The 121,896-nt window shown below is 46.6% G+C and overlaps 2 protein-coding genes and 2 long non-coding RNA genes across 7 annotated transcripts in view; all 4 read left to right on the top strand.

Moving 5' to 3' along the window:
• Positions 1 to 2,653: 2,653 nt before the first annotated feature.
• Positions 2,654 to 4,259, top strand: LOC115614884. Its single transcript, XR_003993883.1, has 2 exons — positions 2,654 to 3,270; positions 3,441 to 4,259. It is a non-coding gene; the product is annotated as an uncharacterized LOC115614884 (long non-coding RNA).
• Positions 4,260 to 5,930: 1,671 nt separating this feature from the next.
• POC1A (POC1 centriolar protein A) lies at positions 5,931 to 67,644 on the top strand. Of its 4 annotated transcripts, none has more exons than XM_030502342.1 (11): positions 5,931 to 6,017; positions 9,251 to 9,335; positions 12,264 to 12,435; positions 14,310 to 14,489; positions 15,272 to 15,379; positions 16,740 to 16,855; positions 21,998 to 22,131; positions 32,139 to 32,207; positions 36,929 to 37,039; positions 54,737 to 54,877; positions 67,357 to 67,644. In XM_030502342.1, exons 1-11 carry the CDS (start codon positions 5,997 to 5,999, stop codon positions 67,453 to 67,455), a joined length of 1,236 nt encoding a protein of 411 aa, XP_030358202.1. In that variant the 5' UTR covers positions 5,931 to 5,996; the 3' UTR covers positions 67,456 to 67,644. The 4 variants fall into 4 exon arrangements, with proteins under 4 accessions (XP_030358202.1, XP_030358204.1, XP_030358205.1 ...); XM_030502344.1 differs by lacking the exon at positions 5,931 to 6,017 and adding an exon at positions 7,800 to 7,879; XM_030502345.1 differs by lacking the exon at positions 5,931 to 6,017 and adding an exon at positions 7,855 to 7,879 and having other exon boundaries at positions 14,060 to 14,489.
• A 21,986-nt stretch (positions 67,645 to 89,630) lies between these two features.
• Positions 89,631 to 95,748, top strand: LOC115614883. Its single transcript, XR_003993882.1, has 5 exons — positions 89,631 to 90,352; positions 91,381 to 92,892; positions 93,030 to 93,139; positions 94,468 to 94,626; positions 95,539 to 95,748. It is a non-coding gene; the product is annotated as an uncharacterized LOC115614883 (long non-coding RNA).
• A 20,389-nt stretch (positions 95,749 to 116,137) lies between these two features.
• The window catches only part of DUSP7 (dual specificity phosphatase 7), an 8,448-nt gene continuing 2,689 nt past the window's right edge, over positions 116,138 to 121,896 (top strand). Inside the window, exons 1-2 of the mRNA XM_030502346.1 lie at positions 116,138 to 116,895; positions 119,199 to 119,627. Coding sequence (XP_030358206.1) covers positions 116,484 to 116,895; positions 119,199 to 119,627 — 841 coding nt within the window. The 5' untranslated portion in view covers positions 116,138 to 116,483. The remainder of the gene's footprint in view (positions 116,896 to 119,198; positions 119,628 to 121,896) is intronic.

The following is a 121,896-nucleotide window of genomic DNA, read 5'->3' as shown; positions in this document are numbered from 1 at the left end:
TGGCTCAGGAAAAACTTGCCAGTTCTTTAAATCCAGAGGGGGTATTTCAGGGCAAATTTCTTCTTGTACCCCCTTCCCTTTCTCATCAAATATAAGAAACCAAAGGGAAAACGTCTTCCTCCCAGTTAACTCGTCCAGGGCTAGAGAAGCCAAAGGATGAAAGGCACAATGCAGCCAGTGCCTGGGAGGGAGTGCACTAGAAGGTCGGAGCACATCCCAGCAACACATGCCTGCAGCACAAGGGTGTCTGGTCGCTGTGGCAAAGGTTAAGACAACCCGTATCAGGCACAGCTTGACTGTCCTGGTGTGCTGGGCTGAGCTGTGTGCTGGGCTCCCCCAAAAGTGGATTTGTGCCGAAAACAGTGTTGATAACACAGGGATGTTTTCACTGTTGCTGAGCAGTGCTTACACAGAATCAAGGCCTTTTCTGCTCCTCACCACCAGCGAGTAGGCTGTGGGTGCACAAGAAGCCAGGACAGCTGACCCCCACTGACCCAAGGGATATCCCATACCATATGGTGTTATGTTCAGTATATAAAACTGGGGGAGAAGAAGGAAGTGGGAGACATTTGGAGTGGTGGTGTTTGTCTTCCCAAGTAACCATGACGCGTGACGGAGCCCGGCTTTCCTGGAGATGGCTGAACACCCGCCTGCCCATGGGAAGTGGGGAACGAATTCCTTGTTTTGCATTGCTTGTGCTAGAGGCTTTTGTTTCACCTGTTGAACTATCTTTACCCCAACCCATGAGTTTTCTCACTTTTACCCTTCTGATTCTCTCCACCATCCCACCAGGGGGGAGTGAGCGAGTGGCTGTGTGGGGCTGAGCTGCCACCGGGGTTAAACCATGACACCTTGAAAGAAAAAGCTCTTGACCCTGTAGGGAGGGGGTTGATTCAAAATGCTTACAGGGCAGAACTGATTTTATTGCTTTCATTCCTGCATTTGAAACAGCAAAGAAAAGCAGAGGAACCAAAGCAAGGAAAGGGGGGTTGCACACCTCCTGTTTCTTCCATTTTCTTTGCACAGTTCTCATAGTGTTTTATTTCTAATTGATCCTACAGAGTAGCCCCTGGAAGACTGGAAATCTGGGAGAGGAGCATTGCCTGGGTGCACGCCTGTTCCCTCACAGAAGCAGTGCTCTTCAAATCACTGAGCTTTTCTCTGTCCAGAGAAGAAATGGACAGCAAATGGGAAGAGATTTCTGTTTTCTTTCATTCATTCAGCTTGGGAAACAGACTTCCCCACACTGCGGGACAGCCCAGAAGGAAATAAGGAGACCAGGAGGGACATCGTCAGGGTACCATGCGGAGAAGGTGAAGCAATGTCTGGCTGAGGAAGGACCCCTCCATGCCAGCACTCGGGGCACCGGCTGCAGCCCCAGCCTTGCTGTTCCTCACTCTGCCAAAGTCTGTGAAGCAGGAACTCAAGAGCCACCAGCACAGCAAAGACCACAAGGACATTTCTGCAGGTGCCAAAGGTGCCCGGCTGGAAAGCTTCTCAAATGGACACCGCGATGCCGCACGCTGCAGCCGTCCCCGCTCCTCCCTGCGGACCCACTCCTGGCTGCAGGCGCACACAGCGCGGTCCTCTCGCTGCCTACAGCCCTTCAACACAGCTTCAGGGACTGCTGGGCTCTGGAGTCCCATCACCGGTGGCTCTGCAGGGAAGTGCAACAAGGGCTCTTCAGCCATGTCTCCCCTTGCCGCTCCCTGACGCCAGGTCACGGATGCCACACTGCGATGTCACTGCCTTGCAGCACAGGCACCACAGTGATGTTTGAGAATGTCCCATGGGAACCTGCAGTTGGCACCACTTGGTACCAGTCAGCCCTCGGCTGGTGTCTGAAAGGACAAGTTCTGGCTAGTCAGAGCAATGGTTGCAGAAGAACGGTCAAGCCCAAATGAGACCAGATAGTTTCACCAGCATTTCCAGTTGTCCTGTCCTGTTTGGACAGTGAAAAACACTGTTCTATAGTTCTGTGGCTTTAATGTTCCCACTTGTCATTTAGTGCTCTTAAGCAAGACAAATGTCCCAGCACATGTCATGGCATCACCAAGAGGTCAGCAAAGGCTGAGCTCCTGCTGGCACTGCGCAGGAGCAGCCAGACACCTCCTTCTCTGAGGATGAGATGCTGGAAGAGGAATTGATCCATACAATCAATTGGTGGTGGGCAGTGGGCCGCAATGGCTTTCCAGTTCTGTCTGCCTCCAACTGGCTTGGAAATACAAAGGACTGCTGTCCCCTCATGCAGTCAAATTCACTGCAGAAAGGCCTGGCTTTAGTAACTCTACAAGTTGTTCAGAGAGGAGAGAGAAGCTGCAAGGGGAGATGGTTACAGGTGGATGACACAGAGTTAGTGCTGGTTGAAACCAGGGCTGCTCTGACTTTCTGCAAACAGATGCATCTTTCAGCATGTAAAGGCAGCAAATGCAACAGATACTGGTTTTGTTCTGTGGTCTGCCCTGGTCATGTTGATCTGCCATTCCTCTCTGCAGGAATTGTGTGGAAAGGAGGGCAGACGGCCACCCTGGGTCTTCAGGAGGTGCAAGGCCACTGGGAGTGCAGAGCTTCAGATGGACCAGACGGTTGCGTGCTTGCCTGTGCTGGCCAAACTTGGTGCTTTCAATGTGCGTTTCTCTAGAAAGGTCAGTGTCCTGCTGCCCACTCTGCTCTTGACATGGCTGAGTGTGGATCCTTTAGGCTCTTCCCATGTAACACTGGAAAATCTATACCCTTTAGCAGGGGCAGACTGATACCCTTCTCTAATCCACAGAATGAGGACCCAGACTTTGCATATTTTGAGACAAAGATTCTTAACAAGATTATAGGCTTAAAAGTTAAGGCCAAATGTGACCCAGCCAAATGATCAACACTGGCTGGAAAGCAGCCTAATGGAGAGAGATGAAGAACTCAAAGCTTGCTCCTCTGGCACTGTTGTGGTTCATTAGATGGCTGGTGCTGGACTGTGCAGCGTTACCCGCCCTGGCCAGGCCTGCCCCAGTGCCTGTGTGGCACATGGCCCATGAGTGGGGAGCTCCATGTCCCAAAGGTCTCAGCTTCACTCCAGTGAACTCAGCTAGCGTTTTCCAGCACCAGTCCTTGTGCACTTTGGGTTCTGGGTTGATGCAATCCTGAGTTCAGCGAAGTCTGAACTCTGCTCACCCCTGCAGGCAACAGCAGAGAAAGTTCAGTCCCTAAAAAGCAGCCGCCTGACCTTGGTCAGCAAGATCAGCAGAGCTGGAGCCAATGGTACCGAGAGGTATTTTAAAGGTGGGTTTGATCTACGTTTGTGTAACAGATTTGCAGAACTTATAGTGGCTTAAGACACTAGAACCAACAAAAGGGGACAATTTCGTAGATGCCCAGAAAGCTGCTGATGGGATTCTGGCTGGATTCAGCTTGCCAGGATTTGTCACTACTTAATCATTCTCCTCTTTTAGGCCAGTTCTGGAAACTGTAGGCATGTATGAGCTCCCTTCCCTCCACTTCTCTAGGATGGCTGAAGAACTGTATGCTTTCACACGGGGAGTAGCTGTGTATTCCTCTGGTGCTCCAGGATATGTCCTGGTGTCAGTATGTCTGCCCCTTGTCACCCCTTCCCTCACCACTCCAGCTATATGGATGAGCAGCGAAAGCAGAACAAACACCTGCAAAGACAAGGCAGCAAATAAAGGCACTGCAATTACCAGGGCTCTTTCTGGCTCTGTGCCTAGCAGATGCTTCAGATCTGACAGGCAGATCTTCTCTTTGTGGCCCAAGCAGCTCCAGAGCCGGGGCTCTGCCAACCCTTTGCTTTACAACAACAAAGAGCCCCAGTGTGCGAGTGCTGTGGAGGGGTGACGGGCTCCCCCAGCCCTCTCAGCTTTTTCCAGTCGTTGCTATTATCAGCTCATGTAACCTTCCCTCTTTCAAGGCTCTGATAATGAGCACCTAGGACAGCCAGGTGACCTTTGGCTGAGCTTCCTTTTTAAACTCCCGTGGCTTTTGCTCCATTGCCTAGTTGTTACCCAGCAGTTAAGATCTGTTCTGATAGCAGCAGAGTCTGCTCCCCTCCCTTTTCCCCTCTTACTCACACAGGATCAAAGCTCTCTCTCTGAATTTGCTTGAACAAATTTGCATTTAGGTCAGTGAGAGATTTACTTGAGGAAGAGATTTTTTTTTGTCCTGTCTTTTTCTTAACTCCGTAAGAAAGGATAATAAGCACAAAGGCAGGTGGGAGAAAAAAACCCTGTGTACTATAAATAAATGAGTTTGGCACAGATGGGAGGACAAAGTCTTTAGTAAGAGACAAAATCACTGGTGTGGCAGCAAACTGCATCTTCAGCTGATGTAAAGCAACATCTCCCCATGGAAGTCATGGGACCATGTCATTGCCATCAGCTGAGCTTTCTGTTGGACCTGGTGCCCTCTGCAGTGCCTAAACTGCAGCTACCTCCTTCCACAGCAGCAATGAGGGAAGTATGGACAATGTAGTCCAGAGACTTGTTCTGGATTATGTGGATCTTCACCTGCAACTTCTGGCTCCTTGTAGCTGTCTGTGTAGGCTGCCTAAATCCCTGCTGTGCTCTCTGGATGCAAAGTGGCAATAACAGGGTGGCTGTCCCATTCCAGCCATTTGGGGTGACTTATGCCAAAGTATTGCAGGGTTGGTTGCTTAAGGCCTCTGCCTCCATCTCTAAGGTGTATTGGGATGGGACACAAAAGAGCTGTAGAAGACCCATGCTGGCATCATGGTGGTCATGGAGACAGGATCACCTTCTGAGAGTGCTGCTAGTGATGGGAGACCTGGGTGCAGTTGCTGGCTCCATCTTAGTTTGTGCGCATTGCCTCGAGCAACTTCACATCTCTTGATGCTTCCTCTGTAGATGACAAATACTTCATCCTACCACTGGTCTTGTTGAGCATCTCAGCTTTTTCAGGAACACAGTCTTATCGTGGCTTTCTAAAGCCTGGTACGTTGTCCCCCAGTTGGCATATTCTTAATACTGCAGAATTATGTATAGAAACCTATGTGCTCGGCAGTTTAAAGATTAACAACACACGTGAGAACTGGGGTTTGCAATACAGAAGTGATAAACACTCAGTTTAGTTGCTAGATCACTCTAGAAAGAAGTTCAGGGTTTTCTGAATTGGGCCTGAAGTCAAAGGTTAACTGTAATTTCATGCAAGATCAACCCACCTGAATTCTGGGTGGGTCTAATGCTGTGCAATAGCTTTGGTGCTGCCCAGCATAGCTGCGTGCTGCCTTGCAGTGCAGGAACTGCAGGGCTGGCAATGCAAGGCTCTGTCATTATAACAGAGGTGGCAGATCCTGGGGCTTCTTGGCCTCTTCCTGACTCATGGTCAAATAACCCCAGGGAAGGAGTTGCTGAGAATTACTATATAATGTCCAGGTTGTAAGCTGGGCAGTGCTGTTTGAAAGAGGCTCAATGCTTTTGGTTTTATTTTTTTTGCCCAGAGTTATAGAATCATGGAATACCAGGTTGGAAGGGATCAAAAAGATCGTCTGATTCAACCTGTCTTAGCAAAGCATGACCTAGGCTAGATGTCCCAGCAGCTTGTCCAGCCAAACCTTAAACGTGTCCAATTGTGGAGAGTCCACCACTTCCCTGGGGAGATTATTCCGATAACTGATTGTTCTCATTGTGAAAAAATTTTCCTCTAGTGTCCAACTGGAATCTCCCTGGGAGTAACTTGTGCTCATTGCACCACATCTTTTCCATGTGACTCCTTGTAAAAAGGGAGCCTCCATTTTCTTTGTAGCCACTCTTCAAATACTGGAACATGGTGAAAAGGTCTCCCCTGACCCTTCTTTTCTCAAGGCTGAACAAACTCAGCTCTCTCAGCCTTTCCTCAGCAGGCTTCCCAGTCCTTGGATCATCCTTGTGACCCTTCTCTGGACCCTCTCCAGCCTGTCCACATCTTTCTTCTGCAGCGGGGACCAAAACTGAACACAGTATTCCAGGTGTGACCTGACAAGCACCGAGTAGAGTGGGATGATGACTTCATCTCTACTGGTGAGCCCTTGTTAATATAACTCAGCATCCTGTTGGTTTTCTTTGCCACAGCAGCACACCGTTCACTAATATTGAGCTTGTCCACCAGGACATTGTAGGCTTACAAAGAAGCTGGCTAGTTTGGCATGATTCATCTTTAATGAAATCATGTTGCTTATTTCTGTATCTTCAGAAAAGTGGAGGCTGGGAGAGGCCTCAGCCTGCCCTCAGGTGGTCATCTGAAGTAAAGCAGGACTCACGCTCCTGGCCGTGTCTCTTCAGCCGGTGATGGCACTGCCATGCTGCCTGTGGCAGGGTGACAACTCATGGGCTCAGGTCCTTCTCCCTAGCTGAGGCGCTGGGAGGGGGCTGGCTACCAGGGTCACGCTTTCTGAGGGATGGGAAAATCCCATCCTGCCCAAAGCCAGGGCAGGTAATGCCGTAAAGCTGTTTGGATGCTGGGACAGAGCCTGGCCAGCATTGCCCTGGCTGAATGGGCTATCTTAAGACCCTGTCCTGTCCACCACAGGACCTGATGTGTGCCTGTTGCTACTGAGGGCCCTTCTTTTTCCAAAGAATTTGACATGAAAATTCTTTAATTCTTTTGACATTTGTTCTGGGCTGCTGCAGGTGTGAACGTCTCATCTCCCCCATGGGCTGCCATTTCTTCTCGCTGCTGGTGTTAGGCAGTGGCACTCCCAGGCTGAGGGCTTGGCAAGGGAAGTAGCCATTCATGGCTGCTGCTAGTGTGTCATCTATAGTTGGGCTGGGATTTTTTTGGTGGTGGAATCCTTTGATAAAAGCAAATGTTCCCATTTCCTGCTTTAATAAGTGGGATTGCCACCACAACATGTTTCTGACTTTGAATTTCTCTAAAACGGGTTGTAACTCGTCTTCTTTAGCACTTTGGGCATGTTTAGCATCGTTTTTGTGTTCTGGTTTATTTCTGTGCAGAGGGAAAAAAAAAACCAAAACTGATTGTCAAATGCTGGAAAATTTATTGAGGAACGGTTTAGGCAATGCTGGAAACTGCTTCAGATGCATAGATCCAAGATCCATAGCTATGTGGGCAGAAAGGCCATGTCTGACAGAGGAACGTGTCTTTTGAGACCCAGGAACTCAAAGGGCAGCAGGAAATGGAGAGCTGTTTATGCATGTGAGGTGCCCCAACCAAATCATGGCACTCCAAATCTGGCTTTACATCGGGATCTTACACCTTTCAAGTGTTCAGTTACAGCACGATTTCACTAATCACTATCACAGGAAAGCTGCTGGAGTTGTTTGTACACGATGCTGGGAGGGTTTCAGTGGTGTGCCAGAGGCACCTGGACACTGGTGTTCTCTTAGGGGTGCCCTTCATCCCTCACAGGCAGCTCTAAGCTCCTGCTCTCCTTTAGTTTTACTGAAGTACAAACAAGATGGAAGTTTCCAACAAAATTTCACCTCCTCCTTACACTCCAGCCTATAATGTTAACTCATACACATTAACAAAGCTAAAACACTTTAAGGACTGCTGTAATATGAGCGAAGCAGACTCCCATAACACCACTAAGTGCCCTCAGACAGGGCCAGATGCATTCAGACAACCTGGCGTTCATGGCCAGGCCTGTGAGGCCCATTCCCAAAGGGGTCGGTTGTTGGAAGTTTGGTTTCCCAACGCTTCCAAGCTGGATTGCTGCACAGCCTGACCGCCCTGACCAGGAGCCTGCCCAGTCCTCCCCACCCGTAATGGCGGCCCCTCGGCGCACAGCCCCTCCCGCGGCCGGAGCGTCCGCAGCCCGCCTCTTCCGGCCCCTGCGAGGGCGGAACCGTTGCTGCGGGCCGCGGGAGGCGCGGGAACTGAACCGCGGCGGGCGGGGGGCGCCATGGCCGCCGGCTGCCGGGTGAGGGATTAGTGCCGCGGCGCCGGCCTGGGCGGTTCGGGCGCCTGTGAGGGGGTTAGAGTCGGGGCTCTGGCCTGTGGGGCCGGTGGAGTGTCGGGGGGTCCTGGCACTGGGGAGGGGGTGGTGCCTGGGGGCCCCGGACTCGGGGTTTGATGAGCGGTGGCTCTTGGGGCGAGGGGTTGGTGCTTTGGGTGAGGGAGGAGGCAGGCGTGGTGCCGGGCTGGGGCTGCCGGGGCTGCCCCGGGCAGGGGAAAGCTCGGGGGGCTCAGGGACCTGGCGGTGGTGGGAGGCAGTTCTGGGTTTAGGGAGGGCTTAGTGCTGCAGCAGCAGCTTGTCTGGGCTTGGGCTGGGGGGTGGCACCGTGCTGTTGGAGCTGGGGACAGAGCTGGGCTGGGGGGAGCCTAACGCTGCTGGGTCCCGGGGTGCTGTTGCAGCAGGACTGGTCTGTGTTTGTATGTGGGGGCACCTCTAGGCTGGGGGGCTAGTGCAGGTAGGGGAGGCCCTGGATCTGGGGAGGGCTGGTGCTGGGTGTTGTGGGAGGATGTCAGCCCCGTTCTTCTGGGGCTAGGTGCTTGTTTGAGGAGTCTGGAGTTGCAGTCAGCTCCTGGGGGGGAGCAGGCTGTGGTGGGGATTGCCGGGGAAGCAGAGGCTGTGTGTATGAGAGCAGGGACTGGAGGCTGATCAGCCTATTCTGAAGTCTGGGCAATATTCAGGTGTTATAACCTCTTGTAGTGGTCTCTCAGTGTGGTGTGTTTATTTGGTTTGTTGTTTTTTGGTTTGTTTTTTTTCTCTTCTCATTTTTTTCTCTTCTCCCCTGTCTTCAGGCTTTGTTTGGCCTTTGCAGCAAGGTGCTGGGTAGGGAAATGCTGTGTTTCCCAGACCTAGGGAAAGGGTAGGGGGTCAGTGTGTTTTGCTGCAGTTCTGATTCTACATGTCTGTTTCAACAGGTGTGTTAAGTCTTGCAAATGTGTCCCTTCTGTGCTAACAGTGGCCTCCTGGCTACACCTGGGCTGAGATGAGCAGCTCTCAGTAAAGCTGAGCTTGACTGCCTGCTCAGGTGGTCATTGACATGGCTGATCTGTTCTGAAGTCAGCTTTGGGGTCTCTGTACCAGCAGCATGTTGTAAAAATGCATGGATGATTTGTGCAAATCACCTAAGGCCCAGGGGGGTTATCAGCTTGGATCATTTGCCTCTTAAAGTTTGTTGATACATGTGAAATGTGCATTTGGTGTTGCACGGTGTTCTTGTCTCTACCTGGTTTTGTGGGATCAATGAGTATGTGGCCTGGCTCACTTGTCATAGAAGTAAAATAGTTTTATTGTGCAAAGGTGATTATTAATCTATAGTGTTTGAACATTATTGTCTTCTAGGAAGATCCGTCCCTGGAGAGACACTTCAAAGGCCACAGAGATGCTGTCACTAGCGTGGACTTCAGTCTCAATAAGAAACAATTGGGTAAATTGTCTCTGTGTTTTGATGGCCAGATGGTAAAGAGGCTCTCTGCTTTAGTTAAACGGAGGGAGCAGTGGAGGTACTGAGCTTTGTAAGAGAAAATAACTTGTTTCCATGATGAAGAGATTTTCAGGATGAACCTCTCTATGTGCTTTGAAAAAGAACCCTGTTGTTGAACCATAGGAGTGGCAGATCGTGTGCATCCTGCTAGAGCTTTAGGGACATCTACTGTTGCTTATCATTTCCCATATCCGGCCTTACCATGCAGTCAACTTAAGGCAAAATCTTACTTTTTCTCTTCCATCGTTCGTTTCTCCCCTTTAGACAGCTGTTCGTGGTCATGCCAAGGCTTGTGTTCTAGTTACTATTCAGTAACCCACTGCGTGTGCATTGAGGTAGGAACCAGGAGGGCTTTTGGCTCTTGGTGAAGCTGCTGTTCAGTCTGTGTTCAATGGTGGACATTGCTCTGGCTCGCAGAGAAGATAAGGCAGAAATGATAGTGTTGAGGCATTGGGCACAGTAGGCATGAGTACCTGGAAATGCAGCTGTCTGGTGGGTAATAATCCTGTTCTGGATCTTGCAACCTACACAATGCTCTGGAAGCTGCAAGGAAATGAAAATGAATCAAACTTGTCTTGGACCCTTCCTCCCTGTTGCTGTTTTTACTGTCTGCTATCTTTTCCTTTCCACTTCCTGTGGTTTTGATTGCAGAGCAAGAGCTTGCTGTGCTCTGCATCCGTGGTTCTGTTTGTGTATCCCTAAATCTTTATCCAGTCAGTGCAGATCTCTGTTTAGCAAGAGTGCTTTGAATTTAATTTAGTGTTACTTTTGAACAGCCTTTCAGAAGTAGTATGGGGGCTTCTGCTGCCTCCATCTAGGTGGTGAAATAGATGCTCTTCATATTTTTTGTAAATGAGGTCAGATAAGAAAGGGAACAAATTCTGAGAATTTCTCTTTTTTAGGTACTGCTGTGTCAGTCTTATGAGATTTTAAAGTTCTTTTTCCCCCTTCCCACCTTGCAAAATAAAAACAACCAAACCTAGAGGACTCGGTCTTTTTTCCATTAGACTGCTTGCCCAATCCAGTAAGGATAATTGTTATTGCCAACAAGTCACATATAAGCAGCATCATACTGAAGTGCTTTATTGAGATGTCAGAGCATTCTTTTCCTTGAATTTTTTAACATCAGTCTGGGGGAAGCTGTCACACTGCAACTTACTACCCTTGTTAGACAATGACTTAGTGTAGTTGTGACTAACATTCAAATCTCTTGACACTAAACTGCAGCTCAGTCTACTTTTACACAGTCGTCCCCCCTTAAATTTTAATGTCCCTAAGGAAACGTGTTGCCTGTAGGAAATACAAACCCAAACAGAAACAACTGAACTGACAAATAGGTAAGGACTTTCTCCCCTTAGGGACCAAGCCCATTTCAAACAGGTTCATTCATTATGTATATACGAATCCCAAATCAATAACAGGAAGAGGGATGACAATTACTTTTTTGTGTTGAAATGAGACTGAAATAGGTCATTTCCAGCAAAATCTATTTGGTATTTTGCCATATCGCTAATGAACTGAAATATTCTTGTAATTATGATCCTGCTATGTCAAAACCTACCATCAAACTGCTCTTTTTTTTCTAGGAACATCTTAAGCTCTCCCTGGAGATATGCCCCACTTGGCACTCGGGTAGAGAGATACAGAAGCAGCTTGGGTTTGTTGGCAGGCTAAGATGTGTATATTCTGTATTTGCCTGTGGAAAATCTACAAAGTTTTCTGTTATTTAGGCATTAAAATTGATTTGAAGGGATATTTGCTTGAGACTTTACGTTACCACGGGCATATGTTTACTCTTACAAATCACTAGGGTGATTTTCACTGTGCTGAGTTGATGATGGACCTGGGCAGGGGAGTTTTAGAGTGCAGTGGAATTTACTCTTGTGTTTAGGAAGCCTGTTGCCTGGTATTCTTGGCAGGGGCTGCTATGGCTCCTGTAAGATAGAAAGAGGGATGTAGCTTAAGTGACTCTTTGCTCTTGCTGCCGAGGGAGATTTTGAAAAAGCAGCATCTATCCTGGGGAATGGCCACCTTCCTGTAAGTAAAGTCTTTGCCCTCTGGGGTTTCCCTCCAGCCCCATGCATCTCTTTGGTGCATGCCTTTGCCCTCTTCCACTCCTTTCTCAGAAGCCCAAGAGTAAAGGCAAGTTGTGGTGGTGGTTGTTTAGTTGTTTGTTTTTCATTCCCCCAAGTGAGTACAGAAGTAGGTGTGAGTCAAAGAGTGGGTGTGAATAGATGAAGGGATCTCATCTCCATCCGTAGTTCCTTAAAGCCTCTTATGACTACCATCAGGTCCCGCTGACCTTTCCTAGTAATAGCAAACTGAACACTGCTCTTGTTGTGTTGCAAGCTTGTGTTTTTCATATATATTAAGAACTGCTGAGCTGAATTTGATCAATATTTTGCAATAAGGGAAATGGATTGGAGGGGGATGTGGCTGGCTTGCCTTTCAGTCACCAACTTGCAGCACTTCTCTGCTTAATCTATAGTGTGTTACCTGATACTGAACCTGCTGCAGCTGACAGCTGCCCTTGCTTCCCATTAAGAAGTGATGTGAACACCTTCATTCACAACTTCCTATGTGTTTCCTTTGTGTCTGTTTATCTGGAAGAAGTTTTGCAACTTGTGTGGCTTTTGTCTCTGCAGCTGTTGAATGACCTGACTCTTGGAAGTCAGTCCAAGCCAATGCATGACTGACTTTGTTTGAATTAACAGTGAAATATACAATATGCAGTACATTGATGAAGCTTTGAGGACAATGTGCTTGAGATTCTGGAAGCTGTGATGGTGAACTATGAAATGTAGTTTCAGTGTTAGTGGAGGGGAATTAATGCAAGTTTGGTTTTGTGTGGCTTTGTACTCTCTATTTCAGCAAGTGGCTCGATGGATTCGTGCCTGATGATCTGGAGTATGAGACCTCAGATGAGAGCCTATCGCTTTGTGGGCCACAAAGATGCGGTGATGTGTGTTCACTTTTCACCTTCTGGTCACCTCGTGGCTTCAGGCTCTAGAGACAAAACAGTCCGTTTATGGGTTCCCAGTGTGTAAGTATCTATTCCCTTGCATGTCTCTTGTGGTGTTTTAACTATGGGTTGGGATTTCTCCTTGCTTCTTGATAGCAGTTCTCCGGCTATGGGGCTGGGATCTGTTTGAGGGACAGAAAAAACATTTTATGTGACAGCTCTAACAAAGGAGAAGTACTTTGGTTTTGAAATTTTACTGGAAACAAAACTAAAATCCTTTGCAAAGCTTAGTATTAATTTCCTGTGCTGATTAACAGGTCACTCACTCGTACAGTCATAGAATAGTTAAGGTTGGAAAGGACCTTAAGATCATCTATTTCCAACCCCCTTGCCATGGGCAGGGACACCTCGCACTAAACCATGTCACCCAAGACTCCATCCAACCTGGCCTTGAACACCACCAGGGATGGAGCACTCACAGCTTCCTTGGGCAACCCATTCCAGTGCCTCACCACCCTCGCAGTAAACTTATGAGTTACACTCATGTAACTCATCAGTGGTGAACTGCTGGATTTTTCTTGTCCTTTTTCTCCCAGTCTGTCTTCCTAGCAAATCCATCCTTTGCTTCTCTGGCAGTGTTAAGCAAGATGCTGAAACACAAACATAACAACAAAAAGCCCCCGTTGATGTTGAATCAGGTTTGAGACCTTTAGCTTACCAGTGTTGCACTGTCAATAAAAGAGGAGGGAGAAGCAGCCCCACAGTCTATGGGCCAGGACACTGTTTCCAAAGAATCTGAGAACTTGTGTTCCCTTTCAAGGGTGCTGTGTTACTGAAACACCACCCTGGTGTGTGATTTCTGTCTTCGGGATTTGTGTATTTTAAGCCATGCTGACAGAACTTTGTAATTTCTTGTTTCTGCATGAGTGTTTATCAGACTTGGGAATGTTCTGTGGTTTTGGACAGAAAGAAAACTTTCCTGAGAGATAACCTTTGCTGTTCCCTGCCTTCTGGCAGATAAAGGATTAAATAAAGCTAGGCAGCTCTGACCTTTACTGAGGAGGGAGGGAATATTGCTGAAGGTATGTAGTGTTTTGATTTCCTGGCCTTTACAGTTTTAGTAGTCCTCGGTCTCGGTATAAAGCCTGTTAAATCCTAATGGAGAAGGGAGCAAACCATCATGTCTTTCTCTTGTTCTCTTCTGTCTGTGAATATGGAGCTCCTGGTAGTACAGTACATGCTGGAGATGTATTTTGGAGCAAGAATCCCATACCAAGAGACCTGTTGGATCTCTAAACATGCCTTGCATTTATTTGCCAGAGGAATGCCTCTTGCATTTATTTGGAAATGATGGGTAAAAAAGAATAACTGTACGTTGTCTTTTGTCTTCCCTAGCTGAGTGAAGGGTGGCTTGCTCAGAGCTGTACAAATCAGGTGTGCTGAATTCAGTTGTGTTATTTCTTGTGTGGTGCTGTATCGAAAATGTTCAGCTGGAGTGTGGGCCAGTACAGGGACAGTTGTGAGGCAGTTGCCTGCTCGGCTTTGTCTAGATGAACTCTGAAAACCCTTACCTCCCCTCTCACCTGCCTTGCAGCAAAGAACCTGGTAACAGTACAGAATCTCAGCATCTTCTATAATGATGTTTACATAAATACTGTTTTAAATGGTTGCACAAAGTAACAGTAGCATTTTTTTCCCTTTATAGGAAACATGGGTTTCCTGTTGGATTGGGCTCTGGTTTCTGATTGAACTGGAACAACTGGTTTTACCTATGTATCCTGTATAGCTCACAAAGCATCAATTTGTTGGGGTTGATCCATGTTTTCTTCCTAACGTAACATATGCAGTACCTGTAGAAGTGGTGGTTAATACAAACAGAAACTTTGTGTTTTCAGGTACGTAATGTCTTTGCTCCCCTTCTGTGTGGTTTTAAAGTGTTCTTTCCGTCTCTATAGCAAAGGAGAATCTACTGTGTTCAAGGCTCATACAGGAACTGTAAGAAGTGTTCATTTCTCCAGCGATGGCCAGTCCTTAGTTACAGCTTCTGATGACAAAACAGTCAAAGTGTGGACAGTTCACAGGCAGAAGTTTCTATTCTCACTCAGTCAACACATAAACTGGGTTCGCTGTGCCAGGTGAGTGCAGCTTTCTGACAGATTTATCCCTCAAAGCAGAGACTGACTGTCATGGTGTTATGCAACACATTTCTATTCAGGATGATTCAAGTGTGTTGTGAGTTTTTATGTATATATGCATCTAGGACAAACCCACAGCTTCTCTGTAGGGGAAAAGTTCATTATACTTCTTGAATGTGGTGGTGGCAGTGGCAGGTAGTACTATAGATACCCACAACAAAGCAGAAAGAATGTTTTTCTGGTATGTGTGATGATGATCTCTAGTTAGGTACTCAAGTCCTGATCCTGTAAAATGGATACCTCTGAAGAGATATTGATCTGTCTTGTACAGGAAATATTGAGATGGGAGCTTAATACATTCTTTTAAGGCGCTTGAATGCTGAAGCTTCTCCTGCTGTAGCTGTTATCTTGAGAGTAATTGTATTGCTCTGAATGCTTGTGCAAAAGTAGCAATTGTTTTGAATCAGGGTAGAGAAGCAATGTGAGGTACACTTAAACTGAAACAAGTAGGACAGGAGATCTTAAGTCAGACTCAAGACATTCCCGAGAGTTATTTTATGTGCTTGTGGCATTAGGGATAGTTTGAGGACTTATAGCTTGCTTTTTTCTTTTTTTCTCTCCTCAATTTACTGTGACTGGATTTTTAATCTTATTGATGCCAGTGTGACTTCACGAAGAGTGAGGTGTGTTTACCAACATACCTTCACACCTGACCAAATCCAGTTGACCTCATACACCTTTTGTTTGGGGGCATTTCTTAATCGCTGTAACTCTTATCTTAGATTCTCTCCTGATGGACGATTGATAGTGTCAGCCAGCGATGATAAAACTGTCAAACTGTGGGATAAAACCAGCAGAGAATGTATACACTCCTTCTGTGAGCATGGGGGGTAAGTACCTGGGGGTGCCCAATGACCAGCCTCTGTGATCTCTGAAATGGGGCAGCCTGGTGAATGTGCAGCTGGTTTGGTGGCTGCAGTCAGAGGCCTGTGGCCTGGCAGACATTTCTACCTCTTAAAAAAAATCCTTAGTACCTATTACAAAAACAGCCAGTAGAGGATGAGATGCAAAAAGAGCTTCCAGGATTGCTTTGACCTTTTAATGACTTCTCCAGATTAGAACTTTGAGGGTTATATTTCAGTAACTGTCCAACATGTCAAGCCTTAGTTTCTTTATGCTTACTTATTTGTGGAGATGCTTAACTTCTTTATTTCTTCTTCCAGCTATGTTAAGGTCTTTTATTTTGCTCTGAGTTGAAGTAACTTAAAAGAGCAAAAGTGTACTGACAGATGTTACTTGGATGCTTTGTTTCATCCTCAAATTTTTGAATAACAAGGTTATTCCAAAACCCACTTTGTATTCAGAAAAACAGCTGTTGAATTGGGTTTGGTTTTTTTCATGGAGAATATTGAGCTATGGCAAAAGTTAATTTGTCCAGAATCACAAAACAAACCCTTAGAGAAAAGAGACTGGAATCTTCTTAATTTCTTGCTGCGCTGAATTTTTAAGTACAAAGTTGTGTTCTTTCCAGGTAATATACAATGATAATGAGACAAATTCAGACATTATTTTTTCCAGGGCTCTTAAGAATACAGCTCGTCTAAACAACCTATTGAAATATCTCAACTTCCTCAGTATTTGTTACAAGAACACTCAAAGGATAATTAATTTTATGCTAGTCCTTGTGTGGATTGGGTGCGATGCTCTTCACTGAAGGTTCTGAAGGTTTTACTGTACTTGTGTGCTCAGAATATAAATCGATAGCAGACAGGTCCAGAAAGGAATTTGATCTCAGCCTCGCTACTTTCCAAGTGATAACTTATGATTTCAGGCACAAGTTCAGTAAGTTCCAGCTTAAAATCAGTTAAGCAAAGGAAATAACTGTTCAGTCTTGTACACATCGCTCTAGAAATCCTGTTAATTTAATAGAAAATGTAAATTATGCAAACATTAAATGAACACTTGAAAATGTTGTGACAGTTGGATCCATCAGATTTCAGGAGACTTGTAGCTACAGCTCCTACACCTATCATGCAAAACCTTGAAGATGGAATGCTTAGATTTAATCCTGCAGTCTACTTTGGGTTATAAGGAAGGTCTTAAGTGAAATTCAGCAATACAAATTTTCAGGTTATCTCCTCCTCCCCATAATGTTTAATGCATCATGATGTAGCTTTGCTTCTTAAAAAGACCTTTTTGAGCTTTAGCAAGAGTGGAATGTAAACAACTGGATTTAACTGCAATTTACAGGTTTGTGAATCATGTGGATTTTCATCCCAGTGGTACCTGCATTGCTGCAGCTGGTACAGACAATACAGTGAAGGTGTGGGACGTTAGGATGAACAGACTTCTTCAGCATTATCAAGGCAAGTTAAGATCTTAGAGAAGTTGGACCTTTCCATGTGTTGATATGAATTGCTCTCAAGTCCAAGGACTGTTTCTCTATCACCTGCTGCCTTTCCAGAAAGGGACTGGGTTAGGTCTGCCAGTGGAATCTTTTCTACTCCCAGTATCATTCTTTGCTTTGTGTTAGCTCCAAGACTGATTCTCACACGTAGGTGAGAAACACCTCTCTTCTGATATCTCCTCCTCTGCCCCCCATCAAAAAAGCAAAAAGATCAGATGCTGAAACTGTCCCGTGTTGCAGGCGAGCATAGCTGTTATCTGCAATGCCTTTTGGCTTGTATTCACTGTTCCCAAGATGTGCAGTAAAAAGGATGTGGCCTTTGCTTCTGATAAGCCTATAGGAGGAGACATATGCATTCCAGCAAAGCAAAAGGATAAGTTCTTAATGAGAAAACTAGGGAAAGTTAACAAAAGAGGAAAATCAGAATCAACCAATTGCAATTCTGTACCATGATCATGGTTTCTCCTCTAGTATCTGCTTTGTTTTCAGCTGCTGGAATTAGCTTTGACTTCGGTGTGACTTGCCCAGGTTGGCTTGTTCTTGGAGTAGTTTTTATATTTAGGAGTCTAAATCTTTTCTTTTTCTTTTTTCCCCTTACTTTCCAAATGTCATGTCCTCCCATTACCTGTTCTTGTCAAACTGATTAGTGCTGCTGGTTGGTAGAACTGGATAGGAAAAGGTGCTTTCCCATCCACACAAGCTTGAGTTTGTTTGTCCTGTTTTGTGCATATTAGTTTCTTGAGCCTAAACATGGCTTTTCTTTCCTTTACTGGTAAGAATTTTTAGGGCTGCTATAGTATTTTGGAAATCTGTACATTCTCAAGCACTGTTTCCCGTATAGACAGCTTATTAAACTGAATTTTGTTAGCTTTTCATGAAGACTGCTTCCTGCATGCTGGTAAAGGAGATCAGAGATACTAGGCTGGAGCTTGGTATATTGTTCTTTCTGCCATCTGCAGCAGATGGTGCCTGTTCCAGCTGAATGCCAGGCAGAAAAGGCAGAGTAGTAAGAGCTTGCAGTTGGTTCCTGAAAACTTTGTGAGTTAAGACAGAAAAATTGAGTTCTAAATTAAAGCTGTTGGTCCTACTGTCTTTATGTAACTAGAATTATTTTCTAAGGTGCTTTTGACTGTGTAACGCTTTATTCACAAGGCATTAAAAGAATTTGCAGGGTCTCAATACAAGTTTCTGGTTTCTCTTGATAAAGAAAGGCAGAGATGTTTAAGGAGCAGAGTTCGTAGGTTTGTCTTCCTTCACAGCAACCTGTGAAAGACTAGAACCTCTTCTGACAGGTAAGGGCAGTGGGGGTTACTCATCTCAAAGCAAATGCAGGTAGTCTGCAGGGAAGCTATTAAGATTATGAAAAGCCTTTGGGTTCCATTAAAAAGTAAATAAAAGCTCCCCAAGAAGAGGCTGCTGTGGAGTAGAAACAGTCTGCAAACTTCAGAATGCTTTCATAGTTCTGCTGTTCTTTTGATCTTTGTGTGTAGATGGCATTACTGGTGTGATCATCTGATCTGACTATGAAGCACTGATGGTGACACTACTGTGATTGGAACAGGCTTTTCTCATGGGTAGAAAAAAAAATAATCATATTCCTTATTTCTAGCTTCAGCTTCCTGCTCCTGCAGTGTGTTTTATTCCTGGCTTGTGGGGTGATCCTCAAGTGTATTCTCCCTGTGTAGTCAACTCGAGCACTCTTTGAACTCTCATCTAATGTGATTTATGTTCTTTAATTCCTTCAGTTATTCTCATGGACTCAAAATCACTCCCAGTTCTCTGATAGCTAACAAAATCTAATGGAAATCAAATCTTTTGATGACTGTTGTTCCAATTCATCAGTATTGAACTGGTACAGTTACATTGATGAATACCGAAGTCTCATTCTTTGTGTAGTAAGTACTGCGAACTTGTGACCCATATCAAAACTTGGGAATGCCTTCCTGAAGTCTTGTTGCTAAAATAGGTGGTATGTTTAAATACTTGACCAATGTCAGATTGTCCTTTAACCTACTTTATCAGCTCTTCACCAGTGGCAAGATCTGCAGTGTGTGTTTCCAACCACAGTATAACTTGGCTCAAAAATCATCTCTTCCTGCTTTCCACTTACTGCTATTAAATTGTCAGAATCTAATGTGGTTTAGGTTTGGCTGCCAGGCTTCTATTTTGTGTTTGGGAATTATATTTCCCACTCTTACTGAATGGCATTTTAGTCCAACAGCCTTGCTATTGAAGAGATCTTTTCCGGTTAGGAGTGTTACTTTTAACAGCTCCTGTGTAAATCCTAATTGTGTGTTAAACTTTGAACTAGAAATAGTCATAAAAGCCAAAGAAACCTAAAATTGCAATGGTAGCTGCATGCAGTCACTTCATGCACCTCTGGCTGCAAACTGGTGCGTTTGTAACATGTTCTGGGGATGGGAGATAAACCCTGCTCTTCTGAGGGTTTATACACATGCCTTTCGGCTAAACCGGTTAGTTTTGTGGCTCTCGCATTGAAACTCCCATCTCATTCCCACTAGAGGGCATCTCGTCCTTCCGTATGTGCTTATGCTGCCTGATTTCAAAGGAATCCATTTTAAAGATTGAGTGGCATTGAGGAATTAAGAGCTAAGTAGTCCTGCCACAGGCTCTTGCGTGTTTCAAGTTGGGTTGTTTTCCAAAACTGATTAGTCTTTTAGAAGTGTTGCTCTTGTTGCCAGGACTTGTTCCCACTGTGACTTTCATAAATGAAAGTTGGAAATTGAGAGCAAACTGCAAAACATTTTGTATCGTGTGGGGGTTTTTTAGCAGAGTGAAGTATGTTCTGGTCATGTTAACTGTGCAGGAGAAGAGACAGATGCTTTATTCAGGCCTCTACTTGGTGCTTTTTTGTACAGCACGTAATTCCCTTACAAAAATGGCCAATGTTTATTGCCTGACATTTATTCCCTGTGCAAAGCTGGGGGGAGAGGGCACCTCTGTTGCAGGTCTATGGAGACAGCTCTAACCTTTTATTAATTGCTGTTTAAAAAGAAAAATTGGTGCTTTTCTACAGTTCAGATGAGGCTTGGATGTGGTTATCTGTTCACTAGGGACTGTGGCTCTGTCAAGTCCATCCTAACTTCGCACTGGTGGTTACTAAATTGTTGCATTCAATCAAAGTAGTATTGTCAGGCTTGGGACAGTTATGTTCAGTCCCTTTACAGGCTGTCATGATTCAGTTTTAGTCATTAACCCCCCAGTATAAGTCTCTTAACTGGCTGTTATTTTTCTAGAGCTTGGTGGCAGAAGGGTAGGCTTGTAGCAGTAAGTCAGTGAGAGATCCCACCTTGTGCTGCACTGGATTTACTGTTTACAACATGAATCGAGAGGTTGCAGGACATGTTTGCAAGTTTTTGGAGAGGTTTGTGAATGGTCTTGTGGGAGGTCTGAGCTGGTTTGGCAGAAGAGAGATGAAGAGATGTCTTCCAATAGCGAAGAACTTCTTGGGCACAGAAGCTTCAACTGATTATGCAGCCACATGCTATGTCATTTCTTTCCATTATGAAAAGGTTTTTTGATGAAGCTGAAAATAGTTTATTCAGTATCTGGAACTTGGAGGCTATATCATTAATTTTGTCCGTTTCTGTTGCGGTTCCTTTCAGGACTTGCCTTAGTTAACAACATATGTTTGTCTTTATCTGAATTTAGACACTAATGGAGTGAGGAGTATTAAAAATCACTCAGAATACAATTTTCAAAGGACAAATGTGTTTAGCATTCTTTCAAGAGGAAAAACTCCACATAGACTTTTTCCCCTTTAACACACAGTGTAACACAGGGCTGGGGTAGAGAAGATCTGGCACCAACAAGAATGACTGTTTAGAAGTTACCTGTGTGAGTTAAGATTTTCTTCTGTAGTCCAGGCCAAGAGGAGTTATGTTCTCAGAACTTGAGCTATCTGGTGTTCCTGAGAGTTTCAAAAGTTGATGCATTCTGGTTTACATTTGAGCTATTGAGGCTATTCCACATTTCTGCTTCAAATCCACATCTGCAAAACAAGTATTTGGTTCTAGTATCTTTTAAAATTGTATTTTGAGGTCTTTTAACATACAGCTTGGTTTCGAAGTATACAGTAAACTCTCAAATGAATAAAAATTCAGTTGGGCGGGATGTATTAGGAGTAGTAGATTGAAGATACCAGAACATTTGGGGGCATACAGTGTAATTAAGAATAATTGGATTGTTAAAACTCTCTTCAAGTGTGATCTTAATGTCATATAGGCTCAGAAAGCTGTACATATGTGAAGTGCTTCATGTTTTCATAAAACAGGCTATTGAACGTATTTATTCAAGTTTGGGGGGGGTTGGGGGAAGCCCTGCAAGTAAATGTTCAATGTTACAGTGGACTTAGGTATAGTTTGGCTCTCTTCACAGAGTATTTTCTTTAGCTCTTTTCCAAATAACTCTTGAGCTTCATCTTCATACAGGAAGGATTGCTTTAGACAATCAAGAGTGTGAACTTCCAGTTTTCATACTAGTTTTAAATTTTTGGTGAGACAAATTGGATGTCTGAAGAAATAATGCTTGTTCTGGCCCATTCTCAAGTTGCTGGTTCTTCTTTTCTGCTTTCTCTTAAATCCAGTCTTGGTTCAAGTCGAATAGTAAGCCAAAAGAACCTGTGCAATGCCAACTTTGAGTTTGCCTTTCATTGTAATTTGTCTTCTCTTTAATGTACTACCATACAGATTTTATTCTAGAATGATTTGGGAGTGAGAACAGCAGCGCCACAGTAGTAAAATATGTCAATTCCCAGCTCTCTCACGGAATCATATAGCTCACTTGGGCTTAGAGTTACATTTTGGGGCTATGCTGGAAGCTTTTGTAGCCTTAAATCTCCCAGAATAATTGGCAAAGCTTCCTTTTTCCTTTCAATAAACTAATGCCTATTTTTACAGGAATTGAGTGCTGCCCTTGTTCTCTGGTGCTTTGAAGAGTTTCTGTGGAATGTTTTCCCCATGATAATTTTCCTGTTAAACTTTATAACAGAAAATTGCAATGTGGTTGTACTTTATTCTTTTGCCTTGGGCTTATGTAAACCAATCTCAGTGACTATTATATACGTTTTTTCCACCCTCAGTGCACAGTGCTGTGGTAAACAGTCTTTCCTTTCACCCTTCTGGAAACTATCTGATTACTGCTTCCAATGATTCAACTCTTAAAATTCTGGACTTGCTAGAAGGAAGACTTCTGTATACTCTTCATGGTCACCAGGTGAGGCAAAGCCTTTTATACCGTAATGTACAAACCCATCACAAACTGGGCAGATCTGTGTTTCAGCCTTTCGTTCTTTATGGCCTTTCAGAATCTTTTGAAAACCTCCTTGCATAAAATGACAATGACTGTACTACTAATAATCTTTGTGATCATCACTATTTTGAAAGGAAGGCCTGTGGGGAGGGAACGCAGGAATGGAGGAAATGAGAAAGCAAGACGTAAAGGGAGCTTCAGTATTGAGGATGCAAGTCTAAGACCTAAGGGGCATAGTCAGAGCTGTGCCTTAGACACCAGACTTGGGTCTGTCATGCACTCTCTGCACTGCAGCTCTGACTGGCTCCCTCTCTAGAGTGGTGCAAATAACATTTGACCCCTGACATAGATGTTGTGAGGATAAATGCTATTCACCTGACAGGGGACTTAAGGACAATAGTGGTAAAATGGAGGAAACCTTTTTTGGGATGTGGTTTGTGAACATGTTTCCATTTTGTTAATGGACTGAATTAAATAATTGAAGGATATAAATGCTGCTGATTGGTTAATTTTAACTGATTGGCCTATTAGTATTATGCTGCTGGATGTGTTGCTTGTAAGGTTAATTATATGAATGCTTTGAGCTCTCTTTTTGAATGTTAAATGAAAATAAATAGGCTAATTTCATTGTCAATAGTCAGTTGGGCTCAAAGGCGTGAAAAAGCAGACATGGTTTAAAGCTTCCCTTTCAAAGGGACAAAGAGAACAGAAATTAACCTGCTTGTCAATGTGAAAATGGGGGCTGAATCTTAAGACATCAAAACTGCCTGGGAAAAATTGCAGCTTGAAGCTGTTGTAGGTGGTGGGGATGGTTCTGGGCAATAACGGTAGTTGTGTAAACTGCAAACCTGATAATTCTGCCTTCTGTGGCTTTGTTTAGTGACTGCTTTGTCTGATGTCTAAAAAGCTGAGTTTGTTCTGTAATGTCCCTTTTGCTGTGTATTAATAAACGTTTCTTCTTTTTTGTAATATTAATGGAAAAATAGGACAACCTCATACTTAAAGCTCTACCTCATTGAAAGATGTGAGTAATGCTGAAAAGAATAGGGGCAAGATAACAAATGCTGGTTATCCTAACATGTAAACCTTGACTGCATAATACTTGCTTACTTTGAAAACGGGACTAAGTGGATACTCAGTCTGATAGGGACTGTAAAGCTTTTAACTGTTGTCTTAGTCTTGTTTTCATATTTGTGTCAATTTGCCAAGTGAGGTTTTGGGAAGTAAGAAAAGGGTAAGTGTGGAGGAACAGGGATCTGTACCTTTCACCTTTACATCGGGAAGGGATGTGCCTTGTTATTGTTCATCAGGAGCCTGAACCTGCTTTCTATTTTCCTCTCTTCTGAGCTGTAGGCTACACCTTACTGAGCGCAGTGGCACATAAAAAAAGAGTTTAGCTTTGAATGGGAGTTCAAAACTGATTATGGTGATGGAGGTCTTCAGAATTAGACAATGGAAAGTCCCTTTAGGCTGATGCTGTACTTTGGGCTTGTACAAAACAGTGGTTTGTGTTCAGAAGTAGAGTTCAAGCTCCATATTTCAGCCCCCCCACTGTTTCAGATCAGTAAGACAAGGACTGCTACTCTCTTCTAGGCATCTAACTGGCACTGGGGACGCTGTGACAGTGGCACAGCTGAAGGGTAGTTGCCATTGTGGGATTACACCTCCTTCAGTTTGGAAACAAGTAGAAGTATAAAAGTGGCTGGTAATGTTTTCTGCTTGTCTTTAAATGTATTGCACTAAGATGGCAGTGGAACCAGTCCTAGCACAGCCCTGGCTGGCATTCCCTCTGCTGCCATGTGCTGTACTGGTGTGGATTAGTTCTTTTAATGCCTGATTTAATGGATACCTTACTCTTCCACTAAAAGTGTATGATAACCTGTGCTTCATTCGCAGTAAGCAACTGGCAGTGACAATAGGCCTTGCTTTCATCAGAAGCTATTGTGGTGGATTCTCTAGCCTGCTCTGCCCATAGATAAACCCAGGCTACTTAATACTGAGGGCTTTTTTCCCCCTCTGTTCCCACTGTGATGTCTGCCAGTATCTCCAAGTGGCTAAAAATGAAGTGGGTGTGGATTTTTTGGTCATTAAGAAGATCTGCCTTTCTGAGTGAGGGATATAGGTTAGTCACCAAGTGAAGAGCTTGTTCTGAAGACATTCTTGAGTTGTGACTGTGTGGGTGAATATTCTGGTTGAGACTTTGTTCCTACTCTGACAGCTGACTGCTGTTCTGTTGTTCTGGGAAGGCTGCATGCGAGTGGACACTTGAAGGAAAAAGACTTAAGGTCCTTTAGACATAAGTTGACGCAACTGCCGGAGTGCCAGGAATTTGTTAGCAGCTGATTAGCTGTAGTTTATGTAAGGAGGATAGCCAAGTTTACATTGCTGTCTTTAATTGTAATGTAGCTGGCCCCCTTGTAGCAGAAGGATTGTTAGAGACAGGAGTTTGCAGCTTGGAGCTGACATCTTGCAGCTGCAAAGTATCATTCTGTATTGTGCTGCATATTTTAGTTCTGGAGTGCTTCAAGCTGTGAAGTACTCTTGCCTAATTCCATACAGATGAGACACAGGGTTGCTATGTAGGTCCACCTCTGTTACTGAATCATCATCGAGGAACAGAATGTTTTGGGACCTGTAAGTCACCTCTGGAGGGTTGCTAGAGGCAAGCAGGTATGTACACAGGGCTCATCTGCCCTTTGGGTGGTTTGAGGAGGTTGTTTCCAGACTGATTCCTTGGTGAAATGGAAGTTCTCAGTAAATATTTAGAAAACATCTGCATTGTTATGTTTATAAATAGGAAGACACAAAATGCTAAGTTACAATTCCCCAAGGAACCTTGACTTGAACTATGCAGTAGCTGCATTCTACCTACCTGGGTGGCATAAGCACTCTGTACTTTGCTGGCTGACTAAAGAGCAAGATCTGAGCAGGTGCACAGGAAGCAAATGTGCTCCTTTACACTTTGCTGCCAGCTCTACCTGGGTGGTATTAAACATCCCTGCAGGCCTAGTCCTCTTTGAAGGGTGTCGAGGACATCTCAGGGCTGCACAGAACTGGAGCAATGCAGGGAGAGAAGGGTGTATTGCAAACAACAAGCAATTGACTTTAGAATAGCATTTTTGAGTATTCAAAGGAATAAGTGCTCTCTTCTTTCCTTGTACTTTTTTTTTTTTAACTGAAGCTGTCAGCAGTTTAAAAGCTACTGAAGATTCATTTATAAGGTGTCAGTGTAAATTTTCCCTGTTCGCTGCAGTCCTTACTCCCTGGTGAAGGAAGGTGCAGGTGTGACAATCTTGCTCTGTGTTTGACAGAATTTGTCAAAGTTCAGTGGACTGAGAATCCTCGTGACTCCCTTGTCAGAGGTTTTCTGCATGAAAACGTCTCTTGTTGCCATTGCTATCTCTGTCCCCTGTGTTTTTTCCCTTGGTTCACTTTCTCTCCTTTGTGTTATCACCCTCATTGAGCAGTTTCTAGGAATTTGCCTGATTTAGCTAAACAGTTTTCATGTACTTGCTGTTAGAGTTGTAGATTCTTTCCACAGTCCCTACAGCTTTCCACTCCATCCCTACTTCAGGACAATACTCAGTTCTGTCCTGTACCTCTTGACGTGCAGTGCCTGTGCTGACACCTTTATCCCCATCTCCACATTGTCTTTAGGGTATTTGTGGTGCTTGTAAAAAGACAACAATCATCCATGGCTTTTTTTTTTTTCCCCCTAGCTCTTACCTATTTCTAGGATTTGGATTTTCCTGTCTGATGCTGCTTCTGCAGGATACATGCTGCATCCTGAACCAGATTGGAAAACAAGTGTGTGTTAACTTTGTCACTTGTCTTGCCCCTTTTATTTCTTCCTGCCTCTGTCATCTTCTCTGAGTTCAGCTTTCTTCTCCTACTAAGTATCCTGCTATCCTGTTTTTCACCTTTTCTGATCTTTGTAGCTGTGGGTTTCCTTGCTGCAAGCTCATCACTGATCCTGAGATACAGGCTCAGTGCTCCCATCTTGCCAAAAGATCTGTTAGTTTGAATTGGTCTTCACTGCTTTCTCTGCTGCTGAAACCACGTGATAGGTGAAAGGTACATGACATCCAGCATCTTGTCTCAGGCCCTCTATGTTCTTTGGCACTTGAATGCATTTGTCAAGGTTTTTACCTGCTCTTTGTGTCTTCCTTTTGGCTTGATCACTAACACATTGCATCTTTTGATGACCATCTGTCCAAGTGTGGCTTGCCCTCTTCTGTGCCAGAAAGCAGTTGAAAGCACTGTTCACAGTGCTTTATGACTGCTCTATTTATGATTATTTCTTTTATGCCTTGAACTGATGTTCTCATGCCTGAGATCCCAATGTGCTGATTGCTGCTGGATTTGCTTTTCAGACCTTGTCATCACTTGTATCTCCTTTTGCTCTTTGCATTAGTGAATCTATTCCAGGAGAGTTTGCGTGTAGTGGCTCCAGTCTTCCTACTTCTGCATCTGCTTTTGTGGGCAGCAGAATAGGAAGCTCTCCTTTAGTTCAACTATTTGTATCCTCTAGATATGCCTTGTTCCATCTCTTGGTACCTCCCTTACCCGCTTACCTCGTTCTTCTGTCATATGTATTCATTTCTCCTAGCACTTAAAAATAAAAGGTAGATAAAAATCTACTTGACCCCACTTGTCTCTCCAGCTCCCTTCCTTTCTGCCTCTCTTTCCATTGTGCAGACTGTGCGTCATTAAATACCCTCCTCTGGTTTATTCCTGGACCCTCTCCAGCCTGGCACTTGTTTCTTCTGTTATGCTGAAGCCAAAGTGTTAGTTCTGTTCCTAGCTGAAGCTCCCAAGTCTGGCCTCTCTTGACTTGAATTAACTGTTGGTGTTGGCCCTGCTGTTCTTGAAATTGTGTGCCTTCTGTGCTCCAGCAGTTCTCTGGGGGAGGAAATGGTGTTCAGGAGGGCTGCGATTGTCAGCTTATTATTTATAGCTGGTACACATCCAGCTGCTACCTGCATGCAGGTATGACTGCCTGCTCCAGGCATAGTTCCCTTTCTCCAAACCAAACTCTTGGCCTTTCTCTTAAGTGTTTATTTCAGAGATCTAATTTTATGTCCACCTTTGAAAGCTTTGTGTTCAAGGATGCTATTCCTGCTGTCTCTTGTCATCCCTGTGTCAACTGTTACCGATGCTGTTAGCATCTTGCCAGTCACACTGGCAGTGTTGTAGTCTGTGTCCTGGCTTGGGATCCCATCTCTCTATAGGTGTCGAATGCATTTAAGCCATTCAGAATAGTTCTGAATATCTTTTTCTAAGACCACACTTAGTATTTGGGGTGAGCTGATCAACCTGTGAATTGCTAGGGCAACAAAGGCCTTCTGATCACCAGCCTCCTTCTGTAGGAAGCGGAAAAAGACAAGAAGGTGTAAGTGCTATCTCTGGGGAGTAGTCTGCACATAAATTAGATCATGTAGCATCCTGTGCCCTCACCCTTCTTACCTACGTATGCAGCTACATGTGGGATGTTGCCTGGTGTTTGAGTTACCATGGCATGGTTATCTGACCTTGCCCAAATCCTGTTCATTGGGAACACTGCTGCAAAGGACTAGGTTTGAGTCTGTTATTGTTCCTTCTGTCTGGCTTCTTTTTTGTTTCCAGTTTCTTTGCTGTATCCAGTGTGCAGACAGTTCATTCTTTCAGGGCTCCCTGGGCTATCTTCACCCAGCCTGGTTCTCCTCTTTCACTAGAGGAGATGAGTTGAATATTGATTAGTGGCAATGTTCTTCACTCAGTTCTTCCAGAGGATGACTTTTTGCTCTTTTCTGTACTTTCCCTCAAACCTTCTGCAGCTTTGTCCTAGTATCACCAAATGATTATAATTTCAAACTCTATTTGAAATGCACAAAAGCTCAACAGTCCTTGTGTTGTTGGCCTGCTGAGGACTAAATAGGAATGTTCCTCGCTGCTGACTTAGTGTATCTCATTGTCCAGTCCCTTCTTTCTGCAGCTTGCTGTTTAATCTAAGGCAAGAAGCTGTAGGAATTTAGAGGTTGGTGCTATCAGTTTGTGTGCAGCGCAGTGAGGATACAGAACTGGAACTTCTGAACCCCCAGGGAATACTAATAGAAGAGCATTTGCACCCTGCCACAGAAAGAGGAATAAAGTGACCCTTTAGAAGGTTGCTGGATCTTACATGTCCTAGTTGCATGAGAAATAAGTGTAAAATTCTCCCTACAACTTGTGTAGAAGAATATGCAACTGCTGCTTTTTAACTCTTACAACAGGGAGCTTAAAGGGAGGGAACAATCTGAAGGAGGGTTCGAATTCCTTAGTCTCCAAACACATGCTTATTGTCCAGGACTGCATCAGAAATCTGTTGGATCTCTGCTGTGCTTACCTGGAACGAATGGGAGTTAGGTTGTGTCTCATCACTGGCAAGTGTAGCTTTGTTTTTGTTTTGTGTGTATATGAAACTGCGAGAGTATTTGGCAAACTATGGTTTGTGTGTTGCTAAAGCAAACCTGTTACATCCGGGCAGAGTGCTGTGAGTGTATGTAGCAAAAATACTTTTCACTTAATTTATGTCAACAAATCTGTAGAGGATGTTGTGTCTACAGACTTGTTTGTTCCCCTGCTTTCAATTTATAAAGGCACATTCAGTCTTTGATATAATTTTCTGTTTCGGAAGGAATGTGTTCTCTTGAACTTTTTTCCCCCGCTTCAGAATGCCATGACTTTGGAGTTGGTTCATTGCCTGTTTTGATGTGATTTGTACTGTGTTAAATTTTGTCTAAATACACTGAAATATTTAGACTGATACAAATAATCTGGTGAAACATTGCTCCCTTCCAGTGTTCCTCACTTGTGCTTGTTCCTGAACACTTTATCTTAATGTCTTGAAGATTTGTTCCAGTGTTTTCTGCCTTCCCAACTCTGGCTGGTTTATTACAGAGTGCAGCTTCTGGATCCTCAGCTCTGACACCTTTAGCATTCACCACCATGCAGTTTCCTGACTATCTACTTGTTTCTGCCCTTTCTTTTATTATTTTGCATTTGCCCTTTTCTTTTGGCTTTTGCATTATTTGTTTTATTTTTTAAAGTCTTCATTGCTGACAGTGTGGTCAGAGGGCCAAACTGCTGGGAAAGGTGGTGGGAGTAGAAACATGCTCTGTCTCAGCTGACTGGTGGCTGTGTCTTTGGTTTGAAATATCTGCACTATTTAGTGCTGTGCTAGTTGACCAAGCTCAGTCACATTAATGCCTGCACATGCAGTTTGAAATTGTTGCTTCTAGATCATTTCTGGCAGGGTCTCTCCAGTCAGATGTTGCTCTTAGAAGGCATCAAAACCATCTGAAGTCATTGCAGGTGAAATGCTAATATGGAAATACCTTAATGTGTTTAAGGAAGCTAAAACTCTTCACGCTGACAGTGACCACATCAGGACTCTTCTTTTGCTGGCACAGGGCTGTGGGACACAGCTTACAGTGAGAGCTGGGTGCTCATCCCAAATGCAGTCTTTGAGTATTTGACTACCTTCAGGATTTATAATGCTAAGTTCACTTTTACAAAGGAGGAAGGGACACTGGAAACAAACTGGATATGAGATTTCCATGCAATGCCCATTGGGAAGATGTGAACTCTTAATAGAATAGTCTGTCCTTGCAACTTGATTCAGGGTGACAAGAAGCTTCTTGCTTGTCTTTTGAGATATGTGATCTTACTTGAAAGAGGATAACTCTACTTGTGTCAGGAGGGATATATCTGTGTGGTGGAGTTTCCTTCTGGTGGTGGTTGCGTTTTTGGTGTGTGTTGGTTTTTGTTGTGGGGTTTTTTGTATGTTGTGTGGGGTTTTTTACCTATCTCCCCCCCCAGCCTGTGATTACTTCAGCTTGCTTTTCCCAGTGCGCTTGGCCACAGGCAGCCTCTGAAAATGCACATTCCTGCCTCTGCCTATTTCAGCTTGGGCAAAGCTCAGACTTAGAGTCTGCAAAGTAATGTGTTCAGTAGCTAACATAAAACTCCACTATCTGGGTTCTCAGCTTTTTATTCTAAGCAGAACAGTTTGTCTGGTATGCCTGTGCTTGAACACACATAACAATTTCCCAGGTCTGTGTAACTGCATCTCGGTGCCAGCCTCATCCTTCCCATGCATGTCCTGCTGTCTGCTTTCTGAAAGGTTGGAAACGTATTAAAATAGATGCGTGGTGTGAAATGCATTCTTTTACACCGCAGTGCTTTAGCAGTCAGCACCATTTAAAGTCTCCCAGAACTGACTGTTATTTTAAGAGAGAGGCTTCTTCAAAATGTGAGCACCTGTGCTGTATGGACATGATCCCGAATGCATTAACTCAGACAGCTCTCCTGTAAAACGAGTAAGAGAAAAGCAATTTAAGCCAGCCTTCTATTCTTCAGTTAAAAACCTGTCAACTAACACTAACCTGCATAGATCATTAGGCTGTAGCTTAAAAATGGCAAATGATAGTATTGTAAGGAGTACCTGCCTGCTGCTTGTGGCCTCCTCTATTGCTGTGGGTGCCTGTTTGGTTTGAAGCCTCTGTCATTGCCTGGCTACATGCTCCACACATAAGGGGATGTGAAGCAGTGATTCAGTTTTGTTTCTGAAGCCTCTGGATGCTCCCCTGTGTTGACTTTGTCCTGCTAGTTGGTATCCAAAAAGAATAGCTGCTTCCTGCAAAACCCTATAGTAGAGAATACAGTAAATAGAAATTTACATACAAATGCAGTATGTTCTGCTGGAGGTGCTCTGTCTGCCATTCAGTGACCTGTTCCTTTTTTGCCAGTGCTCTTCAGGTAACCTTGGCTTTTTCGTCTTCCTGTGCTGAAAACTCAGTGGGCTTCTTGACTGCCAAGTTTCAAATAAAATAAGTAATTGGGTTCTGCTTCGAATGCTGAATCTTTTGCATTTAGTTATTCTGCTCGTACAGATTTCTTGACTTAAAATGCTTCTAATCTTGATCAGATTGATTGCTTCGGTTGATAGCTGTCCAGGCATGGTTTGAAGTTATGTCTTGGTGGAGTAAGCAAGAGCTTAAGCCTTGGGTCTTCTGCAGTGAATACCCTAGAAGTATATACAGGAGAGCATGTGCTGACCATAAATAAAACCCAAACAAACAAAACCAAATATGTATTTTCAAAGAAAGGCTGTTGGGAAAGCATGTGGAAAGAAGATACTATTTTCCATGGTGAATCTGGTGCACATGGTGGTCTTGTGGTGTCAGTTTCTTGGAGATCCTGGGTAATGTTTGAAGTTCTCGTCCCCAGAGTTCCATGATTATGTGAAAATTTTGGCTCAGTGCATTTTCCTTTCATGGTTCTAATATTCCTGGTGTGAGGAGGTGCTTGGGAAACATGGATTCTGAAGGCTTGGAAATTGAAGCCTGAAAGGTGGATTCATCACTCCTCAAAACTTGTTTTAAAAGATGTGTTTTTATGGGGCATCGTTTATGATTGTGAATACTTAGAATTGTCAGTGGTTGGGGGTGTTTTACCTCTAACAACCTTTCTCAGTATGCCTTTTGATGCTGCTCTGGGTGCATCTGTGTGTTTAAACTCCCTTTTCCACTTTAAGCCTTTCTGGCAGGTGGCTAACTGAAGCTGCATTAAACACAACACATCAGTTTTACCACTTTTACTGAATGAACAGAAGTTTTAGGGATTTCTAATTCTAAAGGGAAGAGGAAATGATGGTGAGGGAACAAGGAAAACCACAGAGCTTTAAAACTTGGTTTGTTTCTGTCTGAATGCCATGGGTGTGGGAAAGTGGGTGTCTTAAACTGGGGGCAAAAATGTGGGAAATTAGTAAGGGCCAGTGAGCTTAGCAGGTTTATTGTGGGCCTCTTACCTGACACGTAAGAGCTGGTATAATTTTGCCTTTAGACTGCTAATGTCAAATGAGAAATACCTTGTAAAGCTGTAATCAGTGGAGCTTTGGAACAAGTTTTCTTTCACTTTTTTTTAAACCAATCTTTTGAATCTGTTTGCAGGGGCCAGCTACCTGTGTTGCATTTTCAAGAACTGGAGACTTATTTGCCTCTGGAGGTTCTGATGAACAGGTACCTGACTAGTTTAATTTGATAGTTTTGTGCCTTCTTGTTACTGTTTTCTTGGCATCTTACTGCTTTGAAAGAGAAGATAAATATATAAAACTTAAACCTAGACTTTTCTTGCTGAGGAAGCACTTCAGCTGGATTGTCTAGGAATGTGTATGTACAACAGAGGGAATATTACCCCATATATGGCCTGTGTTCTGTGCCTTTGAGGTGTCTGGTGCTGGGGAGTAAGATGGGTGTACAAATGGGTGTGTTGAGGTACCTTGAATATCGTGGGTTGTGCTGGTGCATTGTTGCCTGGTCTGCCACTGGCTAGTTCTGAGACACAAGTGTAAGGACAAGGCAGGCAGGCAGGCGTGCTTCCCCTGGATACTCTTTCAGGCTCCACTAGTCTACAGTGCTCTCTATTTCATATTCCTTAACGCTCTCCTCCTCCCACAGATCTGTCCTCTCAGTCTTACATGAGACGCCGTGGCTAAGCCATCTCCAGTGACTGAGACCAGATGGTTTTTGACTGAATATAGGCTGTAGGCCTCTTTATTAATGGGAGCTTGGTGCAAAGCTCTGCTAATGCCACAGTTGCACAGCTTTATGGGTTAGAATTGGACTTTTCTGTACTGACCTTGATATGTACACCAAGATTGAGAGCCTGTGTGTCTTGTACTGCTGGTAAAGGGTTTTGTGGATGAAGCAGTGGGACAGAAGGGGAGATCTCTTCCTTTTAACTTCTCGTTCTGAGTTATAATTCAGATTTACACTTCTTTAAAAGCTGCTGGCTTTTGTTTTCTCTTTTCAGCGGGGGAAAGCAAAAATGTACTAAAGTATATCTGGATCATGCTGAAATGACTTGCTGGGTTCTCTACACAGTACATGTGTTCGGTTATGTTCTGCTGAGGAGCAAACCAGTCCTAGGATTGTAGCTCATGACAGTTTCATGAGCTGCTGCATTTTAACCCTATTTTGTAGATTTGCTGAGACGGAGGGCATAGCTTGCCATCCTGTCTCTTTAAGACTACTTTTTAATTAAGGATTTAAACAGACTGAGATGCGTCCAGGTTTTTGCCTTATAAACTTATATTAGAATATAGAATATAGAACCTCACTAGAATAAGGTTTGCTCTTGAAATGCTTATCTAACACAAGAAATGAATATGGCTTTTTGCTGTTGTTTGTTTCTTCCTTAAAAGCCCTGATGTAGCTGGGAGTTGCAGTCATATAGCAGTTCAATGTTACTTGTTTTCAACAGAAAACTTCAGATATTTTATTTGTCTTCAATTTCTAGGCACAGCCAAGAAGTGACTTTTTATTAGCTTCATTTTTTAGCTTAAGAGGATGTATTTGCCTATGTTTCTTCATTACGTAAAGTGGATTCCTTCAAAAGGCTTTTGTTTTATCAGCTCCCTCTTACTTCCTATGGTTGGGATTTCTTCAACCAAAGTATTGCTCATTGGAAAGTATCACATGGCATTGTTAAACTGAAAGACTGAATGACAGTGCCTCCCCAGAAAGGTGCTTTCTAAAGGTACATTTGTGGCATGGAGTTGTAATGGACTTCCTCGGCAGCCCTTTCCATTGTAGCTCAATGCGTGTGTTTCTGAATGCATGCACTGGGAGGGGTGGCTGTTGGCTTTCCTGTTCTTAGCTCCCGTGAGGGAACTGCTCTCTCCTCTTAGATTTGTATCCGAAACTGCAGCTACTTCAACCACAGTGACAGATACTGTAGCCATTTCAATGACAGTGACAGACACTGCAGCCCCTCCAACCCCAGTGACAGACCCTGCAGCTGAAGGAAAGGACCAATCTGTGCCAATATCAGTTGCCCCTATAAGCAAGGGGAAAAACAAACGAGAGCCGCAAAGAGCAACTCATGCAGCGAAGAAAGATGAAGACCTAATGCACGTACTACAGGGGATGGCATCTGAACGAGAGTTGTTGATACAGGAATCAGAGGAAGAAGAAGAAGAGGTGACTTCTCGATCCTGGACCTTGACCGAACTGTGGAATATGCGAAAAGATTTCAGCTGTCTTCCAGGAGAGCGCATCGTGACCTGGTTGCTCCGATGCTGGGACAATGGGGCCGACGATCATGAGCTAGAAGGTAGGGAAGCCAAGCAGCTGGGATCACTTGCTAGGGAAGGGGGAATTGACAAAGCAGTTGCAAAAGAGAAGCTAGCCCTCAGTCTTTGGAGGCAGCTGTTGGCAGCTGTGAAGGAAAGGTTTCCCTACAAGGACGATGTTATGTGTCACTCAGCCAACTGGACCATGATGGAGAGAGGCATCCAGTCCCAGAGGGAATCAGCCATTCTAGAGATGATCTATCTTAGGCCGGGTGCCGGGAATGCACCCGTAGATCTAGATGAAGTCGAATGTACACGACCCATGTGGTTGAAACTTACATGTGCCATCATCACATGCCCACTCATTGGCATCAATGACCTGGAGTGAGGCAGCAGCCCTGACTTCCCTCTGATCATCACCCCAACAAAGAATGAACTTTGAAACCAGATGAGTTCAGCAGTTTGGTCAGCAGGCAACAATCCACCACTACACACCACCTCTCCTGCCCAGAGAGACTGTTACAAGAGATGGAGCCTGACATCATGGACTGAATGAATTCAGCAACTTTGTAGGGATTGGTCCATGGAATAAGGAATGATATCTCTCTTTTTGTGTGTGTGGGGGTGTGTGTGTATATATATATATATATATTTATATATGAGTGAGACAAAAAGCAATGGTATATTGAAAAAAAATGGGATCTGAGCATGATGTGAATGGTATGGAATAAGGGATGGGTACTGTCCTGGGTTCAGCTGTAACAGTTATTTTTCTCTTTCTTAGCAGCTGGTGCAGTGCTGTGTTTTTGGCTTTAGTCTGAGAACAGTGCTGACAACACACCAATGTTTTCAGTTGTTGCTCACTAATACTTACTCTGATCAAGGACTTTTCAGCCTCATGCGCTGCCATGAGGAGGGGCAGGGGAAGCCAGGAGAAAGCAGAGCCAGGACACCTAACCCAAACTGGCCAAAGGGGTGTTCCATACCACAGCATGTCATGCCCAGTATATAAACTGGGGGGAGTTACCCGGAAGGGGCAGGTTGCTGCTCGGGTCGGGCTGGGTATGAGTCGGCGGGTGGTGAGCAATTGCATTGTGCATCACTTGTGTTTATTGTTTTCTTTGCCTTTCCCCTTTTAGTTTTATATTCTCTCCCCTTGTTATTTCCCTTATCATTATTATTATTGGTGGTAGCAGTAGTGGTTTTGTATTATACCTTAGTTACTGGGCTGTTCTTATCTCAACCCATGAGATTTACATTCTTTTGATTCTCCTCCCCATTGCTCCGGGAACAGGGGGGGAAGAAGTGTGTGTGGGGCGGTGAGCAAGCAGCTGCATGGTTCTGAGTTACTGGCTGGGCTTAAACCGTGGCAATGGAGAAAGAACTTTAACGTACAATATATGTATGTGCTCAAAACAGCATTAGTCTTCACTTGCTAGTTTTTCAGTGGAACGGACCTTGCTAAATACTGACTTATTGAATCCAAAAGAAATATGAGACATAATAAAGAACATCTCTACAAGTCAAAAAGGATCTTTTTTGTGTGGTAACTTAGATATGTAGCCTGTCTAAAAACCATTACTGAACTGCAGGCAGGCCTGTGTGTGAGCCTGCTGGACTGGGACAGGTTTTCTTGCCATTTGCACCCTGTGCTGCAAATATGTGCTGGTTTTAACATCGTGTGAGCTTCCCCAGTGAAGATATGAACAGATTTCAATCCAAAGTAGTGATCTGAATAAGTATTCATTTTTGTCATCAGTCTTTGTTGAGCTGTGTTGCATTGCTCTTAGTCCCCAGGTTGGACTATCCTGGTGTCAGTACCCACCTTTTTTAATAGTACCTTTGCTAGCTGTGAAGACACGACCTATTCTATAAAAGAGCATCACTTCTTTCTCTTACACGGTGTTGTGGCCTCATTGGTTAACTATGCAACAAAGCCTTCATTTCACACAAAGTAGGGATGAAACGTTGTACATGAAGAATAAACACTGATATTTCTGATAAGCAAGATGAGCTGCCAGGTTCATAGGTGTCCTTCAGGCTTCTGAAATACTTCATTGATTGCTCTTAAACTTTCTAGACTTGGAGTCACTACTAAGGATTTTATTCCATACGTTTGCTGTTGATATGCTGAAGTGGTTTATGTTAGAGGCCTCTCTTCTGAAATACTGCATTATGGAGAGAATATGCCTGTAAGTGGGATTTAAGTTTGGTATTCACCTGACAAACTAGCTTGTGATCTTAACGCTTGTCTCAGAGTCTCAAAACTCTGGTTTTCCTGTGAATGAATCTCATGATAAACAATCAACTAGTTGTTTGGAGTGTGGCTGGTAACTGTTGTAATGCTAAGCATGGTATTTTAAGATATTTGTGGTTTTAATGGTGTTATTTTGGACGTTGCTTTGAAGTTCTTTAGGTTGCTCTAGTTTCATGATGTTCCTGACCCGAAGAATGCTGGAAGAGGTCACTTACCCATTGAGAAGAAGGTTATGCTATGTCTGTGTTCAGTAGCGTATTTACAAATAACATCCTTAATTTAGTCAGTGGCAGTGCTTTCTTAGGTAAACTTTGTGTGCAACCGCTGACTCTTCTCTGATGTGTTGACAAAATTGACCTTTAAGCAAACATGCATGGAAAGTTATAATAGACATTGACTTTCTTCTGCAGGTAATGGTCTGGAAGACTAACTTTGATGCAGCAGATTATGGTGATGTACTGAAAACCCAGAAGTCTGGCACGAGTTCAGTCATCCCAGAAGATGGAACCCATCAAACTCTGGTAGGTCAGCATACAGACATTGTGTAGAGTTCCTTCCTGCAGCTAGGAAGCATGTGACTCAGCTAGAAAGAGGAACTGTAGAGCCATCTTCCCTTGGTATTTACTTGAGCTGTAAGATGTGTTTTTAACCAAGTTCGTACTGTTTGTGTTGTTTAACTGTACTTGCTTTATAGGAAAAGATACACAAGGTATTTAAAGGGGAAATAAATTTAGTGTATGTATAGATGTATTTTTTTATTTCAGTCTTTGTTTGGGAATTATGTGGTAGGCTTGGATGATAGTCCACAAAAAAAGCAGAGATGTGAGTAACAGCTGAAGTCAGTTTTTCTAGCTGATGTGAATCCTTTAGGCTGGTGTCAGTCTGAAAATAGATACTGTTTGCTATAGCTTTTCACTGATGGTCAGCAAAGACAAGAGAAATCTGTGCATAGACGTCACACGTGAGAAATAGGTGACTTATTGTATTGGAACTTCTTTCCTAAATGCTTGGAGACATGAGTTCATATCTGTTCCCTGAGCCATGTATTAAAAGACATCTGAGTTCTGGTTGTACCGAATGGCTAAATCCACCAAGTGAGTAATTCAGTATGATGCACTGATCAAAGCATAGTGCTGATGCTGGATGTCATGGCTAGTACGAGAGTAACCCTTTCAAGTTACTGCTCATATGAGTTACAATTTTTGCCCATGGTAATGCTTCACTTCAACAAGGGAAAATAGGTTATCTTTGGATAGAAGAAGAAGTTTATATTTGGATATTTTTGATACATTTGAATACCTGCACGATTCTGAAATATGTTCTGACAGTGGCTGGTTTTTGGTACATCTTGTTCAACATAAGCTGTAAACTGAAAAGCAGTTTGTTAACCAGGGGTTTATGCATATGTGGCATGGCCTCAGTTAAAAGGTGAGCTTCTAGCCAACATCTCTTGCTGTGACAGTGTCTTTAATCTTATCAACTTCGATCTTTATTGGGCTAAACTCATGTTCTATCTTAAGCATAGTAGTGTTTTTATTTAGCATGATTTCAGTCCATTGCTGGAGGGTTTGGAATAGTTGTAGTATTTTGTGATGGACAGGATTTGAGTCTGCAGCTCTAAACCTGATGTCTTATTATGTGAAGTGCTCTGTAAAGCAAGCAAACAAAACCAGAGGGTGTTAGTGCTAGGTGAGTGGGAGAGGATGATAGGAAGCAATCACAGAAGGAATGAGAAGGTAGAAGTCTTTATTGATCCTTGGCTAGTTTTGGCTAAACCTAACTTTTTCCTTTTCCTTCTCTCTTATGTTATAACTCTAAAGTGATGCAGGCTATGAAACTAGCAGTCCAATGACCTCTTTGTTTATTGGCCTATTGAAGTGGAGTAACTTTGAACTCTATCTGCTTTAATTTAAGATACTGTGTAGTATAATTCTGGGCTGGAATACAGCAGAGACAAAGAAAGCCTTTATGGGAAGAAATATTACTTTCAGTTTGTAACATTCCAAGGAATGGCTTAAATAGTGTAGACAAGGTGTCCACAAACGGGAGATAATGGTAAGTTTACCCCATCTATACTGCTGTTATTACCAGAGCATATTATCCAGTAGTAATTTAAGGAAAGGAAGAAAATGTCAGAGCTCTTCTAGAACTTAGTTCTTTATTACAGAACCTCTTAAGATGTGCACTGGAGGTAGTTGCTGAACAAAACTCTTGGACAATGACTAACCAACCTGAGTGTTTGCTCCTCCGACAAAACTATTCCCCTGTGGAAGCAGGTTTACCTGGCCAAACTCTAATAGATGCTGCTGGGACCAGCTGTTTGTGTGCTGCTGACAGGCAAATCTGTGTCATGTGGTGTTGGTTGACAAGGGGTTGCTCCACTCATGCTCCGAGCCTGTGGGAAACAGGGCACTATATTCTTTAAGGTGTAATGTACTGGTTTGGACCAGGTGCTGTGTTTTTGCAGAGGGCGTAGTGAATCCATGCTGAGTCATGTGAAAGAGACATATTTTGGTTTGGGGACCTAAATTACTTCAAAGGAGTGAGTATTTTGAACTGCCAACCTAATGCAACCTTTGGCTTAGGTGTGCAGCACAGGAGCTGCTGATCCCAGCAGTACTACGTGAATATAGAAAGTGTTGTGAAGTTCCTGTGTTATGTGCAACTTACAGAAAATCAAGCTGAGTGGTAGTCAGTGGGATTCTTCCTTCCTATTTACCCCTTGGGCAAATGTGGTGTTATCTTTTGGCCTGAATAGCACAAATGATGCTTCCACTAGATCTGCCAAATTAGCTATGAGCATAAATAGAAACTTTTAAATTAAACCTTTGCCTGCCTTTAAGGGTAAAATTATTCCTAGTTAAGAAGCAGGGCTGAAGGTGCTTGCAGTGGAGAGCTTGGGTGCTAGCTGGCAAAACTAAGACCAGTGTCTTAGTCAGCCGAGTCTGATGCAGTTGACAGTGTGGTCTCTTATGCAGTTAAGAACATTGTTTTGCCTTGAAAGTGTGATGCAGCTCTGTCCTGCAATAAAGGAGTGGAGTTTCTTTTTTTTTGTCTCATATCACACAGTCTGGTTGGTGCTGCCAAAGCCAATATAGTCTAATTTTTTGGGGGGGTATCTGCTGTACTGTGGCTGCCTGTTACAAGAACAATCACGTAGAGCTTGTATGTGGGCTCTACTAAGAGCTCACTCCACTTCATGAGAATGGAAATGTAAAATATGACTAATACTCAATATCCTTGTGTATTAGCTTTAGGAATGCAGTGCTTTAATATTAAGGCAGTTATAGTTCCTGAAGTTAGAAGAGGAAGAATAAACAATGTATTCTGAGAGCTTGTTTTGAATACCATAGTTTAGAATTTGAATACCAAGTTTAGAATTGATACGAAATGTTCTTTGCTGTTAAAAAGAAGCTGATATCTCTGAAGAAGACTTGGTTTGTTGTTTTAAGTATAACCTGAGAGAAGTCTTGGCCCCATTATAACTATTCTATGATGTCCATTTGTAGACTTATAGAATAGTTTGGGTTGGAAAGGGCCGCCAAAGGTCATCTAGTCCAATCCTCCTGCAATGAGCAGGGACATCTTCAACTAGATCAGGTTGCCCAGAACCACATCCAGCCTGGCCTGGAATGTGTCCAGGGATGGGGCATCCACCACCTCTCTGGGCAACAGCAGTACTCTCTTTCTTTCAAACTAATTTCATTACTTTTACCTTTTAGAAATGTGTTAATGCTGGGCTTTTTAAGAGTACTGTCACTGCTCCAACTTATTGCAAGACTTAAATTTCACTATATATTCAGTTCCTTCTTTTGAGCAACATGTTTGCTTTTTAATAATGAAATACTTATTTGGTGGATTTTATGTAGCTGACATCAGTTTTTTCCCATCAAAATCAGGCTTGAAACTGCCACCTGTAGCTCTTGACTTCATGCCAAGGTCACCTTTTCCTTCAATGAAAAGTGAAGCTGCTTCATCTTTCTCTGCTGCTGTGTTAGCATGCCACAATTCTGCTTCCGGAATAATACTCAGGTTTCGCAAAAATTTTGAGATGCAGCTACATTTAAAACAGGCACATAGGTTGTTATTTGGTTTTGGTACCCCAAAAATACATGAATGCTTTTCTTGACACATCTTGAGCCTGTTTCACCCTGTATGTAAGTCACGGAGAATATTTTTCCAAGGAGAGTTTGTGCTCTCGTGTGTAGTCATGTCATTTTTCTCTTAATCTGTGTGAAAGCACAAATACTTACCAAAACAGGGGCTGTCTAAAAACACTTGGTGTAGTATCTGGTTTCTCATGGGGAGAGTCAGACTAACATGTAGGAATAACCAACACAGGCGTCAAAACTAGTTTGTCATCAAAATGAAAGGGAAGAAAAAAGAATCCTAAATAACCTGTGGGAAAGAAGAGGCATGAAGCATCGTCAAGGTTGGTGAACTTGTAAACAAACTTGCGCTAAACCAATTTTCACTTCCATAGGCAGAGGGAGACTGGAGCCTTCAGCAGATGCTGGTTTCTCAGGCAGTTGGTTGAAGTTCAGTATGAATCAGGGTATTGGGCTTGTTTGCAACAATAGACATGAACTTCAAAGTTGCTCTGCCCACCTGCTTGTGTTTTCTGTAAATAAAAGGCTTAGGAGATGCAGCTTGCTTTGAAAGTAAAACTCCTTTGTGCAAGGACTGATGAAAACAAAAGAGAAGCTCATGATGAGCAGGAATTGAAGTCATGACTATGGTGTAACAGCACAGACATGGAAGTGTGATAAAGAAAAACACTAAAGCTGTCAGAAGTGAATTGTCACTATCTGTTAGTGTAAATGTGAGACTTTAAATGTTAGATCAGAATTATGGTAGCTCTGAAATAAATGCTTACTCTGACATTACAAGCTAATGATTGTTGCTACTAAATGTTGCATAATTGCCTTGAGAACAGCAGTTGAGGGCAAGAGCTCGTGCTGCATGCTATGTGAAGCTGGTGGGAAGAAATGAAGTCTTATAGTCCTGTGTTTTGATCCTATAAGATTCTAGACTGAAGCAAATACAAGTGCTAAGGGCTATTAGTAAATTCATGCTTTAAGCTGCAGTATTGAGTGGTAAGGACCTAAAAGAAAGTCAGAATAGGAAGTATGGATTTTCTATGTGACTTAGTAAATACGGTCTCTTATTTAAGACCTCTTACGGTCTTGGGATCAGTAAACTGTAAGCATAAAGGTCTATCTGTATAAAGAGTTGTGTAGGATGAGATCAAAGGACATGTTCACAGATCTGATATGTTGTAAAAACATTCATCATAACAATTTGTTCTCTCCAGAAAGGGCAGATAATATGTTTTATTTTGGAGGTTTGGTGGTGGTGTTTTTCCTAAATACAAGGAAAGCTTCGTACATGCGGTTACAGCTGACGTGAGGATACAAGAACACTTGTTATGTGACAGATTTGCTGCTATTGTTGACTAATTCCAAGAAGACTATGTATGGTCAAGTGTTAGGAGCAAATGCTGAACAGTTGATGTCACATGGACAGTTAGAACGTGCTTGGGTGTTTGTCTAAACTTGTGCACTGGAAATTATGAATAAAATCATTGTAGTATAAGCTAAGTTGATAAACAGTTTTTCATGCAGTATTATGGAAAATAGTAAATATTCATTGATACAGAGATTCTTTACTCGAGTTTAAACATAAACCTTCTCCAGGCGTGTTGTAACTCTTTGTGAAAAATACCACTTTGCAAAGGAGGCGGCTGATGAGGAGACTTCAGTCTAAGACTCTGCATACAGCTTTCTAAAGGAGAATACTTTAAAGCTTGTTTGTGTTGCAGTACCTCAGAGGCAAAGCTGTCTTCAACAGTGGGAGTGGGTGCTTCAGATGTCCAGAAGGCTGTGAAATGCATGGTCTGCAGGGGTTGCATGTAATCTGCTCATCTCAGACTAACGGTATCCTGGCAGGAGAGGTAATAGGTGCAGCAGAACATAAGCTTACAGATGATGAAGTGTTTGTCTCGTTCTCTTGCCACTTCTGTTGTGAATTCTGCAACCATATAACTTAAATATATGTAGCTTAGTTGTCAGCTCCTGGTAGGACTCTGAGAGACCTGCTCATATCAGTGGACGTGCAGACAGACTCCAAAGCAGGTAATCCCTTGTTTGGGCAATTTAGGAGACATGGGCAGAGGTGCAGAGTTGTCTTCTGTCACACTCTTGCCAAGAATTCTTTCTGCTCCTTTGAAATTCAAGAGTACAAATGTTTTAAGTATCTTCAGCTCCTTTGAAGTTAAATGGTACTCACTTATGGAGCTACCAAATTTGAAAGCTAATGGCATAGCAGAGTGCACAGAGTGAAGCTTGGGAAGAGCAGCACTTCAGCAGACTATTAAACCAAGTAAGTAGCCTGTGACTCTTCAAATGTGTCTTTTGGTTAAGATAGGCATTTAGGCCTCTTCCTACACTGCTGGGTTTAACATTTTCTCCAGGCATTAGACTATGCTTATTTCTTCAATGGCAATTTTCCCAAACGAGTTCTGTTGAATAGGATTGGAGACTAATTCCAAAAAAACATGATCTGATCATAAAGTTGAGGCCTATAACTGGATGTCCGAAGCTGACTCCACCTCTCTCCTTTGCTGGTTCTGTTTCATCTTTGGTGACCTTGGGTGCCTCCTGCTCTCAGCCTGGGGTCTCTGTGCTGACTGCAGCAGTTCATTCTGTCAGCCGCTAGTTCCTTGTGTAAATAAATTCCTCCTGAATTACTCATAGGCCAGATGTGCCTTTTCTTTTTCTGACCTTTTGGCTTCCAAATGGTGACCATCTCTAATTTTGGCATCCATTAGCATGGACAAACTCGTTTGTACACTTTTACTTTTTTGTTTTTACTTGCTGTGAAATCCCCTCCTGGGAAGCATGTCCAAGGCACAAAGCTGTAGTTCTTTGCAATTGGATGTGAGTGTGTGGTGTTTGCACCTCCTCCACCCCCTTCTATTTATTTATCTTTAAGTGTTATAAGGGAGGAATCCTGTATTCATAGCAGGGGCTCCAACCTTCAGCCTTCAGGATAAATGTAGTCTGCAAAATGATTATTTTTCCTGATCTGCTTGTCACCTTGTTTCTCTGAGGATGCGTTCCCAATCCAGGAGGCTTTAGTTTGGTAAATGACTGTCTTCCCCTTTCAATAGGTATGTAGATTATTTACGTAAAAGATCAACATTGTGATGAGTGCTTAAGATGCTCTCTACCCTGCTTGGCTGTCTGAGCAGAAGCTTCATAGGGCTGCACAGGACTCTTACTACAACTGACCAAAGGATGCTCAGGAGCTCTTCCACATGTTCTTCACAAGCAGTGCAGTTGCAGATGGTTACCCCAGCTGCCTGGCCTTTGTTACTCTTTTGCTGAAGAAAGCTCACTCATGTGAGCCTGTTGCAACATGTGACCTTGTAATTTTTTTGCAAGGAGACAGAGGTTCAACAGGAACAGTGTACACCTTCAAATGCTGAACGTCTGCCTCCTTTGTGGTCTGGACAAAGATGGGTCTCTGCTTTGACCTGTGCCTGAAGAGGCTGTGCTTGTAAATCTTGTGAGAGCCAGAAGGATGTAATTTTCTTTCATCACTCACATTCTTCTCCTAGCAAGAGCAGCTGGTAGCTCTTTCTGTGCAAGAATGTGCTCCTGTGGTGTCTTCCACTCCTCTTGCTGGAAATCAGCGATTTAGAGTGGGATGAACTCTAACCTCCAAGAAGTTCCAGACACTTTGCTGACTAAGGGAGCTGTCATAGTGAGTAAGGCTGGCTAGCTGAGAACGTTTGCTTGATCTCTTCCTGCCTGTTGCAGCATCCCTAAACTCTGGGGAACATAATCATTCTTCCCATTATGGTAGTATGGTTAGTAGGAACTCTGGCTAACATAGGCCAGAAAGAGCACACTGCCCATTCACTTATAAACACACATTCTTGTTAAAGAAAAGAGAGAGAAACTTGGTCTTATGCTGTGTGTTTACAGGCCTATCTGAACTCCTTCACCCTGGTACAGATAACCTGGTTCCAGTCCAGAACATCAGGCAGGAAGGCATCAGTGTTGCATCTTCCTTTTGTGGGTAGCCCCCAAGAGGGTAACTGCTTGGTTTCATCATTGGAAAGGCTGGATCCAACTGAGCTCTAGCATCCAGCCCTAATTCACTGGAGGCTAAAGCCTGGCAACACTGCCAGGCTTCTTCATATCAGGAAGCCCAAGTTTATCGGAGCGGAACTGGACAGCTCTATCAGTTGACTGTGCTGCTTGTGGAGACTCGCTGTAGATCTTGCCAGTTTTTCTGCATCTTAATTTGAGTGTGAGGCTGCATCAGGACAAAATAAATGGTTTTCTGTCACTCAGCTGAATGAGTGTGTGCCTCTCAAGCAGCTAACAGCAGAGCTCCTTTCTGGAAGATGTGCCAAGGAGCCTCTGTTAATGGCTAGCGCTCTAATACTCTTTCAGCTTTTTTCTTGTTGCTGTGTGAAAATGAAGTTTTCACAAGCTAATGGGTTTTGCCCCTATGGTGTTGCTCTTTATCCTGAAACTTTTGGGTTTGCTTTCCTCTTGATCTGGTCACTGTAAGGAAAAAAGGGTGAACATGCCAAACAAATGAAAGCTTATGTCTTCTCTGATTTTGTGCATTGATATTTTTACACGTTGCAGTCTGTTTCAGAGTTTTCTGATCTTGATGAAGGACCTGAGAGACAAAAAGGCAGGGTATAGGCACCCTCAGCTTGGCTTTCCAAGAAGCTCAGAATGACTGCACTGACCTGCAACAGCTTTGCCTGTTAGTGGATGGGAGCAGCTGTGCTGCTACAACTGTTTTCCTGTGTGTTCTGGTCTGACAAGACTTTCTGCAGAAATAAGAGGATCAGCTTTTTAATTTCTGTCATCTTGCAGCAAATAGATTTGTTCTTTAAGGCTCCGGAACAATAAGGCAAGTCCTGACAAGTCATTATTGGTCAGAATAAAAATTGCCTTTTAAGCTCAGCATCTCAGGCTAATTAATGTAAATTCACCCACTTAGGTTGCTGCTGGATGTGGCTTGTTCTAATGCTTGAGTCATAATTCAAAGAGAAGGGTTGGGGCAAGTTTTATATATATTTTTTTTCCAAGCTGTTATTCTGTGTCAGCTTTGAGATGGGTGAAGATAGCTCCAGCTTGAAAAGTTTCTAAGACCTCAGACTTCTCTGCTAAAATGCAGACTTGAAACAAAAGTGATAACAAATGGGCATGTTATATGCAGACACGCACATACTGTGTTTACATATGTGTATATATACACATAACATTTATATTATTTATATTTTTACTGTGAGGGTGGTGAGGCACTAGCACAGGTTGCCCAAAGAAGTGGTGAATGCTCCATCCCTGGCAGTGCTCAAGGCCAGGTTGGACAGAACCTTGGGCTACATGGTCAAGTGTGAGGTGTCCCTGCCCATGGCAGGGGGGTTGGAACTAGATGATCTTAAGGTCCTCTTTCCAATGCTAACTATTCTGTGATTCTATAAGTAATTGTCCTGGGTTCAGCTATAGCAGTCATTTTTCTCCTGCTTAGTAGCTGGTGCAGTGCTGTGTTTTTTAACTTTCAGCCTGGGAACAACGCTGATAACACCGATGTTTTTAGTTGTTGCTAAGTAATGTTTATTCCAACCAAGGACTTTCTCAGTCTCATGCTTTGCCAGGGAGGAGGGGAAGCCGGGAGGAAGCAGAGACAGGACACCTGACCCAAACTAGCCAAAGGGGTATTCCATACCACAGCACGTCATGCCCAGTATATAAACCGGGGGGAGTTACCCGGAAGGCCCAGATCACTGCTCGGGTCGGGCTGGGTATCGGTCGGCGGGTGGTGAGCAATTGTATCCTCTCCCCTTGTTATTTCACTAATCGTTATTATCATTGGTGGTAGCAGTAGTGGTTTTGTGTTATACCTTAGTTGCGGGACTGCTCTTATCTCAACCCGTGGGAGTTACATTCTTCCCATTCTCCTCCCCATCCCTCCGGGAGCGGGGGGAGGAAGAAGGGGGGGGGGGAGTGAGCGAGCGGCTGTGTGGTTCTGAGTTACCGGCTGGGCTCAAACCACGACAGTAATACACACAAATATGTACATGAAATGTATGTTACATGCCTATTTCATTAGAAAGAGGCAAATGATTCTGATGAAGAAAATGAGCTGGAAGCTGTTGTTCCCACTTCAAGAGATCACTGTGTGTTTTGCTTCTTGCCTTAGAGACAGTTGGTGTCAAAGAACCTGTAGATGGCTAACCCAAGGCTGAGGATAAACACTTTGTTCCAGTGTTTGGCTGCTTTCTCTTGGGAGCTTTTCCCAAGAACAATCTTAAATAGGGCCAGGGAACAATAGTTCAGTTCTTGGTGAAATTTCTTACCTATGGTTCTCATATTTACCTTTTTGTTCCTATAGTGGCTTGTTTCCACCAAAACTGTTCCTTTGAGATTTTTGGTGCTGTTCTGCTCCAGGAGCAGTTTTAAGATAGCCAGTTGAACATCACCTGTACAACAAAGCCTAATTATTCCATACTAAATCCTGGAAGACTTCTTCATATCTCCCAAGACAACACTAAGGCTGATGGGAAGGGAGAATTGGTTAAAGGAGGTAAAATGTCTAAGCAAAGTAAGAAAAGACAAATCTAACACGCTGAAGGCCACACTCAGCTTTTCCTTGTCAAGGAATACAGACCTGTGGTATTTTTTTTCAACAGCTGGTAGTTATGAAGTCTTACCTCTCCATGCACTCTTTCACTGGGCTTTCAATATCTGGCAGTACTAGTTCCCATTTTCACTTATCATAGAAAAGCTGCTTGTGCTTTGGGAAATGTGATAAATGCAGAACTTTCCCATTCTTCTTGGATGTTTGTAGAGGGCTTTTTAACTGTTTAAAGTGTAATTCAAATTGGAAAGGAGCTGACTATTGAAGATTACTTCCTATATTTTATCATTTTCCCTTAGTAAGACCAAATTAATGTAGTATTGCATTAATTACTAGTAATTTGGAAACCTTAGCTTTTTTAGACTTATGTTCCTTTCTGAATTCAAGTTGTGGTAATCTACATTGCCAGAGCTTATGAGGAACTGGGACTTCTATCCCTCCCAGTGCCAGCTACACTCCTCTTTGGAAATCAGTGCAGGGATCTAATTTCTTTCTTCTTTCTGTGTAAAACAAAGATCACATAGCACAAAACCCCATGAGCCTGATCTCAGCTGGCAAACAAGCAGTTGATGCCATGGTGTATATAGTGGTGCTCAGTATAAGCCAACTGAAAAGCATGGGCAGCACGTAGCTTGGGCGCGTTTAGCAGCATGCATAGATGCTTGTTACTTGAAGGTACCTTGAAAACCACGATACTAATGTCTGTCTTGGTTTAAAAGTGACACAAAGAATAGAGGTAAGTTAAGTGGACAAACAGACAGTGAACCAAAGAGCAAGGCCACACAGGATGGGAACAGCTTTTCCCTTCTGGCAGGCAGGAACAGGATGAGGACCTGCTCTTGGCAGGAGACTGCCAGTGACACTTGCAGAGGTAGGATGCTAGTATTCAGTCCAAGCGCAGCCTTCTGTGTATGGACAGGTTCTTTTCATGCATGTTTGAGTATTGTAGCTGGCCATTAGCTGTTAGCCTTGTCTCTTTTCTTCCTGGCAGCTTGCATTGCTGAATGGTATGATACTACTTCACTTAAAATACACAAACCTTACTCCATCCGCCTGCCTCTGCCAGTGGTTCACTTAGGCTTTGGCACAAGAGTGCCTTGGGATTTAAAGGAGTTTGAGGTGTATCTATTAACTATATTACTTAAGGTTATCACAGATTTAATATTTATTTGCCTGTAGCAAAACATGGCCATTACTGTGTAGGTGCTAAGTTTTAATATTTTAACTTGGTATTTTTAGTAACAGCAACAGGGAGAAGCGTTCTGTCTAATTTCTGGCCTCTTGCACATCTAACCCAACTCCTGGTGTGAAGCAGAAATAAAAGGTGATTAACATTCTTTTCATGTACCTTCTCTTTTTCTCCTCCCTCCCTCCCGAATCACCTTCCATTATTGCAACTTGAGTCCTGAAATAAGAAGTGAGGAGGGATGAATAGTCCTATAAATTGTTTCACAAGGTTAATTTAACTTGTATCCTATTTCTAGTTGTTACCCTATGCTGGTCTGAACAGTAAATGTGGAGTAATGCAAGTCTTGAAGAATGTGATTGCTCCAGAAATTTCGGTTCTGCCTTAAAGAGGGTTTGCTTTTCCAGGCTCGAGAAATGTGCTTATGCATGGAGAGCTGTGTTTAGTCAATGGTATTTTGTATGTAGCAGGGAGAAATGAGGTTATCTCTCAGTTTTTTAGCAAGTCCTCCAATCTAGCATGGTGTACTCCAGCTGACCTTCCTGTGGAGCTGTACCTTGAAGCTGATACGCTTCCACTGGATGTCACTGTTGCTCTCTGAGAACACATTTAAAATATCACTTTACCTGTGGTGAAAATGACTCCTCAAAATAGAAGACTTTTAATGGTATTTCTCTCTCGATTAGTAGAATTGAGATCTGAATAAACACTGTGCACCGCCTTTGGGAGTTTTCTACTCCTCTGTTGTTTCATGGGGAATTTTTTTCAGCTAAAATAGTGAATTTAATTGCACTTAACGAGTTTTAATACATCGGATGTCTATATTGAATTGAATACATTGGAGGTATGTGTTGCTTAAAGGGACTGCATCTTTCTAGGTACTTGAAAATTCTGAATAACATCTTATTCTCTTTAAAGAAACAAAACCCTTCAAAATAGTAGATGCACTGTGGAAATTGATTTTAAAGGGACTTAAAGGTAGAGCTGCACCTATTCCCTTTGCATCACTCAGTTGCTCCCTTCCAATGGAGAGAGGTGAAAAGGAGGGAAAATAAATATTTCCTCTGGATTTAATTATAAGAACATACTTATTTGAGGTACACCTCAAATAATACCACTTTTTATTCGTAGGTGTAAAATTCAGGTAGGTGCTTATCCTGTCAATATATCTTCTAAATATCACCATTTAGAAAGCAAAATGGCATTTTCAGTTGTCCCTTGCAGTTTTACTACGGATGTACACATGTTGTGTAGCTAATACTTGCCCCCCACCCTGCTATCAGTGCTATAATAGCTGGCCAGAATGTTGTTTAGCCAGAACAATTTTCATAAGAGGCTCAGTAAGAGACCTCTGGAATGAAGGATGATTAATTTTCCCCTTCCCCCAAGTAGTTGCACTGTGCTGTCTTTAAGTGGTTGCTATAAATAAATCACTTCTGTTTTCCCTTTGTCACTGAGAGCTGTATTGTATTCTGAAACGGCTCATCTATTCTTCCTTTAATGTTCAGCTGCTTCTTGCCATACCTCTAGAGCTTAATACGCAGATGTTGTAATAAGATATTTAATGGCAAATACATTGGTTTGGTTGTGCTGAGTAAATTGCACACTTGAACTCTGACTAAAATAAATGAAACCTCTGCAGCAGTGTCATTGTTTCTGGTGCCTGTCCTCAGGATTCAGCAGCACTTCACCTTGCAGGTGAGTCAGATGAGAGCACAGGTGTCTCTGTAAAGGTGATGCTCATCAGTGCTGAGACTGTCACAGTGCCAGGGCATATTTCTATGTTGTTTGCAATGTTATAAAAAATCTGTTAGAATTTAAATGACTAGTGCTGGCTCACCACATGGTACAGATTGCTATTAGGAGAAGGGTGGCTGTAGTTTCGTCCATGAGAGTTTTCTTGCTCATTCTTGTGGACAGTAGCAGGGGATGATTTAATCCTCTCTTACAAAATATGAGGGTTTAGTATTAGGGCAGTTCAGTTTTCCTCACTTGTGTGCACGTTTCCTTTCAAATGTGCTGCCTGCCCATTAAGGTAAGTACAAGTTGTAGTCTGGCTGTTAAGGGAAAGTTTCCAAACACTTCCCTCATTTGTTAAAATGCAAAGGGCAAAGCTTTCCCTGAATAACCCCACAATGATGCTTACCACTGTCACGTCTGGAAGTTCTGCTAATTGCTCAGTAGAGGCAGCCTTGTTGCCTTTGTAATGCAGCTTCAACCGGTGTCACTGCTGTATTTGAACTATGACAGAAGTCTAGGTGGGTGCTTGTGGCAGACAACCTGTTCCTCTGAGTCTCTTTCCAATTTTTTAATGAAGAATGTGTTTGAGCTCATCAAAATGTTTGGCCCCTTCCTCAAATTAATGTCATACAAAATTCTGGGTATCTGTTCCAATTTAGGATACTTGTAAAATGCTCCAACATCTGCCCTGTGAAGCCGTGGCTATGTTTTTCAGCAGGCAAAGCTTTCCTTGGCTAAAACATGGAGATTTGGGCGTGAAAAACCTGAAAGAATTGAAAAACCCCACAAGTGTTTTTCTCCTTGATGCCATGAAATCACCGTTCCCCTTTGTTCACAGAGCTTCTGTTAGCTGGTAGCAGAGGGACGTGCTTTGGGTAGCGTCCATACAAATATACCTACTTGGGCTCCTCAGCCTCTTCAGAAAAAGTGAGTTGAAACCAGTCTAGTGAATTTGATCCAGATTGATGCAAACGCTCTGCTTTAACCTCTGAAAAGGGAAGTGCAGCAGTGTGTATATCCACCTGGGCCAGGCTGACTGTCAGCCAATCTTTTGCTGTTGTCCTGCTGTTCTGTACCTCGTGGGCTGCATTTACAGCTTGCAGTGTTTTCATGTGTGTCTAGCTGAGAGTTTGCAGCATTCTTGGTGACCTCCACCTCGTGCTGGACCTGCCTATGTTGGGCAAATCCAAGCTTAACCCTTAATCCAGTATCTTGTTGGATGCTGTATGTAGGGCCACTCTTTGAGAAGCTTACTTGGAGGGGTCCCATACTTCAGATTGCAGCTTGATGCCATCAGAGCGGGTGGGATGAGTAAGAAGCTATAGAGCAAACTGACTTCAGTTTCTCTGCCTGCCTGTTTGTGGGCAGCAGTTCAAAGTGCTGTCTGTAGGTGTGGGTGTTGGATACTTGTTTTTTGCACCTGCAGTGCCAGGGTAGGTCAGGTAGGATGTGCTTGTTTCTAGAATTGTTACTAGAACTGAGCATTCAAAGACTGTGGTCAATTAAAAGCCTCCCTTTTGGAAGTTACGCTCCATGATACATTGGCAGAGTTTTTATTTGCTGGCTGGATGTGTCCCTAGTTTAGACAGAACTTCACTCCTGAAGGCTCTAGCAACAGGTTATCTTCTTGATGATGATGGGCTGTAAGGAGCCCATCATCAGCATTCCAGCAGCTGTGGTGTTTGAAATGGGACATTATGCCATACTGTCATGCTTCTATTTTAAATGTAGATATACTTCTGTTCTTGGGGGTGTTGCCACCATGCAGAGTGCCTTCAGGAGCCCGCTTGGGCTTTGAGGAGGTGGTTGGCTTTTCATGGGGGTGGTACATAGCCTGTGAGCTGATCAGCAGAATTTAGCATCTGTGACAAGCGGCTGCTGCTGCCCCTGGCTTCAACTTGACATGATGAAGGACCACCTGATCCATAAAGCATCGGCTGTGGGAACATCTCTGCAGTTTTGCCCTTGCAAATATGCCAGGCTCTTAAACTTTGTGGACTGTAGCAAAGAGAATATCAACTCTTGAGTTCAACCCAGCAGCTTTTTATGAAAAGCTGTCTGACATATGCTATAAAGATAGAGGGAGAAAATATGTTAGTACAGTCATTTTTTTGCTTCTGTGAATCAGCTTGTTCTAATGGGTTTTGAAGTGGATAGCTCATCATCATTTGGGGTTTTTAAGTGCAGGTTGTATGCAGTGTTAGCTCACTTAAATTTCTGCTGTGCCATGATTGACTGACCTAAAGTTACATCAAAATAGGATAGTTAGCCTTAAAATAACAAGAAAACATGCTTTTCAGTGCTGATTACCCATTGAAAAACAGTGTTTTGTGGGGGACTTTTTTTGTTGTTGTTTTTTACTTTTAAATTTGAACAGCAAGTAGCAGCTTTGTAAGGCTGGCTTTATCTCATCTCTGCAAGAACATATTTTAATTGATTAAATCAAGGTATCAGGCAGCAACATGTGGCTCTTGGGCTACCTGCAGCCCAGAAGTAGTTTGAGTGTGGCTCCCATGCCAAGGCTGTGCAACGTGACCCGGAGTGTGGGCTGTGTTGGCCTATGGCCTGTGGATAATCCAAATTATCCAGGCAAGTGGGAGGAAGCAAATTAGCAGAGGCTGGTGTGGCTGGCACCACCTGATACCCAGCTGCATCCCAAGCCTGCGGTGTAGCGCAGTAATCCCTGTGGAACAGTTGTTACACGTATCCTTTGAACCTTTCCTTTCCTGCTTCTTATGCAAAACTGGTCTTGTGATGCTTGGCTGTATGAGGGTAGTTTGCTTGACAGGGGCTGGAAGGATGGTCAGCCCTTACTAGCAGTTAGCAGTCAGCAGCAAGGCATTCTCCCATCAAAGCCTACTGTTGCTGTGCCCTCTTTTCCCCTTCCTCGCCCAGTCTCCAGTTTCCCTATGTAGTCACATTTCCCTTTGCACTGCTTATTGCTTATTTTGCCCAACTGTTGGGCTGGACCTCAGCCTTGGGAGCCTTTCTGTGTCCTAAATCTGTGACTCCCAGCAGCAAAAGTGTTTTAATACATATTTTTTTATATATATATATATATATTTATGTATGTATGTGTGTATACGCATATGTGTATCTTCATAATGCACTAAACATTTGGGGTTGAAAGTTACATGAGCTAGCCTAAGGTCTTTTTGCAGCTTAATTGCACATCTGCACACACCTGGCATCAAATACAGAGATGAGCAGGTAAATCGAAACAGCACTGATGAGAAATGCTTTTGTGTAGTGTGTGTGAGAGAAGAGATGGAAGCAACTCTTGACTTCTTAGGAAAAGTACATGTCGGAGAACTTTTAGAGACCATCTTCCAATCTGTCAGAATTCTGTGCTGCTTGTTGATTTGCAGCCTTTAGTCATATGTGTGAGTAACAAGTGCATGGGATGGAGCTGCACCAGGTGTCGGGCCATGGAGTTTTGAGCGCTGTGATCTTGGCTTTAGCTTCAAATCTTGTGTGTTAGTGTAAATTGAGAAACTTAAGTCTCCAATTGCTTAATCAGTTGGCTGCCTCGTTAGATAAACTTCTCTGCACTACTTCTACTGATGGCAATGCAGATAAATAATGCAAATAGTGTTTGTTCTAGAAGAAAGATGCCATTTTGAAAGAAAAGGAAAGAAGAATGAGTTCTCTAGTAGAGATCTGTTTGCGCTTTTAAAACTTAATTTATTCTGAATGAAATATTCAAGCTTGCATAACTAAACCAGTCAAAATTGAAACTTCAAAGTAAACTTGTTCTTAACCTCATTGAGGAGGGAAAACCAGTTCAAGATACAAACAAAATTAAAATTACTAAATCAAAACTGCCTGTTTTAATTCATATTGGAACAGTTTGCTTCTGGTGACCTGCGGTACAGCATCCCTGCCTTCTTACAACTACCGAACATGGAGAGAGGCTTTTACTTTACTGTTGGAGTGAAATAATTGTGCTCCTCTCAGGGTAGCTTACTTAATTCTTATAATTTGGATATAGTGCTTCCATGCTTTCTTTACTGTGAGGGTGGTGAGGCACTGGAACAGGTTGCCCAAGGAAGCTGTGAATGCTCCATCCCTGGCAGTGTTCAAGGCCAGGCTAGATGGAGTCTTGGGTGACATGGTTTAGTTTGAGGTGTCCCTGCCCGTGGCAGGGGGGTTGGAACTAGATGATCTTAAGGTCCTTTCCAACCCAAACCATTCTATGATTCTATGTGGCTCCAGTAAGTCTTAGTTTTTTTGTGCAGTCTATGCCTGTGTACCTCACGAGTATGCCAAAGCACTTTGCACGTACATATAAAGCTTGAACCTTGCAGGATTGCTTCAGGGTTGTTATCTAAGGTTTGCCTTTCCTGATGAAGGTTTAAAAACAAACACACACACACAGAAAAATCCCCAACAAAACAGAAAACAACAAAAAACTCCTTCCACCTGGGGAAGGCAGACAAGTCTGCAGCAGCTTTTCCTTTTCCAGCTGTGGCAAGAACAATTCCTTTTCTCCTTTGCCCATTTTTAATAGCATGGACTGTCTCAGCATAAACTGTGCTTTACTGTTTCCTTGCCACGAAACAGAAATCCTTCTTCAGTTGTTTGCATCGCAATAGCAGATTATGTCTGTTTGTTTTTCTAGCAATCAGAAATGGATTGTGGTATTCATCTTAAGAAAACAAAAACTCAGGATTCTGGTAGGAACCATGAGCAGCAGGAGGAAGAGACCAGTCTTGCAAATACCTTGGAGCATATTATGGGACAGCTGGATGTTCTGACTCAGGTATGGTTTGCTCTTTTATTTTATAGTGAAAAAGGTACCTCTGGCTGGAAGAACTTGGAATATTTTGCAATAGTTTCATAGAATAAAAGTGTGGCTAGTTTAAAACCTCTGCTCTTTAGTAGCTTTTTGATAAATCTGTCGTCATCTGCTCGTCAGCTTATCTCTTGTCAATTCCTTCGCATCTTCCTGAGTTCCAGCTTAGGCCCGGCTCTTCCCTTAACTCCTTTATGCTGCAGTATTGCAGAGCACTCCCCGAGCCAGCTCTGGTTCCCTGTGCTATTAGCCATGGTTCGTCTAAGGTAATGCCTAAAGGAGTGGTTGGCAGTAGGTCTCTGTTTTGGTGTATAATCTGTCTCTCTTCCCTCCCCCATTATACTGCAGTCTATAGGCAAACTCTGTTCAGATCCTACTCCTTTTCCCCCACCCAACATTCACCTACACAATCCAATTTCTGCAGTGTTCTCCTCCCATCAACAAGTCTGGGCCCTTCTGTGTCTCATCTCTGAAACATGCTTTTCACCCACAGCCAGCAAACAGCTAATCCCTTGCTAAAGCATTAACACACAGCTCTTCCTCAGAGTCACTAAGCAGTGCTTGAACAGCACCAGCCCTTAATGGTGATCATCACAGTATGTGTTTACTTAATATGAATTTGGGGATAGAGCTGTTTTTTGTTTAAATAGCTGCTCATTGCTCCTGTGAAGAAATACCATTTCTGACTATTGTCTGGAGCTGAAGTTCATTGTGTAATTTTGGGATATGTGAGAGGCAAGGAGAAAGCATGGGATAGTAAACATTGGTGATCTCCTGTAGTTGAGACCATTGTCATAGGATGGAAAAATCTGCGCGGGAGGGTTTTTCTGTGAGTTTGGAGGGTGTTTCTGAGGAAGAAGCAGCAGGTCTTGAACACTTGGTATCGAACATACTGATTATTAGTCCAAGTTAGCTCTTTGCTCTGGAGGAGAAGTACTTGTCAAGGGTATAAGATGATGGTTGAAGGGCCTATCAGGGGATTGAAGTAGAGCTGCTTTAGGGAATAAAAAACATTCCAGGACTACAGGCAGCCTAAAATAGAGTAGGGTGAAAACCAAAAGATATTTAAGTTCATTTGGCAAAAATGCAAGAGAGGATTTTTCCTCTGATCTCTAAAAGGCTGAACACTGGAGAGTGGGTGGGGGGAATCTTTTGTGTGACATTGGGCCCTCGTGCTTGTGAGTAAAATGCAACCCTGTGTGTACACAAAATATTTTATTACTGTTTTTACATCTCCCGAGTAAGTTTGGAATGTGATTGTTATCTTTCATTACATAAATCAGATCCACACTTCTGATGATGGATGTGTAATGGCTCCTTTTCAACTTCATAGGTGTTTAGAGGAGGCAAATATTGCAGTAAACAGTATGTGTGGGATTTAAACTAGGTATCAGCAATGCAAACATCTCTCTCGAAGATATTGTGTAACCTTAGAAAATTCCAAATGTTGTTTTAAACGTAGCAGAAATTGAGATCAGTGGGGGAGGAATAAATTAGTAGGTTATAGGATAAAATTGGAAATAGGCCTGAAATAGTAAAAAACCAAAAAGCTGCCTCGAGTAACTCTGCATTCAGCAACCTTTTACCTTTTTTTCGGAGCTTTTCTGCCACTTTTTTGCTGTCCTTGAAGTACTTTATTTCTCATTGGTTCTAATCTTTGTATTTTGTATTAACGCCATTTAAATGCATCTGTACAAATTGATGTTCCTGACACACTGTTGAAATGGTTTCATAATTCTTCATTTTCATGCCAAGGTTTTGATATTTAGCAGTGAAACAAACCAACACCAAACAAACTTAAGCAAATGAGCTTGGAAGAAGTCCTCATTCCTAGAGTAAGGAGGAGGGATGCAGGCAGGTAGCAATGCAGACGTGGAAGGTAACTCTGGAGGGTGGTGGGACACTGGAACGGGTTGCACAAAGAAGTGGCAAATGCTCCATCCCTGTCAGTGTTCAAGGCCAGGTTGGACAGAACCTTGGGTGACATGGTCTAGTGTGAGGTGTCCCTGCCCATGGCGGGGGGGGTTGGAACTGGATGATCTTAAGGTTCTTTCCAACCCAAATCATTCTATGATTCTATGGTTTGTTTTTTCCAATGCTGATGTTCTCTAACAGAGAAGGGAATGCTGCTCCAACAGAGCCACTGTCACCCCTCTTTCATGCAATTAAACGTTGACTGGGAAGGAGCCATGGCACACGGAGATCCAAGTGAAATGCAAGCAGTGGCTGGTGGTGTTGGGTTGGTTTTCTTTCCGAGCCATTTCTGCCAAAGCACAATAGGACACTGCTCCCTGCGTGTGGCAGACTCAAACCAATGTTGTGTGTTTTCTGGGCCTGCTGATTTCTATGGAAAGACAACAATACAGCTTCAAAATGGAACAAAAATATTTCATAAATAACACATAACAAGTGTCAGTACTTTTTTCTTGGAGAAGGGCTGAGGACACTCCTGGTCCTCTTATAAATCATTGCTTTGCAATTCCTGAGTATTGGTTGTTTAAAGAGAACACTAATGTCATAAGCAGGGCCATTCACTTGAAGGGAAAGGAGAGCGTCCCATGGTATTTCTGGAAACCCTCTATTGATATAGCCATCCATGTTTTTTCAGGAATTTATAATTTGTTAGCTCTGTGGGAGTTTGGGAATACTTCTGATGTGGAACCTAGAATTCCTGTGCTTTTTGGTGGTGCTGTAGTTTCCAACACTTAACACGATGTCATGTACCAGTGGGGGAAACTTAAGATAAACTACTTTTGGAAATTAGGAAAATATAAGTTTAATTTGTTTTCCTATTTTTTTTTCCATAGCTATCATTTCAAGGTTTATCATGCTAAGCCTGGTGTCACGTAAAAGTGAGAAGCAGAGCAAATACTTTCAATTCCTGCTGAAAGAGGTACTAGTAAGACATCAGCTGAAGGCTGTCATCTCTTGCCAGTGCAGAGCTTTGTTCTGAGCTGTACACTTGAACTGCATTGTCTGCTGCTCACCAATTATCAGTACCTTCCTTCAGTACAATGACAATAGATTGACAATAGATTTCCAGATGAAGTGAGGTGTCATGTACTTAGAGACAGCAGGATTGTTTTTATTCCATTAAGAGGTCTCTTCCTGCCAGACACCAATTGCAAGTAGAAGCACTGAAGCTGTGGAGGCATCATGCCCTGCGCAGCAGGATACACTTGAGCAGGCTTGCTCCTTCAGTTAAGCACTTCAGTTCTTATTAGAGAAAGCTGGATCAGAAGAAACCGGTAGCTCTTGTATACCACGTCTAGCAGTAACTGCTACAGTGAACACATGTGACCCCCTCAGATTTAGAGAGCTTCATTTGTATGTTGCTGACTTTGTGCTGTGATTTTATTCCTTAAGATTTTGGCATCTTTCTTTAAACTGGTTTGTGATTCAATGCAACCTTCCTCTCTTCCTCCTACCAGAACTCTCTCGGTGCATCTTTTGTTTTACTTGTAACCAAGTGCTCTAATGTGGCCTGACAGGGGCTTCATATTTTTTTCTAAATGTGGTTTGTGTTTGGCCATACTTCACATGCAGATAGAGAAGTTAATGTTTGACTGCATTTTTCAGCAGGGTAGCACATGCTTGACGGTTCTGCTGCCTGGAAGGGTAGAGTGAGGCTGAGACCCAGATATAAGCAGGTTGTTTCCAGTAGTTTGGATAACTTGAAGGTACCCTGGTGCCCCTTTGTAGGAAAATAGGCAATTTAAATCAAGCACAGGAACGAGGAAGATGAGTAAAAAATGTGTGTTATAGATGCTTGCTTCTCCCTTTCCTGCAGCTTAGTATCTTGTCAGTGTCCCAATGTTTAAAATTCCTGCTCTTTACTGGCATTTCAGAAATGTGAAAAGGAGGAAAATGCAAAATGTTGGGGTTTTTTTTGGTGTTTGGTTTTTTTTATCAAAGGCTGGATCTCAGCATCTCTGTGCCTATGTGAAGAGGTGGGCTGAGTATTAAAGCTTAAAGCAGGGGGGGAGGAAAGGTGATTTTTCTCTCTTGGATAACTTTCTGGAACAGAAAAATGTGTTTTGGCCGAAGCAGAAGTGGAGCAGATATTGAGTTTGCTTGGTTCAGACGCATTTTCTGCACTTGCAGCTGAACTGCACTTCTGAAAGACCATCTGAGAGTAACCATCTTGGCTGCAGTGGAAAACTTGCATTTGCAAGGGTCATCTTCAAAGAGTCTGTATATACTCTTGCCCCCACTAGACACCTGCAGCTACATGTTCACTTTGTTAATCTGCAGCACTGGTGGGCAGTGGGCACTGAGGCAAAAGCTGCTGGTTTTATGTGGGAAGGAAGATGTCTGCTCCAAACAAAAGAGTTCAAAATCAGGTTAACATAAAAATTCATAAATAGCTAAGATAATCCACCCACAGGAAACAGCTTTATATACTTCCGCAAAGTAATCTTCCATTGAAGCTGAGAGAAAACAACACAGTGAAATGGAGACGACTTGACAAATCTGTAAAATAATCCAAGCCTGAACTGAAGGACAATCTAGCTCATGTGAGATTAAAGGATTATTTCAGTCCACAAAAGATTGCAGAGGGAGGGAAGATAAGAATTTTTTTTAAATTAAATTCTTTAGCATAAAAAAAGGACTTGGACACAAATGAGTTGCTTTTTAATTAAAACTGAGGATGTTTGTGTGTGCAATGCTTATAAAGAAAACGAGTAAAGTGAAATCTGTTACTCCTTTGAGACATGGTCTCCAAAGTCTATATTGGTGGGGAATGAGTGTGGCCGCTCTGTTCTGAGAGGTATTGAATGTAGATTAAGTAACTGGTTTAGTAAAACAAATGCTTTTATGACTTCAAGTAGTTACAAGTCAAGAAGCAAATGGGGGGAGGGAGTGTTATAAGTGCTGCTGCCTCTTGTGCAGGTGTCTTGGTTTCTGTGTCGCTCTCAAGACTCCAACACCCACTGGCTACAGGTGGACCCAACACACAGGAGAAAAATTGCAGCAGTTTTTATTCTGAAAGAAATGGTTCGAAAACCAAAACACTAATAAAAAAAGTTTCCATCTGAAAAATATGTGAAATACCAAATGAGCTTGGGGTTTAAATCTTAATTTTAAGGGACAAAGAGGCTACTCCTCATGAGTTAAAATCATCTGTTGGAGATGCAGTAGCTTTGATCTCTCACTCATAACAAATGAAGTATCCTGGTTGTTGCCAGTCCTCTGTATATCATCAGAGCTTCTTTGTTTTTCTGAAATGATATATAATATACTTGTTACAAAATCTCTCAAGTCTCAATGCAAACACCTTGTTCTTCTGTCTAAGACTGCCTAAATTAAATGCACTCCTAGGGTTATTGCTGCATTAGAAGGACACTCTCTAAAGTGTTCTTGGCTTCTTAAAAGTGCTGATGTCACCCTGGAGGCCCACAGGACCCTCACCTTCCATTATCCTTCAATAGGGAGGAATACTAAACACCTCCCACAATTTGTTTTCACAAGCAGACCTTGGCAATTAATATCAATTGTTATTCAGCCATTCGGTACCAGCAGCTGGGTTAATTTAGCTGAGGATTTGCATCCTTTCAGAGGCTGATTGGGCAGCAGGGGAAGGAGATGGGAAGTCTTTGTGGTTCAGGGAGACCTCTAGTCATTTGGGGTTCTAACCACTATATTGTGCAGTTGCTCACATGGTATATGCTTGGGTATTTTGTTGTAGCTCATCATAACTTGCTGTGTTTTCATATTGTGTGGTGAAGCTTGAAGTCTGTGTTGGTCCAGCCCCAGAGGTTTAGGAGCTGTGTACCAGGGAAGCTGCCAGTACCTGTGCCGAAGCTTGCAGCCATTCCCTTCCAGAAACTTGCAGGATCTGATGCGGGTGCCATCAGTTTAGCTTTGGCTGATCAGCTGTCAAGACTGAAGCAGCAGCAGTGTGTGATGAAACGCTTTTACTAAGAGGGCTGTAAATGGAAAGGCTCAGTTAGAGATGGCTTGTGTGCCTTGTGTCCCCACACTGTGCGGAAGAAACTGGCAGAGCCTGTGGCTCATCTTCTTTGTGGTTAGGATTGATTTAATACAAACAACATCCTTTTCTGTCCTTTAGAGTCCCTTTGGGTCACTATGATACTGGTACTGACCATGCTGCTTGGTCTGATACTAGTATTTTCAGGTACTCTTGTATGGTTTTCCTACCTGTAAAAAACACAATGAGCACTGCAAGTGATCACTTGTGTTGTTGCTGTACTGTGTCTAGGGCATGAGTAGGCTCATGCAGTACACCAAGGCCTCATCCAACCTGGCCTTGAACACTTCCAGGGAGTGGGCACCCACAACTCCTCTGGGCAACCTGTTCCAATGTCTCACCACCCTCACAGTAATAACGAGGAGGGGTTAGCTGAGGAATACTGGGTTTGAATTTTACAGCAACCCACCTCCTTCTTGTAGTGCCTTAGTCTGCTAAATATAAGAAATGCTTTACTTTTCAAGTGTTGAGTAGCACATGTCTGACTGTTGGCTGGAGGGAGCTGGTGGGGCTAGGATCTCTTGTGAGGGAACTGACAAAGAGGTTGTTTAGCCTCGCGGCTTCTTGAGCAGGTCTTGAGCTCTGGGTAAGGATCCCAATAAAGCCAGGTTAGTGCTGGCATTTGCACTTCTGCAGGCATTGCCATGTATTCCTAATCCATATGGCCCAGCAGTGACATTGGGTGAATGTGCAAAACTGTTGAAAAGGCTTGTGGGACTTTCTAACCGAGAGTGCTGCAGCAGCACTGACTGATACATTCCTGTCTAGCCATACTTGTAGTAGCAAATATGGAAGTCTGTGGAATTTGAAGCATGTTATGAAGTAAACCCAGGAAAACTCGTGAAGTTGCATTAAAGAGAGATTGAGGGGAAGACTAAAGCACTGCATGAGCTTTCTTCATTCTGAAATAATCAATACACTTGCCGTAGGCTGGTGTGAAATACTCTATGCAGATAGGCTTTGAGAATTTACCTTAAAGTCTGCATTCAAAGCAGCTGAGCTGGTGAGGAGCTACAGAACTTATTTCAGATGTCTCTGGGGAGCAGATCCTGTTTTAGTCTGAGCAGATGAGGAGCTCTCAGTTCTTTTAGAAATAATTTCAGAGTTTAAAGAAAAAAAAAACCAACAAAACACAAAAACCCCAACCACAAAACAAAACCAAAACCCACCTAAATTATGCATTTGATCTCTGAGATTAAGGCTTTGACCACTAGAGTATAGCTAGTCAGAGCATGCAGAGCCTTGCATACATTCATTTGCTACATGAAGTGTTGATAACTGTGGAGGTTTCATACCTACTTGTACTCTCAGATATGAGGCTGACTTCCTTGATTAGTCTAAACTGCCAGCTTTTGCTGGAAATGCGTCAGAGCGTGCAGCTGGTTTGGGTCCCATCTCAAAACTGTGTTGTATAACTTGCACATGCAGAGGGCAGCCTGGCTTTCTTTAAGCTTAGTGATAGCAGGGGGCTGCTTTGGGTGCCAGTGGATGCAGCTGCTGAGATTGAAGGGGCGAGTCAGGGCAAAACTTGTATGATAGGAGGCAAAGCTGCTTCTTACCAGACAGGTTCATACTTGAACCTCAAAGTGACTTTTGCTGCACAAGTTCTCCCATGAGCCTTTCAATTTTGCAGCTGAAGTTTGGTATTTAAACTATTGGTAGAAGGAGTTAATTAAGTTAATTTTTTTTTCTGAAAAAGGTAGGTAGCGCTTCCCTGGTGCAAACCCTTCCTGTGGTAGTTTATTACACTCATGTTAGTTTAGAGAACAGGCTCCCAAGCTTAATTTACCTGGATATTTGATAATTCTTGTCTCCACATATTTAGTGGGTGTTGGAGGTACCATTTTAGTGATCAGCATACAATAACTGGGGCCTCTTATTGATATTACTCGCTTTAACTAGTGCATTTGAAGGTTGGCAGCTGTACTCCTTTCTTGAAAGACTGTTTTTACTTTCCAGTATGGTGCCAACAGGCCTCCTCAATGCTGTGCAGCAGTCTGTGGTCCAGGTGTCACTGATTTGTGCCCCAGAGGTATATAGGTACCTCTGAACTCACTCATTAGTACTTGCCAAAGAGGGACCACTAGATGCTTAGGTAGCATTTTTATGACGCAGTTTACTTGCTGTACTATTTGGCCATGTTTGGGACTAAAATTGGCTCTGAAATAGTCATTTTTGGGGAAAAACGTAAGAAGTTACAGCAGGGCATCTAGCTCTTTGAAAACAAACCAGTGTTGGCCTTGCTCGTTACAGAGGGCAGAGCTCTTAAGCTTCAACTCCAGGTCAGACTCCACAAGTATCATTCTGCAGGTCTATGGGCTGCTTCATTGCACCTCTTAAAAGGCATCCCTTAGTCTCTCCTTGTACCAGCACAGTGAAGTTGGGAAGCTGAGTGCAGAGAAACTTATGAACTTCTGCATTTTCTAATAAATTGAACAGAAATTGCTGCCTTTGTAAATTAACAGGTCAAACAGAAAAGAAAAATCTGGAGAGGTAGAAGTGATGGGTTTTTTTCTTGGGCTATTTGATATTGTAGTGCTCTGCAAAAATCTTTCTAAGCATATGCTTAGAAAAACTGGCAGAGCAAACTTTTAAGAATCTTTTTATTGAAGTGAAGCTGGGAACTACTTCTACCTCCGCGATCAATGGAGAGAGGGATTTTCTGTTATGAAATGATGACAGAAATAGAAATGCAAGTGTAATACTTTGGAGCGCATCTGCAGTCAGTGTGTAGGATTGTATTCCTTGTAGGATCAGCCAAGCTGTTGTTAACCTTATCTGAGTAACTGTTGTATCAATATGTGGGGATTTTTTGGGTCCCACAATTACTGGTGATCCACTGGAGCAGTGTTATGTCCCCCATGCTATTCTGTGTGCTAACTCAGTCAAACCAGTGTGAGTGGCATACCGAAAAACCCATGTGCTGCTGGCAGGGCAGGAGCTGCACCTTGCTGCTTGCAGAGCAGCCATCCAAAGCACTCCTGCTTTGCTCCAAAGCCAGGTCAAGTACTGCTGGAGTTGAATAATGAGCAGCCATCTCTCCAGGTGGAGATCTCTCTCCTGGCAGAGACTCCCACCACTGCTCCAGATGGTTGCTGATGGCCTCTGCTTGCTTGTTCTGGCCTCTGCTCTTCAGGTTTTCTTTAGCAATGGTAGAACTGGTTTCAGTTGGCATTCGGTTAGCACCTGGTTCCCCTTATCTGTAGCTCTCAAAAGAGGCAGGACTGACTGCTCCTCCAGGGCTGCTGCAAAAACCTTGGCCCTGGAGCTAGTGGTGCTTAAACTTTCTCTGCTACAGGGAAATGTGTAACAGGGTCTAAGGAAAGATACTGGTGAAAGCATCTTGAAACAGCATCACAAGTCATTATTATTTGGTTTTTATTATTATTTGGTTTGAGGGAGTCAAAATAACATGGAGGAATAGGGTAAGGGACTTCTCATCATGTAAGCAAGTGTGAGTACTGGCTACTTCAGTTCAGATGTCCTGGGGGAGGATGGAGCTGAAAATTCCCCAAAACTTAAAAAGTAAATAGGAAGCAACTTGTTTTCTACATCGTTTCTTGATAATGTTTCCAAAGAGAAGAGCAGTGTTTTTCTAGGCTAAGTCTGCAAAGATGAATGAAGACAAATGTTGCAGGAAGAGTTGGTAGAAGTGATTTGTGTAAGTTTTCTTTGTGGAAAAACTGCATATTGTGTTCTGGTGTCCATAGTAATGCTCAGTGTTACTGTAATGTCAGAAATACTCCTTAATAAAAAAAAGGTTGATCTTTCTTCTTGTTTAAGCCTAAGCTCTTACCCTTCTGCCAGTTTGAGCCAGGGCTTTAATAAATTATCCAGCATTTGCTCCCTCGTGCGTAATGGAGACACGTACTGTGCTCCTGACACAACAGGAAGCCCAAGTCCTGCTGCAGAGAAACGGCTCGAGCACGAACCTGGCTCCAGTGAATCCTCACTGGATCTGGCTAACAGTATTTTCCTCCTTGGTGCAATTGTTGGTTTGTTATCTTCTGAAAAGCAAAACCATGCAGGAGTTGAATGGGTGCAGTTTAATTTGCCTACCCACAAGGACTTGCTTTATAAGTAGCAACATGGAAATACTGTAAAACTGTCAGCTGCTAATAAAGAAGCTTGTCTTTTAAGTTACAGTATGGCACTAATAGCAGCTGGGCAGTATTTGTGCTTTCCCTTACCTTCCTAGGATGTCAGATGCCCTGTGTATCTTGGGCATCATATATTCAAGTCTGAATGGGCTGTAGTCATCGGTTCCCACTTTGGACTTCCTGGATTTCATTTCTGACTGCTACTTTTCCACTTTTAGTTTCCAAAAAATACTCACTACAAGTTTTTTGCTTATACTTACATGCAATTTCCATTCCAATAAACATTTTCCTTACAGCTTTTTCACAAATCCATCACTTTCTGAGATCTGCGTTACTTGCGTTTAGTCTCATGGTGCTGCATGTAACAGCTCTTAACTCATATCGACAGGATTGTTATGGCAGTAAATCATGGGATATAGGAACCACAAGTAATCTGGAGCTTTGCTTCTAGCAGGGCAGTGTGACCAGGACATTAATTCAGTTGATTATCTTTCTAAAGGATATCTGATGGAATGTTTCACTCCCACCCCTTTTTAACTGAGTCTTGAGTTACTAGTTCTTTTTTTAAATGAAGAAGCCAGGATCCCTACTGCTTCTCATTCTCTGTCTGGTTGCTTGCAGGATAAGATCTTTGCTGTAAACCCCTGGTAGACATGCAGCCTTCTGTGTTCTGCCCTGGGCAGCTTTACTCCTGACCTCTGTAGGACAGCCACCAAGCAATAGTATTGCTGGGTATGGAAAGGATGAAATCCTCTTGGCTTTGAATAGACGGGAGGAATCCTGCTGGCTTTGGGGCACCTGGGATGTTACTTCCTGGCTCCACCACTTTTCTTCTGGTTCTCTGTGTGCTGCAGTTCTTGTGCCTCAAAGGGGTGGCAATAGAGGAAAAAACTTTAATTAAGCCAGTGCTGTAGCCCATGGGAATATTTAAGCCATGCAAGGGTTTTCTTTCAGGTGAAGCTTTCTATAGCTGCAGCAATGCATTAGGCAGCAGGAGTTAGCCATTCTGCCTTGTCACAGGTCAGTGGTACGTATGTGGTAGGAATAAGCTTTGAACTATATTTGGGGAGGAAAACAAAGGGTGGATTATGGTAAATGCTATGATGCACAGCCCTGTCTGGGTTGTTGATATGCAGTCTTGCGAGATGGCTTTGCCATGGTGCTTTGTGTTGTTTTTACTACATCTGTTCTCTCTTCCTCCCCCCCCTTCATCTCACTCCCCAAATCATTTTACAGGAGACTTTTCCTAGTCTCAAGTGGCCTTAGCCAAGCTATTTCCTCTCTTTGTGCTTTCGTTTCCCCAGCTGTAAAATGGGGATAATGAGACCTGCTTTCTTTTTTCAGGCACTTAGAGATGTGCTTACGAAATGTGCTATTAAAAGGCTTTCTATGTATAACTTCTATACAAACAAGCAGTTGTCCAAGTTTATTTGAATTACTTTATTAAAGTCCAAGGTTCTGAACATCCTTTGTTTTTAAGAGAGGATGTTATTTATGCAGTAAAAATGCTCAAAATGTGAAGCTATTGATTGTTGCTGATAAGTTTATGGATAATAATGCATTAAATCATCACTGCCTATTATCAGGCTTTCTTGTGTCTTTGGAAGCTGAAAGCGGTTCTGCATAAGCAGGTCCCTTGTCTCAGAGTGATCAATAAAAGGTTTTCAGCAGAAGCTTTTATTGCCACGTGGTTAAAATGTTCTTCCTGCACATCCTGTGCATGATGACTTCAGCGGGGAGAAAGATATGACAGTCCTTTGTGGGGTAACTGGATTACACAGAAATATTTCAGCACTATGTTGAGGTGGATATTGCCACTTTGGGTTTCAGTTCCCCTCCACCGCCTGCTGCACTGCCTTATGCTGGGCCGGGAGGGTTTTCTTGCTTTTCATTGTGCTTGTCCAGCAAGTTTTGAATGTTTTAATTGCAGCAAACGGATGGCATTCAGGGAAGGGAGGAAAAAGTTGGAAGCAGAGAGGAAAAATCAAAGCTGAAACTGGGCACAGCTGTTGAAAACCTCTGTCTCTCGTTAGCAGAAGTGTGTCTGGTAGCTCTCGAGTGTCTGGTGGTTCATGAACCTGCTCATGAGAGCAAACGTAGAGCTTGGTTTGAAAGCACCGAGTGCTGCAATGGGTGCTTGGTGGTGTGTGCTGGAGAGCTGCATGCCCACCAGCCTCTGTTGCTCCTCTCAAGTTGTGTGGGGCTCTGCCCTGCTAAAATGCTGATACTGGAGTTACAGGAGTATTTTGAGGTATTTCAGGAGTGTGAATTTGGCATTTTACTATGCACTGAGAGTACAGTATGTAGCTTGTCTTTGTGAGCAGGTCAACAGCAGCTTTCGTGTTGTTTTGCAGACTGTTTCCATCCTGGAGCAGAGGCTGACGCTCACTGAAGACAAGCTGAAGGAATGTCTTGAGAATCAGCAGAAAATCATTCAGAACAAAACGAGCTGATTTCCTGAGAGAAGACAGGAGCTGAAGGCGTCGGGAGGTTTGAGGTTGTTTGTGTTCCTGACAGACTGTGTGTGACTTGCTTTAACGACTTCGAGCGCAATCTATTTTTCAATTGGAATGTACAGTGATTGTATCTGTAAATAAGCTTTGTTACTTTACTAAAATAAAAATATTTTATTCATAAGTGTGGATAACAATTGTCATCTCCTGTGTTTTCCAGAGATGCAGCAGCCAGCGTGTGGTCTGAGTACTAACTAGGAAGGTTGCATGTCTCCTGCCTTTGGTGCTGCTGAGGTAGTTTTGACATGTTTAAGCATCTTGGAGTTGCCAGATGTCTGGCACGGGCTGTGCTAAGCTGGTTGCTGAGGTGTGTGCTGGCCATAGGCGACAAGCAGAGAGCTCCCAGGCTATTTTGGGCAGTGGGAGTTCTCTGTTCTCAGAACATAGTGAGCAGGTGAGGGTCTGTCTCACCTGAGTCCCAGGAGATGCCTGCAATATCTGACAAGGAGCAGTTCAGCCCCTGGATGGTATTTGTGCAGAGGCAATTAAATCCAGTGATGGGATTTAACCTGCTCCCTTGTGCAGTGTGTGAAAAACAATTGCTTGAGGCTGGAAAAGAGGCCCTGGTGGGTCAGATGCAGGGTGGATTTCAAGCAGATTTTGCTTTGTCTTTGTCTGCTGCTTAAATTAAGGGCAGGGGAGAGGGCGAGAGGAGACAACCAAATAGCAGAACATTTGCTCCATTGTGGAACTTCCCTTTTCTCGCACTGGACTGCCTTTAATTTTTGGTCATTTTGCAGATGTTTTCACAGTTGATGTTTTGCAGACGTTTGCAGATGTTTTCACTCACACCTATGCTCTCACCCTGCTCCCCTCATCACTCCCTCTGGCTTTTTCAGGGCTTTAGCAGGTGTTCAATATGTAGCTGCACAAGAATTTGGACTTCTGGGCGATGCTGTTCTCCAGTACCTCTTCTGTCAGCACACACTGGAGGTCTCCTTTCTTGCAATAAACTATTACCCACATTTGTGGAGAAATAAGCAGTGGGAACTTGAGCACCTCAGGGTTAATGAAACCCTCCTCACTACTGTCTGTCTGACCTCTTCAAACAGGGAGGCTGCCGCAAGCCCTACCCTTGGTGGTCCTTTGTGTCACAACTGTCTGCCAGCACTTCGTGGCTTCCAAGGCCCCGCTCTCCAGATGTGCTGTGGGCTTTCTGGATACTTGCCTGAAGACTGGCTGCCATCCTTATTTCACATGGGGCTTAGCAGATCTTAAAGCCCGGCCATGTGTTTGTTTCTGGTTTGGGTTTTTGTGCACCTGTTTCTGTTGCAGGCTGTGTCTGCTGGTACCATCTCATGATAGTGTTAATACTCATCATCCCGTCTGGATGAAGCAGTTTGCATTCTCCTGCCATCACCAGGAAGCTTCTGGTCGCCTTCCCTCCTGGTACTTTCTACATCTCTAAGAACCCCTTGTTGGCATTATCACAATATTTCACTCTTTCATTTGTGGGAGGCTGAGAGCTTTCTCATTTCCATGCTTATTGGGTTGATTATAAATCTGAGTTTCTCTCTGCTCTGCCACAGATTGTTTGTTTTCTGTTTCCACGCTCCGAGTCTGCTAAATCATTATTTTCTCTTAGATTACACTAATGGAATCAATTCAGTGATGTTCTTCTGTGCTCTTGCTATAAGCTTTCAGTGGCTTTCAGCTGAGAGACTGACATCATTTTCATTGAAATGAGCTTATGTAGTGATGTGGATGGGTGGGGAGGAGGGGACTCAAAGGTACATGCAGCCAAATTGCTGCTAGGAGAAGGCTGCTCCTGCCCTGATCTGCCGCTGCTGTGGCGATTGCAAAAATGAGTTGCAGGAGCCTAATTTACCAGTTTGATCCTCAATGTTGTGGACTGGTCTTTGGGCTGGGGGCATGAAGAGGAGAAGAAAATGTAAGCTGTAGCAGCCTTCATCAGTTTTGAAGCTTTAATACTAGTGTTTGCTTCCTTTAAATGTATAGTTTCTAATGTCTTGGAGACCACAGAAGCAGTTTATATATAGTATTTTAGGGAGAATGGCCGTACAAATCACTTGGGCACATTCAATATAGATAATGTTTCTTTTGAGATGTTCTGACTGAATCCATTTGAAAGATTCAATTGTGCTTCTAAATCAGATGAGACACTCAGGTGCTGAAGCACAAGCCAGTGGGATGTAGGGTGTTGTGGTTTAGCCCCACACAGCCGCTCACTCAGCACCCCTGGTGGGATGGGGGAGACAAGCGGGTAAAAGTGAGAAAACCCATGGGTTGAGATGAAGACAGTTTAATAGGTAAAGCAAAAGCTGCAGCACAAACAAAACAATTCACCCCTTCCCATGTAACAACCTCTATATGATTTAAGTGGCAGGAAAGGTAACCTAAAGGGAATTTCTTGCAACAGTCCTCTCCAGTCATTTCCTTGGCTCAAATCTCGGCAACTTGCTCTCTTCATTTCTCCTCTTTACAACCTCCTACCTGGAGTACAATATCAGGTCTTAAAATGCACCAGCACTTCTAAAGGGTGTCTACTGCTTGAGAGGCAAGCAAGGTGTTGGAAAGAAGACATTTAAATTATAATCCTATTTAAACATTGAGCAGTAACCTCAAAAAACATCTGAGGAGCCCAAATCCTATTGCCTGTCTTGTCCCTAGGCTCTATGCTTAACTCTGTCCACTAAGCACCATGGTTTTTGAGTGCTAAGGACAGAGTAGCCTCCGGAGTGAATTAAATCCACTTCTATTTCTACACTCATGATCTTTTGTCTTGACTTGAACATCTGCAGCAGCTGATTTGTGAAGCTGTTAACCCAGGGAGCAGTGGCACAGCCAAGCAAGGAGAGGCACGTTGTTTGTCCTTGGGCTGACATGACTTCTATGCCGTGTGAGGATACACCCTACCTTGAAAGCTGCTTGCGGTGAGTGCACGGGGAGGCTGCAAAGAGTTAAGGATTTTGTTTTGGATCTCGGAGGCAGCTTCAAGCCAAGTTCTTAAAAAAGTAGTTTAATTTGTTGCCATTACATTTGCCAGACCTATGACCTCACTCAACTTTTAGCAACGGTTCTTTGTGCCCAGATTGGCCCCTGGGGAGCCCAGCGCCGCTGCAAATGGCTTTTTGGCTGCTATGAGTATGGAACATGTTAAACATAACCGTGATCTGTGAAAAAGTAAGAATCTTCAAGCACTGCCCACTTTCCTTCCTGTCTGGGAGCTGGAATTGGACAGATACCATACCAGAGCTCATAACTGAGTAGACAAAAACAGTGGAGTGCTGTGGTATTGCCTCTTCCAGCTGGGAAGTGAGATGGCCGGGAGCATGCTCTGCCAGCAGAGTCATCACTGGACATGAGCCTGCCAGCTAGCTAGAAAATAAAACCCAGCTATGATCTAAGTAGCTGGGCTAAAACTAGCCAGCCTCGTGGTACACACCACTTCTTATATAACCTCCTTACGGAGCTGCTCATGAACAAAATGTTTTCTGAAACCCGAGTGAGTAGGAGGGGAGGGAAGCGAATCGCTTTGCAAAGGTTTGTCACTTGTGACGTGAGCAGGGCTGCGTTTCTTCCCTTGCTTTTAGAAACGCTTGGTCTCCAAGTGCTTCTCAAATGGTGTGACCTGATCAGCTGTAGTTTTGGGAAGGGAATGTGATGGGGAGGGAGATTCTCTTATTGATGCTCATCTGCACGTTTAACCTGGATTTAGTGTGTTGTAGGAAGTTTCATGTGTGTCTCTGGGAAAGCTGAGGATCTATTTCTAGCTCTGCAACAGAACTGCCATTGCAGGCAAGCATCACTCTTCCGTCCCCTGTTCTCGTTATAGGAGATGTGTATAAACTCCTTCCTCTATAGAGGTACAGGTTCTTTGGGCAAAGAGCTCGTTAGAGATTTGAATGTAGTGTGTTGGGAAGAGAGAGGTGGGCTCCCTTCCTGAGCACAGGTCTCTAGCATCCTTTACATCCTCCTTATCTCCTTGTAGCACAGCAGCCGGTGCTGCCGGGGGATGTGAGCTGAGCAGCGCCTTTCTCCTACACAGCATGAGTGGTGGCTGTCATCTAGGGCTTCCGTGGAGTTTGAAGTTAACTGGTGTCTCTTCTGAGCAGAGTGCGGGTACGTCCTTACATCAGTGTCTTGGGAGAGGGTGCTGTGGGATGGTTTCTGGTGGGGAATGAACAGTGTGAACAAGGGGGGTGTTCTGGCCATGGGTAACTCATTGTCTGCTTGGCTGCAGCTGAGACAGGCCAGGTGACCACTGCTTAAGGCCATGAATTTGCCATCTGCAAGGAAGTCTTTCCCCAGTGGCCACCCTTAGATTTCTTTATACTCGCTCCAGCCCAGCATTTCCTCCCTGATAACACAATACAGCTGGAAATGCACCATTTTGTTGTCACAAAACAGGCTGCATCAGCACTGTGACCCAGTGCCAAAAACCTATCATCTCTGTTCTCCTTTGCTGTTTCTGCTCCCTGCAGGCATCTTCTATGCGGCTAATAACTCACTGCTGCCTACCGGACTCCAGTCAAGCTGAGGATACAGTGGTGCTTGGTGTGGCACAGTGATTTTTCTGCAAGTATGTGGTGAGGAGAGCTACAAAAGCTGATCCTTTGTAGCACAAGCTTACTCGAAGAGCTTGTGGCTGCGTGGAGCATGTGCTATTGGTGGTGGCTGTTCTTTCAGCTGGTGATGGAAAGGGTTAAGTTAAGTAGCTGCCTGGATGGAGCTCCTGCATGGCCTCTCTTCCCTCTGGGGCAGCTGCTCTTGGCAATGTGTCCATCCTCAAGTCTGCTTCTCGCTGAAGGCCAGAGCTGACCTTTGGTGTGCAGCTCTCCCAGCTGGAGAAAGAACAACGCTGCTCAGTTGAAATGGGCTGATCTTATGGGCTCTCGCAGCTTGGGAGTATGCTGGGCACCATGACATCCTCCCAGGAGGAGAACCTCCTCACAGCATGAGGTGCGCTGGTGGGGGGATCATTGCTTTTCCCCTTCTGTGAATGTACTCTGCCCCGTGTAGATGCTGTAACAGCAAGAAAGGCTCAGCCTGCCTGCTGCTGCACTTGGCCCATATGGAGCAGCACATGCCTTGTGCTACCCAGAGTTAAACACAATGGTTCTCATCCTGGCAAAGCCTAGGAATAGGCCCTTCTTTTCTTCTCTCCTACGTTCCAGTTGCTCAGCTTCTCCAAAAGGCTGTGGTTGCTTCAGAGGATGTTGTTCCTTTTGACCTGGGGGCAGTAGATGTTTCTTTCTATGTCAGTGTCTTCTGATGCAAGTTTGTGGCTGGAGAAACTTCTCATTGCATGTTGGGTTTGATAGACAAGAGCCTTCTCCAGGACACAGGGATGAATATTTTGGCTTTTGGCACTTGTCCTTTGTGAGCATCAGTCAGTATAATCAAGACAGAGGTAGCTGTGCTATTGCAGAAGCTGCCGACTGCTCCATTTCCTGTACTGAACACATGCGACATGTCTCTACTGAGACCCGGTGGCCCACAAGCCAGTATGGTTGAAAGTTTCATCTGACTTAATGGCAGATCCTTGAGGAGAGTCTGGGAGTGGGAGGGTGGGCTTTGGTTTTGCAGCTTCGCCTCTGCAGCATTTCATCCCATCTTGTGTCCATCCGTACTGGCGGTAGAGTTTAAGAAACCCTTTCCCAAAGCAGCTTCAAACTCAGTCAATGCCACAAGGTCAAGAGTGTGTTCAGGTTCTGCTTTTGAGGTCATAGGGAAAGAGGGCACTTAACATGGAGAAGCTTTGCAAAGCAAGGCCCTAAAAAGCTCCTCTTCCACTTGCTGTTTCTTCATTTCTGCTAGTGGATTGCAGGTGAAGTCCCTGTTCATAGGGTGGTCTTTCTCGCATGGAAGTGGAGTGAGGCAAAGGGCTGGAGTGGAAATAAGTGTTCAGCTGGGGAGTGACTTACTCCAGGCTTCAGGTCGAAGAGCACATATGAGAACTGGTGAGACCGCACTGTTGTCAGTGCTGATCCTACCCAGGAAAGGTGCTCTCAGGGCCTCTTGCTCACTGGGCATCTCCCCTGTCATGCTCTGCAGCAGCAATGGCACAGCTGGAAACAGCTGGCTAAAACAAAACTGTTTTAGCTAGCTGGGCTAGGGACGGGGTGAGGTACTGGAACAACAGCTCTTGAGATGATGCCTCAGCAGCAGAGACTAAAATCCCGCATGCATGATGGAGAGAAGGGATTTGGGAGAGGTGCAGCTGCTTTGCCAGGGAGCTGTTCTCTTCCGCAAGGGCTTGGTTTTTGGTATGACAATGTGACAAAATACTACGGGTGCTTCCACAGCTTCAGGAGTGAGAAAGGCAGGCTTCATGCCTGCAGGTTTGTGGAGCAAGACCCCTCTCAAGGTGACCCATTTGAACATGGCTGTACCTACGTGCTGTTAAGTTGATAACAAATAGCTTTAAAGCTACTTGATCTTCTGCTTGAAGATCAATGCGTGCCTGCTGGGTTATTTTTTTTGCTGCTCCTGTTTGTTTCCTAAGGGAGAGATTATTTGACCTGTGCATTTGTGTGATGTGTTTCTTTCCTTTATTATTTATGAAATCAATAGATCTTAAAAAGGAACTTCTGCTGCAAAATGTCTGGAGCAAGGTATGCTGGAGGAGAATGCAAAACCCTGCCTGCTAGCATGGCCTTCCCTATCAGCCAAGTGTCTGTGCTACGAAGGGGGAGAGGAGCTCACCTCAGGACAAAGGGGTGGTTTGTCCATGAAAATGCCCTGACAATGCCCAGGTGGTGGGGGCAAAAGCAGAAATTCTTGCCTGAGTACCTGCTGGTCACACAGTGAAGCAGGGGCAGGGATAAGGGTGGGCCATGGGGTTGGCCTTGTACATTTGGCAGCCCAGGTGGGAGAGGGGAGGCGTGATCCAGGCTATGTGCTGCGGATGACGCTGGAAATTCTTTAGGTACCTTTAGCCAGGGCTGTGTTGGTGTTGAGCAGGCTGGTTTTGCTCTGGAGACTGCAGCAGTTCATGGGGCTGCTTTATCACAGTTCTAGAGATCTGTTGCTCCTGCACAAGATGGTACAAATCTATCCCTTGTCCCCATCAAGGCTGTCCACACTTATTCACTAATACACCTACAACAGCCCAGTTTTTTGCCTAGCAAGGTGCCATGTATTCCTTTGCTCCTAGGATTCCCCACCCCAAACTGACCTGCTGCCTTCTGAGCTGTGGCCTTGCCAGCCTCCCCGTGCAGAGAAGTCAAATTCTGAATGTAATGAGGCAGCAGCGAGCAGTCTCAGCTGTGTTTTGTAAGAAATGCCAGAAATGGCCAATGTGCAGCCCAGGTTTTGCCTTCTCCCTCTGCACTCGTGTGAGCTGGAGAAGGGACCTCAACCTTCAGCCTGGCTCAGGTATGGTCACGAGCTGGTGTGCGCAAAGAGCCAGCTACTGCCCATGCTCTGCTGGCTCCAGGCGTTAGTACCCCAGCAGTGACGTGGCCTTCTTAGAGGAACCAAGGCCACCAGAAGCAGCAGCTTCTGAAACAGCTGATGTAGAACTTGCCTTCAGTATCAGCTGGAGATGTGGGCAGAGGCATCTTCTGCAAACAAAGGAGCTGAGTAAGAGAAAGTGCTTACTCCCCCATCACTGCTTGTGTGTTTTTCCTGTTGCAAGTGAGTGTCTGCTGCCTTCAAGTCAAAGGGCAGCTGCTAGTCTGGGTCTGACAGGTTAGAATGCAGATTCCTGCAGATTCAGTCTTTGGAGGGTGCCCCAGAGCTGGAGCAGGGACTGGGGGGGCTGCAGGGGTGGCCTTTGGGAGGGGAGAAGAGTTGTGGAAAAACCAGGCACGGTGAGCTTGGGTTAAACTGCCCCTTGCTGCTACCAGGTAATAAATTAGGTAACCTGAAATAACGGGCAATAAACCACTCTCTGTTGATGTGTGGGGAGGGAGTGTGGGTGGGATGGGGAGCACAGCTCATGGGGCAGGGTGCAGGGGCTGCTCTGCACACATAGGTCCAGCACCCCAAGGACAGGGAGCTCTCCCTTGCTGCCAAACCTGCTTGTGGGCTCAGGAGCAAGCACCCGCATGAAGCCCTGGCCCCTTGCTGCTCCCTTCTGTGCGATCTCTGCGACAGCATCTCTGGACAGAGAGTAGGACCTGCACCAACACCCCCTCTGTACCTGCGCTCCCCAGCAGTGATTCCTGCTTGGAGTTGCATCCGTCACCTCCCTCATGCTGCAAAAGGCAGTAGCTTGCAGGGAAGCTCGATGTTGTCTAACTCAGCCATGGGTTTGCTGTTCCCAGGCTGTGGGTGAGGGCATGCCCACAGCCTGCAGCATGCCCGCGGTGATTTTGCCACCTCTGGCAATCTGCTTTGCCTGTGCTGAGAGCCAGCCTCGCTGCGTGCTTACAGAGTGACATTATAACAGCAAAACTTGCTTCAGCGAGATCTAGAGCTTGGGATTGGTGTCGAGTCATCCCCTGCACTGGAAATCAGTTGCTTGCTTTGCTTCAAGAAACCAAGTTGACCAAGTCTCCATCTCTGCTCCCTTTCCCTTTTCCCAGCCCTCCAACAGCGATGGCCCTGTTTGTTTCCCTGCGCTCCGTGCCCTGCGGCTTGGTGCGCGTTTGCAAAGGTTACATTCTTTGCGGCAATTACCCTCCTCTCCTGACCCCCCTTACCGGGTGCTGTCTTTGCTGCCAGCTCTCGGAGGAGAAGCAGAGATGAAAGAGAGCAGAGATGATTATATTTAAAAGCAATGAAAATTGGTGTGGTGATTGGGGGCTGTTTTCCTTCCCTCTCTCCCACCTATTGAAGTTGGGAGGCAGCTTTGAAACTGCACGTGGTCACCTTGCCAGGACTGCTCTGGGCTCCACTGTGGCCCTGGAGGGGAGGGGAAAGCCAAGGGAAAGTTGATGTTCTTACTTCTCTCATTATTGCTTTACATCTATCCGTGTTATCTGGGTTTTCCAGCCTGGCCTCGGTAGTTAGGAAAGTAGCTTTTTACTCCCTGCTTTAAATGAAAGCTTCTTTGCCCCCTTCTGTAAGTACGTGCTGCCCTGGCCCTAATGCATTGGCTTGCCTGTCTTTCAGATGTAAATACCTTGCTAATTTACAGTGATGGGACAGGAGCAGCAGAAAGCTAACTGAAGGTCAGCTGAAGCCATCTTTCCTTAATCCACCCCAGCATTTCACAGGCTTGCAGGGTCACCTGCCCTCATCCTGCAACAAGCTGCTCTGCCCCATTGTGTGGTCCCAGGCTTTGGGAGAAGTGTGCACCCCAACATTGCTGCTGCTGCTGCTGCTGAGTTTATACTGGAAGAAGGTCTCTGGAAGTGGAGAGGTGCCGAAATGCCCGTCAGTAGATCCCTGGCAGACACTGCAAAAGCTTCTCCCTGTCTTGAAGACTGATGTGAAATGGACCCTGTGGCATATGAAGTGTCTGGAGAGCTCGACAGCTGAGTGGCAAAGTGGCCCAGTATTTATTTAATGTCCCCTCCTCAAGCTAAGCTGTGATTTACCCATGGGGACAACTGTTAGACTCAGTCCCTTTCTTTTCCTTCACACATTGTTGGCCTCCCTTTCCTCTTGCCAGGCCAGACCCTCTGCCAGCAAGGAGTGGATGGAGCTCAGGTGTGAGCTGAGAGCTCCATCACTGCTGAAGGATCCCTGGCAGGCAGGAAACAGTGAGATAGCCCATGGCAAGGCGCTTGTTGACCAGTAGACTTCCATCATCAAGGTTTCCTAGGTGGCTGCTAACAGAAAGCTTCAAACCAGAGACATGGGAGGCTTTTCCTTCCCTAGGGGATTCATGCATTGGGCAGCACAGAAATGTCTCACATTCCCTGCGTGGTTTGTGGTGGGATGGAAGGAGACAAGTATCCAGGGCATGGGTAGGAGAGCCTGTTTGTCCCTGCTGTGTGCCAGCTGTGGTAATGGGTTATACTTGCTGTGAAGCTCATCCTCATCTTTGTGCTAGGGGCTGTACTAATCTGAAATGGAAGTTGACAGGTACCCCAGAGGTAATCATCTGCCTTGAGACAGGAGACTGATAGATTTGCCCAGCAAGGCAGGGACGATGGGAGTGGGTGACCCTGCAACAAGGGCTGGCCCTTGGGAAGCAGCAGGTCCATTGTCCCCAAGGTGAAGTGGATGGTGGCTTGCTTACAGTGTGCTTTCTGCTGCACTGCTCACTGCAAGTGGCTTCCCCCAGTCCCTGCAGCCAGAGAGCAGGATTTGGCAGGGAACCAGCTTTATTCCTGGTGTGTGGCACGTTTACCTCTCTGCTTTGGCAACCCATAACCTGCCTCCATCCTCCTGAAACCCTCCTGCCTGCACAGGGCACTGAGACTTTCCCACTGGACAGGGAGATGCTGGATGCAGGCTCCCCAGGAATCTCTGCTTACCCCAAGGCATGAATCTCCCCAGGGCTTTTGGTGAACTGTAGGTTTTGGATGATGGAGAGCTGTAACATGTGTTGGACACTCCTCTTCTTTGCCTTTTTCCCACTAAACAAACTTTGTTTTCATTCCGTGAGAAATTATACACGATTTAACTATTCAGTGAAGGTTTTTCCCCTCTTCTTGTTCTTGCTCATTCTCAGGCTGCATGGAAATGGTTCCTAAAAAGGTTGGCATCAATTTATCTGAAGTTGATTCCTTGGCAAACTGAGCAAGACTGCTATAATCCATCCACATCTATCTGCACCACTTTAACTAATAACTCCAATGAAATGCCTAAGATTAGTTAAAACTGGCCCCTGCATCTAAATGAAAGGGGGTTTGCAATGGATTTAACCCTTTGCCTTCCCTTCCCAGTTGCACAGAGCAAGCAGTGAAGTCTCAGCTGGTCACTTGGAGCTTTCCCTCTCCAGAGGGGAGATCTGGTACCTACAAGGATGTTGTGAAGTGCTGGGATTGGAGCCAGATGTCTTGGAAGGCACCTTTCAAGGTTATCTACTCTGATGACATGTCCACATGTGCAGAAAGACAGCAGTAAAATTGCTTTTGACTCAATGCAGCATCTATGCAACCATTTACAGGACTGTTGTGCTGAGAGACTTTAATGCCTCCTTTCCTCGAGCCATGACACTGATTTTGCTTATTCCTGAGCCTTTTCTTGAGTTTCCATCCTGGCTGGACATAAAGGCGCTTTGTGGCCTTGCAGGATAAGCTGCACATTGTTCCTGAAGCTGAAGGTGTTCAAATGGGTCTTGTTGCATCTAAGCAACAGATGGGCTGGTGATGGAACTGTGCAAAGTGTGGGAGATGGTGTTTCCAGGAGGCTTTGTGTGGAGTCATGTTTAATTCTGTGCTCCTTGTTCTCATGCTGTGCAGGGATGAAGTCCATCAGCTGGCTGCTGTGACTGAGTGACAGTGTGCGCTTGGAAACCTCTCATCACCCTCTAGTGTGACAACCAGGTAAAGCCAGAAAAACGATGTCGGGAACACTAAGGAAAGCAATAGATGTGAAACCTTAAGAAACGTGGTCACAGCCCACCAAACAGCTGGCTGCTCAGCGGGGTCTGAGGGGCCAGCTCTGGTTTCTGTTTGCCTCTGTTAAGAAGCGTGGCCTGGCTGAACTGCGTTACCAGAGCTGTGTGTGCTGTGTTTCTCATCACACCCTGGCAGCTGTGGGCTTCTGCACGCCCCACAGCTGAGGCCCTGCCTGGAAGGTGAAGCCTGGTTGACAGGTTCAGGGTGGTCAGTGCATAGAGGAAGGGGACCAGTTCCAATGACACATGGGAACCCTCTTTCCAGATCCTCTCACTAGCATCAGGGCCATAATTGTCTCACCTGCAGACATGAAGGGTAAATCTCTCTTCCTTTACTTTCCTGTGCTGATAGATCATGACTTCTTATCCTTTCTAGGTGGGTTCTGTCTGCTAGAGTTCCCCCATGAAGGAAGAGGCTATTCAAGGGCTGGGTACAGAGAGGCTTTTACAAAGCCCCCTTGCAAAAGGCTTTCAGGGCCAGTCCTGTGAGCTGGACCTGACAAAGCAGGGCTGGAGGGAAAACCACGCACTGCTGTAGTGTGCTGGTATTGTTCTGGGGCATAATATTCAATATTCAACTGGTGAGACATGTGGGTCCTGCCAGTGAGTCAACCTACCCCCAAGAGCCTTGGATAGTGCCTGAAACGGTCCTTTTCTCCAGCACAGAATCCTTCACAGAGCCCCTCCACATCCCTGCTGGTAGGTTTCTCAGCGCTCCTGTGTGATGAAAGCCATCACGCAGATGGCATGTCATGTAATCGCAGCATTGTGCAAGCAGCCTTGAGATCTTTGCCAGAGCCCTGCAGGACAGGAGAGGTCCTACTCAAACCAGCCCTCATGGACAGGGATGCTGACTCACTGGAAGGTGGAGTGACTTGCTTAAGACTGTGTACCTTGTGCACACGTGGTCGTGCTGTGATCTCCAGCTTGAACATGGAGAAGCAGGGTTGGTTTAGGCTGGCTGGGGTGCCACTGGCAGTGGAAGCACAGCACGGCTGGACCATCCGACTGTTTTGCCGCTGTCTCAGCTGATGTTTGCAGCCTGTGTGGAGCTCAGCTCCTGCAGCTACAGTGTCTGAGCCAGTGAGAGGCTGATCCAAGATCAGCACCTGCATTCATGTTTCTTTTGGCCAGGCCATCCCATAGCACACTTCTGGTTTTGCCTACTGGAAGGCGCCCCAGTATTTGGGCACTGGATGGAGGCGCAGGGAGAGTTTGGTTTGGCTCTGGACTCCCTGTCCTGAGCTGGAGCTGGCGAGCTGTGTCCTGAAGACATAGGCCTTTTTCTCCCATAGATAGGGATAATATTTCTATTAACAGGGTGGTGTGAAAGTCAAAGCCAAGTGAGCAAAAGTCCTGCTGAAAGACCTGCAGGTGTTGGAAAGCTACAGGAAGTCCACACTATGGTGTTCTCCTTTCTGCTGATACAGTCCAGAGGCAGAAATGTTGGTCAAAACAGGTGTTGCTGAGGGTGAGCCAGTCTCTTTGGAGACTGCAGAACAGCATCCTCAAGACAGATCCTCACAGTTGCCTGCATCCCTCACCAGTCTCTGTGCTTGGCTGAGGAAACAGCTCGTGCCCATGTTGAAATGCATTAGATTGGGTCACAGCCCAGGTGTGGGGCTGTGGGTGCTGTTTGGTTTCCTTGCATCTTGTGGCTCATCTCTCAAGCACTTTCTCAAGAGGCTTTCTTGTCTCCCACACCAAACCTCCTCCCTTGTTGAGTTTCCACAAGCTGGTTTCTACACTTGGATTTTGTGACTTACTCCCTTCCTCTTTGTCTCCTAAGGGTTTGATACTGCCTGCTGGGTTCACTGGAGATCTCTGAGAAGAAAGGAATCCATCTGTCCTTTTTCTTTCCTGTAGACTGCTTCCCTTGATTCCCAAAGCCTTTCTCCCCAGTTTGTTGTACTGAGTGACCATGTGTATGTCCCTACTTCAAGTCTATTTTCTTGGATCACCCTGAAGATGCTCAGAATTTGCTAATAGGGTTTGTAGTTCCTGACAACCAGCCCTTTCCTCAAGTATCAGGTGTGAGACAGGCTGCTGCTACATTGAGACCTGTTTCCTTGGTGGCAGGCTTCAGGCACAAATGCGAAACTTAAATTTCCCTTCTCAGCCTCTTCCTCTTCCACTCTCCTGTGTTCAGCCAAGGCTGGTGGAGCTCTGCCATCCCAAGCAGGAGGCTGGAAGAGGGGCAGCAGCAAGGTCCTCAGTGGTCAGTGCCACGTGGCTCGGTGACTTGGCTTGGCTGGAGGAGGAGAAATAGCATCTCCCATTGCCCAACAAGACCTGCTATGTGGTGTGTTCCTGATAACGTGCAGTGGGAAATCACCTCTCAAACCTGACCCATGGAGCTTGTGCTGATGAGATAAGTGTGTGCTGATGGGATCTGCCCTGGTTGGTAGTGTTACACCCGCGTTACACAAAGTGGGTTGCTCAGGCGGTGTTACTTCCTTCTCTAATACATTGGGGTGACACCCACACTTTCACCACTCTCAGGGCAGCTCAGGACACGAGGAGAGGCCATTGCATAGAGTGCAATAGGCAGGAGAAGGAGCCAGGAGGTGAGGCTCCCACTGCTGAGGCTGGCTGCTGTGGAGCAGAAGCATTTCAGAGGTGCTGTTAATGGGGAGTCCACAAAAATTGAACATGCTCAACATATCCCCTGAGCTTGTGAGCTTGACCTGCCAACAGGCCAACCAGCAGCTCAGTTCCCCCTGAGCCCTATTGCTGTGTGAGGCTGCACAGCTGGGGGGAAACCCTGGAAGCTGGCATTTCTGCTCTCCAACCATGGGGAAGAATTCATAGAATCCCAGACTGGTTTGGGTTGGAAAGGAACTTAAAGCTCATCCAGTTCCAAGCCCCTGCCAGGGGCAGGGACACCTTCCACTAGAGCAGGTTGCTCCAAGCCCCTGTGTCCAACCTGGCCTTGAACACTGCCAGGGATGGGGCAGCCACAGCTTCTCTGGGCACCCTGTGCCAGTGCCTCAGCACCCTCACAGGGAAGGATTTTATTCCTAATGTCTAATCTCAATCTCCTCTCTGGCAGGTTAAAGCCATTCCCCTTTGTCCTGTCACTACATGCCCTTGTAAAAAGTCCCTCTCCAGATTTCTTGCAGGCCCCTTTAGGTACTGGAAGGCTACTCTAAGGTATAAAAAGATACTTAATTGGATTATAGAATTCTCGACTACAAACTCCTTTGGTTCCTGCCTCCAGCACAGTGCCTGAGGGGGTCTGTGGGGCATCCAGTGTGGAGGGTGAACAATGCTTTGGTGGTATCTGTGGTCAGGCCAGCATGCAAATTGTGGGGGCAGATTAGGCTGCATGGGAGGCATAACTTTAAGATGATCATATTTCTTCTTATCTTAAATGATGTCTCTTATCTAAATGCCCTCAGTTGTGTCTTCTGCAACAAAAGCTTCCAGGTTTGAGTAGAAATGAGTTTACCAGGTGGCTGCTGTGGTGTGGATGGGTGAGCAGCAGACGCCTGGCTGCAAAGAGAAGCTTTCAATAACTTGTCTTTGGTGCGTGATGCTTGTGGAAAGCCGCTGGGCTGGCTGATTTCAACCATTTACTTCCCCTGGACCCCGTGCCTTGGGCCTCTGTACTGCCCTGGAGCGTGCGGTGTCACACTGGGAAGCAGAAAATGGCAGTAAGAATGAAAGGCAAGGAGTGTGGCCCTCCAGCTTCACCCTGGTTGTCTGGAATAGATCCTCTGCAGCGTTAGGAAACACTTACTCAGCTGGTCTAAGCTCCTGGTGAAGGATCTCGGTTTCACTGCAGCAAGCACGTCCACTCCAGCTGCCTTGGTCTGGGGCAGATGTCTGCTCTGCTCAAAGCCCACCCGATGTTTCTATGTAAACTCATTTTGGGTGGGATGTTTCAGAGCTCTGACAGTTTCTGTTGCTAAATAGTATGACCCAGATCAATAAAACTGTTTCTTGGCTCCCACACTGAAGGAGCTGGTGTCACTGTAAGCAGTGCTGAATGTGCCGTGGTCACGTATGCTCCATCAGGAACCGAGCTGGGTCGACAAGAAACACTGACTGATAGGAGCTTGAGAAACAGGTAGAGCTGACAGCTCTTGGAAATGTGTCATACCCGTTGCAGGTGCTAAGGAAGTGTTCAAATTCCAGGTTGCACACACAGCTTTCCTTCTGCCCTGCACCCGGGCGGGTTGTGAGCGGTGCTGGGCACGCAGCCTGCTGGGCAAGGAAGAGCAAGTACCTGGGTGGAAATAGTTACACTGCTGCATTCCCTGATTAGTTGTCTTTCCTAATTCCCCCCAAGCTTCGACGTGTGGACAGAAGAGCTCTGTGAATCTTTTGCCATAAAAAGTGCCTTTTTTCCAGCTGACTCTAGATCCGATTGAAGTGTTTTGGGGTGGGGGGTAATCAGTCACCGTTAGCACAAACTCATTTTGAAGTGCACGCATAAGGTGTAATATGCACAATGGACGTCAGAAACTTTGAGCTTTAGTGCTCTTTTAGAGGTAATTCTGATCTCCCTTCTTTATGTTACATAAATGTTATATATGTTTTCATATACTCGGAGAGTTGTATCGTAGCAGGATGCACTCAGCAGCAGTTTTCTGTGTTTCATTCACCATTTAGAGACCTCTGGGAGTCTTTGGGAGAAAAAACAGTGAATATTGTTTTATGACAGAGAGGAAAAGGTATTGGGGTTTTTCTTAAATTGCTTGCTTTCTTACTGGTGAGTTGTTCTCAGCCTTCCAAAAGGCCAAATGAGGTTTTTTGTTGTTGAAATCTAACAGAAGACTTCCCACTGGATAGCACTGGGGAAAATTTTCTTTTCCAAAGGTGGAAATGTTGGGCGTCTATTATGTGATTCGGTGGGAGTCGTTCTGCAACGTCATCAAGGTGGCATCTGCTGCCAGCCAGCACCTACTGACGTGCTCTGAGTGAAGCTGGGTGAAAGACTTCTGTGAACAGCAGATTTACAGACAAATGTCCCTTCTATACTCTGAAGCTGTTACAGATTCAGCTTTGGTCAGGGCAGTGCTGGGGTTGTTGCTGCTCTCCTGTGCTCACAGCACTCCCTTGAGGTTGCCTCCTGGTGCAATTCCCTCTTGCTTCTGGCAGGATTTGAATCCATTTTGCCCAATTCCTAAACCCTACTCATCCTTTTTATTTTTCCCAGCATGTTTTCAGTCAGGTGGGAAGCTGCTCGGTTTGTCCTATGTCGAAGCTCATGGAGAGGGGGGAAAATAAACTCTTGAATGATGAAGGTATTAGACATGAGAGCTAATTTCCAAAACGTCAGGAAGGAAAAGGATCTCTAAACCATGCTCCCTGGCTTGGCAAAGCCGTTGCTGTGACGTTACCTGCTTGGGTAACATCATGCGTGCTTCCCCTCTGGGCTTGGATGATGAAATGACTGGTTGATGTTAGTGGTATCCCTGTCCAAGTGATGTGGCCCTTCACCACAAGTGTTGGAAGGCTGCTGTGACCTTGGGTTGGTGAGGAAATCAAAAGGAATTCAGACAGGAAAATCCTTGCAAATTCTTGCCCTGGACTGAAGAGCAAGGGATAAGTGACCAAATAAATCAGAACTATTCCCTTCCGTCACACACAGACTTTCTGTTTAGACTCTCCAGGGAGCAGACCTGGAATCTCATTCCAGAGGTCTGGTCTGAAGGACCTGGCACTGGGGACAAGCGCAGCGAAGATGTTGTCTCACTTTCTGGGTGTTGAGACGTGACAATGTGCCCTTGTGTAGCTGTGAAATGTCAGCAGCGAACGTTTACCGACGGTGCCTGACGTGCCGTGCCTGTCATTTTGGACCATCTGTTTCTTACTGCAGAAATGTCTCTTGTCTTTCTTGCTGTCTTCCTCAGCCTGATTCTTCTCTTTCCACTCATGGTCCCCACTGCAGGTGCTGGTCTCTCCCTAGTTTTCCCTGGCTCTGCTCTGTAACCTCCTGCCTACCAGCATACCAGTGTCTTGGGTTTGGGGTTGATTTTTTTCATGGTGGATTTGTACCCCTCTTGTGAACTCCTTTTTGCTCATTCAAGTGGCTCTTGCTGTCTCTCCATCCCCTTTGTGTGGAAGAAACACATTCAGGCTGTGCCCCTGACTTCCACTTGTTCCAAGCCCCGGGGACTGGAAAGCTTGTCCTGATGTGATCACGTAACACGTGGAGCATACCCCTAATGCAGGCATTTGTTGCCAAAGTAACCAGGGAAATGGAAAATACCTGCCTGACTGTATGTGGGGTGGTTCTCCCAAAGGACTCTTCTCAGGGAAAAAATTCCCCTGGTCTTTTTTTCCTCCTCTGGCCATAGCTGGTTCTTGCTTTGTGCTTTCTCCTCCCTGGGCGGATGATAATTGGAGGAGAGCATTTCCCAGGAATTCTTTTTTGGGTGAGCCTCTACAGCACAGTATTTATTTTGCAGGATTGATGTGTTGTGCACTTTTCTTTCTGTTCAAGCAAACGCACACAAATAACACTGCTTTTATCTGCCCAGGTCCAGACCGTGCCCAAAGCCTCCTCTTGACGTGACTCACTCCTGGGCAAGCCCTGGAGAAAGCAGATGTGGTAATTCAGTTGCAGATCCCATCCTTTTCTCACGGCCCTGTGGTCAGCCGGCTCTGTCAGACGTGCTGTGGGTAGCTGACGGAGGAGCGAGGTCCTCCCCGCAGGAGCCTTGCATCAGCCAAGCACCTGCTCCTGCACCTCCTGCCCCGCTCCAGCCCTCCCGGAGGGATTCTCCTGGTTTGTGGGGGCACTCATTCCCACAGCCAATTTGGGACACTGTTCTCTACCAGCCGTGCCGGTTTGGTTCTGGTGGAGGTGTTGGTGTAGACAAGGTTCTTGATCCTTTGAGTAGTTCGTAACAAGTAGTTCACAAACAATATGCATCATCCCTTTTGTTGATGTCTTCTCCTCTGCAGGCTTCCATGAGGGTAAGTTTTGTTAGCAGAAAAATCTGTTGTTTTCACAAAATGATGGGGTTTTTTCTCCTGTTTTCCCTTTCTGTGTCTTCCTTTTTAATCCTTAAGTAAAACCTCAACATAAAGAAAAATACATATTTTAGGGAAAAAACCCACATAAAACTGAAGGGGGAAGGTAGAATCCAATTTGATGAATAATAAATAATCTTGGGCTCAGAAAAGCCTCAGCTATTTTTCTCAAAGCAGCCAGTGCACTACCAGCTTGATTTGCTGCTATAAATATTGGCCAGGTTCTTTCAACTCTTGGGAAGGTAAATGAGAAGCAGGTGCCAGGTTTGCTTGGTATTGCATGTCTGGGATGATGAAAGGGCCAAAGAACCTGGAAGATGTGTAATTGCGAGTGGGGTGCTCAGCCATGCGGTCTGGGAGCCCAAGCACCAAGGTGCAGCAGGGAGGCATGTGCTTGATGTGGGATCTCCCTTCGCCACGGTTCCTACCTGCCAAACACCAGCCTGGAAGATAACTGGCGCTGGCTCCAGGATGGGAGGATGCTGAAAGTGTTCCTGCCCAGACAAAGAGCCAAACCTGGGTGACGTGGCACCGGGTGCACCTTCAGGTATTTGCATCGCTGCTCAAGGCTAACACTGCCCATGCACCCGTGGTGGTGGAGCAGTCAGACATCAGTGGACAGGTTGGTGCTGTGATGTCTTTCCTTCCTTCCTTGTGCTTTAGAGGAGCAGTTTTGCTTCCTCAAGTCCCACACATGACAGCAGAAGCTTTGTCCTCTCTCTGTTTTCAGTGAATCAAGTTTTTATTCTGCTTTCCTTCACAATCTGCTTCAAATGTAATAGAGCCCCTTCTGCTTGACACCCTCATAACTCTTAAACTCACAGCACTTGTCTGTCTCTGCATCTCTCCATGGCTGCTGTCCAGCTCCAGGGCTGCCATCATCCATCCAGGGCCGGTTGGTGTGGGATTGTGCATGGTCCCTTTTGGCACAGCCAGAGCCTTGGATTTGGGCTTCTCCCCAGCCCTGCCTAGCACAGGGCTTGAGCACAGGCCTGAAGGAGGAGATGAGTACAGCCTTTATGGGTCCGACTGGAAGCATCTCCTGTTTCCAGCAGCAACCATGAGGGATGCCATGGGGTTAAAAGAAGAATTAGGGGCATGCGTAGACCCATACTTCCCTGGCAGGCAGCCTCTGACCAGCCATGATTTAAGCTCTGCTTCCCCAGCATAGATGGTTTCGAATCCATTGTGCTTAAGAGAGGATGGTTTCTTCTCCAGGAGTTTACAGCCTCCTTTTTCTATCACAATTTAAGCTTGTCCTCCAAGCTCTGTTGAAATGCCTCACTCACCAAAGCTGCGGTTACTTTCCTGAGGGGTTGTTCTATACCCTGTGGATTGAGATCCAGGCAGTGCCCGCTCCACCGGGATGAGGAGGGCAGTGAGAGCTTTCAATTTCTTCCTGCTCTTTCACCTTGCAGGTTCAAGACTGAGGAGGATGTGTTAGGCTGGGAGATGCATTGCTCTTCACTGCATCTTTCTCTGTCTCCTTGTGGTGGCTGATAAGACACCATCACAGGGCTGACTTGACTGGCCAAACTGTTGAAGAAACCAAGTCCTTGAAAACAGTTATCTGAAGAACAAGAAACATTTGGGCATATTTGTCCCTTAGCTTACCAAAGGGTTATTAATGACTTTTCAATGGAGCCAGTTAAGTAGGTGCATTGATAATGGCATAACAAGAGCTGCATCACTACCAAGGTAAACATCAAGTGGTCTTCCACTGGGTGCTACTTAAAAGCTTGAGCAGCCATGAAACCCTCTTGTCCCCAGTCTGAGAGGTTTTACTGTTGCTGGTTGGTTGTTCTGGTTTGTTTTTCAGCGGCGTGGCCAAGGGGGGTTCTCCAGCAGCACTGCCGTGGGGAGCCTGGCTGCGGTCCTGCCTCTGCCCCGCCATCAGCCCCGGTAGCATCACGGCCATTTCCATGGCAACGTCATGTGCGGGGCCATAATAAAGTCGGATTGCAGCCGCTTCCCTCTGTGTGCAGGCAGGAGAGCAGTTTTCTGAGGTAAGAGCTCAAATGAGTTGCTGAGGAGCGTTTTGGCTGGGGAAAGGCAGAGTTTCCAGCAGCCAGGGAGGCTGTTTGTGCAGTGTGAGAAATGCAGAGTGAGTGAGTTTTCTGGGTGTTCTTTTGCTCTGCCAAGTAGATTTCATGCACACTTGTAGTAGGAGCTAAATTTAAAGAGTGATTGTCCAGAAACAGCTATGGAGCAGGTCTCTGAAGTCTCTACCTGTCCCACAGGGCCATAATATGGTCTACGTATTTTCTTAGAAGTGGCTTTGAAGGTTGCTGTGGGATCCAGTCTCAGCTTGGAGTCTGCTGCTGGGTGGCTGCTTGTCATGGGCCAAATGCTGACAGCCAGGCTGTGGGGAGAGCTCACACACAGCCCATGAGCTTGATCACCTAAGAGCAAGAACTGGGCAGGACTGTGTTTTGGCTTGGCTAGTGATGAAGATGAGACCATGCTTGCTCTCTTGCCATGGACAGCCTGGAGGACAGAGCTGCTCTGTTAGCTCCCAGCAGGGTTACCAGCATCCTTCAAGCTGGTGTAGGGGGAAATGGAAAGGTTCATTTGTTCTGCAAGCCCTGGTCCATCCTGTCCGCCTTCCATCATCCTTCTATCTCCTCTCTGCTGGGGTAATCAGGGCACCAGCCCTCCTCATGGTAGGTGATCTAAGGATCCTTGGGCCAAAGGACTTGTGTAGTCCCTGTTCCTGAGCATTGTCTGCTCTGGCACATGTGTTGTAATCCAACAGTGTCCCTTTGGTATCTCTGGAAGCCTCTTCCAAATGAGGCCATGATGGGACTGTTGGTGGTGGCTTTTGAGGAGACTGTTGGTTGATTGCTCTCCAGCACTGTCAGCACAGCGGCTGCGTTTGCAGGCACCCAAAACGAGTCCTTTGACCCCAGCGTGGCAGTTCCAGCACTTTGGTTAAAAGCAGGAACCCTTTTAATGTGGTCAGACCTGGCTTTCCCTGTCCAGTGCTATTACAACTGGTAAAGCGAGATTTCTGGAGGGGTTTAAGAGCACAGTTTCTATTTGAGTATCTAAACCGTACACAAGACCAATGGGATTTAAGCACTGTGAGGGCTTTGGAGGACAGGGCATGTGAGCTGTGCTGAAGTGGGAATGGGGAGGACACTGAGGTAATTTGCTGCTTTCTGAGAACACCAGATGCATCTCAGTGAGGTTTCTTTGGTCTCTCCCTGCCCAATTTCATGGGGTAACATCAAAGGAGGCTGCCAGTGGAAACAAATGGAGACCGAGGTAACACCTTGTCACGGGAGAGCCTCAGGAGCCCTGGCCAAGGGAAACCCGCCTGCCCAGCTCCAAACGGGCTGGCAAAGCCGGCTCTTCCCAGCACAAAGTGTGTGGCTATGCTAACCCTCTCCTGGGCTGTGTAATTGCTGTGCGTGGATGGGTTTGTTGGCCACTGCCCAGGGCAGCTGCTTATGGCAGAAATTAGGGCAAGTGCCAGCGGGATATCACAGCCCAGAAGGTTTTAGGGAAGGATTTGGGTGTGGGTTAAAATGCTCAGTCCCCAGGAACTGTCAAATGTCACAGAGGTTCAGGACCACAAATACTCTGTGGTTTACTGCATTTCCCCCCGTCCCGTCCCTGCCACCACCTCTCCTGTGTCCCCCGCGATCTGGTTGTGAGCTGCGGGTGTGTCCTGGAGGTGTCACCTGGATAGCACCCACCAACCCACCTGGCGGGTGGGAAAACCAGGGTCTGGCTCTAGCACCAGCCCTGCCAAAGGGATCTCAGCAATTTCAAAGTATCTTCTCTGCTGCGCTTGGCTTGCTTTCAGCAGTCTTTTGCTCAAACACCGAATTCCTCCTTGGGAAGTGTAATATTCATGAAGGAGACACGTTAATTAGCAAGCCGTCTGCTCCTTGCTTTGGCATGTGAGTAGGTGGTGTTACCTCTGGAATTAGGTTGGAATCCGTTTGGTATTTAGGTGCATTTGATTTGCGAGAGCTTGGAGGCCCCTTAAAGAGCTCCTCTAAAGCATGTTGAGCTACACACAACATGCTTCATGTTATGTGTTTTCTCTCTGTAGGTCTGGGGCATCCAAGGAGAGCTCATTCCCAAGCAGGCGTCCCCCAGCCATGTGAATAAACTGCAGAGAGCTGACCGCTGTCGATCAGAATGGATCCTGTCATTCATGGACACATCTTTCCCTGCATCCACAAACAGATCCACGACTATCTCAGACTTTGTCATGGAAGTTGCTATGGGGAAGCCGATCCTCAAATTGCACTTTACCTTTGGTTGGAAGCCTAACGAGCAAATTCCAGTTATGCAGCTTTGCTGCTGTCCCCAGCCTGGAGGAATATCACTGCCTCTGTTAGAGTTATAAGCCCAAGGGTTATGTTTCAGCCTGTTACTGAACCCTGACAGCATGGAAGTGAACATAGAAAGGTACAAACACCATCAAACCCACTTAATTTCAAATCAATTCTTGGCTATTTCTACCACCAACATGATTCCGGTGCTAGTATATGGTCTTCAAATATCAGTAAATTTTGGCAACTTCTCTTGAGCATAAGGAGACAGGATCTCTGGAATCTAGGGTTTTTTTCCCCCAAATCTTTTCAAGAAGCCTCCCCCTTCTCCTAATTCTAGGATTAAGAAGGTAGGGAGTGAAGATGCTAAAAAAGGGCTACAAATATTGCTTGTGTTGTAGCTGAGAAATTAAAGCTACTTCCCTTTTGTAAATGATTTCCAATGGTTTTAACATTATCTTTTTTTTCTTTTGTTTTTGTCACAGAAAAAAAATGAAAGGAAAAAAAGGGGGGGGAAGTAATGAAAAGGCCAAATGTTTCATTTTCTGGTTAATCTCTGAAGAACTTTAGAGAGCAAAGAAGTGGCTCATGCTAATTTCTGGGAAAAGGAAAAGAAATTCCAGTTTCTTCATGTGATTTTTCTTTTTTTTCCCCTACCCACTTGAAATAATTCATCCTGCCTTAAATGAAAAGGTTTGATTTGGAAACGGCAGCAGAAGGTGGGTATTTGGGGGTGTGTTGGCAGGGCCATCCTGAGTGGATCAAAGCTTTTGGAAGGGCAGCATGCAGCCCCGGCACTGTGGGATGAGCTATACTGGGCGAAACCACAGCAGGTGCTGCTGGGGTGGGCAAGGAGGTGAAGATGCCAGCCCAGAACATCTTTAAATGCCTCCAGTACAGGAGCTCAGTCCCCACTCCTGTTAGTGTGGGAGCTGCTCCCAGCTTCTCTCCTTGGGTCTGGGGATGCCCCTTCCCAGGGTCAGGAGCCTGGGCACCCAGCATCCTCCAGGACAGCTCCTTGCCCCCCCTGCCCTGCATATTTTGCTGGGCATCAAAGGGATCAGAGTTAAAACCCATCTGCAATGTGAGGTGTGTGTCCTCCCTTCCCACCGCAGCCCCTCTGGAAGACGTTCATCGCTAATGCCATGTTTCTCTTACTTATAGGAAGGTTTCTGCATCCACGTGCATCCCCCGTCTAGGCCACATGGGCGTCCACTGGAGGACCTTGACCTCAGGGTAAACAGAGGCTTTACTGAGCCCATGAACTCCTGGTTATCCACGGCATGACGGTGCTTCCAAGCCAGGTTCAACGAGAGGGACTGAGTTGGATGGGTTGTTTCCTTTCTGCCTTTTCTGAGCCTTTTCCCACCGGTGTCACCCACCTCACCAAACATGAGCCCTGTGGGGCTGCTTCTCCACGGCAGTGGTGTTAGGTGCACCCAGCTGCTCCCTGCGGTGCCAGCCAGCTCTCTGGGAGCAGAAAGCCATCATTTGCTGGCACCTTTGGAAGCATATCCCGCAGCAGAGGACCGCTGTTGTGCCTTCTTTCCCCAGCTGATGGTGTTGGGGAGGAGAAGGCATGTTGGGAGAGAATGACTTCACAGAGCTGCTCCGGGAATCGGTCATCCTCTCCTCACAGCGAGGGCTGCTGGAAGAGAGCCCAGCAAAGCCCTACCAATGATGTCTTCATCCTCGTACCCCATTACAGGCAGGGTTTGCAAATGCTGAGGCGATGCTGTTCACTGAAAAGCCAGCCAGCTCAGCCAATAATGTGGCTTTTAGTGGCTCTGCTCAAAGCTCTGAGAGCTTCACAGTGTGTTTTGGTTGGATGGCTCCATAAGAGTGGATGAAGTGAATGGAGAAAGCTGGCTCTTTGGCTGCTTTTCTCAAAGTGAGTGAGCTTTGCCTGAATGATGAACCCAATATGGCTGTTTCTAGACCCCACAGCTCTGCAAGATGAGGATTTCCCCACTTACAGGTGTAATGATGTTCTCCAGCTGCACCTGAAGCACAAGGCAGGAATCTCCTAATGCAGCTCAGCAACCTTGGGCTCAGTTGGTCACTGATGAAATAAACCCAGGCCTCAGCATGCTGTAAGATATCCCCGCAACCCAAAATCACAACAGAAGGGTGTGTAGAAACACTCCAGTCCTGGTAAAAGGGCTGCACATCCACTGTGTGTTGTACAGGGAGAACTCCTGTCCTGTCCCACATCCCTCACTGGGCTGCTTTTGCAAGAGTGAGAAGCATGTTCATCAAAGACATCTCCACTGGAGTGCCAAAAATGCTTTAAAATTACCTGTTTTCCATTGGGAAGGGGAAGAAATACAGAATAAATGGTTCTTGTAAGCTGTCTCACATGAAACACCAAAGGATGGAGGCAAGTAATTAATGAATCTCACCAACCCTATTGGAAGGGTGCTGGCCGCAGTACTGGGAAGCGGCTATGGAAGGCAGCTGCCTCCCTTGCTTTGATCCAAACCAGTGTGAGCACCCATGCTGGCCATCCGGAAACACAGGCTCATGCTGGATCCAGCGGTGCCAGAACCTGAGGTGAGAGATGCTTCTCTTTGAGTCAGGATCAGTAACCTCTGGATATAATGAAAACTAAAAAGGCAGGACCTCCTCCTCTGCTCCCCCACGGAGAAGATGTGGCAAAACCTTCCCTGAGTTCTGGTTAGTGCTCTAAGCAGAACAGGGGATATTTCTAGCAACCTGACTTCCAGGCAATGAACCACATTCAGTCCTGTGGTTTATTGTATTAAATAATTATGGGATTTAGCTCATTTACCCTGTGCTTTTTCACACCCTAGGTGACCACGTGATGGCAAGTACAAGACGAAGCAGTGGGAGCTGGACTCCATGCCCAGCTCCACCACTGCCACAAGACATGACCATGCCTCCAACCCCCCGCCCGATGATGGTGAGCTCAGAGGTGTTGAGGTTTACACTGGCCGTGCACTGGGCATCCTGAGCAGGGGATAATGCAGTGGTAGTGTCTGGAGCACTCTGGGAGCCCTGGGAAGCTCTGGTGTGCAGGGAGCTGGGAGCTGTTACATCTTGCTGTGTAATGAAACACTACCACACCTGTGCAAATTTCCCCATAGCCTGAGGCTTGGGTGGAAATGTGTTGGATCATTAAATCAAGCTCTTAAGAGCTACTTGAAGATGGAAGATGTGAAATCAGGCATACGAAATGGAGATCGTGTCTAGACGATCCCCTGAGCATCTGCCTGCCTCGAGCAGAGCTGCTGTTTGCAGCAACTCCGGTTCTTGGCTTGTGCCCCTGGAGGGACAGGCAGAGCTTGCTCGTGCAGAAAGCCCAGCTATGCTTCCGCTCTGCCTTTGCAGAGCAGTTGGGGCTTGCCTGGAAAGGCCGGGATGTCACCTTGCATTGAGGAGCCAGCCAGCGAGCTCAGCTTGGTCGTGCCAGTTAGGACAGGACCAAAGGGAGATCTAGGCAGAGGCATGCAGCTCTGGATGCAGACTCCAGGTGCTGGTCTTGAGGCAGAGTCGGTCCTGCTTTGTGGAAACATGCATCCCCAGGGTTTGTGTGTTGCTCCTTCACCTTCCCTTCCCAGGGAGTGAGATAACTCCTAAAGCCAGGACTGTGCACTGGAGTCTGATAATGCAGTATCTTTTCCTTTGGTAGCCAGGACTGCAGGGTAGCAAGCTAATTGCGGGGGAGATATCACACCACATGTTCATCCTGCAGCTCCTCAATGGAGAATGACATATCTTACCTCTGGGCAAGGGAGTGGATCAGATCACGGGAGCCACAGTTTTCCCCTGGAGACCTGTGCAGAGCTGAAGCAGCTCCAATCACAGCTCCAGTCACAACTCCCAGGCTTGGTGCCAGGCCCATGCCAGGCTGCACTGGTACAGGGGCTGATAGAGCATCCAGGTTTTGGCTGGCAGAGGAATCCAGCCAGGCTGCTGGTGCTATGAAGGCTGCAGGATCCTGCTGCAAGACCAACTCAGCTGCTTCTTTCAGAGGAGCTGTCTGCTCTGGTGCAGAGCAGGGCCAGATGCTATTTACTGGTGAGGAAGAGGAGAATGGGTTCAAAACTAGATTTTTTTGGGAGTGATTTTTGGCTTGGAGTGTCTGTGGTAGCTGTGGGGGACCGGCCATAGTATCTTCATGGGTCAAGTATCCCCAGCCCATGAGCATGTTTTGTAAGGCTGTTCCCTTCAGTGCTGCCTGCTCCCTCCATGCAGCTTGTTACTGATGAATCTCTGCATCCTCCCTAGGAGACAGAGCTGTTGCTGGTGCGATGTGAGCCGGACTATGGGTGGTACCCAGGATGCTCAGTGGAGGGGCTGTCTTGCTGCATCTGAAACCCAAACACAATTACCTGGTGTCTGCTAAGCTGCAAGGACCAGGCAGCACTGCTCCACTGCCTGCAGAAGGTACCTGCAGCAGCCAGTAAGTGGCTGCTTCTTACTGCTGAAGCATCATTAATTTTTTTTCACCAGCAGCTTCTCCTTTCTGTAACCGCGGCCCTGAGGCACTCACTGAGCTGGGGCCGAGGGAGGGGGAGCAGAAGGTGAGGCCGAGTGGAGGAGCAGCTCATTTTCAATACAAATAAATGAGATGTGGGCAGCTTGTTTTCCTCCTGCTTTGCCCCTGTAGTGAGATGCCAGGCTGGGATCTTCCCCTTGTCTCTGCCTGTCTGCATGGCACCGGATTGGTCTGTAAATCCCTGTCCCCTGCATGGGGACAAATGCAAACCCACTGCCTCTTCAGGTGACGTTCAGCACACACTTCTTGTGCTCCTGCCGCCTCCCTGCAGTCATAGCTCAGAAGCTCAGGCTGTAGCATCTGCTATCTTTAGTTGTACAGCTCTGAAATGCGTATTGGCTTCATCACATGTTTAGCACTGTGGGATGTGCCCAAATATTAAGTAACTTCCTAAGCTGGGTCTAGCTCAGATCAATGGGATCTAGAACTGTTTTCTTTCCACTTGGGCCACAGAGAGCATTTTTACAGATAATTAGAAGTGATGGTGCCCTCCCCAACCTGCTGGTGGGAGAGGAAGTAGTCAGGTGAGATTTGGGTTGAAGGTTTGCTTGAAGAAAAATAAAGTGCAAGTCTACTGGAGGTGTTTCACTGGGCCTGAAGATACCTTAAGTATTTTGGAGAGGATCAAAACTGATGCTAGATGGTTGCCCATCACTGTCAGAGGGGGTATTTGGAAGCAAAAGCCCAACTCCAGAGCTGGATTTTGGGTTCCTCTTTCTTAGGAAGGGGGCTCAACATTTGGGACTTGCCTCTTCTCCACAGGAGAGAGGCAACAGGGTGAATAACTCTCTCCTCCACAGGAGAGAGCCCAACAGGGGTGAATAACACGATGGCTGTACCCCCTCTCCCCAAAGCGGCCTCAGGCAGCTCCCATTAGATCATTTTAAAACCAGCCCTGCTTGGCCTCTGTGTCCGATTTAATCAGCATGACCGAATACTTGCCGACGGGGAAGCCTTGTTTGATTGTGGAGGTAATAAGATGATTCGAACACAAGAGCTGATAGTTTCAAGTAAGTGAAACTTAACCTCGCTGTATAAAGCGTTATTGTCCTGCCACAGAAATCCTCTGTCCGGGAGAGCACAGCTGTGGGGAAAATAAATGCTGCTCTTCTTTTTTCTTCCTTTCTTTCTCTTTTTGCTGTTTGTTTGTTTAAAACCCGGGGACCTCGGGTTGGTTTGCTCTTGCTGGCTGTGATGGAGCGGTGGTGGGATGTGGGCACTGAGCTCTGCCCAGGGAGCTGGGGCTCCCCAGGGGACTGGCGGGCAAATTCCCTTTAATCCAGGGAATTAAATCCCAAGCAAAGCCATTGATGGTCATGAATTTAGTTGAGATCCAGGCCAAATCCGGTCCCCATTGAAGTTAAGAGCGAGCTTTAGCTGCTGGTTTCAGAGGGGTCAGGGCCAGGACCTGTAGCCGCATTGCTTTTCAGGCAGTTCAGAGCGTGTTTATGAAGGAAAAGGGGATTTTATTTTGTTTGCTTAGTTTTATTTGTTTAAAACCTCCTATTTTCTGGAATTTCTCACCCACGCACATCAATGGTGTGGACAGGCAGGGTCTTGGTCCATTTGGTTTTGGGTGCACTCAGGAATCCCCGTGGGGATTTTCTTTCTGGCAGAGCTGGGATACTCTCTTCCCGCTCGTAGCTGACATAAAAACATTTCTCCTGTTTAAGTTGCACTTATTTATTTGTCCAAACACAGCAGCCCAAGCCTCTGTTTGTGTGCGTGTGCTCAAATGTCTTCTAAAAGCCACTCCTACCACCCCTGCAAAATAGTTGGAGGGTGATACAAGGATGATAAATATCTGGCCAACGGGAATGCTTTGGAGTGAATGAACGGGAATTGTGAATGGGAATGGCTGTGTGTGAGTAGCGCTGCGGCAGTGGTGACTTCACTTGGTGTGAGACCGAAATAACCGAGGCGATGCCCTTGTGTCCCAGGGGACAGGCAAAGACCCTGAGCACCTGGCTCAAGAAAGTCCCTCACTCAAGAAAGATGCTTCATCCAAGGTTTTATGCTGGCGTGGATCGAGGTCTGGATTAGTGCTTAATGGTTCACACTGAAATCCGTGCTTAACTCAACATCATCTCGCAAAGGGGAAGCAGTGATTCGTAATGTGCTATGGGAATCAGCTGTCCTGCTCATCAAAGCTTGCAGCTTGCTCACAGGACATTTGTTGAAGATGTTGTAAGAATTTTACTGCTTGGGACTGACATAATGTCACTTTATCGTTAATATCCAGGGAAAGCCTCAGAGACTATGTCCGTACCAAACAGTGGTTCAGTGCTGGTGAAACCTGCTGGTGAGAGTGTGCTTCTGCAAAAATGTGACTTTTTTTTTCTTTCCTCTTGGGAGCTGTCAAAGCCTTATTATTTTTTATTATTTTCAAGCAACACCTCTGCGACGTCCTCACACTTCTCCAAGGATATCTCTTTGCCATTACTACTAAGTAGGTGCTTTTTAAAAGGATTAGAAAAATGAAGGCTGAAATGAAATCCAGGAACAATCAAATCATCCAGTTCTGAAATTGATTATAAACCCAAATGTTTCTGGAGAAATCTCTGTTTGAAACATCGACTCTTCTGACTCTGAATCCACAAATCATTTGTAACTTGGGTGAGAAACACGTGCAGCTTCAGTGAGGGCTGAATTTCCATCAGCAGGGACATCCTGGAACGTGAAGGGTTTTCCTTTCAGCCTTACATTGGGCTCTGGGGCAGGGATCATCCCCGCTTGGTATTCCTGCTGCTTTCACCACTATGTGCTGCTCATGCTCACGATCTCCTTCTCTCCAAATGATTTTCCATGGGGACTTTGGCTTTCCCAGTTAACATGTCCCCAAAACAAAACAAAAGCCTTTCTGACAGTGAGACCTATGAGGTGATGGGGTTGCTGAGGTGCCGCACCTCCCAGTGCACACCAGCCAGTGGTGGAAGCAGGAGGAGACACCAGGTCCTGAGCCCAGGGCTTATTTTCTCCTCCTCTCTGGGTGATACCAGGGCAGAGGCTGCCTCTCCTCCCATGAGCACATGGTACCCAATCCCACGAGCTGCTTTGAATCCCCTAAGTTATTTTCTCTGGTTTATGGGCATCTTCCTCGGTCTTTTTTGGAATGCTTTGGGTTTTGCTTGAAAACATTGCAATAGCAAGGAACTGTTTTTGACAGAAGATCCAGCCCTTTTCTTTGCATGTCCTCAACACAGAGGCAGCAACTGTTAGAAGAAAACCCCAGATATTTTCGGCGTGACGTGTTTCCTGTCTGCCACTGTTGTGGGCACAGGGAGATGCAAGAGCACTTGCCCAACAGCCACTGTAAGCTTTGCTCTGCTGGCTGCACCCTGAATCTGCCATGTGCTCTTCTTTCCCAGGGCAGCAGAAACCAAGTCTCCAAGCTCACACAAGTTGCATGATCCAGCTTTTCAGGCCCACGCCTGCCTTGACCCACACCACAAATAGCCCAGCTTGGCTCCGCGCCCTTCAGGTGCTTGTGATGGGGGCTCCATGGGCCTGCACCTTGCATCTCTCCTAGCCCCATCCGCAGCACATTTGCAGCTCCCTTAGGGATTGCTTGTGTCCCAGGACCCCACCACTCCCCAACCTGAATCTCCAGCTCTTCTGTGCTTCCTTTCTTCTCTCTGCTGCCCATAGTTAGGGGCAGATCTCAGACAATGGACTCATGTAGGAATGGGAAGAGTAGTTGATGTGGTTTGGGCTGGCTAAGAAGGAACTCAGTAGTGGGTAAACCCAGGATGGGTGTGATCTCCCTAAAGGCCTCCCTGAGTCCTTGTCTTCTCAACTCAGGGTCCTTCAGCATGTACCAGACTCAGATCCCAAGAAGCTCCAAGTCATGTTTCACTTCTGCAAAGCCTTGGCCTGCCCATGTCTAGCCAGAGGTGGCTGATGAAGCTCCTGGTGTCTTCCACAGGGATCCAGAGCAGGGACCCTGGCTCTGCTTGCCTTTCCCCATGTAGAGGTAGCTTCAACTGCCGGCATAACATCACTCATCTCCAGCAGAGATGCAACAAGCAGGGAAACTAGGCCAAAACATGGGTGTTTATCTGCCTTGTCTCTTGAAAAATCTATTTTTCTTTCTTTCTTTGGTGACCTGTGCCTTAGCCCAGCTGGAGAAGAGCTGTTTTACAACACATGGCTGGAAAAGAGAGGCTGAATCAGAGAGTTTTGGCAGTGTTTGGTTGAAGGTGGGGTTTGAGCACAGTACCAGTGGCAGGAGCTGCAAAGGCTCAAGCAGCCCCCCAGGATCCTCCCCAGCAGCTGCAAACCCGTCTGCACCCTCTCCTAGAGGCAACCCAGCACTGGAATTGGGATTTCTCTGTGTGTGCTTTGATCTGAGAAGGGCTTTTTTTCTCACAGGGAGGGTTGCATGGAAATAGCCTGATGTGGGAATCTGCTCGTTGTACCGAAGGGGTTAAAGTCTGCTCTCTCCTCCTAGACTGACCATGGAAAATACTGGTCATGTCAGGGACTAAATGCAGGACAGAAACTAGGGCTCCTAGGATACTGTAATACAAATAATACAGCTTGTTCCATGAGCAGTGTAAACCAGCAAAGCCTGGTTTCCACTGGGTTTGTGTTGTGGGCTAAAGGGTGCACATGGGCTCTCGCTGGCTGGTAAGAGATAAACATGTGCTTGTCATCTTCCCATCAGCCACCAAGCTTCACAAAATTGCATTCCTATAATAACTGGGAGCCCCTGTACAGTGTGGCTGGAAGTATCCACCAGAGAGGAGTGGCGGAGAGGAGGGTTGTGCGGATGGTATGGCTGCATAAACCCTGTTTCCACAGAAAATGAGGCTGTAAAATAAAGGATGCAGATAGAGCATCCTCTGAGGAAGTTTAATGATATTTCCACCAGTTTCTGCCCCAAACTATGCATCCACTTTGTGATGATGCTCATTTTGCTGGAGGCAAAGGCACCTTGAAAGGCAGAGGTGCCACATGGCAGAGCGATGGGCTGGGGTACTTTGGGTCCACAGGTGAGTGAAGGTGTTGTAGAGCCTCTGGTGTCCCCTCTGAGCGCTCGCTGGTGTGGAGAAGCCCTGGCAGAAAGCTGTGTCTATGAGTGAGTGGAGGAGATGGGAGAGCCCCATTCTTGTCCTTGCTCACCTGGGTAGGAAGCAGCATGGTCCACACCCCTCTCCCCAGTCTCCTAAGCCAACTGGGGCAGTCGTGGCTCTGGTGTGCTCCTTGGCAGGTTGTCCCTTGGTTTGAGGGATGAGCATAAATGCTGTCCCAGCTAGTGGGGTGGGCCGGAGGCTCTTTGCATTGCTGAGCAGGGTGGTTTGCAGGAGGATGACACAGGCTGGGATGACTGGTTGCTGTGAATGTACTAGACATTACTGGGGTGCTCTGTAAGATTAACAGGAAGGGAGGAGAGGGTCTTAAGGTAAACAGAGCAAAGCTGGCAGATGACTGCACCACGTACGTGCAGCCTCGTCTAAGCCTATTTATATAAACCATGTGAAACCCAAATTAAAATTTCATCCATCTGCTGTGCTGTGAGTCGCTCTTCACTGGCACAGCAAGCAAGGAAATGTTCTTAACTCCGTCAGATCTGCCTCAAGCGTGAGAAAGATTCTATACAAACCCCAGAGCTGGTGGGAGGGCAGAGATGATGCATGTTGCAACGTCCTGCAAGGCTGCAGGACATGGTGTCACCAAATCCTCCATAGACAGCAGTAATGACATCAGGGGCAAGCCAGGAAGAGATGTGGATGTTCAATGAGAAGCCTCCAAGACTCCCCACTGTGTGCGGGAGGACAAGGGCTCACCTCTGCCTTGTGCATGGCAAAACCATGGGTGAAAGTTTTGGGCGAGACCATCTGTGCCTCGCTCCTGGACCCAAAGCCAGTGCCCAAACACTGCGGTGAACTTGTGGATTAGTAAAGTGAAGAAGGTAGGGAAATGTCCTCTGACGTCTCCTGTGTTTTCTATTTGTAACAAAGCTGGACTTTTCAGCCTTTCCCTCAAGGAGGCTGTTACCCACTTGCTTTGCAGCTGCTCAGTGCTCTGCTTGGGGCAGCTCTTTGGGGGAGTTACAGCAGGGGCAAACGTGACCACATCTCTTTGCCTCCCTTCATGTGTGGTCACTAAAACTGCTGCTTACCTGGGAGCACGCTCCCTGCAGGAGCATCCACGGGCTGCTGGACACACACTGCCCTGGCAGAGAGTGCAGGGCTGGAGCAGAGGGGTTGCTAGGAAGCACATCTGCCTGCGCACACAGGAGCTCCCTTCCCTGGTGAAGATGGTGACTCACCCAGGGATCTTTTGACTTCTGTACCCAGCGATGCTGTGATCTGGGGTTTTGGCATTTAGGGCTTTTCCTGTCCTTAAAAATAAAACCCTACTTTTTTTTCTTTTTCTATTCCCTCAGCGAATTGAGGATTTCATGAACAGTTTGAGGGTAAACAAGTGATGATGACACTGTGGAGGAACAGTTGGTCAAGTTTGCGAGAGATGGAGCCAGATCTAAATATGGCACAGCTTCGCTGGTGCAGAGCAGAAGGAAGGCGGCATATGTGTCTGAGCAGTTGGATTGCTGCACGCTCTGTTAGATTTCCTTAACATCAAGTGCGTCTCTTCCCTTTTTCTTTCTTTTTTAGCAAAAAAAAAAGGAGCGGAAGCTCACCAAAAATGGCTTTGGGCGGAAATAGGACGGGCTACAAGGAGGTGATGGGCCTTCCATGTCCCCACTGGCTCAGCTGGAGGCAGGTGTGTCTGGATGAGACGCTCTTCTGCAAGGATGAAACCAGGAGGCAATGGCCATCTTCAGCTGATCTCCCACACCAAAATGTGGCCTGGCAAAAGGCTTTTCCCATGTGACCTCCATGCTGCTGCCAAGTGCGTGGAACCAATGGAGGGACTGCTCCAGGCCACGTGTCACACGGAGTCCAAGACCTGCAAGAGGGAGAAAATCACTAGTGCTCATCTGGAGATGCTGCACACCATCAGCCTTCCAGCTGGGCCTCTGCACACCAGGAACAAGGTGTCTTTCCCAGGTACCCTGGGCTGTGTACCCAGAGTGTCTCCTCCAAAGTCCCAGGCCACTTTGTCAACAAAGAAAAGCAGCTTGCCAGTGTGTTATGCAGAACACGAGCTCCACTAAAAAGCCAATATTTGCCAGCAAATAACATATGTTTTTTCTCTTGGTTTAATTGCCTCAGAGTCAGTCTCCTAATCTGCATTTTAGATCAAAGACCCCAAAATCCTCAGCACAGGAGAAAGAGCTACAGAGAAAGAATGAAACAAAAACAGGTCCCAGAGCACTGGTTATGCTGTGTGGTGTGTTACGGGGATGCCAGCTGTCTTGAAGTAGCACCCCAGTTTGCTTTCAGCTCCTTCTGCCCTTTGAAGACCTGTGTGGAAATGACTAAGAAGCAAAGTGCTCAGCCTGCGACTGGATGAGTAAAAGGCTGTTGGTGGAACATTGCTTGAATAAAGAGGCTTAGGGTGGTCCCTGACCTTCTGCATTCACATCCTGGGAAAGCAGGTGGAAAATGATCGTGGTGTGGTTGTCCACTGCTGAGCTACTTCTTAATGTCAAATATGGGAGTAAAAAAAGGGTTGCACAGAAGTTTAAGAGCTTTAATCACATCAAATGGAAGTGCTCAAAGTGTTTGCGTAAGGAGATGTTTCACATGCCCTTTTGCGAGTGCTGAGATACATCTTATTTCAATGGGTAGAAATAGAGGGATATAAAAGCAGAATCTTGTGTGATGTGAAACTGCGGCTTGTTTCCTGGTTTTGCTTAATTCAGTTTTACAAACAGGCTTTTAATTCAGTTTAACTCAGTCTCCTTTCTCCCCCTGCTTCCCCTATGCAAGGCAAACCCATTTGTGTCTAGGTTACTGGCAACCAGTATATCAAGCTCCAGCCAAGCATGTATTAAAATAAAGCTGCAATCTGCTGAAAAACAGGTTTTAAGATGGAAACAAATAATTAGAAACACACAAATTAGTGTATGTCTGACAACAGGTTGAGCTCTGCACAGATTTAAACAAAGCTGTAATGGCAGGATGTGAGCGATTCAAACCGGAGGCAGTGGATTAGCGTTGGCTTTAATGGGTCAACTGGAGAAGATGTGGGGATGGAGCAAACTCGGGTGGGTTTGTCTAGGGCTGAGCACCCAGAACTGTGAGTTAAAATAGCATCACTCGGGGGCTTTGTGTAGCTCATGGCTGAGGACCAAGGCCTCAGATGAAGCATGAGCTTTTGGCTGATGTTACAAGTACTGCTGCTGAAGCACCTTGCTCCAGCGCTGGTCCTTCTCCCCTGCTGTCTGCCTGCAGCGGTGCATGTTTCCTGGGCAGTGGTGGCACACCAGTGAGCTGCTTTGGTGGCGAAGGTGTGGAAGCACTTTATATGGTTTTGCACCTCTGTTGTTGGGTGATTTATGCCTGCAGGCTCAGACAGTGACCTGAGGCCAGGCAGGCTTCCTGGGGAGCCCTGCCCGTGCCCCTTGGCTGGGCCATGTTCAGCAGGTCCCCTGGGGAGCTTTCTAGCAGCTATCGAGTGCAAATTGGTTAAATAATCCTTTTCTCTCATTCACATGGGCACCTCACTGCTGAAACTGCAGCGTTGCATGTTCCCTGGCGTGCGTGTGAGCAGGCAAGGCGCACCAGCAGCATGGATTGTTCTTCTGCACACATTGTTATGGAAATTGCCTTAGAGACAGTTGCTCCAATGAACATTTTTAGAAGCGTGAGTGAGCTGCGCAGCAGGAAAACCACTCCAAGGGGAGGAAAACCACCCGCTGGGCCCCCAGCACTGCCCCTTCCTCCAGCAGCACGGTGGAGCCTTGCCGGCTCTCTTGTAGGGATGGGGTTCAGGGTGTTTCTTTGCCTGGTAAGGCGGGGAGAAGAAGCCTCTGGAGGAGAAGCACCTTCAGCGTCAGTCTCCAAGGAAACACTTGGTGCTGCGTGGCTCAGCCTCTGCCGCGCACCCGGAGTTTGGGCAGTGGCTCACGTGTCCCAGACTTGTGCCTGAATCCATACTCCACCCGTCAGACGCACTTCGCTAGTGCAAACGGCCCCATTTTAGGAAAAATGTGGGGATTTCCTACCCCTAGATGCCACTTTATCTCAGAGATGCTCGTGGTTGGATTGGCATGCGGGAGAAGTGATGTCCTCCCATGAGCTCGAGAGAAACTAGCCCTATCTCTGTTTCGAATGCACATTCCTCACTGTTGAGTCTGAAAGGAGAAGCCTTTAATGCTCCCACACCTCCCAGCTTCTCGAGAGCATGCCTGGGAGCTGCAGTGGTTACCGGGAAGCTCGGGCAGCAGCTCTGCTGCCACCAGCCTCGTTGCAGTGCCTGAGCCAGAGCGAGTCACCCCGAGCTGCGGGGAAAGAGGGGCTGCCTCTGCCCGCTGCAAGGCAGGAGGAGCAGAGGAGAGCAAGCAAGTCGCTACCTTAGAGGTTTCCAAAACACCCTGGCCAGCCGCACAGGCAGTTTCACTGCTCACCCTCCATTCACACTGGAATGCCCAGCCCTCTCATCTCAGTTTTGACCAAAAAAATCAGCTCTTCTCATCTCAATTAATTACAAACACAGGCAAGGTTTGCTTCTTTCAGGCTGTGCCTGCGCTCATCATCACTGCCTGCTGTGGAGCAGGACCGCACCTCCAGCCTGTGCCCAGGAGCTTCCTGCAGCCTCAGCTGATGAAAGGGAAAAGCGTGGATTCAGTGACCTATGTTTGCATAACTGCTGCCCACAGCCCCTGCTTGACATTCAAGGAGCGACTGTAAGTGCTGGGGAAGGCGCGTGGTGACGGAGGTGATGGGCAAAACCAATGAACCTCGGTCGTTGCTGGCTGAGTACCAGAGTGAGCCGTGGCCCGTCCTTTCTCTCTCTGGAAGTCCCAGTTGACTTGCATGGTGGCGTGTCACCAGGAACCAAGGACAAGAAACCTCCCTCCAGCTCCTCCCTGGCCAGGCAGAGAGTTTGGCCGTAGTCTGTATATTCCCAAGACCATTTTGTTGCCCACAGCAGCAATGGAGCTGGAGCACGGTGAGGTGCTTGGCTGCCTGGGATGGTGTGTTGATCACTGACGGTGCCAGGGGATGGGCAAGAGGAAGCTCACAGGCTGGAGCTGAGAAGGGACCTTGTCATCCAAACAGGGATGCTGGGAGTCACAAAGTAGTGGCAAGATGCTACTAAACAGCCTGGCCCATGCTGGTCCACAGCTTCAGCGCTGACTGCTCCTCAGCATCCCCTGGGCACTGCCTGGGGCTGCCCATGCCTGCAGCAGGTGTGGGTGGGGAAGGATGATTCCATCCCATGTCCCACACTTTTGTTTCCTTTGGCTTTTGCAAGCAGGCTGGTCTTAGTGTCTTAAGGCTCTTCAGGCAGAGTGGTGCTTCATGAAGGTCCATGGTGTCGGGTGCTGTGGATGCCTTTGAAGCCACTGAGCATCCTGATGTTTGCACTGGCAAATTGTCCAGCTTTGCAGCCAGCACAGCTGAAAGGGGCATTTTTCTCTCCAAACCTGGGAGGCTCTTTACCGCAAGGGTCCTTGGTGTTCCTAACCCCAAAAGTTCAACCTTCAACAGCCAGAAGCATCAGATTATCATAAACCCCAACTGAGTGTCTTTTGATAAAGAAAAATATGGGGAGGATGAGGAAATGAGGAAGGGTAATTCTTTGTATTTTACTTTCTGAGCCATTTAAGCTTATTTTACCTCCCTTATTAGTTCATCTGCTGCACTTGCAATGGCTGGAAGTGTCCTTTTGTTTTGTTTTGTTTGCTTTTGGAATGAAAACTGAGCTTTTGGGGGCAGGTAGCTGAAGCTTAGCTGCAGAAACTGACAGCCCTGGGCTATGCCTGACCATGAAAGTCAGATGCCTTCGCTGGACATCTGGCTGCTTTAGCAACAGATAGCAGGGAAGGGTACTTTAATATTTATCCTGAGCTAAAAAAACCAAGTAGAACAGAGAAAAATACACAAAGTAGGCCATGAAAACAGGGTTCGTGAACATCTGAGATCCACTCCTAATTAATAGCAGTTCCCATCCCAGAAATCATGCCATTCAGCAAAAGTTAATCATCTTTGCTCATACATACAATACACTTCAAGAGAGAATGAGTCACCCTCATTGAAATGTCTGATGTTATGAAATCCAGTGTGACTGATGTAACAGACCCGGCTCAGCTCTCCAAATTGGCCGGGAGCACCAGCAGCGAAGCACAGCCCGTGTGTAACTTGACTTCAGTGAGTTCTGCTTGTTTGTGCCCGGGCTGGAGTTCACCCTTAGTTACCAAAACAGCCTCACAGCAGAGGGCCCGGGGGGGCTGAGGGTGGGCAGGTGAGCGGGGCAGGAGGGGTTGGTGTCACCAGGCCCCGGTGGTCCTCACCTCCCATCCCCACCTCTCGGAGGAGCCCACGGAGCAGCTCTGCACAGAGGCCCCGGTCCTGCTGGTGTTTGAGCACACACGTAATCACCAGCTCCGTTGGGGTGCCCGGGACCAGCACTTCACTCACAGCACTCTGTGTGTTTAACCATTTGCGGGCCCCAGGATTCATTCTTCATTCCTTCATTCAGAGAGGAATGTAGGTTGAATTCAGCATTAAGATTCTGCCTTGATATCGGCTGTTCCCTCTGAAATTAAATATTATTACCTGCAAACATTTCCTTTTAGCACTGGAGCCGTTTGCTTGGCGTACTTTGTTTAAATGTCACCCTATGAATTACTGAAAGTAATTTAAATATTTAAAGACATCTACTAGCCTAATTTTATTTGCAACTCCCAAGCCAGACTCACAACTGATGCAGCAGATAACGGCTCGGCCTGGCACCCCTGGGCCCTCTCCCAGCTCTTTAAATTCATAGTTTGCTTTTCCAACACCTTTCACCCAACAAGTCTGGGCTCTGAGATATGCCTTTTTTTATGTCATATTTTCTTCTCTCTTTGAGGCCTTGCAGCCACTCTAAGATGGGTGTGAGTCCCTTGGCGGGTTCCTCTCCCACCCATCCATTCATCCTTGGCTGCCCTTCTGGGGCATCTGCCCCATAGGGCAAACTCTGGGAGATCTAACATCGGAAATGCCAGGGCCTCAGCAGAAAAGACAGCAGCACGCTCATATTTCATGTTTTCCAAGTAGAGAAGATCCCCCTCCCTATACAACCTTTTCATCTCTTGTTATCTTTATGAATAGCTAAAAAAAAAAGTATCATTTCTGGCACATTGGCCATGCTGCTGAAGAGCTGTTCCTCTTCCACCTCCTCCTTCACCCACTCAGATGAAAAGCTACAGGTAATGTTGGGGAGTAAATGAAAGGCTTTCCATGGGGAAATCAGCTAAAATAGTAAACAAAAGGCTAATTCTTAAAAGCAAAACTGCTGAAGATGTTACCAGGAAATCACAGTGATGAAACACTCCTGGTCCTCGGAAATTACCTTATATGCTCTTGGGAATTACCTCCTGACTCAACTGGCTCAATGTGTCTGACACCACTTTGCTAGTACATTTTACTTGTCCTGAATACCCATGGTTTACAAGGAAATAATGTTTCCCATGAGAAATGCCACCACCCAGCCCCAACCTTCCCTAGTTTTCCTGAGAAAGGCTTGGGTTAGGTGTGTGCTGTGATTTCTCCAGCTCCTGGAGCAGCCTACCCCAATGAGCTGTGCTCTCACCACTGTGTCCTCATGGGCAGCTGGTCTGCAGGGCCAGGGCTGGCTCACTGCGTGCTGAGCTGTGTGGGATCAAAGCCAGTCACCCCTCTGCCTGCCATCTCAGATGGGGCTCCTAATGCAAGGTCCCTGTTGCCTTTTAATCCTGCTGCAGGCATGTCCCCAGAGCGCTCCTCTCGCAGGATGCCCTGCCTGCCGCTCTCCTCCGGAGATGAGCCTGGCTCCTTACGCAAAGCCGGTCACTCACTCCCCAGGATGTGCTTGCTTCAAAGCTGCCTGGTCACCTCTGATCACTGCTTCCGTGCTTTCAAATCGGGAGTGAAGAACTGGTGACACACAAGCACAATGCACGTGTATGCTCAAATAGCACAAGCTGCTTGCAGGATCCCCCTTTCCTTCTGCCCTGTGTGTCCCCAGGCCATGTCCTCCCCCCTCCATTGTGGTCAGTGGACGCATGTGGAGAGGCATATATCTCAAAGCACATCTTTTTCTCGTTTTCTCCCTGCTCCAGCACTTGAGCTGTTCAATGATGTGAGCTCTCCCTGTCCCCACCAGCTTTGTACATGTCCTGGGGCCATCCCAGCTATAGCAGCTGCCTGTAAAAGCCAGGCAGTTATTACAGCTGGGAAGGTTTCCCCCAGGTCCCCTTTGGCCACCAAAGCTGGCCTCTCCAAGCCACTTTCGAGCAAGCTCTGGACCCTCAAGAACCCATCAGAGATGATGCTGCCAGCAGGCATGGCAACACACGTGGTGTCTCAGGCAGGATCTAGCAAGTGCCTTCAATCATGATCACTTGTGCATTGCTTCTTCATGCCAATACCACCTAGTGTCTTGTTTGCTGGGGTTATAGACTGGGCTGAAGGCCCAGCAGAGCTTCCAGGGCAGGCTGACCATAAGCCAGCAACATTTTGAGCTGCATTCGGAAGAGCACTGACCAAGGGAGAAGGAAGAAGGTTTTGATTCCTCCTTTGTCACCAAGCACTGCTGCCACTGTTGGAAACTGGATCTGCACCTTGTGGGTGTTTCGGGTGTTTCTTGCCAGCTCTTAGGTCCAGGAAAGTGCTGCGTGAAGGGACTTTAACCCCATTTCAAGGGCTGGGAAGCAGGACACAGGCAGAGGGAGGGGACCTGCCTAGCATCACACAGTCAAGTCAGTGATGAGTTGGGAAGGGACCAGTCTCTTCCCTGAGATCTGGTCCAGTTCCCTGTGTGCTGGGTCATGTTCTTGCAGGTCACAGATGTGTACCCAAAAGCTGTGAGTGTACCCAAGAGTGTCAGGCTGGACCAGGGACTGGCAGGGACTGCTGAACGAGTTCACAGAAAATTGGAGCTTTGTTAAATACATTACATTTTTTAAAAGAAGCAAGTGAAAAAGAGACTGTCCCAAGAGACGCATTGTGTACAAAATAAACCTTTGTTTCCTGGAAACGAAACTTTTTGGGGGAAAAAGCGGGGTTCAGCTGAACATTACTAACACTGGGAGGAAAACAGAAGTTGTTTTCTGATGCTCTGAAAGGGGAACCAGCCCCTTGCTCCCGAAACGCTTCACGGAAATGGCTTTTGGGGGTTTCTTTTATGTTTTATTTTCATTTCACTGAGGGGTTGCAAAACCAGAGGACTTGGGGCAAGAAAAAACCCCTCAGGAACTGGAGCATTTCGTGGATGACTGGCAAAACTTCTCAATGAAAACCAGTGTTGCCACAGCATGAGTGGTGAGACCTTAAAGCGGGGCAGGAGGCTGGGTTGCCCGTCCATTCATAGCCACCAAATCCATCCAAACCAGAACAACTATGTGCAGGACAAGCAGCACGGTGGGGGGACATGCACTGCCTGGGAGACCTGCCTGCTTGTTGGAATAAAAGGATATGAACAATAATTGGCCTTAAAGCCACCCATAGTGAGAAGCGGCAGCACAGGACAACCTGCTTCCCAGGTGTCTGCTCATCGGCTCAGGGCTAAATGGGAGCAGGCTGGGGTTCGTTGATAGCAGGGATGTGGTGCACTGCCATGTCCCTGCGTCTGCCGCTGATCATATCACGGTGTAAACCCCAGTGGTGCTGCTGGAGCCACCGGGACTGCCTCGGGTCCACCGCAGCAGAGCTGAGCTGGACTGCCTCAGCCTTTCAGCAGCATGGAGACCCCAGGCTGAGGAGCAGTGACTGCCCAGCTCAGGGTGGGGAAAGGAGCCTGACCTCGTGTTTGGTGGCCAGACCCAGCAACATAGTGAGGAGGGAAAGTGCAAAGGCTGGTGAGACAAAGCCTGGCAAAATCATCGTGTCTTCTCTCAGCTTCCCTCACCTTCTCCCACCGGAGGACCAGGCTGGGTGCTGGAGGGGCTGTGCGGCAACTTCCCAGGAGGCTCTGCACTGCCTGCACCCATCCCAGGCTTTGCACATCTGGCTACTTCCCCTGTCCCAAGCCAGCATCCCAACAGCAGCTTGGGAGAGATTGACAAGGGGCACAAAACTCACCCCTGGGCATGCATGGGGGGGAGCTGGGTTAGGGATGCAGAGCTGAGTGCAGCCTGTGCCCACCGTGTTCATTCACAGCCCTTCCTGGTGGGTGGTGAAGCTGCTTTCGCAATTGTTTCCTGTGCAAAGCCCGCAGCAGGAAGCTGGCCACTGAGCTCCTTGGGAAAGAACTGGTGCTCTGCAGGAAACTGCTGCGTGAAAGCAGCCTGGGAGAAGCTGCCGAGGCGCTGACGTGTGTGGCGCGGGCGGCCCAGGGTGCTGGAACTGCAGAGCTGGGGAAGCGATGGAGACGCAAGGATCAGAGGGGAGGTGCTCAGATAGTACCGACAGGTCCTGCACTCACTGTCTTGAGGTGTTCCTCGCTTGTCTGACTGTTTTCTAAGGAGGAGGGGTTTTTTTGGTATAGAAAAGGATGAATGGTTGTAAATGGGGTATGTAGGTGTATTTTCAACTACATGCTGTGCAGTCTATGTCTAATACATGCATGAGGCAGGCCTGAGAGTAGATGTTGGCTTTTTAAGTCCCTGTCCTGCTCCCTCATTGCAGTGACAGTCTGTGAAGGGTCAAATGCCAAATGGAACACTGAAGCTGCCCCCTCCTCTAATCCTCTGCAGGGAAGATTTTGTATCATGGTAGCACACAGCTTCTGTACCTGCTCATTTAAAGCGCATTGCTAAAAGGATAAATAACCTTAAATATTCTCAAGTTCTGCCTCTGGAAGGAGCCTGGAGCCCAGGAAGCAGAGGCAGGGAAGAAGGGAAGTGGTCATTGCTCAATGATGTTTTCCCAGATTAGTTAGACTGGAGCTGCCCTCCCTTGCTGGTGGAGCCCATTGGGGCTTTTGGCTCCTGATTAATTATGAGTCCCCTTTTCTCTCCTGGGTTTCATGGAAGTCATGGGGACCTCCTGAGTTTTTGTGTAACTGGGTTACACAAAGCACTGGGAGAAAAGCTGGGCCAGGATTTCCCAGAAAAAATACTTTTGGCCAGGTTGCACAGACACAAAGGTGGGACAACTGCCCCGAGCTGCCCGGCTGCACACGCCTGCTGGCTTTTGCACAGGAAAGGGTTTGCTGCTTCTGCAAGAACATGCCAGAGAACAGGTCTTTGGGCCAGGATTTGTTGACATGTTGACATGAAAGTCTCCAGCTCTGCAACAAAAATGTACCTCAGAAAGGTAAATGATGCTGTGCCCATTTAGTAGAGGAAAACCCATTTTAGCAGAGGCACCACCTCAGGACCTGGCGGTGCAGGTTGCACGTGCTTGTGGCTGCCTCATGCTTCACAAGATGCTTCACAAAGGTTTCTCCTCCTGGGGATTCTTCCCCAGTCTACATGTACCTGCGTTTGCTGGGGCAGCAGGGGGGAGATGCTTTCCAGGGCTCAGCATCCTCACAGGATGGAGCCCACCGGAGACTTTGCCCTGAAGCGGGGCTGTGTTAGGAAGGGTGAATCTGTTCCCATCACTGAGTTAGATGCCTGCTGACGCTCTGCAGGGCCTCTTGCTGCAGAAGGGAGAGCACTGTGCTTGGATCCGCCCGCTGAGCATTTGTGGGTGAAGGCTTCACCAGGCCAAAGTCATCTGACACTTCTCTCGGGGGCGGGTGAAGCTAATGAATCCAGATTAGGCAGCGCGGAGGCCGGGGAGTGAGGTTTCTGCTGAATATATATGAAGACAAATGTAAATTCTAAACTTTCTAGGGAGTATTTTTACCCTGGCTCAGTGCTAACGTGGATAAAAATAGTCACAAATTAGTGCAGGAGTAGAAAGCAAATTTGTGCCTTTCTCTTTTTTTTCCTTTCTGTTAAAACCATGCATCTATTTCTTCTACCAGGAGTTAACCTCTTACATACATTAAGGAAACATGGGGTAAACCATCAACAAGTGCCCTTCCCTGACAAAACAACTCCTACCTCAATTAAGTAGTTAGGAAGGAAAGCTGAAGTCAAAGAAAAAGTGTGTTGGGGGTTTTTTTAGATAGAAAAAAGTCATTCAATCCAAGGAATCCAGCACTGCAAGAGGATGTTAACATCACACCAGCCCCCCTGCCTGGTTCTCTAGCAACCAAATGTTTGCAAAGGTGATGGGCAGGCACCAGCCCCATTCTACAGATGGGAAGGGAGCAGTATAGAAAACTGATTCCGCCCAGTGTCACAGAGCAAACCAGAACTATGCCGGGAGCCCAGGTCATCCGAGCAAATTTCCAGCTGAAATACTGCTCACAGAACATTGCCTCCAGCTGCCAGTCCATCCATCATCAAGCTGCCAGGAAGGAGCATCCTCTCTTGGTACTGATGGATATTTGACCACAGGCACCTGAGACAGGTGAAGACAGCTGCTAGAAGGAGCTTAATAGCTTTATGGATTGTATCTGGGCCATGAATCATACCTGATGCTTGTTATTAGATGTTGCAAACAGCTGACTGAGCAATGTGAAGTTGAGTCCTAGGAAGGTTTGTCTGCTACAGCCCAGAGCTGTTGGGGGAAGGGCTGCTTTGACAGCTGAGACTGGAAGGAAAATCTTTTTGGGGTGCAATGTTGTTGAGAAAGTGCTTGTTAAAAAGGAAAACAAAAAGCGGACATGTTTTCCAGACGTTTGTTTTTGAGAAGAAAATGTGGTTTAACTTCCGACCAGGTTCTGATTGCAAATTCTTTTGCTTGACTCTTCAAATCCTTGGGAACCCTAGCCCCCACCTAAGCTGTACTTAGTACTATGAGTCTCCCCATGGTGTGACACCTTCTGCCCTTTACTCAGACTGTGGATGCTCCCTGGCTCAAAGTAGTGTCTGTGACATCCTTGGGAGCGATGCCACCGAGGGGCTAAGTCAAGACCTGGACTGAGTTTTGAGTAAACATCTGCTAAGGGTGCATTTACCTCGCGTTCTGCCATAACTCATGGGCTTTGTTTCTAAAATGCAAGACAAAGACCCAGGTGGAGAAGAGACATCAAAATACAGCCTGAGGGCTTGGCATTCAGAGGACCTGGGAAAAGAGTGGTGGTGGCAACAGAAATGAGGAACCTGAGATGGCAGCTGCATCGGCATCATGGGAGACTGGGATGGATGAGCACAGAAGCAACCTGCAGCCAAGCTCATACGATGTGTCATGGGGAAGTTGCTGGTCACCATGCTGGGCATCGAGTAGAAAGACTGTTGGAGGAGAGAGTGTTTCTACAGCAGAACAACAACCAGAAAGACGCACACAACCCTGTGCATTAGAAACCCGAGGCCAGCTGTGGTGGTACAGCACAGAAATGATGGCAGCCCATGTGTAGAGCAGTTATTGCTTTGTGCTGTCCTTGTCACAAGCACTTGGGACTCTGGAGTTGAGCTAAAGCTGCTCATTTCTGGACATGTGCTGATCTTCTGGCTGTCAGCAGAGCCACGTACATGGTGAGGCAAACACCTCCAAGACCCTTGAGCCTCTGCCAGCCCAGCTGTGCTGAAGGAGGTGCTGGCGCACAGCATCCTGGCCGCAGCCGGCACGCTGCCCATCTGCCGTGTTTCGGGAAACCTCGTGGGTGCGAGGTGCCTTCTCCTTGGAGGAGATCGAAGGGGATGTACGCGGCGCTCTGCAGAGCAGAGATTTCTTCTTTCACGGAAGAAATCCCCCTGGATGGCAGCCCCGGCTGCTGCAGGGAGGATGCGAAGGGGCCTGGTGAAGGGATGGTGGTGACTCGGTGCGGTTTTCGGCGGAGGTGCATTTTGGAGCGGCTGACTCCAGAGGGCAGCACGCCGACAGGCTCGCACCCACCGCTGCCTGCCCTGCCTGCGCCGCTGCCCGTGCCTGTGCCTGCAGGGCAGCTCGCCGGGCTGAACCGTGCTCCTGAGAGCCCAGAGATGCGAGGAGGATCTCCTCGGTGTCCCTCAGCTCCTGGCTGGGCAGGCAGATGCTGCCACACCAGTGCTCACTGACATTATTCTACTTTCACCCTCACCAGGGTGAAATCTGGTCTTGCCTCTGCAGGTGACGCGCCTGGAGCCAGTCCTGAAACTTATGTGGTTGCTAATGCGACCGCAAAACGGAGGTGAAACGTTTCATCCTGGTTTCAGAGCACCGCATGCCACGGTTACACCTGCCTCCGTCGCTGGGGTCCCCATGAGGTATCTGGGCACTCTTTCCAGTCCACCAAGGACTTTTGACCCAGAGCAAGTTCTTTGCAACCCACCTCTGTTCCCTGTGTGAATTGAAGGTGCTTTGATAAACATACTGAAAGGTCAGCTATTTTCACTGTGACTGTGGCTTGCATAAGAACCTCGACGTCCTCTGCTGCAAGAGCAGCGTTAGAAACTTCCTACTGCAACACTGAATCACAATAGCTTCCCACAGCAACCAGCAGTAAAAATAAACTGGGCAAGGGGAAGTGGACAGCTTCTGCTGTTCCGCTTTCTTGGGCACACTTGAGTCACAAAAAAAGCCATGTCGAACGCAGTGCTTGTTTTGCTGACGCTGATGAAATCCACAAACGGTTTGGAGCGTCCGAACACGGAGCCTTTTGCAATAGGATGCTCATCATGCTCATAGGGCTGTGTTGTGTCTGTATTTTCATGAGGATCCAGACTCACGAATTAGACTAAAAGGCAACAGGGACCCTACTGTATATGAGTACTGCTTTGGTACTAAAGACAGAGGCAAACGTCCTCTTTGGGGTATTCTATGTGTTGAGGGTATATAAAAGACCACTGGGGAGACAGCGGCTCTGTTATGGTTTCAGTAGTAGATCTTGGCTTTTTGGGAAAGCAGATCCTGACTGGATGAAAAGTATCTTGAAATACAATCTGATTTGTATTTTTTGCCTGAGACGTCATTTGGTCAGCACAGTTTTAAGCAGTATTACAACTAAGACTCTGTGTGTGTGTGTGCACGTGTTTGTTTGCATATTGGGGGGTGTTTTAAAGAACAATATCTTTCCTGTTACACAAGATACAGCCCAGGTCTTGAAACGCAGCCAGCTGGGAAAAAACCCTGTCGAGAGGGTCAGGCCAAGGTTTCCAGGCCAGGTTGGACAGAGCCTTGAGTGACACGGTCTAGTGTGAGGAGTCCCTGCCCATGGCAGGGGGTTGGAACTGGATGATCTTAAGGTCCTTTCCAACCCAAACCATTCTATGATTCTATCATTCTATGAGACCTAGTCAGCTCGCCGAGCCTGGGAATCTGCTGGTGAGGCAGACCCTGGCTCTTCCCTTTGTAACAGTATTTGCTGAGAAAGTTTATAGTGAGACACTAAAGAGAACAGAAGTTAGGGCAAAAAGAGAATGGCTTGTCTGTCCCAGAATGGGGGAGGGGGAGCTGTTCCCCCTCCTGCTCATGCCCACAGGTATTTGGAGAGCAAGAGCTTGTAGGACAGCCCAGGTGAGGAGGGACCACGGGGTGAAACCTCCTGCTTAGTGCCAGGTCAGGCCTGAGGTCAGGCCGGGTTACTCAGTGCTGTGCTGAGTCGGGTCTTGAAAACCAACAGGGAGGAAGATTGCACAACCTCTGAGCAACCCATCAATGTTTGACTGCCTGCATGGTGCAAATAGGCTGCAATAGAAGCAGTTCACACAAAACCACATTTTTAATGTCATCCTCCTCATTAAAAAGAGAAAGATCAAATCTATTTTGTAACAGGAACAGTTTGTGTGAGGCATGGAAAACTTCTGGAACCAGGGGACTGATTCACATAAAAAGGCATGTAAAAGATGGAAGGAAACCAGAAGGATGCCTCCAATTACATTCCTGCCTTGAAATTTCAGTATTGCAGCATAAAAGGTTTGTATTTTTAGTAGTGGATACCAATGGGGAAGATACTCTAAAAATAAACGAGGACGCACAGATAAAATCATCTATTTTGAAGCTCATTCTGAGAACGAAAGTGACTCCGGAGGCTTAATGAGTCTCAGTCAATTTTATTTTGGAACTGTGCGTTGCTGTCAAAGACCAAGAGGCAGAGCTGGGCATGACCCACTCAAAACCCACATAGGCTTCGCACCAGCAGCCCGTGGGCCGCGTCACTTCGCTCCCAGTCCTTTTTCTCGCACTTTTGGCTAAAAACAGGGTGAAGGCGGTGGGAGGCCCGGCCCGGCCCGGCCCAACGCCGCAGCGCCCGCGCCCGCGGCACCCCGCGCACCTTCCCGCGCTCTGCCCCCGCTACTGGCGCGGCGCGGGCCCCGCCCCCTGCCCATATTGGGCTAACCCGCTTTCCCCCGCCGCGCCTCATTGGCGCTGGGGGCGTGGCGGGAGGCGGTGACGCGGTGGGAGGTGTCGCCTCCGCTGGGGGCCGCGCCGCCCGGTGCGTGTGCGCGGTGCTGCGCTGAGGCGCGGCGGGCGGGGCGTGCTGCCGCTCGGCCGGCCCCGCTGCCCGCCCCGCCTCCCGAGGCATGACACGCCGAGCCGCCGGCGAAGCCCCGCTTTAATTGAGGCCGCCGGGATGGGGCGCACCGCGTAAGGCAGAGCGGGGGCCGTCGCGCTCCGGGCCGCAGGCAGCGCGCACCCACGGCCGTACGGAGCGGCGCCGCGTCCGGCACAGCGCTAAGCCCACCCCGGGCCGGAGCGGGGGGGAAGCAGTGGAGCCGGGGTCGCGTCCGGCCGCCGCGTGGGTGGCCGGTGGGGCCGGGGGCTGGCGGCCGCCGCTGCCGAGCCCCATGAAAACGCAGGTCTGGGGGAGCTCCCCGCGGGCGCCCATGGCTGCGGCGATGCCGTGCAAGAGCGCGGAGTGGCTGCAGGAGGAGCTGGAATCGGGCGGCGGCCGCTCGCTGCTGCTGCTCGACTGCCGCCCCCACGAGCTCTTCGAGAGCTCGCACATCGAGACGGCCATCAACCTGGCCATCCCCGGGCTCATGCTCCGCCGCCTCAAGAAGGGCAACCTGCCCATCCGCTCCATCATCCCCAACCACGAGGACAAGGAGCGCTTCGTCAAGCGCTGCAAGGCCGATACCGTGCTGCTCTACGACGAGGCCACCGCCGACTGGCAGGACGGCGGCGCCGCCACCTCCGTCCTGGGGCTCCTGCTCCAGAAGCTGCGCGATGACGGCTGTAAAGCTTATTACCTGAAAGGTGAGGTGCCCCCAGCCCTTCCTACAGCCCTTGTCCGACCGTCCCCGTCATCCCCCCCGCAGCTCCCGGACGGCCCCTGCATCGCTGTCCCTTGCCCGGCCGGAGGTGGCTGGGTTGTTTTGCTTCCTCAGCCTGGTTTATTTTGATTTTTAGATACATATTCCGCACACACACACGCTGCATCCCGCTTTAATCCCCCGCACAAAATGGTCGCAGGCTGGAGGCGGCCAGGAGCTCCCCGCTCCTGCCTGCCTCCCCTCCCCGGCAGCGGCAGCAGGGAGCCCCCAGCCCCACCGCTGGGGCGGCCCCTCTGCTCCCCTGTCCTGAGCCGACCCCGGCCGGGCGCCCCCCGCCTCCGGTCCCGGAGGGGCCTTTCGGGGGCTCCCGGCGCCAGGCTCCCCTCCGGAAGCGATGGTCAGATTATTTTTTGGGGTGGGGAGGGGGCCCTCCCTGTTTTTATTCTGTGTTAACCCCCGTCTCCGGAGAGAGAGCGCTTGGGGTTTTCTCCCCCTTTCGCTGGCAATGCCGGCGGGGCTGGGAGGGGGCAGCCCGGCTGCTCCCCCGGGGCGGGCGATGGAGGAGCGGGGAGCCCAGCCCCGCAGCCCGCACATCCCCTTTCGAGAGGGCGTTTTGTTTTTCTTAATGTTTTTATATATATACACATATATATATTTTTATATATATATAGAGAGAGAGAGAGAGAGAGAGAGAGAGAGAGAGAGAGAGGGGTTTTTTTGGTCATTTGGAAAGCTCCCAGCAGGCCCCCGCCGCGGGCCGAGCAGAGCCCACAGCTGGGCTGCCGGGACCCTTCCCATCCTCCCAGTGCGGTCGCTGGGTGGCGGGTTTGAGGCAGAAATAACAGGAGAGTGGAGGCGTGTGTGTGTGTGTGGGGAGAGTGGTGAAGAAAGTTGCCACTTGCAGCTCTTTAAAAAACATTGCTGCTTCTTTATAGCCCCCTTTTGGGTAGCCGGGGGAGCCCCTGCGGTGACAGGGACACAGGCAGGAATTTGGGGACCAGCCTTCAGGGCTGTGCTGACAGCACAAGTCTCCTTCAAAGGTGACATGGGGGGATGCACATACACAAGCCAGCATGGGGGTTGATCCCATTCCCCCTCCCCATCCCTCTACTCCTTGCCTGTGCCAGTGGGTGAATCCTCATCCCATCCTGATTTGGGGTTTCCCAATGGGCTCTGTGGCTCCTTTGCTTTGTTTTCCCATTTCTCTCCCCAGTTGTCCTCATCCCTGGGAGGAAGGAGCAGCTTTGAAGTTACTCCTAAGCTCTCCCCGTGGGCAGGGGAGGAGCTGAGCCCCTTTCTCTGCCTTTTTCCGGGAGCCTCGGTGGGAAATGTTTCCAATTAAAATTCCAAAATGGCTCCTCGGCGCTGTCTGGCAGTGCGGGGGGAGGAGGAGGATGAGGACGAGCCTTTTTCATGAATGGATGTGGCAGGAGCTGTCTATCCTGCTCAGTGACCCGCCACAACCGCTGAACCCACTAACAAAGTTTCCAGGAGGCCTTTCTAATTAAACCATTTGTCAGTGTCAGATACCGATGGCTGAGCCCTGCTTTAATATTGCCTGGAAAGGAGGTAGATCCGTGGGGTTTTTGCTTCCCTGCCTCTGCCTTCCTTCCCAAGCTGTTGAGCTGAGAAGCTGGAGAAAAGAGCTTGGGAACAGACCTGATAAGTCCCATTCTTCCTCAAGCCTGCTGTGGTTTGGGTGAGGAGCCAACCTGTGACACTGCTCTGTCACAAAACGTGTTAGTAGTGTGAGGATCACTCTTTGGCAAAACTTATGGCCTTTATTCCTGCTTGAAGGAGAATGATTCTATTGGGTTTTAGTGCCTGGGCAGGGTATGTGGTGGTGGTTCTTACTTTACCTTTTGAGATGCAGATATTTTTATGTTTTTCTGACTAGTTGGCGTAATAGCTTTTGCCTAAACTGCCCCAGACCCATGTTGCTGAGAAATTGAACAAGGCGAGATTGTCTCTTGCCATTGATTTTATTTTTGGATGTTTGTTTCTTTTGTGATTGAGATTTGGACCTTATCACAAACAATATCAAACTTCCTAAGAAACTGCCTTTGTTTTCCTGGGACCTGTTTGCTCAGTAGCAGTCTGCCCAGGGAGGATGAGGGAACAGGTAGATGCCTTTCCCAGTGTGAAGTTGAGGGTGTACCAACTTTTTTGCTGGCAAAGACTTGCTAAGTAACGTGTATATATGTCCAGGTAGAAGGATTTCCTATTCTCAACAATAAAACATCTTTTTCTCTCTGCCTCTCCCCTCTCTCCTTTCCCCCTTCCCAGGTGGCTTTAACAAGTTTCAGACTGAGTATTCGGAGCACTGTGAGACAAACCTTGACAGCTCCTCACCCAGCAACTCTCCCCCAGCGTCTGTCCTTGGCCTGGGAGGGCTGCGGATAAGCTCCGACTGCTCAGATGGCGAATCCGACAGGGAACCCAGCAGTGCCACGGAGTCGGATGGGAGCCCCATCCCTAACAATCAGCCTGCCTTTCCGGTCCAGATCCTACCTTACCTGTACCTGGGCTGTGCCAAAGATTCGACCAACTTGGACGTCCTGGGCAAATACGGCATTAAGTACATCCTGAATGTCACTCCCAACCTGCCAAACATGTTTGAGCATGATGGAGAGTTCAAGTACAAGCAGATCCCCATCTCAGATCACTGGAGCCAGAACCTCTCGCAGTTCTTTCCCGAGGCCATTGCTTTCATTGGTAGGTAGTTGGCAGAACATCTCTTTTTGTACTCACTGCTTGGGAATGTGGCAAGCTGCTTCCCAGGGCTGCTGCTCGTCTCTGGCCTCACCTCTCTGTGGCATAGCATCAGCTCATGCTGCCGAGGTGACACTTCTGGTGTGTGTCACCTGGCTGGGTTCAGGGAGGCCTCCCCTTCCAAAATTCAGCCCTATTATAGCACCTCAGGCAGGTTACTTGCAGGTGGTGGGCCAGCCCCGCTGTCTCTTGCCCTCATATGGTATTTTCACTTGTGTGGAATGGCTGAAATGAGGCGGTGGGAGCTCCTTTGCCTGCTTGCTTAGAGGAATGAGTGATGAGGGGATTTGCATTAACATGACTGGTGCCAGCAATTCCGTAGCCCCAAGTGTGGTTAAAATCTGGGATGGGGAAAGGATGTTCTTTTCCCGAGGGGATTTGCTAGTCTAGTTGCAATCCTGCTGTAAGTCTCCCTAGCATAACTAACTCCTTGTATGGATGCTTCTCCTAAGGTAAGTGTCAACACAACGAGTTAGTGATTATAATTGCAGAGCTCAGCTGGAAAAACCGCTGTGCAGACAGCCCCTGAGAGGGCTTTTGCTGGTCTTGAGGAGGGCTGCAGGGGGGCAGATCTCTCCTCCCAGGCTAGCATTGACTTTAAAAATTGCTGCTTATTCTGTGAGAAGTGTCTGTTGGGCTGAATAGGGATGTACGCTTCCAGCATGACCTATGCTGTCTGCTGATGATGGTCATTAGCCTAATCAGTTCTGATTTATGGGGGGTGAATGGCACAGGTAGTCACCATTAGTTAGTAGGTAGTAACCATCAGTAGTTAACCACCATTAAAAGCCCTGTGGCTCAATATCTGATTAAAGACATTGGTACTGGTAAAGGAGGGGGGACCTTTACCTTCAGGCTGAAATCTATGCAGCCTGTTTCGATGCTGCTTCGTTGTCCCTGCTATGGACCCCGTTGTGTGCTCTCACTTGCTGTGCTGTAAGGCCTGAAATGGGGCAGAAGAGTGGCAGGTCCTTGGCTGCTCTTCAGCCATCCTAAACCCTGGTATCCATGTGCTCTCCTTTGCCTCCAGCTTCTGTCCTCCAGTAACACGATCGTGGTCAGAAGCAGCTTCAGTGTGGCAGTAGGGACCCATCTGATGCCCTGTCTGCGCTTCCCTCATGGATCATGGTCAGGGGTGAGGTGCTCGCATGTGGCATTCGGGATCTGTCGGCTCCAGTCAGTCGATGTCTCTGTGAGCACTGTGCTTGTGCTTTCCAGTTAATGACAGGAAATGGAGGATTACCTCACTCTAAAGCCAAACACCAAGAAATGTGGCGCAGGTCAGATGAAAAGCAAAAATGTCTCAGAAAAATGTTCAGTGGGGAGAGACTGGGGGGAGGGCTGAGTACACTGGGGGGCGATTGCCCACTGTACTGGAAATTCGTGCCTGGTTTTGGAGGCTGGGGCAGAAAACCTGTTGTGGCTTTGGTCTGGATTTTGTTTTGCCTGCATCTTCTTTGCCCTTCCGTGTGCTTGTGATGCCAGTGTTTCTTACCTCCGTCTTTGCCTGAGGATCCTCTTTCTCCTGCCACCTTCTCCCTCCCCGACAAGCTCTCAGTCAAATAACTGACTTCAAATAGGGCTGCCCAGAAGTAAGCAGTGCTGGGTACTTGCGTGCATTCAGTGCTCTCAGCGGCGTGTCCCTCTTTCAGCACTAAGATGTCGATTCATAAAGGGATCACGCTGTTCCGGCTGTGCGAGAGACAATGAGTGTGTGTGTGCTTTTCAATCGGTGGCAAGGGAGGGGAAATCTCGTCGCTGTTCTCTCGCCATTTTTTGGTCCAGCTTGCATTCCTGCTCCCTGCTACCATTCATCCTGAGAGGCTCTTCCAGCACAAGCGTTTGTTTGTAGTGAAGTGCATTTCTGTCGATCCTAAAGAACAATTTCACAATAAGGGAAGTTCCTGCACTTCAGACTCTGCTTAAATTGCCTTCGACTACATTCATGTAACTTTCTAGTGGAAGGAGGACAAGAACAGCAGAAGAGAATAGCTTGTGTAATGCTGGGCTGCAGCCCCGCACTGAGTGCCCAGTGTTCCCCAGTTAGTTGGTGTTGAGGTGGGTGTGCTGTGCCTGGCCACCAGCATCTCCCTGGAGCTGTTGTCTCCAGCTCCACCTGTCTTCTGTGGGTTTCTCCATTTCTCTGTTTGAATAGAGGGTACTGATGCTCCTGAGGCAAGGGATGTGTTGCTAGGCTTGATTAATAACAGCT

The sequence above is a fragment of the Strigops habroptila genome, chromosome 11 (assembly GCF_004027225.2).
Source record: "Strigops habroptila isolate Jane chromosome 11, bStrHab1.2.pri, whole genome shotgun sequence".
Lineage (NCBI taxonomy): Eukaryota > Metazoa > Chordata > Aves > Psittaciformes > Psittacidae > Strigops > Strigops habroptila.
Note: the sequence above shows the minus strand (reverse complement) of the source record. Positions and strands in the feature narration are given on the sequence as shown.

Coding starts and splice junctions, on each gene's coding strand:
- POC1A (XM_030502342.1), top strand. CDS start 5,997: ATGATGACTTCATCTCTACTG. Junction 15,380..16,739: donor TCCTTCTGTGAGCATGGGGG/GTAAGTACCTGG, acceptor TGCAATTTACAG/GTTTGTGAATCATGTGGATT. Junction 32,208..36,928: donor CTGGAGGTTCTGATGAACAG/GTACCTGACTAG, acceptor TTTCTTCTGCAG/GTAATGGTCTGGAAGACTAA.